Source organism: Chroicocephalus ridibundus, chromosome 2, assembly GCF_963924245.1.
Source record: "Chroicocephalus ridibundus chromosome 2, bChrRid1.1, whole genome shotgun sequence".
Taxonomy (NCBI): Eukaryota; Metazoa; Chordata; class Aves; order Charadriiformes; family Laridae; genus Chroicocephalus; species Chroicocephalus ridibundus.
The window spans coordinates 126,238,834-126,382,483 of record NC_086285.1 but is presented as its reverse complement, the minus strand read 5'-3'; the positions used below and the strand labels follow the sequence as shown (position 1 = coordinate 126,382,483).

Below are 143,650 nucleotides of genomic sequence, written 5' to 3'. Positions count from 1 at the left end.
GTCCTGGAACATGCAGGAGTCAATAACCTGCTCATTCCTCCAAGTAGCAACCAGCACAAGCACAAAACTCTGTTGTGTCATGTCTTGTTCCTAAGCATAAGACCACATGATCCTTTACCAGCAGCTTTAGAAGAACATGTCATCTTGTCTGACATGTTTGTGCTGCACTGATGGGGTAAAAGTAGAAAGGTTTGATTTGGGGTGGGGGTTTTTTAGGTTTGGGGTTTTTTTGGTTTTTTGAGGTGATTAGTTGGAAATGCAAACATGAGTCAAAACTGAATATGGGTCACAAGCTGCCAAAGTTGCATTTCTACTCTGAAGACATTATTAGAGATAGTAGAAAGCAAATATCACTGTTATCACTGTTGTCACTCTTAGGTGAGAGTCTGGTGGAACCCAGTGCGGACAAGAAGAGGAGGGGAAGGAGGTGGCTCTGATCTTGAGTTCAGGTTCTGTGTATTAACAACCCATGGAACCTGAGATGTTTGCATTTGTGGTTCTGGAGCAAACTGAAATGAAAGAGAAGTCTTAACCACAACATTAGGGTTTGGGGTTTGGACCCATTTCCCCCTGCCCTGCAAGGCTGAGGTTGTCCATAGTGGTGTTTATTGTCCATCTGGGTTATGAGACAGCATCTAATCAGGGAGAGTATCAGAGCTCTGCATGCACCGGAGAAACACTGGGGTGTCAAAACCGTTTCATGGTGGGAAATAGTTACCCGTGATTGGGTTATGCTTTATTACACTCCAAAGATCTCAGCAGGGTTCTCTTTGTACCTTTGCTCACATGAAGCTTCCTCTTTTCTATGCATATCACCCCAATAGAAAAACTTTTTTCCCTTCAAGATTAACTAAATGTGTCAGCTTGTCATTATGTGGGTTTTAGATATTTTATTCAGCTTTTTATAGCTTGTTCTTTCTCTTTTTTTTTCTTTTGCCACAGAATCTGATGGAGGAAATTTGGAATCACAGGATAGCAGATACAATTTAGCTAGTACTCTGTGCAAAGTAAGGCTATCTTGCCATTCAAAAGTAGATCTATGGAAAATAACAGGATTAATTGCTCAACAAAGTACATTTTTGCTTAAACTAGTTTACTGGTATTGTGGCCCACGAGTAAGAGGTATAGAAGGATCCCTGAGTATCCCAAGGTATAGAAGTATCCCCTGAGGATAGGGAGGCTCTACAGAGAGACTTGGATAGATTGGACCGATGGGCCAATGCTAACGGTAGGAGCTTCAACAAGGCAAAGTGCCAGGTCCTGCACTTGGGCCACAACAACCCCATGCATCGCTACAGGCTTGGGGAAGTGTGGCTGGAGAGCTGCCTGGCAGAAAAGGACCTGGGGGTTCTAATTGGCAAGTGGCTGAACGTGAGCCAGCAGTGTGCCCAGGTGGCCAAGAAAGCCAATGGCATCCTGGCTTGTATTAGAAATAGTGTGACCAGCAGAAGGAGGGGGGTGATTGTCCCCCTGTACTGAGCACTGGTGAGGCCACACCTTGAGTATTGTGTCCAGTTCTGGGCACCTCAATACGAGAGAGATATCGAGGTGCTGGAGCGAGTGCAGAGGAGGGCAACGAAGCTGGTGAAGGGCCTGGAGAATAAAGCTTATGAGAAGCGATTGAAGGAGCTGGGACTGTTTAGTTTGAGGATGAGGAGGCTGAGGGGAGACCTCATCGCTCTCTACAAATACTTGAAAGGACACTGTAGAGAGGTTGGTGCTGGTCTCTTCTCACAGGTAATTAGCGATAGAACAAGAGGGAATGGCTTCAAGCTGCAACAGTTTAGACTGGACATTAGGAAAAAATTCTTCACAGAAAGAGTGGTCAGACACTGGAATGGGCTGCCCAGGGAGGTGGTGGAGTCACCATCCCTGAATGTGTTTAAGAGTCATTTAGATGTGGTGTTAGGGGATATGGTGTAGGGGAGAACTTTGTAGAGTGGAGATGATGGTTGGACTCGATGATCCCAAGGGTCTTTTCCAACCTGAATGATTCTATGATTCTATGATTCTACAGCTTCCCTACAGAGCAGACAAAACTCTGTTGATTAGGCCAGACTCTTGGAATATTCCTTAAATTCCTGGCCTCATGTCTCAGGCTACTTTGCGGTGGTTCAGTCTTTCTGTTTTTACATACACAAAACCTAACAACTCCAGTCCCCTCACAAGGTCTTGGTTTCATCAGTGCAGAACAGGAACAATTTTGAACGGCAGAAAAGTTTAGTGGTAAGCAAACATAATTTTTCATTCAGTCCATCCAATCCCCATCCAAGAGCCAAGACACTACAAAAATTGACTCTTCATCTAACCACTTGTTCGCACGGGAATTTGGATTCTGGATGACTGGAAATATATCGACAGATTTTACACACAGATAAGAGCTCTGTCTTCTGCAAAAAAACCCTATGTGCAGAGTGCAGAGTATCAATGGGATAAGCTTTGGGAGCTATTTTACTGTAAAAAGATAGATTTATAATTGCATGCTTATAGATACTAGAACACGCTAAAAGGATATGGGTGCATGGTACAGGCTAGCTTTCACAGAGCAGGCACCGTTTGTGTTCAGCGTCTTTCTAGGCAAATCACTGGCATTGAGACAAGTAAATTTTTTTATACACAAGAAAAATGAAATCACTTACTGGAACTAACCTACTGATTCACTTTTGGTCACTTTTACCACTTAGTCCAATGTCCAGGCAACAAATGACTCCTTTTCCTGAGCTGGCCAGGATTAGGAGGTACCAGCCAAGGCCAGGTTCTGCAGAGCTGCGTGGGAACAGGACACAAGCAGTAGATGAGGACCTCGCTGGGGAGTTGGGCTGGACCCTGCTGAAGGAGGGACTATTTATTTATCCAATTTCTCATTAAAACACAAAACTTTGGTTACAACGCACAAACACACACAAAAGATAAGCTAATTATTTAAGTAACATTTACTTACCTAGTACAAAATCGTTTTTATACATACCTTCCAAAAACCCTAAATATCTTCTTTCTATAAAAGATACTACTACACACAGCTAAGATAACCTTTTCTTTGTTCCTCTTTTTCTTTTTTTTCCTAGAAAAACGAAATCGAAACCCGGAGTGCAATGCAAGGAGTAGTGATGTACAATATTATATAATAAGCACGTGATTTAAAGAAAACTTTAATGTAGTTTTAAGTAGCGCAGCATTTGCAGCTCTACCGCCCACCGAAGGCACAGTCATACCATGACTGCTGATGGGTCTGGGCCATCTGGTCCCACTGGTCACAATTTCAAGAGCCATTACACAAAATCTCTGCCTTGCCTCACTGTATAATGAAAAAAAATATTTCTCTGGTATTTTTATTGTTCTTCTTCCTCCTTCCTAGTGAATTTACCAGTAACACTACACCAAATATGGATTTGATGTGGTAACCAAGCCTCTATTATGGGAGATTTCTGTATTGCTCATTTTTTTGATTCAGAATTAGGCAGCTAAAGTATTGAAAATGATCCTATTTATCCACTATAATTACACTATACTGAGAGCAACTGTCCTTCAACATGCAAATGTAATGAAAAACTGACAACTTCATTGTTTCATGAACACAGAAGAAATGTGTAGTAAGTTACTCCAGTGACCACATTCCATAGGCAGAAGTAATTCATGGCTATATCCCACTTAAATTTCCTGCAGTTTCTCCTGCCTCTGTATGTTCACACTTGATTTTGATGCTCCAGCTAACATTCTTGTGACTAAAAGTCATCTAGTGTTTCCTACCTATGTATGAAGCTCTCTAAATTAAAAAAGGGTCCTTTTAATAAAGTATGTCACTTTTTATTTAAAATTTTTTGCTTTTATTCCTGTTCAAAAACACAGAATACATTCTTGCTGCAAACCTCTTGAGGCTACATGGGGTTTTTTGTGGATTTTGTGAGCTCGTTTACCAGTAACTCGTGCATGAGCCTGCAAGCAGGAGCAGGTCACACAAGGCTCCACGTTCTTCAGCCACAACGCTGTCTTTCTAATGGAAATGTAGAGCAATGCATCAGCAAGAGGGTTGAAGAAAACTTAGATTTCTTTGATCAGGCTCTGATGCACTCATCTAGTGCTGACAGTAGCCTTAATGCTAGGTGTTTCTCCAAATACTTTGCACCATTTCATCAGAATAGTGGTTTTGGTCCTGTCCCCTGAATAATCTAAGCAGATGAGGTGGTGGGTCCCTCTGGGAGTCAGCAGCTCCTACACTCACTCTTCTCTCTGCAGCCCAAAAGAAGGGAAAACAAGGGATAGCCATGATATGCTTCTAACCACAGCAATTGCTGCTTGCTATCACTACAGCCATTGTATGACTCAGTGTGGGCTCCAGGTTGCTCCATAGATAGTATCATAGGAGCATCAGTTAGATGTTTCACTGAGGATGAATTTCACCAGACTCCTCCTCTGTTGATAATGAAGATCTGGCCGCTATGTTCAACACAATAGAGAAGATCAGATAAATCCTGCTCTGAAATGGAAATCAAATTCTCATGATCATCTGAATATTTTTTCAGCCCTCCCCCACACACGCACTTTCTCCTTTCTAAAGATTATTTTTTCATGAGTCTCCTTTACATAGGCATTTTGCAGACAGCTTTACCTGCATTTTGTTTTATAACCCTGTCATCATGCTGCTGCTCCCCCTTTTCTTGTGCATGTGTGTGTGCTTTTGTTACTTGTATTGTATAAGGTGCCTTGGGATATTCGCATCCTGTGCATTGTGTGGCATTGTGTTGAATAGGAGGTACAGAAATTAAAAGCAGGTCTCCTCCTACCCACATATGCCTTTTCTTTGCAGGTTTTCCTGGAAGTTTTGTGCGGGGAGGGAAGGGAAGAGGTAAAATATGACTTGGCTGAGACTGCCGGATGCTGAATCAGCTGCGATTGCCTCACGTTTTCCTTTCTTTTAAAATAAGGGGTACAGTTTTCAAAAATGCCCATCTGACTTCTCTACAGGCCCTACCCAGCCCATCACTTCTCAGCAAGTCACTTTTAAAAAGTGGTGCATATGCTTCTAAGTCACAGGGACGCTTTTGGAGAAAGGTCTAGAGGCTACGTGCTCTGGGACTGCAAGAACCTGGTGCAGCTGCTGCAGGCTACCGGAGTAATTACGATCAGCCACAACTAGTTTCCCCCTCCCAAAAATATTCTCTGCAAAAAAGAGGAGGAGATAGCCGCACTCATTAACTCAAAAAAACCCACCCCCACCAAAGCCTCGAAATACACAAAACAAAGCATGATTTTGTTCTGCTGCACTGCTCTGGTTAGAGGAGCTGCCACCTAAAGTGCTGGCTCCTTGCTGCGCGCACCTACGCACTCTGGCACAGGTTGCTCTGAGGAGGCTCCTCAGCGATGCTGCGGCGATGCAAAAGTCAATGAACTGAGGAGCACTTGAGGAGCATCGAACAAGGAGTGTGGCATCCTCCAAGCCCCGGAGAGCGCCCTTTCCACAAGACTTACACGTCCTGGGGTTGCAGGCAGATGAAATCAGCCATTGGTTAGGAGCTAATAGCAGCTCGCTGGAAGTATGTCCTCTATCTTTAGCAGGGGTCAGTATTTCGCTTCCACAGCATGCCTGTCTTTAAAAGAAAGGAAGAGTTTGATGCCTTTTAGTTAAAGGACACACAGCCCCGTAGCATCCAAGCACACACATGGTGCTCACCTTTCCAAGGCGGTTTCCCTGTTGTGCACTAACTCATGCAGATGAAGGTTCATCCAGTCTTGCTCACTGAGGTAGCTACGGTGATGGAATAGCTGAAACTCTGGCAGGACAGCAGAGGAAAATGGAGTGTCAATGAGGGCTGTGCCCTCTGAGGTGCACAGGAAGAAGAACTAGCTTCTGAAAAGCAAGACCTTTGCATTCAAAGGTGAGAAAAGTAATTGCCAATTACTATCTTTCTTCTTTTTCCTTTGCAGAAATGTGTATATATTCATCTGACAGAGCTAGCTTTCGAGGTCTTGATAGCTGGTTTTATACGCTCTCCTAAAGGTTATTAATTCTTCCTACACTGTTCCCAGTTAGATGGAGTGCCTTATAATATAACTTCCTCATTAACATCAAGAGCTGTGATTATACAGTTGTGTTACCAAGGGCTTCAAAGACATGAAGCCTAAATATAATCTTACAGTACCTTGTTACAATACAAAGCACATCCTCTAATACATTTTTTTTGTTTGCATAAAATGCAGCACAATAACGGTTCACTTGACCTTTGCCCCCCTGTATAGTTCATTTTAACATTGTTTGAGGAGCACGGAGCTCGCATTTTGCAGGGCACAGGTGCTCTGCCCCACGCTGGAGGCTGAGGCTCAACCCGGCGGCGCGGTGCACCGCTTCTCCCCCCCCAGCAGCTGGACTCAGGGGATTGCTTTTGTGGTCCACCAGGAATTTCCTGTGATAGAATATCAGAAACCTACTGGTGACTAGTAGGAGGTGACTTCACAGGGCAAAAGTTCTCTCCCTACAATAAACATTCTCAGCGCCACTGTGGAGATTTCCTACGCAGACCTGACAGCCGCCAGCTACTTGTCATCTCGACAGAGAATGGCTCAGGGAAGGGATCGTTGTCATTTGCAAGGGTTTGTCAACTTAAAAGTGAAGCTGTGCCCCTGCTGCCATTTCATTAATGCCTCCTGAGAAAAAGAAAAACTCAAACCTCCCGTGCTAATTAAAAAAACCCCCAAGCATCTTGACTGAAAAGACTTGAAAAAATATACAAATCCGCAGTCAGAAACAGAGTATATTGGTATCTATAGGTATCATGATACGCATGCAGTTCATCTATACCAAATATCCTGGTATCTATAGGTACCACAATACACATACAGTCAAAGAACTAATACGACAATTATTAAAACACCGTACTCTCTCTGTAAGGAGGGTTGCCTTGGGAAAAACCACAGGGATATTCAGCCACCAGAGTCATTTGAAGGATCCAAGTAGTAAATATGAGGCTGACACAATTCCCTTGGCTAAAACTACCAAGAGGACTGTCGGGGGCACTAGATTCGTTTGGCTGGCTGAAATAACGTGCAACTGGGCAGACGGCAGTGAAGTTTACAGACCGAAATAGCTTTGGGGAAACAATACATTAATTTCCTGTGGAAAATACATCTATTAAAATGGAGACTAGCCTTAGTTGAGTCCAACACGCTGTAAAGCTTGGAAGAAAACACAGCTCAGTGTTGGCTTGGAAGTAAAAAAATGCTGAAAAGTAATATTACCCTCAGAATCAGGCCTGTGCCAGGGTCTTCCAACGCAGAGCCAGTGAGAGAGAGCAAAGATTTCCAGAAGGTATCTTTAAGCTGCTCACCAACTCTTCCACATACTCCAGCACTTATGCACAAAGCCTGCAGCCATGGCCTTCACCATACGCTTTCTGAGCCAGTTTCCTGTCCACTGCACAAAATTTGACCCAAAGCAATGCTGATTTATTCTGCTTCTGAAATCTCATCATCAGCTAGTGGCTATTTCCGCAGGTGAGTCTTCATCAGGGCTGGACAGAACAGATCTGTCTCATATCTTGCCTTGCGCTGCAACTAATGGCACCGCATCAGGAAGAAGAAAGGAGAAGGAGGCAGTAAGAAACCTGCAGGAGTACTCAGCAGCAGTGGAGATGTTTGATGCTGCACTCCTTGTTTGCTGTTCCTGAAGTGCTCCTACACTCATTGACATTTGCACCGCCACAGAAATGACTGACCAGCCTGGTCAGAGCGGTCTGTGCCTGCGCGCATACGTGTGAGGACCAGGGGGTCAGCGCTTCAGCTCCTTTAAGCATAGCAGCAGGGAGGAAAAAAGCCTGGCTTTTAAAAGTTATTTCTCCTTATATTCTTCGATAAACTTTTCTTTTCCCCCCCGCCATGTACAGCCTTTAAAACGGCATGATTTCTGCAAGAGCTCTGACCCTTCCCTCTTGGAGGGCTTAATTCAAAGAAATAACATCCACCTTACCCCACAGTCTGTTAATGATGCATTGGGAGACCAGACCACATTATCTGGCCTCAGTGTACTCACCAAACTTTTAGTGGCAAATAGATGTTGGTGCTGAGAGAAGACTAAATCCATCTGTCAAATACTTCTTTTTTTTTTGTGATCAAGGCTGATATTTTTAGTCGCAGTGACTGAACATCCAGTCAGTCGCTATGTACTCAGGAGGAAGAAACCAGTTTGGTTAGCTTTTTTTTCTGTTTCTCAGCAAGCAGAACACTGTATTCCATTTCTGTGGACCGTGACATCCCATGGCACATTAAAAACCTTATTCAAACTACAAGACAGCCATATTTTACACTCAGCAGGAGACTCTAGGAAGAAGTATGAGGCCAGGGTTATTCTGACTCTGGACAGCTTGTCAAACTGGAAGCTAGGAACAAAGCTTAGGACATTCTCTGCCAGTTCATGTGATCCTGAAATAAATAAGTAGAAGATTGCCTCAGCAGGGATTTTCTTTATATTACAAGAGACTCTGCATAGAAGAAGGTCTAAATTCAGAAGGAGCTGAACCTGCCCTTGTGCTTTTGTTCTGAATCTCCATCCATTGTGAAGTATCGCAAAACCTGTGGAAATGCTGCGGAAAGCTCTTAAATAAACAGGATTTTATTTTCTTGTCTGCACTTGAGGAGAGCAGTTGACCAGTAAGATCTCAGCTTAGTTCATGGAGCACGTTTGCTGGTATCTGAGAATTCCTCTTTGAACGTGGGCCACGTCTCACATGCTGATCCATAGTTTTACCTCAAAACTAAAAAAAATTCATCAGGTAGTGGGAGAGCTTAAAAAGTCCTTTATTAGTCTGCTCAGCATTTTATTCTGATTAATCTTTTCATCAAAGAGATGATGACAGAAACTGCAAGAAGCATTTTTACTTTCCAAAACAATAAATTGCATTTATTGAACTCTACCTCAAAAATCTCATACATCACTCATGACAAAAAGGCAGAGTACATTATATTTCCTATGGCTACTCAGTTCTACCATGTTGGAGAGCGGGTTTATACATTTCTACATGCCAGGAGACCTTTCTCTTCTTCTCTTCCACAGACATTTAAGATTAACAGGAATGGAAAAGGCTCTTCAAGGTGGACACTTCCCTTGCTCTTTGACTTTAGCATAAACTGGATTTAAGCTGGGCAGAATCTGATCTTCTGAGTGTTCTGAAGGACAGCAGTTTCTAGCTGATATTGCTTATGCCTTTGTTGTGTAAATTAGAGCTATCATCCATAAGAAATAAAATCATCCAGCCTTAGTTGTGCACTTGAGTTTCACAATTAAGAGGCACAGAGGTCAAAGGGGCTTCTTGAGCAATTTAGTTCATGTTATTCCAGAATGCTCCAAGATGGCTTCTTGTCTCCTGAAGGTCAATGCAATTCATAAGATGCAAGCAGTCAACAAACCTCTCAGTGATCTCAGTGATTTTTACATTTGCACATGACAGAAAGTTTAAGGAGTCTGTTCTTCGTGCCATGCAGGAGAGGAAACCCATTGATACTGATTCCCTGCTTGTACTAGCAAAATGTAAGCACAAAACATCCACTGAAAATTCAAGATAAACTTAGGGAAAAAGCTTTCATTCAGCAAATGTGTAGGAAAGAGGTCTTGGGTTGGAGCTGGGCTCATCACTCCATGGGTACATCATGGGAGAAAATCCATTGACTTTGGGAAATGACTATTTACATCAAAAAGGAGTAGACTTCACTATATGATCCTTTTGATCACTGCATCTACAACACTTGGTGCACATATGGAGAAAGACTGAAGACAAACGAAATGGATCTTGCTTTTGAACATTTTTGAAGTTAGTAAACTCAGTCTGGTTTTGTTGTGGGTGGAAGATCTCTTTTGTGAGAGGTCTCTAACATGTCACAGGAGATGTTACATTGTGTTAGGGCATGAGAGGAAGACAACAGTGATTGTCTGATCTTACACAGGTTGTTTTTCTTCTTCACATTTGTCCTGTTTTCTCAGGCTGTAACCAGAGGAGTTGAGGACAAGCGGTTTTTGAAGCCCTTGCTGTGCTTTATGGAAGAAAACAGAAAACTTCCCAAAGTCAGTAGTGTATTTTCGATCTAACAAAGCATCTGACAGTAGAGGACTTCAGGAAAGTAGCTGAGTTTATAAAGCCACTAAGTTGCCAAACCCCAAACCCTTGTCCTCAGCAGAGCTAAAAACAAGACAGTCCTTCTCCAATGCACTTATCTTGCAAGACTGTGCTAAAAATTTCCCAGGCTTGAGGAAATCTGAAGATCTTACTTCACTATACATTCACATCTTCCCTGAATACAAGATGAAGAAGAATTAGATGACTCACTAATGGTAAAAGCAAGATAGTTTGCTTTATGTCTTAGCTTAACATTGCTTATTGACAACCAGGAGGTGACACAGCTACAACCCAGAAATATAGTGCTCTAATTTTGTTGTGATACAGAGGATCCTGGAATAAGCCGCTTTGTGCTTGGGCCTACAGAAAGGTACATTGCTTGTTTTTAGCGTGAAAAGGAGAATAGATACCTTTTCCCCTTCCAGTAGGGCACTTACAGTGCCTCTTGCCATGTTATGAACATGGACTGCACATCACAAAATTGGTTTCCCATAACATTTTGGTTATAGAAAAGAACATGAAAATGGTGTGTATTTGTATTTTCTCTGATTTCCCAAGGATACTCGTTCCAGTATTTGACTGCTTGGTGCTGTTTTCCCACCTGGAAGACTAAATCTCAGCATGCCTTCAGGTCTTTAACTTGTAAGCAGAGCGCTAGAGGAATAAGTTTACTCCCACTAAACAGTAACTTCATAAGCACGTCAGTAGGGCTGTTTGTAGAGTGATGTAGCATAATGTAATTCTAAACCTCTTGAAAACTGGTCCAAACATATGATAGAATCATAAGATGGTTTGGGTTGGCAGCGACCTTAAAGATCATCTAGTTCCAACTCCCCAGCCATGGGCAGGGACACCTCCCACAAGACCAGGTTGCTCAAAGCCCCATCCAGCCTGGTCCTGAACACCTCCAGGGAAGGAGCCTCAACAACTTCCCTGGGCAACCTGTTCCAGTGTCTCACCACCCTCATAGTGAAAAAATTCTTATCATGCTTACTGAATACTTTCCATCACTGTTTAAATCTATTAAGAGAAAGAAAAAGTGTCTTTGCAAGAGACCTTTGCTTATTGTATTGTTAGTACTTCTTTTCTTAACAATCTTAAAGGGTTCACCACCGCTTCATTATTTCAGCGTAACCAGAGCATACATCTTTGCATTTCTGACTTACAGATATCCTCAAAGATTGCAGTTTTTAACACCTGGAAACGTAGAGGTAAGAGCGTAGCAGCTTTCCCGTTTACTAACCATTATCTTTCAAAACCCTCCTTTCCTTCCCCCAAAAGTTGTTGCCTCATTAATCTCCACGCGCCACTGAAAGCGTTAAAAGCTTTCATGACCAATTAATTACAAAAAGACGTCTGGGGGATGTTTCCCATCGTTTTAAACACCACTCTCTGGTTTGGCACAAAGCACATTTTGACGTACTCCTGTTTCAGAACACCCCCGAGACTTCTCCTCCCGAATTAAGGGACTTTTAAACTCAATACCTGACCCGAAATGCAGCCAGACAGCTCGCCCCGCCGCTCGGGAGCCGCGCTCGCCCCCGGGCCGGGCTGGCCGGGGTAAGATCTCCCCCCAGCGGCCACTACCCTGCTGCCGTCCTCCCGAGTTTTTGTACGTTAATTTGGGGGGGGGGGGAAAAACCCCATATCCCCCGCCACACACTTCAGCCTTAATTCTAATTTCTCGTAAGGCGGCGGAGGCGATGGGTGTACCTCTCGCTGTGTAACTCCGTGTGCACCTTCCTGCTGGTTAGCGGCGGATGCTGCTGTACTCACAGAGCTCTGCGGATCACCGCTCGGACCGGCAAAACTATTCCAAGTGGATTAAACGCAAATTCAGTCCTGTAAATTGAATTTTTGCACGCTGCTTTGTTCCAGCTTTGTACCCGGTCTCCGCTTACGCTCTGCTTTTTTATTTTTTTCTCCCCGCTTACCACTCCTAAACCAAGAGAGACAGATTTTGTTGATCAGAAAGAAACACGCCTCAACCACTTTATTCACCAGTGGTACAAAACCCACACAGCTGAAAAACATGGCCACAGACTGGAGACCCCCTCCTTACCCCTGGCCTCAGACCCCAGCCCTCGCAGGGCAGCCGGCTGCCCCACCTTGTTTTTGCTGGTATTTTAGCAATAAGCATATTTTGGTGGCCAAATCCCCTTGGGAGATGCCAGGAAGTACCAGCCGGCCTCCTTCTTGAGCAGTGAAACACAGAGTGGCCCCGCTGGCCCCATGCGTAGCTGAGTTACCTCCTCGTTTCTCACCGAGTCACGCAGGCAGGTGCATTCTCCCAGCTCCAGCCAGGGCAGAAAAGGAGCTGGTTCCTCTCCCGAAGTAAACTAATAGCAAAGAAAGAATTTTTTCAGGCAGGTTGAAAATTTGCATCTGCAAAATAAGTTTATACAAAACATTCTTTATGTCTGTCAGAGTGACCAACAAGTCACCACCAAGTCAGGCATGGCATAAGGGCGAATGTTCTTCTCACGGAAAATTAGGATGTTACTTTGTTAGTAAAAATCTTCTCCGAGGCTAATAGCAGCTCCCAAACTTTCTTATTCTCTGCATTGTTTGTGCTCTACAGCTATCCGTTTCTGACACTGCTCAAGAAAATCTGTCTCTCTTGTTCAGGAGTGGCAAGTGAAAAAAAAAAACACAGCAGAGTGTAAATGGAGAAAAGCAGTATGTAAAAATTCAACTTACTGAACTGAATTTGCATTACATGTACTTTGAATAGTTTTGAAAGTTTAAACCTGTTGATGTGAAAACAGAAGGTTCTAATTATCATTTTTTCTGACCTTAAAGGGCTGCCAACTTTGTATAAATCACACCACAATTGAAAGTGTTGTTCTTACTACTGTTACAAGCAAAATTAAAACTGTTGTGACTGAAAAATATTTGGGGAAAAAATGTTTGTATTTTACTTTTGACAGGAATTTTTGTGGATTCAATTTCATCATTTCCCTCTCCAGTCATCACCTTTGTGTGCATCTTTCGAACAGCACCAGGGGCAGGATACAGATGCCCTCACCCATGAGCAGCAGCCTTGCTGAAGCCTGGCTTCTCTAGCTGAAGTCTGGGAGCAACATTTGCTGATGTCTGATAAGAGGAATTCACATTTAAGCTCGTCTATCAGTGGGGACATATAAGCCTCTTCTCCCAGCCCAGCTGCTTGTCTTCACAGGGCTTGTGGGACCTTTCTCTCTTTGACACTTCTACTCCTCCACCAAGCAGAGCTGAAACAGTTCAAAAAGTTTCAAAAGAAATGGCAAGGGAGCAGCTGGATACACCAATGGAGAAGCGTGTGCTGTTGCACACTCCTCCTTTTCTTAGGAAATCAGACTAAAACACAGGAAAACTTGACCGTAGCGCTCCCTGAATCTGATTAAGGGAATCAGCTTCTGACTGTACAAGGTTATGATAGGACGCTATCATATCCTAGGAATGTCAGCTGGCATTACTGTTGGGTATTGAAGTGTGTTCCCTTTCCTTTCTGGGTGGACCCACAGCTAAGAGCTCTGCTATCTATTGCAGAAGTGTCTATGCCACCATCACCAGCCCTTGCTCTGTCTGTGCCTCCCAAACTTTGTGACCAAGGGACTACTACTACCGGTCTTCCAGAAACAATGCAGACTATCCTCATGCATCCAGGTTTCAAGTTTTACTTGAAAACTCTGTAAAGATTATATACAGGGATGGTGTATTTTTGGCCTCCAGGCTGTATTTTGACAAAAATCAGTGGTTTATGTGCGCTATACTTTTACCAAAAAAAAAAAAAAGCCAGGGAGTAGCTCGCTGACTGGACTTTGATCATCAAAGTCCAGACTTTTGGACTCAATGACCTGAAAGGTCCCTTCCAACCTAGAAAATTCTGTGATCAGTCAGGGGTAACAAACTGTGGTATATTCATAGTAAATAAGGGACCTTGGTATAGGTTTCATTGGATGAAAACAAATTGGATTGGATGTGAAAAAACCAAAGAATATACGTAATCTAATCGATCCAAACAAATTAGTACAGAGGGGTTAACCAGAACAGAACTGTGTCATAAGTCTGGATGACCCGTGTCCTGTGGGCCCCACAGACATGTTGTTGATGTATCAGAGGCTTTAGCATCCTAGGAAGGATGGCACAGAAGAGGTTGAAATGGGCAAAGAAAAGAGAGAAAACATTTGAATCCCAAAAAATAGCCTTTAAAGTTTCTTCCATGTCCTAACTTTTTCATTCATGAGAGACCTTTACGTTCTCCCTTTCACCTCTCTTTTAGTAAGTGTTTTCTGTTCATGTTAATCGTTTGAACAAATCGCTCAGAAATTCAACCAAAAAGATACATCAGTATTTAAATGGCATTGTACTGCATAGGTTAATGCATGAGCCTATACTTCACCATGTTCTCTTTATTTAACCAGCTGATAAGCTTTTATAGGAAAATGGAATTTTCAAGAATCCCTGTTTGAAAAAGGAGTCAATAACACTATAAGCAGAAACGATCACAAACAGTTGACTTCTGATAAAGAATATTAGTGGACAGAGATATAATCTCAAAGGTCTCTCCCCTGCAGTGTTTCAATGCTGAATCATGCATTTCCTTGTGGTTTCGTGTCAAAAACAAAACTCCAACAAACAACCTCTATCAGCGTAAAATTTTAAAGTTTCATCAATTGGTCTTATTAGAACACAGTTGTGTAAAATTCAAGTGAATGTGCAGTGGCCAGACGTTATGAGAACTAAAATCAAAGATGTTTATTTAGCTTTAACTTTCATTTAACTTTTGCTGTGACTGAAATTTGGAAATGCCTTTGTACTTCATATTTGCAAGTTACAGTTACATTATGGATAAAACCCTGGTAAAATCCAAGTGAACTGGCAGAAAAGCTTGTAATATAAAAAAGGAAGTATAAGTGTCCTGACTTCTTGGGTAGTCAGAAGTATCACTAAAGCTCCTGCAATTTTGGATACAATAAAATGAAAAGCCGCAGAGCTGCATGCCTTACTTGTTGACTCCTACAATACCGCATGCACAGTGCTGACAAAGGCACATGAGTCTGAAAGATCAACCCCTTCTTTAGTATGATGGCGGTTGTATGAGCAGGCAGAGTTAGGCCTGTGACTGTCCTGGCTGGGTTTGCCGTTATTCAAAAAAAGGAAATATAATTCTTTCCACGTTACCAGGTGGCAGCTGATAGCAGGGGCCTTGCAGGTGAGCTCCATCAGAGGAGAAAAAAACTCCTCCCAAACCCCTTGCTAGATGAGGGAACAGGCCACCGCTGTGGCTTCCAACTCAGTGATCCAGGGCAGAGGGTGGCACATAAGCTGCTCCCCATCCAGGTCCCGGCACTGGAGAGGAGGAGGTGGCAGTACCTGCCTGGGTCATGGGGCTCTCCATGTGCCATCATCTCCAGGCTGGGACGTTGCTGGAGGAGCGTAGCCACCACACAAGGTGGGAGATTTCAGGGGGAGTTTTGAGCACAGGGGGTCACTCCAAGTGATTTCCCCTGGCTCTGCCCGCACGTGTTCCCATGCCTGCACTGCTGGAGCTCCATACCACGCGTTATTTCGGAGCAGACGTATGGACCTAGCTCTACCCTAGGGCACCTGCTGCTTGGGTATTACTGCTGCCAGTGCAAGTAGAGCAGCACAGGACTGACAAAGACTACACAGGTTGCCTGAGGCTCCGAGTAGGTTTTCCAGAAGTGATGTCTACCTGGCCACAGAGACGGAGCCATAATAGATGCCCTGCTTTATTCCCCGTAGGTATAAGAAGTTACTTTGATACTGGAGAGCTTTATTTTTCCCCACGATGCTGCTTTGAACAAAGGCAGGAATCCCACACTTGTGGCCTGAAATAATGAAAACAATTGTCTTAGTCTGACGGATTAACAAAACTCCCATTACCTCAAAAAGCAAACAAACAAAAAAGGGAATAATTACATACTACATTCCTTATAAACTCAAAGAGCACATCCAAGGCCTTCAGTGTCTCCAATATTTAGCTTTTAAAATGAAGAATTTGAAGTCTTGTTATTACTTATACCTGGTCAAACTCACATTTACCTGTTCTGTGACTCTCGTTCATAACTGATCATTAGCTTTCCAGTGTGAATGAAATGATCTTTAAGTTTAGAAGTCACTTTTTGTGAAATTTTTAAAATGATTATTCACATTGACTATGCAAATTAATTATCCTTTAACCTTGTTTGTGAGCTCCTTCTGGAGAGACACCAAGGACAGCTGCAAACATGAGTGAGAAAACACAGCCTTCCCTTCAGCCAGACGTTACCAGGTGACAGTTTTGAGTCACTCACCAAATTGTACCATCAGTTTTTCTGACAGGGAAAAGAACTGTGTCGCATGCATGGTTTTAGACAGTTCTGCTATTCTTATTCCTAGTGCCACAGCACCGTGAGGGGGCAGCAGGGCAGGGGCTGGCAGCCTGTCCCACCTCCCCAGCCAGGAGCAGGGCAGCTGGGGGCACCAGGGCAGCCCCAGCCCCTGGGGAGGGGACCAGTACGCTGGCTGGCAGTTCAGGCAAGGATGGTCACTCAGGCTTGGTGGTGCCCTTGCAGCCCTGGAACAAAACTGTGCAAGCAGCAATGATTAAAAAAAATAAAAAAAAATAGTCCACGACGATGTGGACTACTCTGCATAAAAAAAAAAAAAAAAAAGTTTTGCATACACAACGTCAGAGCACCTGAATCCCAGACTTTACAGAAAGACGATGGCTATTTGGAGGTACATATTTTTCAGAGGCTGGAATCTGCTGCCTTTGATGGAGATTTTTGCCTTGGGAATTTGTTAGCCCTCTCTCCAGAGGCACATCCTATCAGAGACGATTAGCAGATGAAAAAAATCAGTGGATTTTAAAATACAGAACCTTTATTTTTTCATGGGCTAATTAGAAACATGTCACAGATACAGAACTTGAGCCACACGTAAAGTTCTGAGTCAGATATAAAAGATTATCTGAAGGAAAAAAAGCCTGCCTTTTCCGTTCAACAACACAGGGCTTGTGCAAGTTCCTAGTTATTTCATTCAGGAAGAATCAAAGTTTCCTTTCAGCTACAGAAAAACATTGAGCTCTGACTCTTTGTGTAGCTAAACCCAGTGCTAGTAGCAGAGACTCATGCTGAATCAACCAAAATGTTTATTTCCAGTATTTCAGAAAATATTCACATGACAAAAGACATTTAAAAGACAAAAAATTCCTTCCCAAGGATTGCTCCAAGACGGCTTCTTTAGGGCTTTAGTATAGGGTTTCATGTGAAACCCACTGACACTGGGAAACACCAAGGACCTCTGCAGTCTACTTTTGGAGTCAGTGATTATTCTTACAAGGAGAAGACTGCTTTGATTCACGCTGGGGGGGCTGTTTCCCCAAACTTACGTGGCTACTCCTTTTGATAAAGGTCACACACAATACTCAGCAGTATGTTATAGTCTTGAAATATTAATCTTGATAACCAAAGAAAAATCAGAAGCATTCTGGGTGACTCTTTTAGCTATGTTTTACTCTTCCTCTTAAATACGCAGTTCACTAAGGCACGGAACTCAAAGCATTTCCAGCAGGATCTGCAATGATGATGGAGCAGGTAGCGCTTTCCAGGTGGCACCATCATTGTAAGATGTTACCCCTGGTCAGCAGACATTAGTAGACAAAAAAATCTCCAGCTCGGATAATATCCCATTAAGTTTGATTTTGTATTCTTTAAAATAGGATGAGCAGAGAGAATCCAAAGGGCAAGGTCAGCCATGACTTTGTTAAGGAAAAACCACAAAAAGACTATATTCTGAACTTACCGCTGATTGCTATCAGCCAACTCACAGTTTGCTCAGAGCAGCTGCAAGGCACAGCTCCCAGGAGACTACACGCAAAACCTTCATGGCTCCAATATTAAGCTTGAACAAGCTTTCAAGCTACCTTAACTTCACCTTTAGAAGAGTACGCTAGAAACACTGAAAAAAAAAAAAAGGCCAAAAGTGATGATGAAATAAATGAACTATTCATTTTGAAGTTTAAACCTTCCAGACTTAGAAAAGAGCGAATAACCTCTGAACCAGACTTCAGTGAATTCCCATAGGAACAAATCCTTCTGGTCACTAGATGTCAGCCTTGCCTGTACCAGGACACTGGACCTTCTCCCTATCCCAGTGAGCAGATGCAACGCTCAGCATCTCTACAAATGATGGTAGCAGTCTTGTAATTTGGGGAAAGGAGCAGGAGGATGTTGTTTGTGTGGAATGCTTATGTACGCGGTAATGTAACATTTGTTACCCTCAGGTTTGGATGCTGGAAACCACAGCATGTTTCTTGCATGCCAAGAAGACGTGACTGGAGGTCAACTGCAGAGACAGCAGAGGAGTTATGCTCTCAAACAATGAAGAAATCAGCAGGGTATAAGCAATGAATCAGTAACTGTTTTGCGAGCCTCACAACATTTACTGTTTATCCTAAAGCACCAGTTCCTGGAATAATGCCATCACATGAAAATGCTGGCTCCCACTCCTTAAATTTGCTTCTAGCCTCGCTGGATCCAGGAACAATGCTTGGAAACAAGATCCCCGCAGGGCTGAAAACTCTAAGGACAACAAAGAAAACCTAAAATGTATTCTTGAAATGATTTCTTGAATACTTACAGTTCATAACAGTACAGTCAGCAAAAACAAAGACTCATTAAACATGCAGCAGAGTTTCAGTGGTGTTTGCAGAATGCTCGTATGTTTCTGATTTTGGAATCTCTTCAGATGGAAACTTTCATACCTTGATTCTCACGTTCCCAAGCCTGCACAGATTATATTTTCTTTTGATAGGGCCAACTACAGTACCACAGCTGCATGTCACTGCCCATAGTGGTCTCCTGACATTGTGGTTTCCTAATATGCTGCAAGCAAAGTCATCCAGCTCAGCTGAGAGTAACAGTTCATACGGGGAAAACGTGCACTTTTCACAAGACGCAGCAAAAAAAGACTTGACAGCTTTTTACCCTCCGTTTTCCTCTTAGGTTCTCCTAATGGGCAGATAAGCTTTTCCACAGTAACTAAAGACAAAATCATAGCACCCCAGTGTTTCCATTCCCTCAAATACTTACAGATGAGTGCACAAAAACTAACTCAAGTAGAATTTTGCAGCACATTCACATCCTCCCTATGATAATTTGTTTCATGATCACACAGTAAACACCTGTCTTTAATGATGAACCTGGAAGGCTGGAGCCTTCCAGTAACAACAATAACAACACCCAACAACAAAGTCACAATTAGCCCAGACATTTCACAAGTCCTAGACGTCAGGGCAGCAGCAATGGCAAGCCATCCAAGCCCAACATAAACCAAGTAGAATAATATTTTGATTGGAACAGACTCAAGCCTAGTACACGGCCCATACCCAGACTGGTGATTAGTGCAATCGCCTTGCCGAAACAAAACAAAAACAACAAAAAAACCCAAAACCACAACCAAAAAAGAAGGGATAAATGATTGCCTACACAAAAAAAACCCCAAATATGCCTATGAGGTATCAGGGACCCAGAATCACTGAAAACAGAAGAAATGGCAAGTCAAAATCTGTAGAAGTATCAGTCCCAAATCTCTCTTTTATCCACATACAATTAATCACAGCAGTTGTAGGAAGGGCCCTAAGAGACACACTGGACCGCGTGTTCTCAGAGAGCTGCAAGACAACATCTGTGTTTAAGTAGCTCAGTCACCTTCTCTGACCATTACAAGCACCACTTGCTGAAACAGACACCTCAGAGGGACACTATCCTCTCCCCTTTTTTCTCATTTGCAAGTTCAGGTGACTTTAACTTCCATGTTTTGCTTACATAGTAAATGCACAGAGTTAGCACAAACATCATCGATGCATTACACGAGGGCCAAAGAAGGTAGGTAGACAAATTTTGAATGGCAATACGAGTGCAGAGCTGTGAACTGGGAGTCATCCACCTTGAAAGACTCAGAGGCTTCTAGGTGAGAATGCCACCGATTTCTATATCCTGGAAAAGCTGCGCTCTCCAACAGTTGTAAAATAACACAGATCATCTAATTGCCAGCATTTCACCCCTTGTGGCACCAAGATGCCCTCCGACTTGTTTTTTTTTATTAAATTAGCATGCTTATTTTCAAAGACAAACACAATCAAGTACATCAAACTTCAGAAGTTCCCAGTGCTGAGCTAGGCAATCCACACTGGTGACTCATGATCTGCAAGATCTTCCCACCATTACCTTCAAGCATCTTGGCTCACTGAAAACACAGAGTGAGAATCAGTTCCAGATACTTATGTTTTAGGTATATACAGGTGCACTATATGTTAAAACTACAGCCAGAGACAGTGGAGCCTAAAGTGCAATTTAGTTGCTCAGATGCCTGCTACAGGCTAAATGCAGTGATTCTCCAGGATCCACTGACTGTATCAATCAGATTTTTACTGACTATGAAGTGAACTGTCTACATATGACTAATGTAAATTTAGACTTGCATTAATTTTGAAATTAAGTTAATATCTCACTATACTAAATTTATAGGGAACGTGGATTCCAACTTTTGAAGCTCTGGACCACAGCTACATTCAATAAAGAAAGCATCTCTCTTGTCAGATACTAAGAGCTAAAATATTTAACGTATGTTAAAATATTAATATTTTCTTAATTTAAGGCACACTGTAAGACAAACTACACTAGCATCACAAAAAAAAGTCCACAGAGAATTTATTGTAAATTTACAGATCAACTTATTTTTCATAGACTGCTTTACGTACATAAACCTCTAGCTGTCATTACCTGCCCAAGGAATAACAATAAAAATAAAACCACCAAGAAATGGCAGACTTTCAGGCTAACTTGCCCTTATTTATAGATTAAAGAGCAGACAAGACAATCCTATCATGAAAATTAGAATGAACCTTACAGAGGCTGGATTGCCAAAGGTGCAAGGAGAGGCTGATTTGGGCATTGATGCATCGAATGCAAAATTGCCTGTCCATTAAGACTTGTATCTGGTGTGTGTAATTCTGAGTTAAGTGCACAGACACCGTTCTAGGAGTGTTCCTTGTCTCTGAATAAACTCCGAATCCATTGCTCAAAGGCCCCTCAACTCAGTCAGCACGTGTCTTGGGATCTACAAGGTTAACAAGTAAACAACATTGCTGTTGACATTTTTAACAACAAAAGCAACACCAGTCCAGGAAACTCAAGCCACGAAAAACCTCCTCGTATAAACAGATGCAGGAATGATCAACACTTTTCCTGCTCCAGGCACATAAAACAACCAGATTTTCAAACCCAGAGTGGGCCAGACAGGATGACACTGTGAGAATGATTGAGCCCTGTAGTTCCCACCACTACAACGGGAGAAGTGAGAAGAGACCTTGGGAAGATGCAGATGCAACAGAGGGAATATTAACCAAAGGAGACAGAATAGATCTGAGCATAGTTTGCTTCCACTGAGAAACCAGTAATTCTTTAGACAATGCCATATATTTCTGCTACCAAAGCTCAAGATGGGACACCTGGGCTAGGAGATGAAAGAGCTTAAGAAGTTCATAATTTTCCTAATGGGTAAGAATTCTGTCACACCAGGACTTGTAACTACATCTTTTCATAGACTAAACCGTAACATAATAAACTGAAGTACAGACTGCAAGTTACGTAAAACTATTGCCATCTGATCACCGATCAAGAAGTTCTAAGAAATAAATCTGCATATGAAATATTAAACTGGCCATTTGGGTCATCCAAATCATCTTTCTTACTTCAGATATATGTAAATATAATACTTAAATATTTAAAATACAAAACTCATGCAACAATTTCAAACTAGAGACAAATTTTTACAGAACTTGTGAGGGTTCCACAGTGCAAAATTAGCTTTACACTAGCATTTTAAATTTTAGCAGTAAAATAGAAAATAATAAAATAGCAATGGGAAGCTATCTTCATAACTGATCACTTTTATATGACTTCCTGGAGCACTACATCAATTATGCTTGTATGTCAAAACAATGTTGGCACATTGCCAGTGAAGATTCAGATCAGGGCCACTGATTTATTCATTTATTCCTTTTTGGAAATCAGGGAATGGTAGTTAACTTTTGGTTGTTAAACATAAATACTATACTATGAAGTATAATGAATTAAAAGACAACGTGTCTTTGTTGTACATATAAGTAAAAGGAAAAAAACATTTATTTTAATTTGCTTCGGTTTGAGTCTGCAGCCAGCCACCCGTAGAGGTGGTAAAGACTACCAATACCAGCCAGTCAATCTCATAAGAAATGGTGATTTCTAGTTATCAAAGTATGATATAAGAAGGTATGTACTCATTCAGAGGCCTTTATTTTGATTTCAGTCTCACATACATAATCAGTTTTATCAAGGAACCATTCAAAAGCATGATGTTGTTGATAAAAATTGACATGGCTTTCAGTATTTTATGGCACAAATAACATTTCTTTTCCCCAACTACTTAATAGTGCTTTTCCGGTTACAGCAGATTGGGTGCTTCTTGCTGTGTAATACATTGTTGTATATGAAAAATCCCTATCAAAACAGGATATCCAAGGCAATCATTTATCCTATGAACATGAAAACATGGTACATGTGCCTAAGTAAAGAGAATGGCCCTAGATGCAAGCGCTAGCTTACAGTCTTGCATCAGTGAGCCTGACCCTCATTTAAACAACAATCCATTGGGAGGCTGTTTATTACAGATTTATTAGAAACCCTGTCAATAACTTACTTGTGCTTTTGATAATTCTGTATTCAGTTGCCAGGATACTTGTGTTCCTGACGAGATAAAATGAACAGGAAATCCTCTATAGCCTTGGTCACTTTTTTCACTAGTAAATAAAAATCAGAACAACTGTTATAAAATACTAGCTACTGTAAACAGATGAGAGAAAAGACGACAAGCATTGCATATTTTAAATAAAGCAACACACAGCCCTTTTTGCCCTGTCCATTTTAAGATGATAAAAGATCACCTTTATAAAGTAGAATGACCGGATTCTGTGGAACGTGGCTGTTTTGGCTCCAATGTATTTGTAGCGTTATAGTATCAGAGCCAGGATACAGCTGCCTTGTGACTAAGACATCGTTCACTGAATAAGAGCTATCCAATCCCTCGACGTCACCAGACATCTGTTTCCTGTTTTCATTCTTTCTTTCACTGTTATCATTTTATCCAAGTTACCCTTTCACCTGAAAATCATTTAGAAACCTACAGAAACCAGCGCGTGCACGCGTGTGTATATCAAAGAAGTTGATTTAGAAAAAAAACCTGCTGAGAGCAGTTTGTTCATTTTAATACAAAGAGCAGGAGTGGAAACAAAGTTCCCTTCCCCCCCCTTCTCCTCCCCAAAATACACAATGATACATAAACACTTTTGTCTTCTGGTCTTCACTAATATGACTAACTTCCTTCTTCGCTTCCAGTTAAGTAGCTTTCCTGTTGAGTACCACCACCTCCACAAAATACAATTGTGAATCGATTCATAAAAACAGAAACATTATGGCACAAATAAGGGAAGGCAATAAATACTCTTCCCCCCCTCCAACTCCTTCCCAAATGGAGGCAGTAGTATTGTAGTAACAAAAAGAAAAAAAAATGTTTAAAAAAAAAAAAGTATTGCTTGTCATTTAAGTTTCCAAACCAACAATCATCAGGATGCAGAACAGGATACATCTAAAGTGAGAAAGTTATTTACTTCACATTCAAGTTAACACTAGCTATACTTTTTTTGGCACACAGTATTATTCTTAATGTGCCAAAGAAGTGTTGTGCACCTTATAAAACATGAATGTTAACACCACTAAGAGCAAATTCCTGCTATTCACAATCCAGTTTTATATTGGTGGTGTTTTGCTATGTTTCACCTATGCTTAAACCACAAGTCAGGAGAATGACCATTACTGATAGCATCTAACACACGTTAACAACGGACAATAGAAGCTGGAGAATAAATTGTCAAAAATTAGTGACTTTCCATTGTTAATCTCTGGATTTCATATTATTTAATCAGCATGAGAATAGAAGAATTGTTTTATTTTGTTTTGTGATTACAGATGCTCATATTAATTTACAAGGCAGTTTGTTGAGTAAAGCAAAAATCTGGCCTCGTTGACGAACACCACCAAAAAAATTAATCCGCTTCTTGTTATTCTCTGAAAGAAAAAGAAGATATTTTTAATTTTTTTTTCTCTGCCCCCCCAAGGCATTAAAGTGAAATACAGGTGTATACACAAGAGAAGCAGGAGATTCTGGCATTCAGAGGGCTTCCCCTAGGAGATGGGATGGTTTGTCAGCTACAGGAAACTGTAAGTAGCATTTCCAAAGGCACATGAAAATTGGAAAGCAAGACTTATTCTTGTGTTCTGGCCTTACGGACTGCTTCCGGTATCCTAATTATAAAATTATCCCTATTTTAAAGCCAAATTAGCGTCCATTAAAGTTCATGTAATTATGAAGCATCTCATTAACTTCTGAGGAGTCAGGTCAAGTTCTGATAGATTAACTTGGTCTCCTCATCTTTCAATTTACTGTTTGGTTCATCATCCCAGCTTCCGTATGAAGCCTAGAATACTCTTGCATAGTATTCTGGAGAGACTGATGAAAGAAACATTTGCTGGAAAATATTTTTCAAGATTATATCAAGTTGGTGTGATTAAAATACTGTTTCCCATAAAAATAATTTGTTCATAACTTTTCACGTCACCTAAATTCATTTGTCCACTGTCACATATGCAATCTGTGATCAAGCTGAAAACTGAACCCTGATCGTGTACTTTGTTCATCACATCCCCATCCCTCACGATCTACTGTCACTGTCTAATATTCATTGCCTCTGGATTCTGCTATGCATTTTGATTAATGACATTACATTTGTGTCTGGACAAGTTGTAAACTCTGTCTGAATAATAAAAGCCATTGATTTGAGATAGCTAGCTTTTAAAAAAAAAAAAAATTAGCTAGAAAGTTCTTTTAAACTGCATATCCTGTCTTTCTCAATTCCATCTGAAGGAATAAGACAAAGATCAAGACCTCTCAAGCTCTAGTGCTACTGATGACATTGGCAAAATCCAAAACATTGCTATGGAACTGAAGAGGTTAATGAATTCTTCCGTACTTTATTATTTCTGGTTGTTTTTATTTTTCCCCCATCCAAAAATAGATGGTCTACCTCTTGGAGGTATTCAAGACACAATTTTCTAAAACATGAAATATAATGCTATGTAATATGATTGTAAAACTAATATTAGTTTTGTACAGCCATGTTTCCACTTCAGAATTGAGGGGGGGGAATATAAACTAATTATTAGGTCAAGTTACTCTTTGGAATCATCCTCTGAAATAATGCAGCATAAAAACATTTTGTCTGCAAAAATAACTGGCAAATCATTGCAAGAGAAAGTGCCCGATCACACACTTTATGTCAGACTCTACACTGTTTCCAAATGTTAAGACCTTTCATACACAGTATTATGACAATAAAAAAAGTTGAGAGCTACACCAGAAGACTACATAAACAAAAATTTATGTTTTGTCTAGTATAACAGGAGTCTTAAAAAAAACAAACACCACTTCGTATCCATTATTTCATACCCAGATGTTTCCTGTGCACCTGCAGTTGTCTCCAGTTCTGAATTCATGAACTATAGTATTTTAACAGCCTCTCGTCAGTTGGTTTGAGAATTTTCTTGTCTGCCATGTTTACGATCCATCCTGGAGCAAGACCAAAAAATATCTGTCTAGGATCCTTGCGTGCGCTTAACATTTTGAAGAGTTCATCCTTAGTTATGTCTGGTAAGACATAACCATATTTCTTGGCAAGTTCAAGCCTGGCTTCTGCAACCTTGGATGGATCTGCCAGGTACCCACGATTCCTGGCATCGGTGTAGTAACGGACTAGATCTTCGGGTGGAAGCATTCGCTTTGGAATAGGCTGGCCACGCAGGAAAAATACTACTGGCTTACATAAAATTTCTGTGGGCAAACACAAGAGAAAATTAGACACTGTCCTTTATAATACATATTCAAAGACATTAAATGACACCTTCTTATTTAGTACTTTGTACTAAATAAATAATTAAACTCTTATTAAAAAATATCAAGCAAAATAAACATCTCAAGAATATTCTTGCTCAGAATGAGATAGTGTTCTACAAGTTTCACTTAACTAAACAAGCAATTCCATTTTAACTGATATTTATAGTGACAGTCTGAATGAATCATTATTTATAATGCATTTAGAATACCTACTTTGGAAAGATACAGCAACTAAGCTAGATACCACCCTTTATTTAAAGGCCTGGCTTCCAGGTTAGAAGCAATGCATTTGCATGGATATTCACAGTGTACCAACAAATGTCAAATTTAGTGTTTCTGTAAGTATTTTAAATAAAGAATCAATGGCATGTGCACCTACTAACCATTTGTGAGACTACCCTCTCCTCCTCAAGTTTTACTGAGTTTGGCAAATTACATTCCAGATCCTTTTAACCTTAATATCTTGATTATTTTCTGGATTGGAAAAAAATAAATTGTATCACTCCAGGGTAAGATATTTTCCACACTAAAAACGTCTATTCCTCTTGTTCTGAGCCTTATTCACACATGAAAGCTCCATTATTGTCAATAAAAACTGCATGAATGAATATTAGGCAGGATGCAGCCTCAAGCAAAGCAAAGCCTCATTCTCCAGTGAAAGTGTTCTGAAAACAATAGCCATTTTGACTGGAACGATTCTGAGCTTCTGTAACTTAGTTATTTCCTCACTTTAACTGGAAAAATATTTTAAATTAAAAATATAAACATCCACAGTGTTTTTTAAATCTAGTTCTTTCCTGAATTTTCTTAGGGTTATTAAACACATGAGAAAGTTAGAAGACAAAAATTCAAAGAAACAATCTTTTATTAGTTCCTCTATTTACAAAGCTACTTGGATTTCTTTAACTGGCTGATTATTAAGTGACTACTAACATTGACAGGGCTAAAAAGGTGAACGGTTAAGAAAAGCAAAACTGAGGATGCATTCCAGTTCAGCATTTGTATAACAATGTGTTGTTGAATCTTTTAGAATAGAAGACGTGGATGATTTTCCAGTAAGAACTATGTTTGAAGATTTGGATCATTTAATCTTTGCACATTCAAAAAAAAACCAAAAAGTCAGAAATGAAAAGAAATTCTTACCCAAACTCCTTGGATCGTAGAATGATGTTGTTACAACACCACCATTTTTTTCTATGGTTGCAATTGCTAATTCAGATGCCCTCTGCACTTCAATATTCACTTTTGCTGAAAAGATATCAGCACCCTGTAAATTTCAACACATATTAGAGTAACATGAAAATGCGTATTTTAGGACATACATGTATTCTTCTCTACAAAGTTGTAAGAAACATTAAATCCCACAAAATATTATGATTCATCTGTTCCCTGCACCAAGATGGGTAACCAAATTGCTCTGAGTCACCTCGGTTGAATGAAAAAAGTTTGCCCGTCCAAGATATTCTTTCAGTACATTCTAGTCTTCTGTTGTAAAATACTTGTTCGACCTCTTGTTATGTGCTCCTTAACTGTTATTTTTGTAGTCTCCCAGGTCTTAAAACTCCATCCTTGTTGGTTTTTTTTCCTAACACACAGTGCCCTCTAGCGGATTTATTACCACAAAAATACCACAGCAAACAGAAAAGCTAGGATGCTTCCAAAACAGCCTGGTAAAACCCAAAGCTTTATACTGCTTCCAAAGTTCCAAAACCCAAGGCTTTATACTGCCTGAATTTACAAGTGTCTTGTACGCATACCTCCTCCACCAGCTGGACACCATAATCCCTTTTGAGAGGTTGCACTGTTACACCTCTGGCATTAGTGAGCTGCGTTAAGTCAATTGGTTGTGTGGGGTCAACTCTACCCAAATCAATAAGGTACTGCAGCCTCTGAAGACTGAGCGGTTGATACTGACGTCTGAGGCTGGAGAGAGGAAAACAAACCAAAACAAAACACAAAACAAAACAATGAGAAATTTTGCCAACAATAGAAAAAGAAATTACAGACTTTTTTTTTTTTCCACGTGCTGTCAGATGTGGTTAAGAACAGCAAGACCCTATCAATTTCTTGTCTCTGCAGAAACTTGGATTCTTACTGTTGGCTATTCGTGAATTTGTGACAACCATTAACATAAGAAGCTCAGTGCCTGCATTCTGCTACATTTCTTTTGTGGAACTGTGGATCTACACCGTGTCTTTAGCTATCAAAAGTGCTTCTCATTTACTATAAATTAGTTAAGCAAACAGGAGGAAATTACAGTACTTGGAAATACAGTTTGAATCACACTTCAAAACTAGCAAGTCTGACAGAGAAAACGTTTGATAATAAGAACAGGTCTGTAGGTTATACTGCATGCATAAAGAATGGCAATATAAAAATTGCACAGCTATTTGATGAAGTTGTAACAGCAAATTAAACATAAGATCAAACTGTAAGTTTAACAATTCACAAATAAATTCACATAAGTCCTTTCATTCTTAAACTAACTGCTAGGTGTAGCACATTTTTGTTACTACTGCCTATAATAACATCTGTATTCATACAATGCTTTCATGACCATACCTAAAAGCAACAAAATAGTCAGTGACAAAGGTAACAAACATGCCTTTTAGCAAACAAAACCAGCTTTAAACAACAAAATTTGTAATTGTCAATATAGTGAAGGAAATGAATAAAACACTGGCATACAGACCTCCAGCTAAGAACAGCAACTGGTTAGAAGAATCATTTTAAACACTAAAAAGGTGAAAGAAGGACATAGCACAAACAAGCACAATGTGCAAAGGGCACAGAAATGTCAAACAAGGCAGGGTGTCTGAGAATAACAACTGTGAAAGATGACGTAATGGCTTCATCCAAGAGATATGATATTGAAGAGCTTGTTGAGATCCTAGGTGGAACAGATGAAATGCAAAGACTGCAGTGTTGCAGGGCTAAAAAAGTAGAGTCATGAAGAGAAGCAGAATTGTTTGGCTGACAGCAGATCAGAGCTTCAGGTGAATAAAGCAAAGAGAAATAACAAAGCAAAGCTTTGGATTACACTTCCATGCTTAACACCCTCACTCAAGTCAATGGGACTGTTCCCAGTCGGTTCAACAGTTATCTGCTGTGCAGACAGGCAAAGAGCGAAACAAGCATGTATGGAGGAGCGGTCTGAGAGGAGAAACGCACTCAGCTGCAGGAGGGAATGGTAACTGCTACATATGAGGGATCATGCAAAGAAAAGGACAAATAAGCAGAGATGAAAAACAGCAGTAAATTAGAAAAATAATCTCACAAGAAATGGGAGATTCTGCTGGTAAGGAAGCTAACAATCTGAGAGGAATGTCTCATTTTCATTTAGGCCTGTTTTGGCATATTAGATTCTGGCTTCAGGAGAAAGATCAAGAGAAGCAGACAAGGATTAATCTCTGAGGAAACATGAAGACACTTACCTATGTCCATCATTAAACCCGTATTTTGGTATGGCCAAATAAAATGGAGTTTGGCCACCCTCAAAGCCTAATCGGGGGCGATTTCCTCTTTGTCTTTCTCCTTTGTGACCTCGACCACACTTCCTACCTCCATATCTTCCACGGCCACGTCTTCTCTCCTTGAAAACAATCAATGATACATTTAGTCAACTACTTTGGAAATAAGTATCTATAAAACATAAGGTTTCAGAGACATAAACAACTGTGCAAAATGCTGATTCTTGAGAAAAAATAAGAGATAGATCTTTTCTAAGGATAGAGATAGTCTGAAAAGCAGTTAATGTGATTTTTGCAGAGGACAGCTCTAGGCAGGCACCACAAATAGTCTGAAAGTTACATGAATACATATTGCAATAAAAGGAATACTAGTATTTAATCCTACCTCCTACACTTTGCACTCAAGTTAGAGAATTTTCCTGAACTAACTATTGATATTTCCTCCTATTTCATGAGAAAGCTGCTCAGTGCTCAGAAGTTTCGGAACACTGACAACAAAATAAGAAATTTAAAAAAAAAAGCAAAAAATAATCAATTCCACTTCAAGGGGCAGAGGAACAGACTATATATGCTATGCACACATGTAATTCTTTTCATGGACTCAGACTTTCTGAAGAGTCTGCAACCATTGCAATTTCTACTGACTACAAATCAAAAGAGAAGACTGTAGTTTAAATCTTTATTATTTTTTTGAATTAAGACTGTAACACTAAGCTGTTAAGTTTCCTGAGCGCTTTAAATTAGCACTGCAGCCATAAGTAGCAGTTGAGCAATCTTCTTGCACTCAAAGTGATAAGCAAAGATAAAACTTGTTTCTTTTTTTTTCAATTTAAAATCCAGGTCAGTTGCACTCATCAGTGCAATTCATGGGTATGCAAACATCTACAGGATTACAAAACAGGCAGTAAGCAAGGGTGGAAATGAGCAGCTGGGGGTGACTGCTATTAAATGAAGTGGTGCCAGTTCACTCTGACCTAACTAACAGAATTTTCTGTGTAAGGTGACTTCATTTAATTCATATACTGAACAATTTGCAGCACTAAGGCTCACTTCCGAGTCTTTCACGCTTTGTAAGGGATAAGACAGAGCCAAACGCTTCAGAATCCTTACCGCCGTGCTGCATGGGGTAGAGTTCAGTGTTCAGCTCGGCGAGTCATGACTGCATCTGCGCATCGCTTTGATGGATCCATTTGATCTTAAAAAGTTTTTCTCATTTAAACTAACATTCACTGGAGTGTGAACGAACATGGAAGGAGCAATGTCATGTTGCTAACTAGTCTCATATCTCTGCACAACACACAATTCACAAGTTTGTTATTTTCCATTGTGTTCCTCAATGTGACTCAGTCACACTGGGAGGCATTCAAGCAACACATTCTAAATGGTATTTGTACTGCTTATAAACTAACTTTGGTTAAGTCACAGCATAGTTCACTGCTGGATCAATAATGATATAAATAATTAATTATTAAAGAGAATACAGTAAGCCTCTTCAATTTCTCATTTTTTGTATTCAACACTCAGATTGCTAAACTTCGAGCACACCTAATCCTACAAATCACCCTATGCAGTTAGACTGCAGCACAGAATACTCAGTCTGAAAACTGCTCATTACATCATGGTACTTGATTATTAGCCTAACACCATAACGACATAAAATTTGATGTTTTCTGCTCTTTAATGTGCCTGTAAGTTTTTCAAAGTTATGGCGCACTTAATGTGCACTGAAATATTAGTATAAAAGTCAGTACAGACGTATATAAAAAAAATAAATGCATTAATGTATTTCAAACATCGTCTAACCTAAGATGCACAACTTACCTGTATTAATACTAAATAGTGTAGACTTCAAGTGCAGTTTTATGCTAGACAACTATCCCTGCCACCAAAGGCAGATGACTTGTCCCCAGCCCACACGTTATGCTTCTTTACAGTGCCTCTTGTGCCGACACAAGCAGTTGTGTGGCTCTATGTTGGACAGGTCAGGGAATTAAACTAGATGAGAACTAATTTTTGTCTAACCAGTTTGCAGGTGGTTTAGTTCCTTGCTCTGGCTCACCGTACAACCTCTATCAGCAGTACTAAACATAAACAGCAGGTGTGAGCACCTGGAGGCAGAGGGAGGGTACAGCTGTCTCACTCTTTCTGATAGTTGCCCATACACACACCAGATTACGCGATGACTTTAGTTAATACAAATACACCAACAATAACTGGTCACAAACAGAATGTAATCAGTACATTGACCAGGCTTTAGATTGTCAGAGGATCAATCAGGAACCAATCAAAACTTTTTTTTTTCCCCGCAACTTCTGTTTGTGAGGTCAAATGCTCTTACATCTGTTTATTTGAGAACTTCATTAATCACAGAATAAGGTTATCAGACACCAAAAGAAAAATACCAGAGAAACAGAGATGAGATCACTTGTACAAACTCTTAACTGAAGGCAAAGAGTTAGCAGTAACATGGGGAAAAATATGTTCATTTCCTAGATGGAGTTGCAAGTTACTTGCTAAAGACCCAGTGAGCATACAAAAATCTCTACTTTCAAGATTAAAAAAAAAGTGTTTTCCTAAACCCAATAGCTACCTCGAAAAACAAAAAATCCCGAGGCCAAACACGGTCAGGAAAGCATCGGTTCTAGTAAACCTCAAGTGCAGACTATCTCACAACTTCTGTATGCTAAGCCTGGAAAAAAACGTTTTGAAGCATGGATTACTTTAAAAAACCTTAAGAATCACCACTCCAGTCCTGCACAGGGCTGCTTCTTTCAGCTCTGCTTGACTCTGGCCAAGCTGGGCATTCACAGGTCCGAGTGAAGTAACTTGACAGTCAGGGTAACAGACAACCCCAACAGCTGCAGTAGGGAAAAATTTCCATTGTCTTATATTGTCACAGGTCTAAGGGGTTAAAGCTCTGCAGCGCTCACCAGCTCTGCAGGCATCTTTAAGGAGCTTTGAGCACTGATAGGAAAGTGCTGCTTGGGGCTCCCTGTCAGTTCTCTATTCGTATGAGTTCAGCTTTTGAAGCTCATCCCCCTGTTCACTGATATTTCCCCCAAATGAGGTGGGTTTCTTCTTGGTTTCTTTTCTTTACTCCTCTATCACTTCACAAGGAGACAGCAAGCAACAGTAACAAGAAGCGCTGGCTGGCATCACGTTGCTTTTCTTTTAAGCCTTTGAACCTCCCCTTTTCAAACGTATTATCCCATAAACACTTGGTATTCCATACTTTTTTACTGTTTCTGCCTATCCCCCAACGATGGCCCTGGGGTTTAGCTAGGGGCACTCATCAGCTAGTTCTCTGTGGAGATGGCCAAACACACCAGCTACAAGACATATACAAGACAGAAACAGGGACAACACACACAACACTGCCACGCATTCTCAGCCTTCCCGCACATATTCGGCGAGGCCGTTCTCTTGAGCCTGCCGCAGCCTCCCCAAAGACCTTCTGACAGCCCTCGAGGCAATCGCCAAGAGGGCCGGGCGTGCCCGTTGCAGAAGCAAAGCCCTGCCGCCGGACGGAAAGCATGCCCACGATACACCCGACAAGCTGCAGGCACTCACCCGCTTTTTGGAGCCTGGGCTGGGCCTTAGGTTGGCCAGACTGACCCTGGGCAGCGACCGCAGCAGCTCCAGGGCCCTAGTCCCTCCGTTCCCGCTCATGTCCCCTCACTTCCCAAGGGCAGCAGCGGCGCTCGCCTGGGAGAGCTGCTTTACGGCAGAACCGTAAACCGCGCCTCCCCTGCCTTCCCAACAGTGTCGCGCGGCCTCCCCCGCCGGCGGGGCGGGAACGTGCGTTATTATTGGAGACTTCCCTTGTAGCGCTGCGGTACTTGATCACTTTTATTATTTTAATCTAAAAAGCGGACCTATTGGAAAATCGTACAGCAGTTTCAATCGGCATGTGGGTCTGGCGCGGGGCGGGGCAGGGTGTAGTCTCACCGGAGTGACGAACAGCGTAAGGTAAGCAGCCGCGGAGACATCACGGAGCAGAAAGGCCAGTTCCCGCTGTGAAAGTCACCCGGTGCTTCTCGGTGTCATATCTTCAAACGTCTGTTTGACCAGATCCACCTTCCACGTTGAACGTCTGCTTCAGATTTCATCTTGGAGAAATGGTCACGCAACGGCTCTGCCTGTTCTGAGAGTAAAAAAGGGTGAAATGGAATTAAGACATTTGTGACTTTCAGTATAAAATATGTAGAGCTTAGAGCCACAGAATGGTTTAGGTTGGAAGGGACCTTAAAGATCACCCACTCACAACCCTCCTGCCATGGGCAGGGACACCTTCCAATAGACCAGGTTGCTCAAAGCCCCATCCAGCCTGAGGCATCCACAAGTTTTCTGGGCAACCTGTTCCAGTGCCTCACCACCCTCACAATAAAGAATTTCTTCCCAATATCTCATCTAAATCTACTCTTTTACATTTTGAAGCCACTACCCCTCATCCTATCACTACATGCCCTTGTAAAAAGTCCCTCGCCATCTCCCCTGTAGGCCCCCTCTAGGTACTGGAAGGCTGCCATAAGGTCTCCCTGCAGCCTTCTCGAGGCTGAACAACCCCAACTCCCTCAGCCTGTCCTCATAGGAGAGGTGCTCCAGCCCTCTGATCATCTTCGTGGCCCTCCTCTGGACCTGCTCCAACAAGTCCATGTCCTTCCTGTGCTGAGGGCCCCAGAGCTGGACACAGTACTCCAGGTGGGATCTCACCAGAGCAGAGCAGAGGGGCAGAGTCACCTCCCTCACCCTGCTGGCCACGCTGCTTTTGCTGCAGCCCAGGATGCAGTTGGCTTTCTGGGCTGCGAGCACACAGTGCAACACACTGTTGAGCTTCTCATCAACCAACGCCCCCAAGTCCTTCTCTTCGGGGCTGCTGTCAATCTATTCTCCACCCAGCCTATATTTGTGCTTGGGATTGCCTCAGACCAAGTGCAGGACCTTGCACTTGGATTTGCTGAACTTCATGAGTTTGTCATGGGACCACCTCTCAAGCTTCTTACCCCCTTCAGAAAAGCTAATAAAAAATGATGTAACAATGCACATTAATTGCTGATCTGGACAACCATCTTATCTAAATCCATTTCAGCCACTAGGATAGGGAAAAATACATAGTTTAGAGCATGCTTTGCCTTGTAAAGCTCTCACTACTTGAAGCAGAACTTTGAATTTAGGTAGAAAAACATCACTCGTATAATAGATACCAAAACACAAAAAGCTACCTGTGAGAACTGATTTTAACAATAACAGGGATCCCCCAGCATAAATACTATGTATCAAAGCAGCATAACAATCACAGCAAAAGGGCCTGCATGTTTAATGTCACGTAGTTGGCGCAAAGGCTTCTCCAATATATTTTATGCAGCCATGCTGATAAAAATATTAACGTTGTTGAGCAAAAGCTTTGCGAAAAAAAAAAACCATCCCTGCCTGGTATGGAACATGCCAGGGGGAAGGATGTGAAAGAAGTATAGCCTGCATTCAGCTGCTGTTTGAGCTGCCAAAAAAGCATCCGTGTTAGCCAGATACCACCCGGCAAATACAATGAGTAGATTGACTTTCTGGGAGGAAATGTCTGACAAAGATATATGGAATAGAAGACAAAGAACAAAGTATTTCATTTTGATAGCAATGTGTTTGCCATGCTTACTCAGAGCTGGTCTAAGTATTCAGGATGGACTGGAATGATCCAGTCATTTCAATACAGAGTGCCTGAATAGCCCAATACATATCAAGATGAATGAGAACCACTGACTCTTGGGGTGTAAGCCAAGAGATTTAATTTGGTGATGAAGGCATCTGATCTGATGAGGACAAATGAGTTCTGTCTAACAATGCTCTTTGCTGGTTTTCCTGTTTCCCATGACTTACTATTTTAATATTTACCTATTTAAGAATACTGTAATTTCCCATTTCCGCTAAGCTTTATAATACAGCATGATTTTTACAGGAAATATTCAAAACCATAGACATGTACAAATTATACTAGAAAAGTGCGGTATCATCTGGCAGATATATATGGACATCTGAAGTGTAGTTTTAAAGGTGAAAAACTGTTCAAACTCTTTGAAACCACTGGAAAGCCAAAGACAGAAGCAGCTTTGGAGAGCCCGCCTTTTAAACAGTACATGCAGACTTGCCACCCCGTCATACACCAGGCTTCTGCTGGGCTTCCCCTGAGGGGGTTTCCCTTGCAGGCCTTAGCTGCCTGCCGGAACACCCCACAGGCCTGCAGCGCCCACACGCCTGCCCAGGCGGCAGTTCACCACGCCGCCGCCTTTTACACGCAGCAGGCCGCCCCGGGAAGGCACGTACAAGGCCGAAAGAGGAACCAAGGGTCGCTGCTCCGGCTCCCCGGAGGCCACGATAATCTTTTACCTCAGGGCGGGGCGGGCGGGCGCCAACGGCTTCCCTCAGTCGCGCGGCCGCCTCGGGCCCCGCCCCCACCTCGCGCCCCGGCGGCAGCCAATCAGCTCCGGGGATGGCCCCCGGTGCGCGCGCGGGGGGCTGCCCGGGAGCGGGGCGCGGCGGAGCGGCGTGGGGGGCTGTGGGGTGCCAGGTCCGCTCTCCCGCCCCCGTCTGCCGCAGCGGCCCCGGCTGCCGCCCGCCCACCCGCGCCCCTCCCACCTTCTCCCGCCCTCTTGGCCCGGCGCCCGTCCCGCCTCCCCCGCTCCTGGCCGGTGTCCCTCTGGCCGCCTCGCAGCCCGGTGTATGTGCGGCAACAACATGTCGGCGCCGCTTCCCGCCATCGTCCCGGCCGCCAGGAAGGCGACGGCTGCCGTGAGTGCGGGCGGGGGGCGAGCCGCGGGCAGTCACCGGCGGGGCAAGGGGGTCCGCTCTTGGCGGGCGGTGGCCCCGCGCCCCGCTTTGTTCTCCGCTGCGGCCTCGGCCCTGGGCGGGGGGCGGCCCCGCGGGCTGGGGGCGATGCCGCCGTCAGGCCCGGCTGAGGGCAGGCGCCCGCTCGGTGTGAGGGGGAACGGTGTGTCGGCCCGGCCCGGGATGGTTGACAGGTCTGTCCCGTTATTTTCCTGTCAGAGCCGGAGCGGGGACCCTCTTTCTTGGCGGCGGCTGGAGTCGGCGCCGGGCAGGGGAAGGTCACGGGTGTCGGTGGGGGCCGGCGGCGCCGTGCGGCGGCCGCGGCCGGGGTGCGCCCGCTGATGGCGGCGGGGAGGCCCGGGGCAGGAAGGGAACGGAGCAGAGCAGAGTTTTCTTCTGAGAAAGTCTTGCCGTGCTCCGGACGGGGTGCGATCTTGTGTGGGTGTCTGTGGTACGTGGGGTAGGTGCGTTTATAGTGTAGTGATCTTACACCACTGTCTTGGTTTGTTGTTTTTTCTTTTTTTCCCCCTTTAGGTCATTTTTCTTCATGGATTGGGAGATACCGGGTGTGTATTCTGATCTATTACAGACTTAACAGTTATAGTTTCAAATGTAAGGCTGTGTGTTTTAAAGACATGAACAATTGAAAGTTACTTAAGCTTCTTATTTTGCCCTTAGTTGACTGCAGTGGCTAACGACAGATGAAACTTCATATATGCTGAAATAATGGTGACATCTATTTATTTAAAATTTCCCAGTATAACTCTTGAAAAGCTTTTTCTTCTCTCTTTTCAATCACTTACCTAATTTGGTCTGAATGTGATCTCTCTTTTGTTCTTGAGTCAAACTGGGTGGAAAAAGAAGCCTGTGGGTTTCTGATCGTTCGCTTTCCTGAGAGTGGGTTCCTAGTTATTCCTCTGCTTGTCTAAATTTAGAGTTCTCTTTTTTCCGGACTTGTGGATTGCTGGTTTGATAGTAGGTGCAGTTAGGCCATGTCACATTTCACACTTCAGTGTGTCATGCATATGTTAAAATCCAGGTTTACTTGATACATCTAAGCAAACTCCTAAGTAGTCACCTCATGCTACAGATTTCTCCGTCTGAAATATGGTCTTCAGAATTAAAAAAAAAACAACCTCAAACAAGCTGTGAAATAACGTGTTTGCCTTCTTCCTGTTATTTCCACGTTTGAGCAGAAATGGAAAGATAGGGAATTTCTGGCAGGTGTTCTAGGTGTGGTGTAATGTTTCCATTTAAAGCTTGTGTGTGCTGAGATATAAGTATAAATTCATTAAAGCCATTGAATTAACAAGTTAGGAGTGTGTTGAAACCTATTTTTTGGTAGATGACTTTAAAGGAATTGGCACTTGGATACTTGAAAATAAGTGGCATGAATGCTTTGTCTGTTGTGCTCCCTTATGGGCAAAATTACATTTTTTTTTTTTTTTTTAAGAACTCTGGTTTTGTTACCTGGAACTTGAATGTTTAACCTTGCAACAATGCAAGGTTGAAACTTACAATGTTTAACATATAAACTTTTTCTGAAGAACTAAAAAAAAAAAGTCTGCTGTCAAAATTGAAGCTTGTGTAACCTGGACACTTAACAAGTTAAAAAGAGTCAAGTCCATGCACTTGGCAGTATTCTACAAGTGGAGATGTTTGCTCTTATTTGGTGTGCTGACACACCACCTTGTTTGCATTATCCTTCTTCCTTTCTGCTGGTAGGAGGCAGCTGAGGCAGCAGTGCTTCCTGCATCTTGGCACCAAATGTTCAGCAAGTGATTGCAGAATCTTTTGAGTCTTCAGAATTTGAGTCGTTGCAAATTGGGTCGATGTTGGTTTTGTGAAGTGGAAAAAAAAAAAAGGACTTACTCTTTAACATAAATTGTAATCCTTATACAAATGTGCTATTTCCATTTCGGTGACAAAGCTGACGCACAGTCCTCAAGTTGCAGATGCACTGAGCATACTGGAATACATGCATTAACAAGTCGTAACACCTCTGTGGAAATAGAGTGATTTAACTGTATTTGTTCCTCTAGTCCATTGCACATCAGATTAGCTAAAACTGCCATTTTTTTCTCCAGAAAGCTGTAGTAGTGACCCAAAAAGAATTGTCTGAAGAGAACTAATTAACAATTTTATAATTTTCCACAGTTCTACTTCACATGAACTTTTAAATTGCTCACTCTGAGAAGTGTCTAACAGAGGTTATGTTCTTTTTCTGTCTTAGCTCCTATATAAATGGCACTTAAAGATTGGTACCTACTTTCAAAATCTGAACATAGAGGATTGTTCTAAAGAGTCTGCATAAACGTGTATATGATGTTGCTTTCCAAATTTGTCAAATTAATCTTTATAGTCGGCTAAAAAACATCCCCAAATTTCTATCAAACTAGTTTTTGTCAGTCTTATTTCTCCTTTAGATTCTTATTTGGCCTTCTGTGGTACTGCAAATATTATGCAAGTAATATCATCCATGATTTGTTAATTGTGTATGTAAAAGTATTGGTAGGAAACAGGCTGAGATACACAGTCAGTGTTTGAAATGTCTGTGCTGTCTGTGTGTTTGAAACGTGTTTAACTCTAGGTATACATTAGCTTGAGGTATACATTATCTTTAGCATACATTAACTTTTCAGGATGATATTAAAACTAAACCACGCATGCTTTTATCGCTTGTCTGCTGTTGGTGTGATTAGTTTTGCTGTGTCACTGATTAATTTGTTACAGGTGTTTTCTGCTTAGAATCAACTTTCCAGTATTCAGTTCGGTGGGTGAATTAGGAGTGCTGAATAATGAGAAAAATCAGGAAATACAGGTGCCTTTGGGTGTTCTGGAAAGCAAAGTGCGGACACATGCAGTGGTTTTGTACAGGTTCAGATTTGGGTCCAGCTCGACTCATGTATAAATGAGCCCCGGAATGAGTCTTTCAGAGCTGTTCATTTAAATTATGCTTTCCAGTTTCCTGGTCTGTAGGAAGCTTGATAACTCATCTGCTGTGCAGATCTCGCATCGTTCTGTGCATTCATACAGCACAAGCTTGAGACTAAAAAAATACCTGCAATGTGGAGTGTTGTTCAGGACTGCCTAAATCTGAGAGCATTCGAGCTGAGCCAAAGTTAATGAGTCTGATTGATTAGGTTGGCTCCATGTGGAGTTAGCTCAGATGTCGGTTCGCTGCTCTCCCACATCAAGAAATTTGGTTTAGAAAAAGCAAAGTTGGCTGTGAAAGAAGCTGCCTTAACTCTACAGGAGCAGCAAAGCAGCCTCTGGGCTAGAGCTGCCTGGAAGCAGGATGCCCGTGTTCAGATGTCACCCAAGTTAATAAACCCAGCCAGATACAGAGCAGGCTTTGCCTAGAGCCGAGGTGGTATTTCTGCAGCTGTGCTGCAACTATTCTAGTCAATTTAGATGAAGTGTCCTTGACTGTGTATATGCAACAAATATTCAGAGGCAGAACAAACCTTTTAAGTTTAGTACTGTATTTGTAGCATACTGCAGTTGATGTAAAAATTTTCTAGAAATGTGTTTATATTGATCTAATTCAGCATATTTCATACTTGCTCTGTGCTGTTGCATCGACATAGATACAGGAGCTAAGACAAAACATAAATGCCATTTAAAATATGTTTTGTTAACAGGCATGGATGGTCAGAAGCGCTTGCAGGTATCAAAAGCCCGCATGTAAAATACATATGCCCACATGCGTAAGTTTGTAACTTTTCTTGCCTTACATTTTTCTGTAGAGTTACTTATTAAGACACTTGAACAGATAATGAAGTCGAGTGGGATTTGTGTGTCTCTGCACCGTGCTAAAATAATGTTGATGCTATTAAATATTTCGTTGTTTTTAGGAACTGGTCTGTGATTTACTTTATGGCAAAATTGAATTTTTATTCATATTTTGCCTTTTTTTTTTACTCATTCAGACTGAAAACGTATTTGGAAAGTTATGTGCAAAGTTAGATTGTTTTGACTTTATATTTTCATTGAATTGTTTGTTGCTTTTTTTCCCCCAACAGTCATTTGTTAAAAGCCAGTCTTAACAAGAAGTAGTATTTTTTTTTTTATTTTACTGACCATTAAATATACTTTGTGTTAGATACATGTACTTCTTAAACTCAGGTGCATGTATAGTAGATGAAATTTTCCTGTTACCTACGTCAAATTTCGAAGATTCACAGAATATCATATTTTCAGCAAATAATGCAATTTGAGCTATCTTTGTGCAATTTGAGAAATTAAATACTTCTGAGCAGGGTGAGGAAGTCAGTAAATAAAGCATTAAGATCTATCTAGCATTTACTTAATGATAGAAAAACTAATTAAGTATAAGCTTAATTTATTTTAACACAAAATTCAGATTGCTTTTTTGCTCCAGCAGTCTTGGGAGACATAGAACAGGGATGATAGGGAGATAAGTAATCAATGTTTTGGTGTATTATAAGCAGTGTTTTGGTGTGTTACTGGTTACTGGGCTGTGATTATTTATTTATTTTACCACATGGCCACACTTTGCTGAACCACTCAAAAAGAGTATAGCGATATCTGCTGTTCTTTTGGTTTGCCCTTTGTCCTCTTTCAGTGTTTCCCTGCAGAATTTGTGTTCTTCAGTGTCAGTAGATTAAAACTACAGGCAGATTTGATCCATGGCATGGTCCATTGGAATTGTCTTGGTATATCTGAAAAGATGCCATACATACAGCAGCATAAGGGTGGGAATGAGTCCTGCAATGAAGGGAGGCACTGCTTAAGCAGATTCTGCTGTTGAGAGAAGTACTGAGTGTGGCCAGACTGGTATCCGCCACTATGCTGCATTTGGCTCCTTCCTTAGGTTTGCTGATGCTGCTGTGTAAGGTGCCTTCATCCACTGGGCGTGTGTATAGAGTTGTGATAAATGACTGCTCCACAGAAATAACTAAATGAGGTACATATGTGTGTGATAGATACATCTTTCATATGTATATGCTGTATATGCGCGCACACACATTCACATATATTTTTATAAAGCAGCCTGTTAATGTTTTGCTTGCTCTCCATAGAGAATGGTAATTGAGCTCTGAACATTAATTGTGTTTGGGCTGGCAGATTTCTAAGGAGATTTCTTGAAGAGATGCTACAAAGTAGACAATGTTAACTATGATTTAAAAGTAAGAATTAAGGATATGTAATTTCATGACATAACTGCATCTGCATTATTAAATTTCAGTATGTATCTTACGTCAGTGTTGTTCATTCTTATTCCTAGGCCAGTTATGCCAGTTTCTTTGAACATGAACATGGCTATGCCATCATGGTAAGTATTTGTTCAATTACAGATGATTCTAATCAAAAGATATCTAGAGGTTTGAACTCATTGTTCTTAATTAAAAATAATGAGCAAACTGAATAGCTAGTTTTAATCAGATGTAAGTATAAAAACCTTTTTACTTTAGTTCTGTTCTTCTAAAAGGGCTCTCACGGGTATGCTCGAACTCCTTTTTGTACCTAAGGTAATGGTTATTTCTCAGGACTAATCTCAAAATATGTCTCAAAATACGAAACCCGATTTATTTTACAAGTATAGTATGTATAGTGTGTGAATTCATAGGCAGTAGCAGTAGAGAGTTGGAATGGAAACATAATTGCTGCTAGTGAGTAATATTTGGTGGGTCAGTAAGATATCTAGAAACTGTTCTTTAGAACACCTGTTCTGAATAAAAAGCAAGAAAAATATGGTAGATTTCAATGGTCTTAAACCAGTTCTCTTCAGTTTTTTTTTCCCCTCAAGTAATGTGTATTTGTTTTTCCTATGTTTCTTCAAACAGTATTTTGATTTCGTATGTGCATGATAAATTGAAATTCCTGCTGATAATTTTTGGAGCAACTATCAAAACTGAGCTGCTTAAGCTGCAGTAAATTACAGAAGATAGCAAAACTCAGAAAAGCTTTGTTGGCTAGATCTAGCTTTTTAGCCACATTCACAGATTGTTCACTATTTCTTGTAAACTATGGGTGGTTGGTAGTAACGAATATGTCAGCTAACACTATTGTCTGGAAAATATCCCAGTTTTATTATTTGTCTTTTAAGGAAGTGGCATGGATGCTTTAATGAGTAATGCTCTTGTTGATATTTTTGTAAGGTTTGATATCATTGGACTTTCTCCAGATTCACAAGAAGATGAAGCTGGGATCAAGCAGGCAGCAGAGAATGGTATGCTTAGGAGTACTTTGTATGTCTTAAAAGTACTTCCATGTATTCTTAAAAATGAATTATCAGTTTGAAACATATTTTCCAAAGACAAAATGGTTAGGGAAAGTAATATGTATATATTGTATTATTGCTGATCAAAGTTTACCTAAGTGCATAGTTTGTTTTGTTTTTTTAAACTTCATGAGTAAGTAGAGTAATTCACCAGTACAAAGACTTCATACTCTCAAATATGGAATGTACATGGGAGCCAGTGTATTTGGGTTTGGGTTTTTCTTGTTTGTTTTTTTAAGAGCTTCTGGGTGGCATGGCACATCAGGGCTGCACAAGCATCCACTTGTGATGCTGGATAGTTAGAAGAGGATACCATCTTCCTGGTAGTGGGGCTTTTGTGATACTTACTTGTGTGGTTTTTGTTTTGGAAATGGTATAGTGGCACTGGAATTTCTGATCATGCTCTAGATCTTTTGATAGTTTTTAATGTATAGCAGATTAGATTTTCCTTTCACTAGCTTTCTGTTGACATCATGGAGAAGGTCTCTTTCCTTTTCTAGACTTTCTACAGAATGGAGTGTGTTTTAACTACTGGGCTTTATTTATATTGCAGTTAAAGCACTGATAGATCAAGAAGTAAAAAATGGAATTCCTTCTAATCGAATTATTCTGGGAGGCTTTTCTCAGGTAAGGTACGGTTGGAAAGAACTGTGTCTTTTTCTAGGGAAGTAACCTAGCTTTCCTAAGGTGGGAAATCCAGACGTTTGACTGGAGAAGAGCTGACGTTAGATGCTTCTAAAATTTTAAAGTAGCAACTTTCCTTTGTCTTAACAAATTAAGTCTTCCAGTTTTATGCAAATAGTTACTATTCACTGGAAAATGAGCATACATGTAGAAAAAAGGTACTAAAATTAATAGTCTATTTAAAGTCTTTATGGACGTAACATACATAGCTTTGCGTGACGATCTTACTAGTATTTTTAATTTAACTAGTAGATATTTGATGGTCTGGATTTGTTTGGGAAATTCTTTCCTTCATACTTGTAAGACACCTGCGGTAGGTAGGTTAGTAGATTGATTAGTCCATACACCAACTCACCAATCTGCATGCAAGTAAATTAAAATATTAAAGTAGTAATAATACTGTCGTGAGTGATGGTGCTTTACTTCATGCTTTGCGTTTTGGTGTTTTGTTTTTTTTTCCTAGCTGTTAGTTATGGTAAATGTCTTGCTTTACTTCTGAATTGATCTCGTGGGCTTGGAGCGGGGGTAAAAAGCAAAATAAATGTTGTATAGGAATACTGGTTTCAGTATTGGTTCTAAGGAAGAATAGGTTGGAATGGAAGAAGACCTTTAAAGGAGAAACCAGAGATCTTGAAACAAGTATTAAGAGGAACATTACTGTTGCCATTCTAATACTTATATCTCTTTATCTTAGGGAGGTGCTTTGTCATTGTATACAGCTCTTACAACACACCAAAAATTAGCAGGTGTTGTAGCCCTCAGCTGTTGGCTTCCCCTACGGGCTTCTTTTCCTCAGGTATTTGTTTCTTTCCTAAGCTAATTTGCACTTGGGTAACGAGTATATCTGAAGATTGTACCTTGTGCAGGAATTAGTAGCCATCATTATTACTGAATATTGACTGTTTTTTGATAACCGAAAGGTTTTTAAAATAGGGACCTGGAATTTTAGAGTTTGTCAAGTAGGGAAAATGAGGAAATACTCAGTAGCTATCTCTGCTTAAAATGACATTCCTAGGAAACTTAAAGGATACAGCAAATTTTCTTTGAAGAGTAATTTTCTATTTGCCATGTGTTCCATCTGCAAGGCAGTATCTTATTAGAGACTAGATATTTAAATAAAGTACCATTTTTTTTTTTTTACTTGGGCAGGAATCATGTTATTCTGTTCTGAAATTAGCGACAAAATTTTATTTGCAGGTTTTTGAACTTAATATGTTCTCAGGCACAGCGCTTACTTCATAAGGAGCTTGCTGGTTATACATTGTGTTTGTGGTGTTTTGGGGTTTGGTTTTTTTTCAGAATTCAGCTTATTTGTCATGACACAGGGCATAGTGGCATGGAGTTATTTTATCTCAAAGATACTAGCCTTACCTTCACTTACTGTCTCTTCTCTTCTCCCCTCTAATTCCACCCCTAATAGGGCCCTATCAGTGGTGTCAACAAGGAGATTGCTGTTCTTCAGTGCCATGGGGACTGTGACCCATTGGTTCCTTTAATGTTTGGTTCTCTCACTGTTGAAAAGCTAAAGAGTATGATAAATCCAGCCAACGTAACCTTCAGGACTTACTCTGGCATGATGCATAGTTCATGTATTGAGGTAATTTTCTTAACGGAGAGTGTTTTAGCTGGGTATGGTTAATTTTTTCTCCTTGAAACAAATATGTATTGGGTGGGGGGTTTTTTTGGGTCAGGATTTTTTTTGTTGGTTTTGGGTTTTTTTTTTTTAGTAACAAATGCTTGATGCTACTGACTGATTTCAGTGAGTAAACGAATGCCTGTCTAAAAAAACATTCAAGGCAGAAGTTTGTATGTCTAGTGGGAACTTCCTCATAAGGTTGTATTTTTGGGACTAGGCTAGTTGGTCTATAAAATACTCTCTTTTTTCTGAATTTTTATTCTTTGATTATTAAAAAAAATATCACTGAATTGGAAGGCAGATTCTCAGAGCATAAATCCAACTTGGTATTTTGGAGAGAAGAATCCTGTTAGTTCTATGGATGGAGACATCGAAGGATAGGAAGGGAGGGTTGACGTTACAGAAGAGACAGCCTCAGAACTTATATTTATGGTTCTGGCTCAGCAGGCAGCTGAGCTGATGTAATGGTTTGCTGCTGCCAGAAAGGGGTGGACTAGTTCCCTCTGCTCGTGACCTTGTGGCCCTCTTTTCCTTGCACTAGCTCTGGAGCTGATCAGAAACTTCTTTGAACCATTTGAACTTACTAAAATGGCAAAAGCTGCTGGCTTCAGTTTTTGCAGCTGTAGTGAGTTGAAGCGTCAGAACTTACACAAAGTGTGTGGTAGCAACAAGAAACATAAGAGGAGGCAAGGAACACATCTGCCATTTGTCAGCAGCAGAAACTTTGTTAATTTGGATTGCTGCATCTTGTCGGAACTGTACTTTTGGACAACCTCTTTGTGACATTTACACAATCGTATTGTGTTTAGACAGTAACAGCATTGAGTTGTCACACGAATATATTAACAATGTGCTCTTTCTTACAAAAAAAAATTATAATTATTTTTAACATGGATTTTTTTCCCAGTCTAGTTTGCTGTATTGCTTTTCCTTAAGGAAGGAAGCATCATGAATTTGAAACTGAATGGTTAGGAGGAGGAGCTGCTGGCTTTTCACACTGCTGCTAACTTGCAAAAGTTTAAAGCATATGGGAAGCTGCGGCTTTAGCTACATTCAAATCCTATCTGTGCTCAGCCTAGTGCTCTTCAGATAATTTGATGATTAATGTGTAGCTTGCCTGCTCAACTCCAGAGAGAGAGCAAAAAAGTAGTTTTTGATGGTTTTCTTGTATTTTAGCCTCTTATGAGTGCATAGTGCCTTGCAGTTATCAGCCTTGACTTGTGTGCAAAGTGGTATGATTTTATAAATAACCATTAGTTAATATTTGTAGCCCAGCTGCTCGTTATAACTGAAATGTTGAAACATGATTTAGTGTAACTGAATATGTATCAGTAGGGAACTTCAACTAATACATACTTTTATCTTTAAACAGGAGATGATGGATGTAAAACAGTTCATAGACAAACATCTACCTCCCGTAGACTGAAACGATATGTGAGAAACCTTCTATATAAATGCACCAGCATCAACTGTGGTAGAGTGTTAATCTTTTCATATGCCTGATAGGAAGCATTATTTCTATACCTGCAGTGTTACTACTGTGTTGCAAATTTATACTTAGGATGAGGATTAAATAATACACATGTACAGGAAACGATAATCTTTTTAGTATTAATCATCCACTGGTGGGACTATATGAATGAGGCAGCTAGGTAACAATGACAATGTAACCTAAGCATACTGTTTTAAGAGGTCTGATTTTTTTTTTTTGATTGCAGAATTTTAAACTATTTGTATAAGTAATTAAAAACTCAATTTAAGCGAGCAACGTAAATGTGACCAGTTTAGTTATATTTGAAACATGGTTTATTCTTCATACTCATTGAAGCATTTCCTTTATGTAATGGATGCATAAAGTACACAACATGTAATATAGTGGGCATATGATGGTAGAATAGATGTTACCAAGCTTTAAATATGAAATGTTTATTGTTACTACAGATAAGGAGGGTTGTTCTCCTAGAATGACTAGAAGTCAGCAAAGATATTTCTTAAATTTAAATCACCTCAATTTTTAACTGTTTTCATATAGGTAGATAATGTGGAAATTCTAAAGGGACTCATTCCTTGTTAGATTGTCATTTGTTGTTCATTGTCTTTTTTTTTTTTTTTAATTACTATAAACTCACGTCAATGCTGACTTGGAACAGAATTCTGAAGAAGCACATAGTTTCATTTACTTCGAGTTTCATTTAAAAATGCCTGTTTTCGTACTGAGTATTTATCTTGTGCTTTGGTCCGTGTAGCTCTCATTTGTGTAGAAATGTTCAGGTATTTCACATGAGCAATTCCAGCATGTAGTTTTGATTTTTCTGTCTGCTTTGGAGTAACTAATTGAAAACAATGCAGCTGTGTAGTTTTGCATATTGTTGAAGTCTCATCTGTAACACAGGCATTGACTAATTTGAATTATTTTTCTTTAATAGAAATATAAGTCCAGTTGGGATATAACTTAAACTTCAAATTGATATAATCTAGTACTTTCTTTAAGTGCATATTGAGAAATGAGTTTCTTCTGAAAAAGAACAAATAATTTTATTTTCAAATATATCATTCTACATTTCTCTAGATCAGTATAGCTTAGGAATATGAAGACCTACTATGGGAAAAAAATAAATCTGCAAGATATGGAATGTCGCTTCTTTCAGAAGCTTAAAATTCTAGAATGAACTTGGTTACAGAAATTGATGCACACTGAAGAGCTTTTTCCAGTTAAGAGCCATAATTTACTTCTGGAAACCGCTGCTGTTCTGTAGAGTTTGGGGGCTGTCACCGAACATTTAAAAAATACACTACAGTTTTTATTACATAATATGATGCATAACAATGTTCTATACTGTAATATGTTTGCAAGCAAAGAATATTCCTATTTTTGGATGCATCTGTCATGTCAGCGTTGTGCTTCATAGCTGCATTTAAGGTACCTTCTCCTCTCCCAGTTTGTTCCAGTGGTCCTCTTACGGTGTATATGGATTTACATCTAAGGCATCTGTCAGTACAAATGCATAAATGGGGAATTACCCCTTTATATCCCTTCTTTAACACAGCTACTGCTGGAAATCTGACTTGTTCACCTAGTGCGAGTTCTCAGTTTTCAGTGCTTTTTTTTATATGTATCACACTTCATTTTTAGGAAGCTGTTTTGCTTTTCTAATCCACTTGCCTCTGGATTATTAAACAACTCAATATGTAAAATTGAAAAGGAGTATTTTTCTAAGTGGTATTGTAACACTTTTAGATATTCCATCTGTGTGGTTGAGAGGGCATGTCTATTAACTTTGAAGTTTAATTAGTCTTTTCCCTCAGTCACTCTGTTCTATAGATCTGCCAATTTGTCTTTCAGTTAATTTAGTTCACAGAAGAAACCAGAATATTCTGACTGTAGTTGTGCCAAAGTTCTATTGAGAAAACAGTGTGTTCTAGCTTGGAGTCATTCCCAAATTGCATTAGCTAATTTTGCAGTCCTGCTGAATTGCAAACTTGGTAAGCAAACTATATGTTATTTCTCCTAGTTTTTAGATATATCGTTGTTCCACTGTTGTCTAAGTAATTCCCTGAATATTGGCCTGTTTTCCAAAGTTCTGCACAAGCTTCTATTTTTTTCTTTATTATTTTCTTAATCTGTTTGCAAATTGTTGGATAATGCTGTTGAGCTGTCTTGTTCAACTTCTATTTGACTCATTTCACATATTTTTTTTTTTTTTTTACTCTGTTAGAATGAGTTTAAAAAATATTTCTAAAAAGTTAAAATGAGATCAGTCCTAGCTTTATTCTGTGTTAGCTTCATAACACTTTCTTCATTTTGGTGAACTGTGTCCACAGCTTGTGATCGGTTTCTAGTACTTACGTGTTTTAATCCAAGTCAGCTTCAACTGTCATCTCCATGATGGTTTCAAATGTTGTTCTAGAAATGCTTTATGTGCTGACTTTGTTCAAATATTCAACTATCATAACAAGATTTTTTTCATACTGTTGTTTTGCTTGTTGCTTTTTCTACAAAGAGCTGTGTTACCAAAGTAAATGTTGTGACTTACTCTGAATTTCTGTATTCTAGGAAGAATTCTTCCCCTCAAGTTTTGTTTTTTTTTTTTTTTTTAAAGGGGTGTATGTGTATGTTGTAGCTGGGGGTTGTTAAAGAGCCCAGGAGCTAGAGGAAACTTCAAGGACGTATTTGAAGCCTCTCCTGTTGCCTCCCATATTACAGTGTGTACCTTGAGCTCCTGTCTTTCGTAACTTCCCAGCTGGTTAGAAAGCTGTGTGTGTGATCTTATAGCTGAACTTCTTCACTACCTGAAGTGATCTGATGCTGGGATTATTGTCATAATTGCATGTATTTTTAGGCTGAATGATAGCTCAGTGTGGTGTGGGGGTTTTCATAATATTCGATTAAAATGGAGAAGTTGGACTGTCAGTGTTCTAAATGTGAATGTCCTATCCTTATAAACTACAGTTTGAAACTGTCCAATAAGTAAGTTGATTTTTTATAATGTTAGACTTTCCCCAAAAGAGGATGGTGTCTGTTAAACCTGCGATAGCATTGATAAGAAAATAACTTGCTTGCAGATCGGTTTGCTTCAATGGGTATCTAATTCCCTAATGTGTTTTTAATTTCAAAATGGTACTTCAATTTGACTGCAGTTTTGTGCAGTCACAAGTCTGACCTTGTTGGAATATGTTGCCCACTTTTTAATAAACATGTTGAATTATGTATTATAAGCTAAATCTTCCAGCCGTTCTTGAAGAAAACCTGTACTGGGGTCTGTACTGTTGTGAGGGCTATATGATTTGGTCTCTTCCTCCGATCTTGTATAATTACAACACAGTAGATTGGTAAAAGTACTGTACACTGTAACTGGTATTAGAACTGTTAATTAAAACATGTTCTCTCTAATGGAGTATACTGCACTTCATTGAAATAATTAGGATGCATCTTTTATGTAGAGATGCTATTTGTGTTGATGGATATGACTGATAACAGACTGTATAAGATGTCGATGAAGCCATATGTACAAGGCCTGTGTATCTTAAATTTTATAAAGAAATACTGAACACTTTTTGTGTTATGAAGTATAAGCCATTTATATTTAATATAAACATCCAAGATGTAATTTACTTAGTTTACTCATTTTATTTATGATGAGAAATCTTAACTTTGGAAATTATTTCTGTAGTAGGGAAAATGTAAAATCTTTCAATTTTTATCATTGTGAAATAAATTTCAGTCACTGTTTGGGAAAGTACTAAAGGCTTTTTCCATACTTACCTGAAGGAAGTGAAGCTTTCATGTGCTGTGACACAGGCGCTTTAGAGGCTTCTTGAAATATATTACATGGTAATGTGTGCATGATGCCATAATACTACAAAATGATGATTTGTAGTCGCTGAAAAGACAAGACCACTTACCAATTTGTGTTTTGCTGCCTTATTGGGAGAATGCTAAGTATGATTTGATTATTTTTTTTCATATTCTGGGTTAATTTTATTTTAACTTGTTTTCTTGGAATCTGCAGTCGTTTTGAAAGGTAGAAGAAATTAAAATATTTTCTAGTAGCCTTATTCCAGGACACTAAAGAGGCAAAGTCTTCTCACTGTGTACTACTACACCTTTCTCTGGGGGTTCTGCAGTGTCAGGAAGTTATATGAGAAGTTATATTAGATTTCGCATACATACCACTTAACACATTTGTTAAAGAAGCAGTTTTCAGGTCACGGGTTACGTGTGCTCTTTAGGTTAACTGTAATATTTGAGGCTGATCGGGGTTATACCTAGTGTGGGGCACTCCAGAGAAAATTTGAGAGGGAATGGGGTGAATGTGTAGTAAAGGTAGATCTTTCCCCTCAGGCAGTTTAAAGCAACTAAAAGGCAACTAAAGGCTCCATAGACTGTTAAGTCTAAAAGTCAGCGTGGAGTACAGTTAGGAAGTTCATGAACGTGTGGAAATGCACATCAGATGGAGTGCTGTATGTGAATATATTGTGGCAATTTAAGGGTATAAGAATAGCTAGTAACAGTAAAGATATAGTATATCTTTGATACTATACAGAGTAATATATATTTAATACAATACTATACAGAGTAATTTGTCAGTTTATGTTTTATGAAAAACTTTTTGAGCCACCTTCAGTTTCTATTTATTTTCAGCCCTGTCATCCCTGAGGAGATAACTGAGGCGAAACGTTGCCTGAATTAGTGTAGCACAAAATTACAATGTACTATTATATTAAACTTTATCAAATACAGTGTAAGACCACTGGTGTAAGTGAGGAAGGTGACTCAAAAAGTTTTCAAAGTGTCTGTTTGTTAACTTGGAAATGGGATTCTTTGAAGAATAACAGCTGTAGAACAGATTATTTTATTCCTTTTTTTTCCTTTTTTCTTTTCATTGCTTTCCACTCTCATGTTACCACCGTATGCCTTTGGGATAACAGGTTTTATTAATTCTTGAGTGAAACAAGTGCCTTTGATGTAGCTGATTTAAACAAAGTACTTGTATAATTTAATGGGCATCCACAAAGTGAATCAGTAGATAATGGTTTTCTCTGAGCTCCAATTGCTAGAAAAAAGCAACCTCTTGCCTCCTTTTTCTCTGCACAACTTGTAAAACTTAGAACTACTAGCCAGTTTGCTGAGGTGTAGTCAACTTTGCTTCAGGCATCTGAGTGGGAGGTTTGGCCTCTCCGTGTGGAGAAGGTAGACTTCCCTCAGAGCTTGTTCGAGGTTCTTTTTTAAAAAGTCTATTTGTCTGCATGAACAGGTGGAGGAGATGGAGTCTAAAAGTTGGAGTTTGAATGTTCCGTGATTGTAAATACGAGCGAACTTTTGAAGTAGCTTCTACACAAAAGCATGTCATAGTATTTAAAATTATTTGGGGGAGATCTTTAAAAGGCTTAAATATTTTCAGTCTATGTGCAAAAAATAAGTAGAGGTTGCCCCAGAATAGACAACGTGGCTTGTCTAGGTGACAGTCTAATAATATGACTCAAAAAAAAAAACCCCAAAACTTTTTCTTGTTTAACTGCCTTCAGTTACTGCTTCTAAGTTGAAAAAAAAAAAAAAGTTAAGACATTTTGAAAATGAGCTTGATAACATACTGCAAATGTTAGAATTTGGAAATTATACTTGGCCTAACTTCAGGTTGTACCATTATAATCTAGAGCTAGTCTGAGGAAATAAAAAAAAAAAAGGCCTATCCATTGAAGAACAATAGAAACAAATAATCAAGATGCATGTTACTGTTTCAGAAATTTCTGAGGAAAATCTTGCCATTAAGAGGAATCAGAATGTATCTGCGGTTGGACTTGTCTCTTCTGCAAAGATAGGGGATCAATTGGACCACTTGAAATTCTGTTTTAGTAGAGCTAAGTCACTCTTACACTGAGGGCTCAGATAAAGAGGAGGGGCATAATGGGTATAACACGTGGTTACATAAAACCTTTTGGAATGCTGTGAATTTTATATTTTGCATAGTTGTGTTAACACTTGATGAGAAGAGCTTTTTCCATGTGGAATGTTAGTCCTGAAAATGGAATATTTTAAATGCCTTGATATGAATTCAGAGATCCTTCACTACGAATTTTGTGTGTGCTACTGTTTGCCCTCCCTCCAACTTCTCAAGATGCTGTCTCGTATCAAATGAAATTAGTTAGCAAAAATCTACAACATTTTGCATGGGAGCCTGTTTAGGAGAGCCATCTCTGCCTATTAAGTCTGAATATTGTGAAAGGCCCTGCGGTCCAGCATATGACAGGCTGTAGCGAGTTAGACCCAGGCTCTTTGCAGCAGCAGGTGGATGATGCCTTCAGGCATCCTTCAGGCATTCATGCCTTCAGGCATTCCACCTTCATCAGGTGGAATGTTGCAAAAGAATAGTGAGAATATGCTGTAACAGGTAAATGTAGTGCAACAAATAAAGCGTGTCATGGTTTAACCCCAGCTGGCAACTAGGACCATGCAGCTGCTCGCCCACTCCCCCACCCCCTGCCAACAGGGCAAGGAGCAGAGGAGGTGAGGGGAAAAAAACCCCAAAACTCCTGCGTTGAGATAAAGACAGTTTAATAGAATGGGGAGAGGGGGAGAAAGGTAAAAGAACATATAAAAGATAGTGATACAACACAGGTTGCTCTCACCATCTGCTGATGGGTTGACCAGCCAGCCCCTCCTGAGCAGCAATTGCAGATCCCTGTCCCGCGGCCAACCCACAGGTATATACTGAGCATGACCTTTATGGTATGGAGCATTCCTTTGGCCAGCTTGTCCTGTCATGCTCCCTCTCGGCTTCCACTGGAAACTGAAGAAGTCCTTGACTAGTGTAAACATCGCATAGCAACTACTAAAACAACGTGTTATCAACATTATTCTCATACTAAATCCAAAACACAGCAGGTACTAGGAAAAAAAACAACTAACCCTATCCCAGCTGGAACGAGGACTGTGTTATTTCTTTTTTCTAATGGGTTTATTTAGGAGAAAGAAGCTAAACTGAAAGGAAAATGTTGCATAGTTTTAACTTCTGTTTGGTCTCTTCCCTCTCCTACTGTTCCTTGGACTTATAGAAGAGATCGATGCTGTACAAAGCTGCTTGGTTTAGAACAAGCTAAGAGAGAACAAGCATGGAGAATGCTGTGTGTTTCTTTGCAATAAAGAATTGCTGTCCCAAGGATGATAGAGCAGCTGATATAAAGAATCTGTTAGTACTGGTTCCATCAACTGAGTATAATTCTGATACTGTAGCATACAGTACAAATAATGTGAGCTGTATTTTGTTTTCTTTTAATGCATCTACTTGCAAAAAAGGATGTACGTTACCATCTGGTTAGTCTTTGATTTCCTTACTGAAATATTTCTCTGATGCTACTTTTATTAGTTTAGATGTTAAACAAATGTGACGTGCAGCAGGCCTTTTGTAAGTGCTATGTAGCATTTAATTTACAATTATAATTTCTTTACATGATACGTTTTGGATGTCGGTAGGTTTCATTTGAATTCTTTAACTCTTTCCATGCATTTTCAATGAAGAAGGTATTGAATTGTATTTTTAAAAGAAATTAATACTGGAAGATTTTATTCCAGAATTTAAATGTGTTCAAACAAACCATGCCAACTGATTTGAGTTTTCTAGTTTTCTGATAGTGTTATCCCTGACCTTACTTGCACCTACTGTAGAGCACGTACCAGCTTGTTTACCGTATAGCGTAGCAATAGCTCTCTCACTGTGTATCATTGATGTGGTTGTGGGGAAAACAATGATAAATTTAATTTGAGGTTCACACCTGAGTTGATTATTACAGGTACTAGGTTGCTGCATCTACACAAAATGGAATTTAACCTGAACTGGCACGATGTCTTAAATGTTGTGGTGAGCACTGCTACTTTATTATTTTTTTTTCTCCCCAAAATCTGTCCCTGAAAGAAAAGGTATTATTTTCCTTAAAAAATCATTCCTTTGGTTTTTTTTTTTTTTTTCCCCCCCTTGGGCAGAACAAGCGAAAGAGCTGCAAAGTTTCTGTATGCTTTTCCAGTCCAGGGCCCAGATCGAGCCCGTGGGAAGATCCTATCTAGCTCCCAAATAGTTGTAACTCCTCCTAATATGCCTGTGTACGTGCTGGCCTGTCAGCCGGCAGATGCTGCGACCACTGTGTGCATTGAGCACCGCCTAGAAGAGACTGAAAACCACCTCTCTCTATTTGGGGGCTGGAACAAGATGATCTTTAAGGTCCCTTCCAACCCAAACCATTCTATGGCTTCAGAACGTGAGACAGTTGTTGGGAGTTGAACTAGATGATCTCTAGAGGTCCCTTCCAACTCTGAAGATTCCGTGATTCCGTGACAATCTTGCCGTGAAGTACCTGACATGCGAGTGCGGTGGCAGCTCTTCCTGTAATAGTTCCCTTGAGGGTCATTTCAGTGAAAATGCCCATCTTGCCTCTTCTCCAAACTGTACATATTTGACAGTCCTCAGTCTACAACTCGGCCATCCGCAGCATTAAACTGCTTGCTAATAATAGGTTTGAGCAGCGCGTATAAGCACCTCCTGGATCTTAGCAGGGGATAATCTTGGTGCAATCTTCCTGTAACCTTCAGATATGCTTACCGTCTTCTTCAAGTACACGCTTCCCTTTTACAGCAAAAATGGTTTAATGATGCTGTTCCTTTCAACAAAAAATCCCAGTCACGTGGCATACAACTCAATTCATGAACAGAATTTAATTGATGGGACAGAATATAAATTTGTCGAACTTTTATCAGTGTGGTTCTTCCCATGGGAATGTGTACAAGATTTAGATGAGTTTTAAGACTTGGAAGTGCTGCAGCGCATCGCAGTGGGACACTTGGCCAGTGTAAAAGTTTATCTCTGTCCTTGTTGTCATGACTCAGAACTTGTAAATCCAGAATTTACTTACAAAATTGCCATTTGAAATCCTCACTCCATTTTATACAAAATTAACTCTTTAGGGATAGACTTTAAAAAACAAACAAAAAAACCTCCAAAAACCAAAACCCAACAAACTCCCAACTTTTCAGTTACAGGGAAGAGGGAATCCGTTTGAAGCTAACAAAAGCGAGTGTCTGCTGCAATTCTGACCCTTTTGACAGCCGAGCAAGAGGCTGGGATACGGGACCCGAGTTCCCGGTGCCGTGATTTGCCGCGGGGGCTGCCTGGGACGAACGGGACGGCGCACCGCGGCCGGCTGGCGGTGCTTGCTGCCTGCAGCCCTTCGTTACCAGCGATGCTGTGAGGAGAGGATGACACACCGTAAGGGCTCACGGCATTTCACAGCCCTGCTGTCGGTTTTTGGGGGAGGGAGGGGAGGGGGACGACACACGCACCGCCGCTCCCCTCCCGCCCCCGCTCTCGGCCTTCGGCAGCGCTGCCTGGCTCTTGGCGCCGGCGCTCGACGCGCGCTGCCTGGCGCCGCCGCTCTGGCTGTTGGGTCGTGGCGCTGCGCCGCGGCCTGGCTCGGCTTCTGTCCGCAGAGCTCGGCGGCGGCACCGCGGGGAGCGGAGAGCAGGGCAGGGCAGGGCAGCGGGGTCCGCTCCGCCGGCTTCAGCTCCCGCACGCCGCGTCAGGCCGCGCTCCGGCCGCCGCAGCCGCCATGACCACGGAGGACGAGATCATCCGCATCGCCAAGAAGATGGACAAGATGGTGCAGAAGAAGAACGCGGTGAGCGGGGGCGGGACGGGAGCCGCCGCCGCAGGGCCCGGCGCAGCCCCGGCCGGCCCCGCGCTCCCCCCTCGGAGCGGGCCCGGGGGCCTTCCTCCTTCCCGCCGCGGCCTTTCACCCACCCCCGCTTCTTCCCCCGCTGTCCGGCGGCCTCGCGCCTTCCTCGCCGCTTCCCCCGCCGCGGGAGGACGTGGAGCCGCCGGCCGGCGCGGCCTGCCCGCTGCGGGGGGGCCCGGGCCCTGTCAGCCCTTCCTCCCCCCCCCCACGGCGGATTGTCCCCGGCCGCCCTCTGCAGCGCCGGGCGGGCGGGGAGGGAGCGGGGCCTCCCCCCGCCCCAGGGCGGTGTCCAGCTCTGGGGGGGTTCCTGCCCCCGGGCACCGGCCCTGGCTCGAACGGGGCTTCCCTCCGCTGCCCATTCATTAAAATCGCGATATTGGCCTGGCTCGACAGTGCCGGAGGAAGCCCGGTCAGGTCGAGGAGAACGCCTGCAGAGGCGGTGTCCTCCTTCGGATGGGTTGTTTTCGCTTTCAAGTGTGAAATCGGGAGTTCTGTGCGGGGCGTGCAAACTAAAATACGAATGAAAAACCCTAATGCTTCTTCGGCAGGGTGGCCAGAGGTGTGTGGGCAAACTTATGAAGCAGATGGGGGATGTGAGCCACTTTCATTTGGGATTTATTTTCCTCTCTTAAAGCTGAAACAATGTATAAACATCACTTTAACTGTGTTTATTCATTCAGGGAATGATTTCTGCCTTAGATTGGCAGTGAAATATGGTTGGGTAGAATTCAGTTAGTTTACTTCAAGTGTTATTCTCATGCACCCCCTTGATATAGAACTTTTTCTACTTAATGTATAACATCTATACTATTCTTATAAAACCAGCAAAGTAAGTAAAATCAGAATGTGCAGCAACAGTCAAATACCTGATTATAGTTACACATAAAATAGCGTACAAGTGAATTGTAAACTCTGTTTACTACCTCTTTATCCAGTGGGCACACTGTTGTGCTCTTGTAATGTGTATATTTGTGGTTGCTGCTCTTCCTGCAAACTGCTGTTTTAATACACTGAGTATAATAGTGCACTAAGTGCGTAATTTTAGTGGTAGTTCAGAACTGAGCAGTGTGGAATTTCAGTTTATAGAAGTCTTTTTTTTTTCCTATTTAAGGAAATTATAATTATAAATAACATTTTTAATAATATTTGGATATTTATAGACATACTGATTGTATTAAGCCAGTGAAATGTGTTTGGTTCAGAATCCAAGCAAATTCATTGCAAGTACACACAGGCCATGCTTTGCTGTGTTTCAAAATCCTTGATGTTCCATAATGTTGTATGGTTTAGCTCTGATACGTTTTAACCTTCTAATGATACAGGTCTAGTGGAAAGAATGTTTTACAACCAATGTTTACTCATTTGATAATTTTTTGCCTTTTTGTCCCCTCCCTCCTTCTTTTTATTTCTATTCCCCGTGCTTTTCAGCATAAAAGAATTCACTGTCTCACTTTCCTGACTCTAAAGTTGAAGTAGTGGTTCTTTGCTATGAGATGTGGAAAGGGTGAAAGTGTACTGACTGTGAAAAGTTTAAATGTCGTGGTAATGCGAATGACAAAGTGCAGTCAATTCAATTTTATTTGGAAGACTTCTGACAACAGAAAGAAAACAGCAACTCCCAGGTAATATGGGAAGGACTGTTGATGCTGGGTAGCATCGCTGCAAGCGATACCAGAGATCCTGCTAGTGACCACAGCATATTTCTCTGTGACCTGTAAGGCTTAGGAGTTTGGATGTAGTTCTTAGTAGCAGCTGGGGATGTGTATTCACGCTCTAGCGTGTGTAACCTAATTAACTTTCAAAGCTCCAGGGAGCGGTGCGGTGTCTTTGCTGGGGTCAGCCTACGTCTGATGTGGCCAAAGGCAGCGCGGGCAGCTGTGCCCGGCCAGAGCCAGCGGCGGAGTCTTCATCTTCACCCCTGTCCCAGGAGTGAGACCATGCGCAGCACTAGAAACAGCTTTGCTTTTGTACTTTGTTGGAAGGGAGCTCGTTCGTTCCAGCTTGTTACTGCACACAAGTGGCTCTGTCATTAGTTTGACGCTGTCTCAAAAACCTTTTAACTCTGAGGACCTGAGCTGCCTATATAGCTGATAGTTGAGATCTGACCGTTTATCTGAAGCATGTGTGTATACCATGATAAAAACCTTTAGCTGTATGCTAGGAGAGGAAGTACATCACTATTTAACTTGAGATGCCTCTGTATTTCTCTTACTAGTCTAGTAGGAGGCTTTTTCTCTCATTGTACAGTGATTTCCTACCTAATCCTGCCTTGCAGTTAAAATGCGAACTTTAGTGAAATTATTAAGATCATTTCTATGAAGAGGTACTTTATTGTCTCACAAAGATGAAGCTGAATTGAGAAATGCACTCTTACTTAAGTACCCTCTGGATAATGATGCTCCTGACAACCTCTTGTATTAATTTCTCCATTTTTACTGAAGAAGAACAGGTGTTTGCTGTATGTCTTTGAGTGAGAATGATTTGATGAAACCCATCAATAAAAGGGGAAAAAAAAAAAAGCTTTGAGACCTTTTCACTCTGAAGTTGTCAAGACTCAGATGGCAAGAGACGCTTCATCTCTCATACAAAAGGCGACTCTGTGGCTTGTGACAAAGTGCTGTTTGGCATTTCTTTTGATCAGTTGAAAAGGCAGGCTGTGCAGACACCCTTCCTGAGTCAGACTCTTGGTGATTTGCCTTGACTAAGGATTTAATTGCAACTGTGCAGATTTCATCACTATTTTAGTGAAGTTCTTTTGTTTTGAAGGACAAAATAATAATGTGAGCTACATATTTCTGCTGTTACTTCAACTATTGCTTGCATGTTTGAAATAGATATTAATTCTCCTTCAGAATAACTGTGATTGAATTAAAACACATGCAGTGCCTTGTAGCTTTTATTGTACGTGAGTACAGTTTTCTTTCATTAAGCTGCTGTAATGAATAGGTATGAAAAATAAGGTTGCACCCATGGATTAAAAAATCAAGAACAGTTGAGTAAGTTTAGGGAAGAAAATGTAAAACTGTCCATTTTATTAAATGTTTGTTCCCTTAAGTAGAACAGAATTGTAACTGGATAGCTCTGCTGTCTTCAGAAGCATACTCCATTTCCTATTGCCTGAAGCATAGCGTTATATAGAACATTGTTCTGGTGTTATGATCTGATCAACCGAGAGAAGCTGAGAGGAGTAATCTACTAAATCTGTATGAAGCTGACTTCTGTTATTTCAAGTAACAAGGTAAACTGGAAGCCAACCAGCCTAGTCAAATGGGGCATTGCCTTTCATTTTCTATAAAATTATAGCAATGCCTTTAAAAGAAGATTTATAATTATGTTCTTAATGGCTGGGTTTTTTTAAACAGAGAAGTCTTACATTAGAAAAATAGGAATTACAAGTTCTACTGTGCAGTTTTCACTCTGGTTTGGAGGAAAAGAGAGCATTTGATTTTATGCAAAGAAAAGTAGTTAAGAAAAACTTCAGTTGCTATGAGTTTAAACTCAGTTTAAATTTAAGGCATCTCATTCTTGGTACACCTAATATAATTGATTAGAGAAGAGTGAAGGCTTAGAAAGCATTAGCATGTTAGAAATTTTGGTAATTTGGTACAGAAAACAGCAAGAAATGTAGGTAACACCTTCTGTGGAGAGAGTCCCTGTTTTTTTTTACTTGTTGCATGGTTTGTTAACCTTCTATATATCAAGTTACTAGTTTTAGAAAATGTTTAGACTGGGAATACTAAAGTTGTTTAGACACCTACAATTGGAAAAAAGATTTTACAGAGACAAAGAAATTCTGATTAGACTGTGTTTCTAAGATGAGGTGAAGAATGTTCTATAATTCCTACTTTGCATTACAGTATCATTGTTATGCTGAAATTGCAGACTACAATAACCCGTGTTTATTTTGAAATCATGTACCATGTACATTTTGCTAGTAAGTTAATTGATTTGGAGGTAAGTGTTACTGGATTATATTTTTGAAAATGGCATATTGACTTTTGTTGTTCATTTTGTTTTGGCTAAGAAAAGTTTTCTTGAATTTGATTTTGGTTTGTAGCAGTGAAGATAATTAACTTGCTTTACTTGGATCTATGTTTGCACAGTAGAAACCACGCTTATGGCTCTTCAGAGAAAGAAATGCTTTAGTGTGCTAACTCAATTTAGCATCTGAAAACAGCATGACATTTCCCAGTCTTGCATCATTGCTGCTAAAATTCTGCAGTTGGAATTGGAGAAGTTTTGTATATCATGAATAAGACTTTTTGCTATGATGGCAAAATAGTGAAACTTTTGTTTTATAAATGTATTGGGTTTGTGTAAGGTGGGAGGGACATAGTGGGACAAGGCTTTTTTGCTGTCAGATGTGTTTAAAAAGCAGGTTGTAGCAGACATTTGAAAGCGTCCAAAGCTGTACCTGTTTGGATGTGACATACAAGTTCCACTTTCATCTTTCTCAGCCACTCGGTGGTTATTTTATGCGCTATCTTTAGTGGTTAAATTGTAAGACCTGCAGATGCAGCAGGAGATTACAAGAGTTTCATTGCAACAGGTGTCATATGAGAAGCTGATTAGGGAGAATTTAAAAATAAAGATGAGCAAAAAGCATATTAAAGTAAACAAAATATGATGAGCTAAGAGAGTGGTAAGGAAAGAGAAAGGAATCAAATTTCAAATATCTGCAAGTTGAAAATTTTGTGGGGTTTGTTTCCAAACTTCATGAATTAAAAAAAAAAAAAATAAAAAAAAAAATGGGAAGGTAGTGTGCTTAGCCTAGGTAGAGTGACCTCTTGAATGTGAAGGCAGTTACCTTCTCGGGGTTTAGAGGTCACGGGTTCAGAACCATATGCACTTGATTAACAGCAAAACCTCTCAACCTTTAGGAGGTTGCTATAGTCTGGCAACCCATGTGCACCTTAAGAAGTGGATGGTGCAGAACTTTGCTTAAGTATAGGCAGTAAATCCTCAAGGATGTAGAGGTTAAAGTAAATTATGGAGATCACATTTATGAATATTTTTTTTTTTATTTAAGTAAGGCCAACATTGCCAAGGAATGAATTGTCAGTCAGAGTAGCTGTGTATGGAGTTTATTAAAGCCTAACGGTACAATCTCTGAAATTAACTCATCTATCTAGAAAGTTGCTGCTTACACAGTATTAGTTTGTACCTTTTTTTTCCTTATGGCCTTAGCAGGGGAAAAGGAAAAAAAGAAAAACCTATGACAGCTGAATAATAAACAAGTGCATTAGCTCAGATGTTATAGCACCTTGGGATGGGCTCTGGCTTCTAGTTTGGAACATGTTGATGTTTGGCAAGTCTGGTATAGGCTGAAGAGCGTTGTCTGCATTAATCTATGCAGCCTAATCTATGTATTTCATTGAATTAATATTTAAACTTAGGAGTTGAAAATAAGTCTTGAAAGCAAGTCTTGCTCAGGTTTTTTTTTTATTTTTTATTTGGGCATTTGTTGGTAGACACACTCACAAAATTGTCTTTTTCTATTGGGGGAGCTACGGCTGTGTCAACTGAAGTAGCGTAATCTGATCACAGTTTTTAAACCAGTAAACTTTTCTGTCTTTACCACACAACTGCAAATACAGTTAAGAATGTTGGCTATGTATGTTTCATATATATAGTTATATGTGCATGTATATATATGCACACTGTTGATGGACTGTGCAGAGCTTATCAACTCCAGGTTCTTGTGCTAAAACAGGTGAGGTTGTTCTGAGATGAAAATTGTGGTTGTCTGGCTTGTTTCTGATGCTGTTAAGTGAAGTACCCTTGAGGCTGTTTTCTTGAGGATGCGTGATGGTTAAGTAGTAATTGACAGAATGCTTTAACTGGCATTTGAATTATATGGGATAAAACTTACCTAGTCTCTGAGTGAATACTTTGATTTCTGAGTTAAGGCCTGTTAATGCTTAGAGTTTGTGAAGCGGAACATTCTTTATCCTGTAGTTGGTCTGTGGATAAATTGGGAACTGATGGCTTGAATTCAATCTGGGACCTTAAAGGTAGATAAGAGTATGTCATTGATATTATATTTGAAGTACCCGATTGCTACTAAATTTTTTCTTTTTTTTTCTTTCTGTTTTTGCAGGCTGGAGCTCTTGATTTATTGAAGGAGCTTAAGAATATTCCCATGACCCTTGAGTTGTTACAGGTATGACTTTCTTATTGTTGTTATGTTGCAAATATTAATTCCATAACGATGAAGGTGAAGCCATCAAATTTGCCAGATGTTTCCTATCTCTGAAAATTTTCAAATGGCAGAGGTAAATGTAAGACCTGATTTGCTGTGCTTGCCACTTAAATTGGAAGAGACTGAAAAGTCACTTTTTTCTAAGTGATAGTTAATGGTCACAGATACAGAATTAGTTATAAAGTTCAAATCTTAAGTGTCAGTAACAATGCCATTCTTGACGTATGCATCCTATATATTTACAGAATGTACTTAGTACCTTATTACTAATACCATTTGTGACAGAAAATAGGAATTTGAAAGTGTCACCTTCATGCATGAATGAGCATGGCTGATACCATGGTGCAACCTTCTCCCCTATGTCCAACCTCCTTCCTTAAAAAAAACCCAAACCAAAACCCCACTGAAAAAAAACCCCTCAAGCCCCACTCAAAACAACAACAAAACCCAGAAAAACCCTCTTAACCTGATTCTTTTGAGTTTCTTTGTGCAGGTCTTAATACAAAGTATTTCTGTAATAGTGGGGCTTTTGCCTTTGGAATGAAAAATCTCTCTGCAAGTGCTCTGGAAATCCTGTAAATGCTGCTATGCAAACCTGTTCTGCTTAGTGTGAAGAATGAGACTAGAAGGAGAAACTTTACACAGAACAATTTTACCCTTGAACCATGAGGATCTGAAGAATGTACATTCTTTTTTCAGATGCAATGAAAACCTTAGTAGTGTTATCAACAGAAGAGGACTCTTAATCTTGCTAAGTACAAACAAGCTCAACTGTCTGCCTTTTAGGGCACTTGCGTGACCCTGACTTAATTTATATAGGGTTGCATATTAATTCTGTCCAGTTTTCTATCCTGCTTGAAAGAAGCTTGTTTATTCCCGTCCATATGACAGGTACCTGGTTTTAGAGTGAAAGAATATTTGCAGTAAAAGATTGTTTTTAATCTTTGTTGGGGTGGGCACCATATGAGTTTGTACAGAAGATTTCTCTGTGTTACAGTAGGTCTAAAGGGATCAGGCATTTTAGCATAGTAATAGATTGACTGTAGATTAGTTAAGTAGCCTCGTAAGTATCCACTGCTGTATTCAAAACAGTTTGTCTGGGTAAGATTGCATTTTGCAACATGTTTGGACTCAAATTGACAATATTTTTGTTGAGAGTTTTGTAAATATGTAGAGTCTGCCATAAATTTTTTACCTTAGTCTCCCACATTGGCTTAAGCAATGGAGGACTCGGAGCAACACTTGAAATGCAGAGTAATCTGGTAGTGGATCAATAGTGTGCTAATGTCAAGAAGGGTGATGATTGTGAGAGAGTGGGAGCACTAACTTCCTCTGTGTAGACTGAGATATCTATTGGATGTGTTTGAACTCATGAAACACAGGACACAAGTGAAAAGCATACTTCCACACCCGTTTTTAGGCAGTTGTGAAAGCCGGCTACGTGGAGTAAAGCTCTGCTAATTGATATGATAGTTTGTTATTCCTATGTAATAAGAGAAGTGACGATTTTTCCTGTAACATGCCTGTTACTTCAGCCTGACCTGGTGAGGTCCTCTGAAAACCTTACAGGTGTGTGGAATAGGAAGGTGCACATCAGTAGTCTGGACTTGTGCTTGTGTTTTGTGTCTTTCTTGCCTGATTTTTGTCCCAGAAAGCTGGAGTAGTTACAGACAATAATACGACTGTGTCATACCCAGCGAGTTTTATGTAAGCAAGCTGATCCTTGCTCAGCTGGGCAGGGAGCCAGTAGCCTTCCTCACACGTGACTTATCCGGTGGTCAGAGTTGCAAATCTGTTTAGCAGCCGCCCAGCATTAAAGGCATCGTGTCACTGGTGCTAATTGTGGGTAATGCGCAGCTAAACAGCGAGTGAGACAGACGGTCTTTATTTTCACAAACAGGTTTTACCGGAAATTAGGCACACGTGTGTGCAGAACTAGGCTGTGATGTGCAGTCCTTGTTAATGACTTCTTGACAGTTCATTGGCGAGCCAGGGAGACCTGGGAACCTGGAGGTGGTTGTTCTTCAGGGGTTGATTTGGTCACCAGTTCTCTGTCCTCATACTCTCTTGCAATTTAAAGTTGGTAACACCTGTACTTGCTTCAGTGGTTGCTTTTCTTCCCCAGCTGTGTTCTTTATGTTGTCTCATTTGGTCTGGTTTAGAGAAGAGTAGCTGCCACTGTATGCTTTGTTTTGAGATGGGTCGTGCTAACTTGCTCAGACCAACTGAAGGCTGCTTGGCCTCCAGCTTGAATGCTTCGGGGGGAAAACAGCTGCCTTGTGTTGTCTCTTGAGTCTCGTTACTTTCAGAAAGCAGATGAAAAGGGCTCTAGAATTTGAAGTGGGGAAGAATGATCCGTTAAATATGCATTTTGGACAGGCTGAGGAAGGTTTTCATATACCTGCACACGCAAACTGGCACAGAGATAAAGCAATTCCACAGGCTACGCTGGTTTAGGCAAAAATACTAGTTTTCCACTTGAAATGGCTCTCAGAACAGCAGCTCCATAAGATGGAAGTCTGAGGAAATTTCAAATGCTGACAGCTAGTTTGTAATTAAAGCACAGTTACTTTGAGAATATAACACTGATCTTGTGATTTACCTATGTCAGTTTGCAGGCAAATAAATTGGTAGATCATTCCTTCCCCTATCTTTAGGCAGTCCAGATCCGGTGCTCTGTAAACACAAACAAATGAACTGTATTTGTGTCCTGCCTTAAGAAAGCCAGCAGTTTAGATAGTTACCATAATCTGTTTCTTGCATGTGATCAGAGGAAGAAATGAATTTATCCAATTAATTTTGAGTTTTACTTGAGTTTTTGAGTTTTACTTACCTAAGTAAGTCTCTAAGTTGGTGTCTTTCCTTTTTGCTGATGAGAGTTGGCCATGGTTGTGCCCAGTTATCAGTGGAGGATTATTTTTTTTTGTAGATACGTTTTTCTCATTCAGGTATCATGAGTATTTTATGTATTTCCAAGCACTTGTTATTTTTTATTGTCTGCACATAATGTCCAGAGTATGTGTTTAACATGTTAAGAGGGTTGGCTGGTACTGTTAGTCTCAGTGAACAGAGTCCGTCCTGAAATACTTTAGTTACAGGTGAGTAACCATCTGTTTTCTTTAATCCAAAATACACATTTAGAGCTGATGCTCAGACCTGAGGTTATTTGATGTGTTTCCTTTGCTGAAATAGCTCTGGAATATTTCAGTACATTTCCAGTCATTTAGCATATCCATGGTGCCCCAAAAACTGTTGTGTGGGTTGCAAGGAGTAATTTACAGGAACAAATCATTTCCATTTTTAGCGAGCCACAAAGATTTAAATTTTTTTTTAAAGATGAAGGAAATTTATGATGAACTACTGCAAAAGTAAGTAGAATAAATTATATTTAGTGAGTCCTGTAAATAGTAAATGCAACAAAACCAAACATCTTAAGAACAATTCAAAAACATTGTTCATCAATCAAAATATGAAATGATAATAAAATACTTGTTTGTGTTGTTAAATGCTTTTCTTCTCTCATGAAACTAAAACTGTGGAAAATGTTCTACTTATTAGATTAACATGGTAGTCAGAAATCTAAAATGAAACTTGTTGCTGCTGAGCTAAATTTATGTCCTCATCTTCTGAGTCTTAAGAGTGGATTGTAAATTAATCTCCTCTTCACTCTATAGGTGGCAGTAGTGCCAAAAATTTAAACCCTGTCACTGTCTTGGCCTTTTGAGAGAGGTAGGGCTAGTCTTGCTGTTTCCGTATAAAAACAGAACCCTCTGTACTTAAGATTTTGAAGAATATCAGTATTGTCAAATTTATTAGGAACCTCAAAAGTGGTCGATCACAGCTGATGCTGCAGCTTCTTCCACAGCCACTAAATGTGAATTCTAAGATATGAAGTCATTGAAGCAGTTGGCAAGCTTCTGATCATGCCAAAATATAAATGCAGTCATTGCTTCACAGAAAAATAAGGTTTTGAGGCTAGAACCTTTGCTAAAAATTTTATGTAACACTAAGATGTATATATGACTTCCACATTGTTAGATGTTTTGGATGTTGTACTTAGTTTAGGTAAGTAGTTCTGCAGAGCTTTTTGAAACAGTTTGGGAGCAAAAATCTTCTGATTGACTCCCCTTAACCCTGCTGTCCATTGTGCCCCCTCCCCCCCCAAAAAAACTTCTGTGATGGAGACAAAAGGTAATAATGTTGTATTTCTTTTTAAAATGTTGAAGTTGTTAAAATAAGTTTTGTAAAGGCTTACAGCGTTTCATCCTGGTAGTCTTAAAAGAAAAATCCCACAAAAACAAAGAAAAAAAATGATGTCAAAGTACAACTTTATATGTGTTTACTTGTTAAATTGTCTACATGTTGCCTTTTATCATGTGTATTTTTATTTCTGTTGCAGTCTACCAGAATTGGAATGTCAGTGAATGCAATACGCAAGCAAAGCACAGATGAAGAAGTTACATCTTTAGCAAAATCTCTTATCAAGTCTTGGAAAAAACTGTTAGGTATGGTGACACAAATTTTTTTTTTTTTTTTACCTCCTGCTCTTGCGTGTTTTAACTATATTCAGTCTTGGCGCAAATCCTTGACACTGCCTTGCTTTAGATATATTTGTGGTCCTGTGTAAGTATTGAAACTTTTTGCACTGATGTAGTTGGTTTTTACTCTTTGACGAGCACCAGTGCATTACTGTGAAAGTGTATTCAGAGAAAAAGTTAATGTATTTTTATTGGGGCTGGCAAGCAGTAGGAAGCCAGCTTCTGTGACATGACTCATTTCTGAAGTCTCGTTGCCTGCTGTTGAGCTAGAGTGACTGTTCTGCAGTACTAAGCACTAACGAACCTGTTCTTGGCTATTTCCTTTGTCAAATATAACAGGTACTTTGAAGAACTTGTGCAGAATCTCATATGGGAGTGTGGAGGCTTTGAAGTTTGGTTATAAAGTAATTTGTGAAGAGGAAAAAAAACAGTAAAAAAACTGATGTTAAAAATCTGTTAGAACTTACAGGTAGCAAAAAATAGATCCGCACTTTCTAAAACCTTCATAGTTTTAAACAACTTCTTAGTTAATGAGTTAATACTTTTTGTTTAATTTTCTTAAAGCAATGAATGCAGTTAATGAAACCTTTCTGTTAGCAGGGTTTTATTCAAGGGTATTTTGTAGTACTTAATGCATTTGAAAACACTCAAATCTCAAACTGTGTCCAGCTGTTTTTGTTCATAGACTATGCTGTACTCTATTTTATTTTTTTGTATCTAATTTTAGGTAAACTAAGATTTAGGAAGCTTAAAATTTTGAACTAGAAAACAGTTTGTGTTATTTTCTAGTGATTTAAATATTTCCCATTCAATCTAGAATAATATGCTAGATACCATGACGTGTTAGATTCCCCTGCCATTTGAAGTCAGACTCATTTTTATCAATTATGTAGTATTTTGTCAGATACTTTATTACTCTCTTGTAAATGATGTAGAAATGACTTTGTATCCATCTGGCAGTATATCTGTGTAGAAATGGACAATTTGTCACAGCTTTCAACTTCAATATTCTAATAAGAAGCAACAACCTCTACAATGAACGTATTTTTTTAACCTACCTTTAAAAAGTTAGATAATACTAGTTAGGTTAGTTTTAATAATTAAATTTAGATAATACTAGATATGCTGATAAAATAAATTTTAAATCATGGTACTGACTTTTATTATAAATTAAATGCATATTTATAGAGGATCTGATCAGAGTTCACTGGTAAATAGTGAAAATTATGCACTTTTTATGTTTAAATTTCCACTTGGAACTTGAAGTCCAACTGTGTTATATCCAGTGCATAAAAGTGGTAAGATACATAAGTGGAGAAATGGACTTGCATATTAACTTGAGTTACTCTAAAGACTTCTAAAAGCAACAGCAAGGCCCTGTCAGACTTTTGGGTTTGGTTTGGTTTTTTTACTCTAAAGTTCACATTTTTGATACTGCAACTTAGTTTAGGCAACAAAGTAGAGGAAATAGTCTCCCTCCCCCCCAAGAATTCTCAACTTCTGGGAGTGTCCTTGGATACTGCTTTTCTTGGGAGGGGAGCTGACTCTTCTGGGTATCACTGTCCTTTGAGCAAAGGAATTGTTATTTTTTTCTTGAGACAGTAAAAATAGTCTTCCTTCCCGGTTTTTTTTTTAACACAATATCTTGAATCAGTCAAACTTCTCTTACTATACTGTTACTTATAGCTGACTGATGTATAAGTGTTCAAATGTTGTGAAACACGAGCAGTATTATTCTGACCTGCAGACCAGAGGGTGTTCATGCCATAGAAGTTTGGAATAAGACCGTGGTGCCTGATGGTCACAGCAGGTCAATCTGGGTGTAGGCTGCTGCTGAAAGGGGTGGTCCTGGCTTCCCTTCTGCACAGGTGACTCCTTGCTTCCTCCTGAGCTACAACTAGTGCTTAGGTGGCTATCCAGGAGACCACAGCTGGGAACTGACCAGTTGGAAATTAATTGTTCTGTTCCTTTCTTTGCGTTTAAATTTCAGCTCTGTCAGGTTTTTTTTGGCCCAGCCTGTTTGCAGTTACTGTTTCCTGCACTGGGATTGTGGCAGTAACATACAGCTGGGGCAAGGTGGACCTTCCCCTTTTGATGGCTTCTACATTCAGATTATTTTAAGACAGTTGGGAGACTCTGCCTAAGGCTACTTGCATCAGGTGAAGCCAAACGTGTGAGGAACTGGAAAGTAAATAGCAGATGTTTGACATTAATCCGAACTGAATACTTTCTTCTTGAGGCAGTGGGTATATGACCTTTGTTCATGCTCTAATTTTTGTTACAGGGCAGATGTTATTGCGTGTACGTTATTACGCCTCGTCTAGTATAGTTGTGGTTATACACTTATATAAAATCAGATTATTCCTGAAAATATAGCACTGCTTATATTCAAAACTTATGTAGTTAAAATCCCCTTGACTGTCATGTAGATCTTATAATAAAGCATAGTAGGGCAAATGTTTCACCTCTCGTCTCACTGCTCAGTGATTCATTAGAACTTAAAATCTCATAACTGTGCAAGGTAGGGTATCTGGGCTGTGTGAAGTATGGGTGGGAATCTTACAAAATACTCTTATTCTGTTTTATCATTAGTTTTGACTTTCTCAGAAGAATACGGAATACCGTATGTTGAGCTGCTTGAGAAATCAGTTTCGATTATGCTGTTTATAGTGCATGTAAAATGGTATGGATCAAAGATGGCAACAGAAGCGGACAGCTGTTAATCGTACCAAGCATTGTACTCAGAGATCTGAAGTCTTTGTGAGTTATTTTTATAAATGACATTTTGAATTTAGGCAAGAATTGTTGACTGTTTAGGCTGCATGTACTGTTTAACTTCAATGCTATCAGAACTTAGGTTTTAAGAATGCATGGGAAACGTGAGAAGAAGACAAAGAAAAGTTGTGAATCATCAGATATTGATGGCTTTACCGGAGCCATGCTGGATTACGAGTGTTTTTTCAGGGGGGTCGGAAGCTGCCCAGCAGAGGTCTTGCAAGCCTTGTCCGAAGTGATTTGCTGAGTGAGCTACAGTGGAAGATCGCTTTTAGATGTTGCTGTAAAAACGTTAAACCACACAGCCCAGTTGGTCACAATTTACATAAGGAAGCAAATTCTGGTCTCAGAATAAAATACCGTTCAGTTGTAACATGGGATTTTCAAATAATGATTTTTTTGCCAAGTATATAGAGTATGGTTTGCAGATAATGAATCTATGCATATCCATTTAGGTTATGAGAAGTGTTCATTTATATTAAAAAACAACACAAAAAAAATCTTTAAGAAATGTAACATTCCCCATCACAAGTAATTACTTACTGAATTCTAATGGTATACAGTGAAAAAGAATGTCCAAACCTCTAAGTAAGCTCAACTCCAATAAGTTTATGTACTGAACTGGAAATGCAGAATGATTAGACAATAATCTTGGCATTAAGTGCAAGTGTGTTCATCTATTGCAGTAATAAAAAACAAAAATGAAACCACAAGCATTTTGAAATGCCTATTTCAAAAAAATGCATGGCTGAGTAATTTTATTTTAAAAGAATAATTAAGTGTTTAATGTTGTCAGGAGAAGATAACACCAGCCAGACTTCACAGAAGCGTTTTACTTAGATTACTTTGTTCATGCAGTCCGTTATTATTTCGAACCCGAGTTCGATTCTACTGGAGCAAGTTGGTACAGTCTAGCACTATACTTAATGACAGCATTAGCATACCTGTAAGAAAATTGTTCAAGGACATCAAATAACCTACTGGCTTTGCTCAAAAAAATTGTTACTGACAAAACAAATTCCTAAATTGCAGTCTAATAGTGTTTTAAGAGTATTGTTTACTATTGATAAGAAGAGTACATGTCTTTATAAGATATCAAGTAGAATCAAGTGCAAAAATAATTTCAGTAGTTTCATTTCCATATCAAGTATGAGCTGTGGAAATCACCTCCTATCAGATGTATATTTGGAACTGTTCCGTGTACAATTAGTAGATCTATAATTTGTTAGGATTATAAATGGAGAGATAATAACACTTGAGGCAAATTACATCATACTGTATAGGGGAAAAAACATGCATAGCAAAGTAGTTAGTGTGTCATGCTCTTTTGTCGCTTAGGATTAAAAAAATCTTTTAAAATGGCAAACAGTTCATAATTCTGTTTTTTATTTATAGACTTTAGATATTATTCCTCCCTGTGCTGCTACTAGGAAGAAGCTTCTCTGATCTTACCTTCATGTCTTACTACATCTTGCAGAGGAATTGCTGGCAAGTGTAGCTGCTTGTGCATCTCAAGATTATTTTGGTCAGGGTCTGGAAAATGGGGCCTAAAAAATTATTAAATATGAGGGTCATTGTTAAATTAATAACTATGCCATCCGTTACCTGTTCTCATATCTCTTTCCTTTAACTTATTTAAACGGAATGCTCAGTAAACTTTCAAAGTTTTGGTGCTGATATCTCAATCAGTAACATAAAATAACCCACTAAATTAAATTCTCATGTGCTTCTGGGGGATGACTAGCCACCTTTTTTTAGCGTTTCGGAAAAATTCTTACTTGAAAAAGTTTCTTAATTTAAAGTTAAACTTATAAATTAATCACATTACATCTTTTTACTGTCTAATTTTTTTCTTCTTACTAGCAGATGTCTTGAGTTCACCCGTAATATAATTATAATTAGAAGAATCTACAATGAAGCTATTAATGGCTTCTAACACTCAGATTAATTGTGTTATCTCTGACCATATATTATTAGATTAAAAATTTTGTTTTGGTAACAGAGAACACTGTCATGTCATGTTTTACCTTCAATGCGGTATTCAGAATTTGATAGTCTTACTCCAATGGCCAATAGTCAATTCGTGTTACTAGCTTGTTCTTTGTATTTTAAAGAAGCTAATGCTTACCTTATTTTTTTTTAAAAAAAGCGCTTGTATTTTTTTTATGGCATTCTGAAGCTGCAGTAGCTAAAACCGTGAAGTTACAGTTTTCAGTCCTAAAATTGATGACAGCTTCATTTTGTTTCTGAAAAAAAGTTCTGTCAAGTTTTAATAGCTGTACAAAGTTGAAAAGGTAATTGTGCCTCTTTAAAGCAACTTATAATTTATATTATATAAATATTTATGATGTTCTGTAGACTTCCTGATGTGAATCACTTGCTCATTGAAATTTTTAAATATCTTTCATAGAAGGGACATTTTTTCCATCTTACTTTGTTAGAATTTCTGTGGTTGTTTGTAGTTCCCATTAGCTGTCATTTTTCCTTTGCATTAGAGTCTGGCTGTTGAAAGTACAGTTAATTAGTAGGGACTTCTAGTTTCTCAAGGATAATTTTTTTTTTTTTTCCCCTTTTCCCCAGAGGATAGTTGAAATAGTGTTGAGCAGGCTGTTAATTGCATTCCATTCTTTTGTCAATACAGTATTTTAATAAAATAAGAAATCCTTATTAATGTGTGAGTTTAAGAATAAATACTGCTTGGCACTGGATCTCCTCTCAGTGCTTTCCAACTTGTGATGCATAAGAGAGAATGACTTAAACACTTAGGAGAATATTTTGAGCAGAGAGTATTGTTAACTTTATTTTCAGATTTCTGAAACCGGATTAAACAAAAGTGTCTATAAATTCTCCTCTAAGCGATTAAAGAAATTGTGGGTTTGAAGACATATTTGCCTGAAGATGGTCCAGTTGTCTCAGCGGCTGAAGTTTGACCTTGGTTTGAGACACACTTGCATAGACTGGTCTGCAGGTGTCTGAAGAGCTGTGCTTTTACCTCTTGCTTTATCCCCGTGCCTCACGTACACCCTGCCCTCCATAAGTGGAAGAAGCAATTGGGGTGTTGGCAGATGTTCTCTGGTGCCTGCCTTCTCTGATGAAATGGTGCAGAGCTAAATGGAAGTGTTTGGTAAACTAAAGCTAGGTACCAGCTATACCATAGTGGTCTATTTGATGCAAAATATGCAGGAGGTACCTATGTCAGCTCTGAATTTGACGACTTGTGTGCCAGAAAAAAATATGGAGCTAAATATGGTTGGGGGTTGGAACTAGGTGATCTTTAAGGTCCCTTCCAACCCGAACCATTCTATGATTCTATAAATGGGCTGAAGCAGAGCTCTGCTCTAAGGCAGCTATGCTGCTTTGTAGAACCTGAGCTGTACCCGAGATACCTGTTTCGTCTATCAGTTTGTCGTAAAACCTCTGACAAAAATGGTCATGTACTTAAAAAATGAGGAGGGTAAATGAGATTACGTGCATATTTAGAATATTTTTTAAATTATATATCATATAAGCGTTTCTTGCCATGGAGAGTAGTCACGTGAATGTGCATATTAATACATGTTCCATACCACCAAGTTCGCCCAGGGAAATGTGGGGATGGGGCTCTCCTGGAAATGAGGATACTTGTAGATGCTTAAACAAGGATTTAGGTACCTTAGTTCAGGACATCTTCGTGGGAAAGACTTGAGCTTTATCAGATTTCCCTCCTTTTCTTGATCGTTTTTAGTACTTTTTAAAGTTTGCAATATATGTCTATGGAGTTAGAAGTGTAATGGCAGCTTTATGAGGGCTTAGAGAGAGGAATTCACAAAATCTGTCAGTGAGTGATGCCAATCTTGTAGGGAGTGGAGAGTTAGCCTTTTTAGAGAGCAAATCAAAGCAGGAGCTCGATTTAGCCACTCTGAATTCCTCTTTACAATAGAAGGGTGTATGTGTTCTCAGTAGGCTAAAGTTAAATATTGTGAGTGCCCTTTTTAATAAAGGCTTTCAGCTTTATTCTTTATAAAATCATCATTAAACATGGCCTGTATGGTAAAGAAAAATTCAAATATTTATAAACATTAAGACAAATAATTTAAGAGCTATCGCAGAAAATACTGTTTGTGTGTCTGGAAAACTCCTTCAAAAGCATATGAAAATTATATTTTTTTGGCAACCATGGTAACTTTCACACTACGGTTTCATTTGGTTCAGTCCTTTGGTAGAAATCCTGTGAATATAATTAAAAAGAATGACGTGTATTTAGTAGGAACTTATATTTAAAACACGGGAGGCAACTCCAGAGATTTGACACAGTAGTTTGAGAAGTTATTGTCTACCTCATGCAGCAGAGCTGGCAAAAATAAATCATAAAAGTCTACATTTTCATCATGTCTTTACTGTCAGTTTAAGCAGATGCTGGACTTGACTCAAAGGATCTGAAGTGTTGTCATATTTTCCATTTGCTGGGCTGGCGAAGGTGTTGGGGAGTGGAAGGCTGTACTGCAAGAGAAGGTCAAAGTCGAGAGTGGGAGCTGCTAGCATTTCCAACTGGTGCAGGAGAAATCATCAAAGATATTTTACCACTGGTTTAAATCTATTGCTATTTCTGGGTAAAAGAAAGTTTCTCATGTTTTCTATTTCCAGATGGACCTTCAACTGATAAAGATTCTGAAGAAAAGAAAAAGGAGCCTGCATCTTCCTCACAAAACAGCCCTGAAGCAAGAGAAGAAAGGTGCTTAATTCTTTATGACTATACAAATAACCTCATTCATTAAAAATATTTGGTCCAATTTTGTCATAGTAGAGGCAGCTTCCACATTCTTTTCTGAAATACGTAGAACTGTACAAGAAATGGTGTGTTATTAGGGAAGTAAATCCTGCTGCTGCTGACATTAAAAAACCATGAAAGCTGCAGGTTAAGAAATGGCCAGACTGGTTATTGTTTATTCCATCTGTCTCATCTGTCAAATACTCCTTCCTCTCTCAATGCTAGCACTGAGCTTTGGGAACTGTAAAACAGCTTTCAGTCACAGCTTTGTGGTAATTGCCTATGTTGGAGGTTTAGAATACTACTTTTGTATGCTAGCTTTTACGTTTAATGAACAGTCTCATCGTGCACGTTTTTTGGTAAACATGAAATACATGTTATCAGAAAAATGAGCTCACGTTAGCCCATGTTAATGATGCTATAGGAGCTGAAAACGTTTCCAAAATAGTATTTGCAAGCCCGTTCCTTCTATATGTTTCTGGTTTTAGTGAATCTGTTTCCAGCAACCGTTTTCAAGTTGAAATTTAACCTCTAACCATTTGTCCTGTTGCAAGCTGAAAACTTCTTGGTTTACAGTTTGCAAAACTACACTAATTGCTTGCTTGTGACCATGGTACCACTTCAGTACAGTAAGCAGACTGAATGTTAGTGTGATGTATCTTCACTGTTTTTTAAAATAAAGTTCTGGGGAGGGGTTAATGTAGAGAACTGAGAATTAAAACTTATATGCCACATAATGGAATGGAATAGAATCATAGGATGTGTTGGGTTGGAAGGGACCTTTAAAGGTCATCTAGTCCAACCAATACCTGCTGTATTTTTATTGTATGGAACACCCTGGTGAATATTCTGAAGGCACTTTTAAAAAAGTGGCCTGTGTTCTTTTGTTTTGGAATACCATCAAATGGATGTAGGAGAAGACCTGTGTTTTGCCCTGGAACAAAGTTATTTGAAGGGGAGGGAAAAATATTAATATTAGTTTCCTTTTTGCCTTTTTTTAGCAGTTCAAGTAGCAATTCCAGCAGCAGAAAGGAGGAGGGTAGTGCTCCCTCAAATTCTTTCATCCCTTCTTTTCCCCGGGCTCCAAGCACTTCGGATTCTGTACGAGTGAAATGTAGAGAAATGCTCTCTGCGGCTCTCAGAACAGGAGGTGAGCTTTGTAGACTATATTTTCAAGTTTAACTATTTCCTTCTTCTCTATTTCAGTCCTTCCCACTCTGTTTTTCTCCTGCTCCGTAGGGTAGAATAAACCTTGTTAACGTCTATTTTTGTGCATATACCCACAAGCCAGTTCACCCAAGTTGCAAGGAATGAGTAACCTTGACAGCATGGGAATATATGTATTGAAATACATTTTTGTTGCTGATGATACAGAACATTTTGTGGCTTCTGTTCATCTGATATCTTGCCTAGAGTGGAACTTCTTTTCAGGAAGGTTGTTGCCTCCTTAAAGCCTCATTTATATCATTTTGTGGAAGCTGCTGGATTTTTGTCTTAACTCTGACTGAGAGTGCCACTATATAGATGCCTGCCTTTCTTACACCAGAGTTCCTGTGGGCCTTCAGATTTTGTTTTTTGAAGCCTGCCTTTCTGTTTTGATTTAATCATGGAAATTTCATTGCAATAAGAATTTCACTTACAGTTAGTTTCACTCGTGATAAGAGAGTCTTGCATTGCTCTATCTTCATACCTTTTGGGCATCTGTAAATTCCTTGACTGTGGGTTTGGTTTTTTTATTTCTTTTCCCCCTCATGTGCACTTGGGTGTCTTTAAACTGACAAATTAAATGATACACTAGATAAGGAGCAAACTAAAAGTTGGGCTGCTCAGAATGACCTGATTTTTTTCTTGTGGGTCCTTCTCTTCTACCAGAACTTACAACCCAGCTCCTCTGTTCTTAGCTTAGTGTAACATGACCCAGTGTAAGCAGACTTCTGAGTCATCCGTTTTACCCTCTTCATTCTTTTATTCTTTCTTTTAATTTGCATGAATTCAGATACAGGCAGTAATCAAAACTGACTAAAGACCATGAATCTGTGGTCCTTTGGATATGTAGTTCATAGACTTCTAAAGTAATTTGTGACCAGAAAGTTGCATCTAGCATCTTACTATTCATAATTCTATGTAGTCTTAATTTTAGCTAGTTTTCCAAGAACTCTTTTTGCTACGTTACTTTCTTCAGCACATAAAATGATCATCCATGGATTTAATGCCAATCTCAAAAAATGTTATTTTATGGCCTTCTGCATGAAATTGGAGGAGAAATGTTTGGATTACTCATTGAAGTACACCCATGTTAAAAGGAGAAGGAGGAAAACACATAATGTGTCTAATTTGACCTAAAATGTCTCAAGATAATTATTTACTGTTTCTGACTGAAACCCTTACTCATAAAGACGGCTGCCCTTTCCGAGGTAGCTTAGGACAAGTATTGCATTGTCTTCGAGATTGCTGTGATTTATTTCTTCTAATTTACATGTTTTGTGACACATCTCTGCTTTGCATTTTTTATAAATATCTAATAATATTGTTTCTGTTATTTAATTACTATGTTTCTAATCAGATCTTTCTCTTGCATGCTTGCAAAACATTAATTGCTTATGCTTGTATTGTGTGGACTGAAAGAATTGATGAAACACAATACAAAATGTTTTTTTTTCCGAATAGTCTGTTCCAAGTACAGATACGCTGTGGATATGGGTATTTGTCAAGCCTATTAGAATATTTAAAATTTTTCTGTATAGCAGAGTTTTTTGTTTCTACTTGTGTTTGCAACTAGATGTCAGAATTTTTGTTTTTGTGAAAGATTTAGGGTTGTTCTACTCTTTTAAACTTCCATTGCTCTTCATTTCACTTATTTTTACTCTTCCAAGTAACATTAACACAGTTTTGAAGGGATAAGTATACAGTAAAGGGATAAGTATACAGTAAATAGGAATACAGTATAGGGAATTTCACAATTTCCTGTACAAAAGGAAAATTCACTGTGGTTGTTTCATAATTTGCTGAGTTTCAGAGTTTCGAATGGGCCATCAGGAATATAGAACACTGATGAGATTGTCAGGTTGCTAATATTTTAATATTTGTTTTCCTCAGATGACTACATTGCTATTGGTGCTGATGAGGAAGAGCTGGGTTCTCAGATTGAAGAAGATATCCTTTGTTGTACACCTATGTGCTCTAGAACAAGACTGTTTCTTAAAAGCATTGATAATTTTAAAAATAATTAACTTGATCTATATATCGAGTCTTTTTAAATTTAATTTAAAACAAAAATAGCAAACTGCATTCAACACATCAGTGCAGAAATTTAGTGTTTAAAAAACAAGCACAACCTAAATGGTTTGCCTTGAAACATGTAGGAATTTGTGTAGGTGAGTGTGTGTGGGTTTTTTTTCAGTTCAGTATGTTTTCCTTGCAGCAGCAACATTATATCTTACTGAAGCATTCTGACATAAAATGCTGGGCTTTTCTGTTATTTTAAGATCTTTTCTTGTTAACAGATTTAATATTTTTCTAATGTCTTTATTTTAATTTCTACAAGTTTATTTCTAAATGATTTTGGAATTTTCAAAAGGGTTGTTCTGGTAGCAGTGTTTGAATAGTTACAGAGCAAAGGTCTGGGATTGTCTTTTATTTTAGGTTGGTCTTTTTTTTGTGGGGGGTGTTCTTAAGCATAGAAATAGTCTAAGCTTCATGATTCTAACTTGCTGATGTCCTCTGGTAGTTTCAGTCAGCCACCTTTCCTGTTAAGGAATTTCCTGTTTCTGTTGCAAACCTGTTTTAAAATTATGTTAGTGAGCTGTCTGCCAGTGTTTGAATATTTGGTTTAGAAATCAATTAATCCTCAGGATGAGGTCAAGGAACTGGACATAAATTTATGGGTGACTTTTCACAATTTAAATTTAGGTCCTACTACCCAAAAATTCATTTTTCACTGACCATGTGCTGAACTATGATTAGGCTTCAGAAGAATGTGAAGTCTGCTGTGTAGAACAGAAAAGTAACTGTTGGTTGGGTTCAGGGTTGGGACTGGGGGAAGGACTCAATCAGCAGTGGAGAAGTACATTGCTTTAGAAAAGTTGCCCCCCAGAATGCAACCTTTATAATGCTCTGTTTTACTTGTTAATGTTTTGTTCCTTAAATCCAAAGCACCTATTTTTCAAGAATTGAAAAACACCGATATGAAATACAAAAATAGGGTACGAAGTAGGATAGCAAATCTCAAGGATGCAAAGAATCCTAACCTAAGGAAAAATGTGTTATGTGGGAACATTCCCCCTGACAAGTTTGCCAAAATGACAGCAGAGGTAAGTAAAGCACAGGTCTTGAACTATTTCCCTACTGGACTCATGTCCTGGCTTGTATTTATTAGCTATAAAAAGAATTTACGTCAGCTGTCCGCATGTCTGAAAGACTATGGTTTGTTTGTGGCTTGCGCAGTCAGGACTGTGTTGGGAGCAGAGGGAATGAGAGTGGTGTCTTTTAGTGGTTCTTAAACATTTGATTTTGGTCTCTTAAGTCGGAAGGCAGGTAAGCTGTTGCATGCAAATTTCCTGAAGCACAGTTATGTTGTGCCATTTTTGAAAGGACACGTGATGTATCAGTGACAGTTTTTTAAGTTCAGAAGATGTAAATATATCTAGCTAGTGACTCCAAGTTCCTTACCCATTCGCTTTTCTGCGTATGTAAGTGTTAGCCTGTCTTACCATTTGTTTTTCAAATGCTGACCTCTGCTGTTACACACCTGTGCAAGGTGTAGCACTGCGGTTTTAAAGATGAGTCCCTCTCCTGTTGGCATTTTCAGTGTTCATTTAAAGCTTATCTCAAATTTGACAGAATGCTTCAAATGATTTTGAAGGAAACTCATCACAATAAATGGAAAAAGCCATAATTGATAGGGGAAAGCAGCTAGGAGAATTGCCCTTTGTATCAAATCAAATTTATGTTATTGAAAGAACATTTTGGACACTTGAATAGAAATTCCCATTCAGATGCTCACTGTCTTTACAAATCAAAATAAATCTAGGAAGTCAAAGGAAAAGTTAGGTTTTGTGGGAGAGAAAAATGAAAGCACAGTTAGCATTTCATTTCAGTTTTGTATTTCTGCGTGTATGTGTTTGATTCTTCCCCCCCAAATCAGGCATAAAAGAGTATCTTGGAGACAAAGAAATTAAATTTACGATCAACTAATGAAAATCATGTTTAGTTTTATTCTAAAGGAAAGGTTTGGTGTTGTTTGTTTGGTTGGTTGGGTTTTTTTGTTCTGTAGCTTTACATGCAGGCTGGGGCAAACAGGTCGATAAAGGAATGTGTAAAGAAATATATATTGTATCTTCGGTGTGTATTTTGAGTTTGTTCATTTTACGTGTATGTACATACAAATGCACAAAGATATGTTTTGTATTGTCGAGTGCCCATTCTTTGTTTTAATTTATGTCTTGGATTAAAATTAGAATGGCTAAAAAACACCTTAGTGTTAAGATTACTTCTAAAGTGAAACAGCATTAATGCAAGATTTGTGTTCCGCATCTCCATGGGATGTGGAGTAAAACTTTATTGAAGAAAAATGGAACAACTTGGTTTTGCTGTGCACACTTGATTGCTAAACACTGTGGAGATCCTGCACGCTAGAACTGTTTTCAAGGAAAAAGAAAATTAGTGAATCTGAGCTCTCTGGTTGGTATTTTGAAACTATGTGTATATGACTTCTGGTAATGTGTTAAATTATGGCTATACTGTATTTCTCAGTACAAATATAGAAATAATCAAAATAGTGTAATTTTTTCCTATAATAGTCTTCTGTAGATCAGTGAGATAATTATGCAAGGATCTAACATAGGGGATGGACTTTTTTCCTCCTTTCTGGAGAACTTTCAAGTCCTCCTCTACCTTGTTTCTGTGTTACATTTCTGAACTTCAGAAATGCTTTTGCATGGAAATGTTTCTAGGTGTCTAATATCGTAACTTTTACTGATTTTTTTTTTCCAGATGTGTAAAAAAGAAAAACAAACACCAACTCCAAAAAACCCAACCAAACCAAAAAAACCACCCATTTTTAACTTGTTGTAGCTTCTGTGATGTGAAATACCTCAAGTCTTGTAAAATTAAACACGTGTACAATTACTTTGCCCTTCATTAGAGTTGTTGTTCCTGGATTCTAAATAAAAAATAGCATGGGCTCGCACAGTGGTACCAAGTTATTTAAAACTAACACTCTCTGGTAAACTGTCTGCTCTTTGTCCCTAATAGGAAATGGCAAGTGATGAGCTGAAAGAAATGCGCAAAAATCTGACCAAAGAAGCTATCAGAGAGCACCAGATGGCTAAAACAGGAGGTACCCAAACTGATCTGTTTACATGTGGCAAGTGCAAAAAGAAGAACTGTACATACACCCAGGTACGTGGTTATTCATACTCTTTGTTTTCCTATTTCAAAGCTTAGAGTCCTGTTGTCAGATTGTCAGAGAAAAAGGTTTTAATTACAAAATGAATTTTTAACAGAATGCTAACGAATTACAAAATACACAAAGATAGTTGGACCTACTTAGGTATGCTTACATAAAGAATGTTTGTTGTATTGATTTACCAATTTACCAAAGATTTTATGTAAATCCAAGCTGAGTATCTATACAAAGAAACGTTAGTTTCTTTGCTGAGTTTTTGCTAATTCTTCTTATTACATCTTATTAATATGTTTTTATGTGGGGGAGATCTAATTTACTCTTTTTAATGTGTGTAAACTTTTCTTTACAGAAGGAATAAATAGCAGAAAATAATGATACACATGTATAAAATATATACACATATATATTTTTTTATATATATAAAATATACCATTTGACTAACACTAGACCCTGACTTACAATCATTGTTACAACTCTTTTCTATTTTAATTAGGGAGTATGTGCAAGAAGGAGGGCTTTAATTTGTTCAGCAGTGCTTCAGGGCATGTAATTTTGATCATAGGATCAGCTGGGTTTATAATTTAATATTGTATATCAAATGTTTTAAGTAGAAAGCTGGTTTTGAATCATGAGACTTTTAAGCCTTTGCATCAGTAAATATACATAAAGCTGTGCTGAACACGTAGTTTTACTGCAGAATCTTTTCCTAGAAGTATGTGCACAGTTTCTATGCTAAAATGGGTATTTTAATGCTGCTAAATCTGTCAAAACATAAGTTTATGATTGCTTTATAGTCTAGACAAAAAAACAATTTCAATTGATATGGAAAGTTCATTTGTATTTTTATGCAAATGTGTTTCCTTAATGTTAAACTTTGATTTTTAAACCTCTATATTGAACACATGCTAACAAAATGGAAGATAGTAATTTTCCTTTTCCCACTCTGGCTCTTGCTTTTACCAAAGGTTCAAACCCGCAGTGCTGATGAACCCATGACAACGTTTGTTGTCTGTAATGAATGTGGAAACAGATGGAAGGTAAGACTGCTCTACATATTTGATAGCAGACAGCCAGGCTCTCTGCTTAATTTTGGTTTACAGTAAATTGCAAATGAGTTTCTGTTGACTTTTGGTTATTTCTTAGCCCGTTAATGATATTACAAACATAAAATTTGCACAATATTGCAAAATAGCTTTAGATTATAGAAAAGTATTTTTGACTGAAGGTGTGATATCACACATGTAGGGCGGTGGCAGAGGGAGAGAAGTCAGGACACTGACTTAGTCCTTGTGACATTTAGTTACAATGCTGCTTTGCCATACAAAGTAGTGGCAAGTTTAGTCACTGTTTTCTCTTTCTTCACCATTTTTAATCTCTACTTCGATGAGTGGAATAGGCCTTTTTAGCCCTTTTGTTGTTTTTTCTGTTTTTGTTTGGATCTGGGTTTTTTTTTTTTTCTACTCTGAAAAGAAGAGGGGATTAAAAAAAGAGATGACTGCTGCCATATTCCTGTGTCAGGATAAGTGTAGGGCAGTGATAACTTCATTTAAATTCTTTTTTTAAGTTCAGGAGATGGGAATTATAAAAGCTTCTGAGGAACACTGGTAGTCCGATAAAGTGGAGAAAAACTGAAATGAAGGCCTGTACAATTTACAACTTAAGATATGATAGCGTGCAATATGAAGCATGGTACCCTCGTGCCGTTTTTTCTGTGTTAAGAATGCTGCAGCTCTGCAGAACCATGTTGCGCAGCGTATGTTGAGTACTGCATAAAAAGAAGTTCTTTTATACATCTTATTTTACATATCTTATTACTGAATATTGTTCAAATCTATACCCCAAGATATCTAAATAATTTACAAAGCTTAGAAATTGTTTGATGCTGTACCTAGAAAAGTTCATTTGTCCTTAAACCTTTCTGTAAGGTGGCGGTTACAAGAGTGTCCATATAAAGATGCTTGGGTGAAGAGATGGTTATGATATGAGCAAAGACTTTAACTAGTAAATTCCATATCCTAAGTATGGTGTCATATTTCTGCTTCTTGCAAAGATTTAGAATAAGTTATATGAAGATCTCATAAAAATTCTTTTCTTTTGACAGTTCTGTTAGAAGAAGAAATTGTCAAGACATCTGGACCAGTATGAAAGAGGATTTTGTAATTAGCTTTAAAAATTAGGCTAAGCATCTAGCTTCCTGCAAACAAGAGGGTTTTTTGGTTTGGTTTATTTTTGGTTTTTTGTTTTCTTTTTTTTTTTTTTTTTTTTTTTAAAGCAGCATACATGCCTGAAATTAGCCTTTGTTTTGACACAACCATCATTTCCTTAAATGCCTTCCTTATAGCTGATAGTCGGTAGGGCCAGGTTGCTCAATTGTATGGTGAATGTTAAAATATTTTTTCATTTTTATAAGTAAGTTGACATTAAACTTTTACCAATTAAACATTTTGGTAGTTGGCTTGTTTTTTTCTAACTATGTGAATAATATGCTATATTTTTTGCAGTCCGAAACATACACGCTCCTCCCATATGTATTTTACCTCTCCATATTTGTTCAGTTCTAAGAATGGAATTTGTTTCTTGCTGCTGTGTTCACTAGTTTTGCAAAGAGAAAAGGTATCTAACTTATCTAATTATGTTAAACTCGGTTGTTAACTAAATCACAATTTAGTTAACTCTAGTTTGTACATACTGTTTCTGAATTAGGACTATATTTATGGCCATGGGGTTTGGAAATTTATTAGTGGAGATGATGACCTCTATTGCAGTGGTTGGTTAAGCTTGTTTATGTAACCAGCTTTGATCAATGCAATAAATTTTATTGCTCAAAGCATGTATTTTACATTATATCAGTAGGTATTATTTCTAGGAATGTCTTAAAATAGTCAGCTAAATCTGATTTGAGTGTTCAGTTTTGCTTAACACGCTTGACAGCCAAGTTTGGTTTAGACTTTGTAAATAAACAAAGGCATTGTGTTGTAGCCCGTCCTAATAACATCAGCTATCCAATTCACCACAATATGAACTGGCTGGGGAGGTAATATTAAATTAAATTAAATTCATATAAACGACATTAATTTTGTTCATGAACTGGATTTTGAGATGTAGAGTATCTGATGTCAATCACAGACCTGCAGGTGAGAATAAATTATTAAACTTATGGTCTTTTCCACATGTGGAATGATATAAATACTGCTTTGTTAGAGCCTGCTTTTTAACAGTGCACATGTTTAGAAGTACTTTCAAATGCGCTTTCAAGAAAAAAACATGTCAACATCTTTAGAAGAGGTTAAATTCTTTCATTATACCTAAGTTTATATTATTTAATTTATCGAAGCCTGGGGCTGAGGAGGTCTATCATGGTAATGTATAAAGGATTCATGGGAGGATGGGAAGAGTGCATGTGGTTCCTGGAGAATAAATTCCTCGACTGTAAAGGAAAAACAACATTTTTTGTGTTGCATAGCTTTATATAAAACCATTTTTAACTCAGTTTATTTGATATAGATGCCCTAATTCAGAAAACATTCTTTTTTCTGCTAACAGAACGGGTTTATTTTTAGCCTGTATGTAGGTCTTCTGGCAGGATTGCTGCTTAAGAGTTACTTAAAGATGCATAATTGATTTTTTTTTTTTCCAAGTTGTGTAAGAAAACAACAAACTAATGACAGACGTTTAATATGAATTGCTGTGCTTTGTCCAAAGTCCAAAAAATTATGTTAAAAATGGTTGCAAATTGGATGCCAAGTAGACCTAAATTTCCACCGCTGTTCACAGCATACGAAGAGGGCAGGCAGAGGTTGGTTTGCACAACCTTCCTCATGCTACGTGTCCTTTAATCTTTATGCCTGACTGCGACACTTAAGAAAATAATCTATTGAGAAAGTATAGTAATTGTCTTTCTGTACTTAACAAATTGTATCTGAACTTCATGAAAATAACTAGAACAGTGATAGCGCTTTCTGTGCTGTAGGTGTATCCACGTAGGAGTTCAAATAAAACGTGGTTTCACCTAATGTTACCTTATGGCTCTGGCAACAGCCTTCACTCTTTCTCTCTTCTGTCCCCAGGGTAAAAAGAACAGTTTCTTTCTCGCAGTGAAAGATGAAGCCCAAGAACTAGATGCAAAAAAGATCATAGGTGCCTAAATTCTATTCATGCTTCATTTTCCAAAAATAAAACTGCCCAGCTGTGAGCTTTGGATGCACCTCTGTTCAACAGGTGCTTCGGTTTTCCCCGTTGTCTGAAATTGCCTCCATCCTTCTCTATTGGAGAGGATGCGAAGTCTGAAGGATGTGTCTGAAGGATGTAGAGGTGGGGCTGGGACTGTATCTCGCTTCCCAGCTGGCCGGTCTCTCTACTGAGCTGCAGTCGTGCTACGGCTGCCCCAGTACATTCGGATATTTTGTGCAGTGATGGATCTGGTGACGAATCTCCCATCCAAGAGTAGCAGGTTTGTTTTTATTACCTTTATGGACATTTGAATCCTCTCAGACGAAAGAGAGACTGGAACGTAGTTGCCCTACATCTTAAGCTAGTTTTTACACTAATCCAGTAGAGAAAAAGAGGGGGCCATGTTCTTTTAAAGTGTGTGTGTGTGCGTATGTAGATCTTTAAGGATGCCATCTTTCTTCCGTAAGGAAGGCTAGAGGTTTCTGCTGCTCAGAAAACGCATCTTTCAGATCCTTAGTTAGAAGGCATTTCCTCATATATAATTCTGCTAACTTGCTCAGAAGAAAGAGTGAGTTTTAAAATCTCTGTTACTGAATGATTCTTTCTGAGTAGTACTGAGCAGAAGGTAAATATCTGCTCAAGGATCTTGGCTTTTGTGAATCCCACTTTGAAGTCCTTTATTGCACTTTCCAAGCTTTGCAAAGGAAATGCCTGGTTTTTATCCAGAGTTCAGGATTCCACTTGTGGTCACATATGTGAATTTTAAATTGAAACTTACAACCCACACCAGGTTAGGTAGAACTTCATGTTGATGAATTTAAGTCTTCATTCTGCAAAAAGTGATTGTATTACCTTTCAAACACGTGCCTTTTGAAATAGATTATTAGTAGTTATCCATATGAGTTTCGCCTCAGTTTCACACAGCTGTATATTAGCTTCTGTTTCACTAGATCATCACTAATCTTGAATTGTTTTACCATTTTAAAAGGTTTGGGATTAATTTAGTTACATCATTAGTGTAGATTTTCATTAATGTCATTGACATTACATGTTTCGTGGCAGAAGACACATGTTCTTAAGTACAGTTTAGAGCAAACTTGTTTAAAAATTACTTCACATTGTGATAGTCTTTCTCATCGTTCTATCTTTTTCAGATATCCTTTGCAATCAGAAAGCGCATAAGTACCTGATGATTTTGTGATAAATTTTAATCTGTCTTTATATAGTAGAGCCCTTCAGGATATATATGGGGGTTTTTTCTTTGTTTGTATTGTGCTAATGACTTTGGAATTTAAAGGTCATTGTAAAGCACGATATGTTGGCTGAAGGAGCCCATGCAATTTTAATACTGCTTAGCGGGCTGGTGAAAAGAGCATCCTTAACAGTATGCACGTTCTGTGGGAGCTACTGGTTTGTGAAGTGCAGAGACTGAAGAAAGAATACCAGTGGACTGGAAAGCTGTTAGAGCTTAATGATATCCTGCGGTTAGATAAATGCCAAGACAAACCAACCATGCTTACTTTCAAGCTAGGATAAATTGATTTTGTGATAATTTCTTACTTGATGAATTATAAATAATATTGTGTCAATACGATTATTTTTCTCCTGCTATTCATGTAACGGCTTGTGTAGAGTAACTTTTCAGTGCAACTCACTTTTGCCCTGAGAAAAGTTTGCGCATAACGAGCAAGTATAGAGTAATGAAATGTAGTTAAAAACCTGTCTTCTGTGCAGGTGGGGTTTTGTTTTCCTCTTTTCTTTTTTTTTTTTTTCCTTTTTTCCTCTCCCCTTCAATCAAATCCAGCATTAAACAACCTCAAAATAACAAGATATTTAGGGGAGTGGGTTGGTTTTTTGGACTTTTTTAAGAGTTACTCTCAGGCTATCTAAGGAGCAGCATTCTGCCATTGGTGTTGGGTGTAAATTTAAACACAGCATTAAAACTTGTTAAGATTTTTCAGGAAAGGTGCACATTGCAAATGTCAGCTTATTGTAATGCAGAAGTAAAATGAAAATTGCTTAGAGAATTTTAATTGCTTGAAAGTTGTGGCACATGGAAAATAAGCTTAGAAAGTATTATTTTCTTCTTTTAATATTCTGATGTTAAACACCGAACTGCCCGAACTAATATGGTTTTCTCTTCCCTCTAATTTCATTGGATTTTTTTCTCTCCTTTTCTTGCAGAATAATAGAATATATTGTTTGTTATAAAGCACAAATGTTTGGTCTGTCTTCCAGCTCTTAATGAGGTATCTTTGCAGGGAAGAGAGATCATGTAAAAGAAATTAAATCCTCCATTTCATGAAATGACACACTTTGAACTTTTTTTGATGTGTGTCTGATCTTTCCAGCAAGCTGAATTTGACCTAGTTAAACTTACTTTGTCAACTTTGAGTTTTAGAGCACTCTTCCCCACCCTGATTAAAACAAGCACAGCATCCTAAGTGTGACTGCAAGCTCCCCATGAATGCTGCCTTACCGATATATCTAGTTTGTTTGGTTGAAGTTATTACCTATCACGTAATACTTAATGTAAACTGAAATGGTATTGATAGTGCTTTGGGTATGTTTACTACAAACTCAGCTGAGATAACCAGCGTTGATATGTTAAGCAGTGGCAACGGCTAACTGCACCGTGTCTTTAAGTAGTGGTACATAAAAGGGCTTCCTCTTAACTTAGTCATCCAGTGTTGTGTTATAGAGGGCAAAACCACTTTGACTTGCTGCCTCTTCTAAGGTTTCTGGTTTACTTTTTTGTGCTGACATGTTGAATAGTGCTTTGTTTTTGGAAGGAGGTGATGGAAACTGGTCCATAGCTATTGTTAACTTACTGCGTATTGGGTCTTCTCCTGTGGTGCTGTGTTATGACAGATCTCATAATTTTTTGTTTAATAATGGGAATGGAGTAAGGGGAGAATACGTCTCTTGCCGGATGCATTGAGGAAACAATTAAATTGATCTCCTAAATTCAGCCTTGTTATTCCCGTTTCCTTTTTCAGAGAAAGTCCCCATTTTGTGTTTTTCATAGTGCTGGAACTAGGCAAAGAGTAGGTTTTAGAAAGGCTACAGTAAATGTCACTGAACCATGCCTGTCTGGTTCTTCCCTTCTAGGGATATCTTTTTTTTTTTTTCTGTTCCCCATCTGTCCTGTTCCTACCTATATGTGCCACTTGGTTCATTTAAATAAATGTGTAGGGAAAAAATACAATTTAATGGAAGTCCGTTATAAACTCCAAAGTTTAATATAGTGGAATTGTAGTGAATTTTGCAATTTAAAATAAAGAAGCTGTTAGAATAACAGATCCACAAGTAGATTACACGGATTCAATTGACTTTCTTCCTAGTGCTTCCTGTGATTACTGATTTTGATATATGATCAGAAATCAAATGTAACGTTTTGGGGATACTGTAAGTGAACGTTGATGATTAGCAGATGGAGCTGTTGCTTTTTGGACAGTCTGAAATAGTGCTATATCAGAACAGAATAGTTCCAGCTTCCTCCTTTTGTTAGTTAAATGTATGAATGTCTGTAATAGAAACCTTACAAGAGGTAACAGGAGAATTTAATATGTACAAACCCAAGATGGTTGATACTGCTATCCTCTCAGGAGCAAATATTGAAATGTTTTTTACATCTACCTACCAAGGGAAGAGAAGAACATGTGAGAATTCTTGTGCTTTATTTCAGAATTTAAATGCCCAGACTCTTCTTCCTCTTAAGTAAATAATTTAACTTTATAAACATCAACAATATGAACTTAAAAATGCTTTCAGCAGACTCTAGTAGTAAAATAACAATTCTTCAGCAAAAGATTTTTATAGGCAGCATTATTTCAACCATTAGCTTTCATAAACTTGATTGCCATACTGATTTCCATTAGCATACTGTATTATATCCATTAAATATACCAAGACAAGTGGTATGCCTGTGCCAGGTACAATTCGTACAACATGTGAAACTTTGTCTAGTGTAACTCCAGATACTGACAGTACTGGTTTTGCTTTGGTCACAGTGTGGATGGGACAACTGGTTTGGTTTTCAAGAAAATTCTAACACTCCACTTTAAAATGTAGTTTTCGTGCTCAGTTGGCGTTTGTACCTCGGCCATAGGTTGTAACAGGTTTGCATCTGAGTTGCGTGCTGCATTTGAAAAAATACTGCTTTTTTTTGAACGACAACATTTTCATTCTCTTCATTCTCTTTTGCAAAGTAACACTGAATTTAATCAGAAACTGTAGTTGGCTGATTGTGTCAGAGCCTTGTGCGGGTTTAAATCATTCAGTCTGTAGTAGAACTTGCCTGAGTTATTATCAGGTAAATATCTGATTAATTCTAAGTTCCCTGTGGATTGGTGTAGCCCAGAGTTCCTTTTGCTTCAAAATAAATACATTTAAGAAAAAATTCTATGCTTCAATGGATTTTTCAGACAAGGACCGAAGCAAGTCCTTATAAATAGCAGAGTTCATAAACCGTGGGTAGGAGTCTCTGTGCATTAAGGTATAAATTTGAAGCTGTGCGTCATCGAAGGTGTGTTGTGAGGGTTCCAGCATATTTCGGTTAATAACTTCTCTTACTCTGGAGTCCAGACTGACCTGCGTATTAAAACAGAAAGTCACGTAAATAATAGTGGTGAATAGTACGTGTGGGGTTTTAGGTTTGTTTTATTGGTTGAAAAAGCAGTCTTTTTTAACAGTTTCAACTGGTGTCCTTCAAGAGTGTGAAAAAACTGCTAAATATACGTACGTAAAAAAAATTACTGTGTTGAAATTTGGAAGATGTAATCTCTTGAGTATGGACGGGGAAATTTTCTCACTGAGGTGACCTTACTTTGAACAAGGCGGCCTGCAATCTTGTTATGACTGAAACCTGAGAGACTGGCGGATTATCTCCAGACCAACTTCCTCCTCTGTAGTAGAGAGGACTTTTAATTTTTTGTGACGGTTCATTTCCTTGGGAGTTAGTGCTGTTGGAAAGGGACTGAATTTGGAGTAAGCAATATGATGCAGACGGAAACTGTAACCTGGGAAGCTCTTGTTTAATCAAATCCCTGTTAAAAAGCAGGCTGAATTGATGCGAACCACAGGTACGGCTATATAATGGTTCCATACAGCATATAATTAATGTTTTCATTGTTTTCTGCAAGGCTGTAGTGTCTGTAGAAGGATGTCAGTATTACTGGAATAGACTGATTAGATTTAAACAGCATTTTAAAAGTACGTAAGTACAGCCTGCACTAGAAACAACTAAGTTTGCGTTTTGCAAGGACATTGGAAGGTTTAAAATTTCATCCTACTTGGTAGGATTATGTTCAAACTGAACTGGGGTGTCTTCAAAACTCGACATATTTGTTAACAGTGAAGTGACAAGTAGTTTTGAAAATTTCCAGGAAGTCGGTGTGTTTGTTCTATGCGGTGTTTTGGCAGCTGCTCTTTGAGCAATTTGTGCTTTGCAAATAACGCTTTATTTGTGGTTACTGTGCTTTGGGAGAGACGCGCACACCCCCTTGCCCAGTGCAAGGAAAAAAGAAACTGATTTGTCCAGCAAATAAAATATAAGTTTAGCGAGGATGAAGTGATCATCTGGGTATTTGTGCCTCAGACTAAAGACTTCACATCAGCATGCCAGGGTAGCACAGGGTAGCACTGGCTCTTACAGCCAGTGAAAGTAGTTTTGACTATCTCACCTCAGTGATGGGTCTGCCTTTTTCCCCTAAATCTCTACTTGATGGCAGTGGAATGCTGGGGGGTGGGGGGGGGAGTTCTCCCTGAGTATTTTTGTAGCTTTAAACACATGTTAGAAATAACTGTGCAAAGCAGCATCAAAAAATGTAGTGGGGAAAGTAATATACCTCCTTTGGAGAAAGGATAGAAATATAATCTTCATAAATTAGTCTTGCTTTTTCTTCAATGACACTTTTGTTGGATTCTTGTTTTAGTTCCTCGCAGGCCATCCAGAAAAGCATGTTTTCCTCACTGAATTCTGTTCGTAGAAATTCACGAAAAGCATTTCTGCCAGCTGGAGTAAGCATCAACTTGTCAAATGATTGAGCCCAGGCATTTACTTCTTCAAGAGTAGGAGCAGGGCTTGAGGAGGAAGGAGAGGACAAGAAGAGAGAAATGAATGATTGTTACTGAAGCTGTTTGCAGCTGGCAGGAGGCATCTGGCATCACGATGGAACAAAATCGCAAGGTTCATGGGGCTCTTAATTCCTCACCAGAACTACCCAAGTGCAAACTCTAGTAAACATATTTATGAGATGCTTTTTGAAAGTGTGCTTATCAAAATCTCAAATGCAGATTACTGCTTCCACTTTGATGCAGAAATTGCAGTTTAGTGCTCAGAGTAATTGCAACAAAGTCCCTTTGCAACAGCTAAGCATTTTTTTTCCTATACCCAATAGTCCTTGTTGAATCTTGTTAAAAATTGAATGAAAATATGTAGAAAGAAGCAATGATTCAAACCCTGTAAAAGGCACCCTGCTGTCTGTTAGTGCTTTACAGGTGCTGCTATCTGTTCGAGCAATTCTGAAGAGGAGCCTGACTCTTGGGAGGATCTGAGCTCCTCTTTATATTTACTATTTTTGTATGGCCGAGCGCTGCCAGTTAGCTTCATCACATAGGTGCTGGGTGGGAACAGGATATATTTAAAAATTATTTCAGAAAAAAGGGAGACTGTGGTTACAATGCTGGTTTTGATCTGCTGTGTTATGGAAGTGGGGATGTGCTTACAGGGTGCATATAAATAATGTAAAAGATTATAGATCAGACCTTTGCTCCCTTAGGATGTAAGAGACAGGTGACTGCAAATTCAGCATAAATTACAAATAAATAATAATAGTTATTTGCATATTTCAGGTAATTCACTTTATTTAGTACGGTTTGCTGGGTTTGTTTCATTTTAGCTTGACAGAACACTTCATAAAGACTGTACCTTTCCTCGCAGTTTGGAATACCCTCTGTTTGGAGTTCGTGCGATGTTCTCCTTGCTCTCTCTTCGTCTTGATTTCTAACAGTAAGACTGCAAGGTAGCAAACAAAATTTTAGTCAACTTTATAAAGGAAAAGGCTGAACGTACACCAGATGCTTTTCCTCCGATATTTAAAAAAAGATCATCTAAAAGGACAGAAGCTAACAATAGCCACATTGCCCTTAGTGATACTCTGACGTGAATTTTACAGTTGTATAAACCTGGCAAACTTTAATGTAGCTCAGTGCCGTTCAATGTTGTATCACATAACCTTTCTATTCAGGGGTCAGAGATTTGTAGAAGATCTCAAGTTGGAAGGGACCCGTAAGCACCATGGAGTCCAATTGCCTGCATATATGGGAGTACCCTTTATCACATATGGAATCTGTTCTCCATTGAGGCTTATTATACTGTGTATGCTCAATGCCATGTTTTTACTTAAGTTAGACTTGATGCACTGGTTTTATGTGAGTTAGATTTCACGGTTGGTTGTTTTGGTGTTTGGTTTTGTTGTGTGGTTTGTGTGTTTGTTTTTTTTTTTTTTTTTTTTTTCTCCTTGGATACTTCTCATATCCATAGGGCCTGATGAGAGTCAAGACTCTGGTTTAGAATGGTGATACCATGTTACAAGAAAGCCAGAGTTCAGAAGCTGGAGCACGTTTTAAGCAAGCTAGACACGTCTCTATGTGATGTTGGAAGTGTAAGCATCTTTCAGAGTTCAGATGTAGATATAGCCAGATTGCGTGGTAAGTGATTGCAACTTCAAGAAAGTGATAGTATATGCTTCAAAACGTGAGGCCTGGAGCACAAAGAGCAGATATACCATGGCTGAATATCATTTTCAGTATGTCTGACTGAAAACAAGTATTAACTTGTTTGTAGAATTACAAAAAAAGATAAATGTTTGCTGCGATCGCTAGTGATCGCTGAGAGTTTTTCACGTCCCATGGAAGGGTAGCTGTCGACTCTTGCTGCTTTCGTCAGATGTTAGTTTAAATAACTCTATTTTTAAAAAATTAATTTTGTAGTTGCAGATGATTCTTTTTCATTTGAGACTGGATTTGAGAATACACATATTTCTTTTTAGGGAATGGAGACTACGTTCCAGTTCACAGGCTATCATAGTTTAGTGAGAAACGCATGTGCGCGCACACACATACGTTCATATCATCGGTAAAGCTGCTTCAAATTTGTCAAGGAGAAAAGGTCCCATGAATTATAACCTGTAATTTGTATGAAATGGGTCCTCTAGCTGAAATAAAGCAATACAGTTATTTTTGTTAAAACTTCTAGGAAAATACCAAACATAATTTCTTCGTTTGTGTCTTACCTTTCTTTAATGCTAATGTTGTAACTGTTTTGTTGCCTTAATCTGTAAGACTCTCATTGATCCCTAGTGAGGCTTTTTGTTAAACCAGTTGATTTTTCTGTCCTTTCTGCCTTCTAAACTCATGGCGTTGGCTTATTTGCAGCCTCACTGTTTACTGGTTATCTCCTTCTTCTGCTTTCTCTACTGTTAGTCCGTAATCTGCAGAGACCTGCTTTTCCCTTTGCCAAGGCAGTCCATGCACTGAAGCAGTAGGGAAGCTTTCCTACTGTTAAGACGGAGAGCAGATATTGCAAACATATATAATTTTTTTTTTCTGCAACGTATGAACCATACATTCAAACAAACGAACTATTTCAATTCACCTTTTCCGAAAAAAAAAACCACAAACCCAAAAAAGTAAGCAGTTAATGTTAGTTCTCTATTCTTTTGGGGTGTATAGGTCTCAATCCTTTACTACCCTTTTTACCAGTGATTCTGGCCTTTTTTTTAATATGAAAAGTGATACGTTATGTACTCCTCTCACACAGACAAGAAGTGATACGGCTGTCAGAGTTATTACTGGATTGAGGGGAACCAACAGATCCAACAGAAAGGATTACATCTTCAGAGGATAGTGCACTAAAAGGGAGAAAGACAAAAGAAATAACAAAAGCTTCCTTAAGAGAACATGACGTGCCTCAAAAATGACTCGTGGGAAAGCTCTTTCCCTGGAAATGTACAGGTAAATGAAGAGACTAGTGCAACACTGCATCTTCTCAGGATCTGGAGGAGCAACAGGCTGGAGCCTTGAGTTCTGGCTGTAGGAATGAACACAGGCTCTGAGCATCCAGCTGAGAGACTCATTTCACTGTTTCTTCATTCTAAATCTACTATTAAGAGCATGCTGAATATTGGATGTTCAGCAGCTCAGCTGCATGACTCATGTAGACTGTTATTTTTATTCCTATTCATAATTTTTCTGTTCAAAGTACTCGAGCTATTTTGAGGAAAGGCTCTGTGAATAGGGAATATAAATAGCTTAATTGTGGTTTGTTTTGCATTTCTTGCTACTAGAAAACAATTGCTCTCAAAAAAATCAGAAATTATTTTAAAGCTAAAATAAGCTGCTCTGTTTTGGAGCCTGTACTGGTTTTCCCAGATGATTCTGAAATGCAAATAGGAATTTTAAGCACCATGAAATTTGGCTACTTTCACACACCTTATTGAGTAAATTGCTTTCTTGGAACTGTTGGAGTAGTGAGGTGCACAGAAAATGAGCATCCTGGAAAACATCAGGTAAAACGGTAAAAAAAAAAAAGCACTTTATCAACAATTTAAAAGATAATGCAAATTTTATGTACTCTGACTTAGTAGGTGAATGTGCCTTATTTTTTCCTTTTATGGAAAGGCACGTCTGTGCAATGCAGCTCTGGACTGAGCCGTTTGCAATTGCACTGGACAACTGTTCAGGTGACGCTGGTATTTGTATGGGATGCTTTAACATAGATGCCATTCTGCAAGGGAGCAAACTCTGATCCTGTGCAGGCAGAGTACTTACTGTCTCTTTAAACTCTACCTTAGATTACCTCTGAGCACCTGCTGAAAAGCTTGGTAGGATCAGAGCCAGAGTACTTGGCATCTTGCAAAAAAAAAAAAAAAAAAAAAAAATTCCAAGTAGCCTCTTGTCCTTGCAAAATACTCACTATTTGCATCAGAGAGGGCAGAATTGGGTATCTCAGCTTCTGATGAGCTGAGTACCAACAGCAGAGGAACCATCGGCCTGCTCTTCCCTTGCCTTCTAAAGGTGTTCTCCAAAGGGTTTGCTACCAGCTGCTGTTGGAAAAAAATAATGGTGGAATAGATTCCTAGACTCTGCTACATGTCAGGTTATTCACAACTTCTTCCCTTCACCTCAGCGAAGGGTTTGCTTGCTCTGAAGTGTTTATGTGGTGGATAGTGCTATAATAAGCACTCAACTTTCTGTCAGTGTTTTGGTTGAACTCCTATGCCTGTTTAAGACTTTATTTCAGTGCAAGTTCTGGTCTTGCCCATTAATTAACACTTGGCCCCAAACAGATACAGGTCTTTTGAGTGTGGGAAGCTTTACTCCAATTTTGAATGAAATCACTTGGATCTGGAGGAGCTGGTAAGAGAAAGAAGGTGAACATATCATTAATTTAAGGAATCAAGTGATTCCTTTTCCTCTTTTGCTTTGCTTCCCTGATAAATTTTCCTCCTTAACACCTTGTAATGGGAGTTCTTCTGAATTATGTTCTGCTTAACTCCTCATCTTCAGCAGATACCAACAATGTTTAAAGTCTCTGATCCCAAGGATTAACTTCATATGAATTGCAGGTGCCATGAGTTGCCAACACTAATTAATGGTGACAGATCCAGTTGCCTTTGAAACAAAAGAACAGTGCTGGGCACCTGGTTATTCATTTTCTGACCTACACATTTTTTTGCCTTCTCCTAATTCCATTTAACACAGCCTGTGCTCCTTCTTAATACCCAGTCCTAAATCTAAAGCTGTTACATATTCTGGTATCGCTTTCAGTTTTTAGTGGAAGCTCTGGTGAAGCTCAAGGCTGAGGAGAACCAGTCCTGCACGAAACAGACCTTCCATTACACAGTACTGACAACAAAAGTACAACAGAGATACTGTACAGATTATTTTTTTTTTAAAATCTGTTATTTCAATGGCAGGGAAAAGAAAAAACAGAGTGTGAAGTGGAGTAGAAGGTTATGTCTAGTAGTAGAGCACAGTCATCTCTCTTAGTCCCAGACTCTCATAACTACTCAACTGGTTTGTTTGGTTTATGTTGTCCTATGCACTGGCTGTTACCCCTTTCCCCTCTCCCTCCCCAATATTCTGTTCCCCAGAGGCCTGAAGGAGCGGGGTTACCATGAGCAGCTGCAGCAACAGCACCAACAAAAGCAGCAGGCGTTGGACCCGCGATTTCCTGTGCTGTGCTGAGCCTGTGCAGCGCCTGGGGTCTCCTGGGTCGTAGACATCTGCCGCTTGCGCATCTCCATCCGCTCTGATCCCATGGGCTGCAAGACAGCAAGAGAAGGGGGAAGTAAGAAACATTTCTCTTATTTTTTTTTTTCTTTTCCTTTTATTTCCTTTAAAAAGTCTTACCAAGAACTGCCGAAGGCCACAGCTCCAAAGAAACTGAAAAGCTAAATGTTTGGTTTTCCCCCACAAAAGCTCTTATGTGTTGAATCCTTTGGAAAATTCACTCATTTTATTGAAGTGCTGTGATGGAAGGCAAGTGGCTAATGAATTCTGCATGTGGGTGGGAATACAAAGAGAGTGGCGATGGTGAGAGCAAAAGGTGGAAGTGAGGGGTCTCAGAGAGCTGCAGCTCTTAGGACAGTGGTATATAAACCTCGGAGTTGAAAAGGGTTTCCTGAGGTATTGACTTCAAGGTCGGTCCTAAAGAAAATGTTACAGAATTGAGGTAGTTGGAGCCTCTTTTTTTTTTTTTTTTAACTTTCTGTTGATTAGCCAGTGCAAAGGCTTAGTGATGCCTGAGTGAGACACTTGAGCTCTCTTAAAAATCTGTTCTTTGGTGACTGTTGAGGATGTCTCAAATCTGCTGGTTGCCCTGTAGCAAAGAGGAAAGGCCAACGCTTATCTGTCCACTATAGTCTAATTGCCACAGTTTTTAAAAATGTTATTCTCCCAAAAAGGAATCAAGTGCTGCTTTGAAGATGAAGAATTACTTGTGGAGAAAACACATGACAGTACAGCATTAAGATTTAACATGCTGGTTTTGGTTGCCCTCCCCCAGCTGAAGAGGGCATGAAACAATTTTTGGTGGAAGCAGTGGTTGTGGTTTTTGCACTGGTCTAGGAAACCTTTTGAGAGCCTGAATTCTGCAGATTGTTCAAAGAAGTGGTGTCAATGAAAGGACAAGTCCCCTTGAAGTCCCTGTCCTTTTCTGACCTATCTTTCTATGAGCTTCAAACTTGCTCTACAGCACTTGGTAACGCTCTCCCTCTTGTGCTGAGGGTAATGCCATACCTAAGTGACAGATGTCTTCTACCGAGGAAATGCCAGCTTGTACAAAGATGAGTATGTCTTTCTTCATTTTGATTGTATCTGATTTTTGGATACATAACTAGTCCTCCTCCTGTGTCACGAGATCCCTTTGTGTGTAGGTTTTTCCATGTTGCTAAACCTTCTTTTGAGGCCATGACGATTGCAGGGGAACTAAAATTAGCTGCCACAGATTTTGAGTTCTTTGTTTCAAGTCTGGTATTAAATAATCAATAAAAAAGATCTGATGAGCTGAATACTGGAGGGTTAAAAGTTGCCTTCCTTTCTACAACGTTTAGCCAGGTTTAGGAAATACTATTGTTGTAACTTGGGGGAGAATGCACGTTGTCACAGACTTGACAGAAGTGTCAGGAGAAGAAAGGAGATTATTTTAGCAGAGTGCAGCATTAAATTGTGCTGGATTTTTTTTCTGCTGGATTTTTTCCTCTCCTATAGAGCTTAATAGTTTTTGTTTTTGTGAGAACCACCCACTCTCCCAAGAGAAGAATGCATGACATGCTGAGCAGAAGATGCACCTGTTTTCCAGGAGGAATAAAATATAAGAACAACAGGACAGATAGAAACGATAACCCATTTTGTAACACTGCAGACCTAATCTGACAAGTAATACCGAAGTGCCCAGAAAAAGAACATAGCTTCCAAAACCCCACAACCTTTCTCGTTTCAAAATGTGGAAGAACAAATGTGAAATGTAGAACACATTTGCAGATTCAGGTTTCTTTCCTTCAGGGTTTCAAATTCATAGGAATAGAACAAACCCCTCAGTATTAATTTCCTTTCAGATACCTATACTTATTAAAATAAAGCATCTTCTTATGTTGGTTAGAAAGTGATAGCAAGTAAAGCGTTATTGGAAGGGTAATATATCTAACAACATTTCAGGCTTCTTTGGACAGTAAACAATTATTATTGATCAAAAAAGTGTAACTTGGATTCAGATACGTCCAGTTTATAGAGCCTAATCCATCCAGTCTTACTTTTGAGATGCTTTATGTGGCTAGTTCACATGGTCCTACCTCTAATCCGTATTACAATTGAACTGATGGTGGTCTGAGTGGAAAAGCTGGTTCCTGTTTGTTGTTTTTCCAAGAAGAAAGGTAAAGGACGGTGGAAATAGAAAGAATACATACTTCCTCCCCATCTCATCCTACTTAATGAAAAAAAAAAAAACCTTTCTGGATCCACTGTTATACCATTTCAGGTTCTTCTTCAGAATGGTTCTTTGACATCTTAAATGCAAGGGAAGAGTACGTAAGTAGCTGTATGGCAAAAACTGCCCAGCAGCATTATGTTCTGTGTTTCATTGGTGAATCGTATGCCTTAGAAGTTTTCTGGCACTATAGTTTTTTTTGAATGTTCATCATTGCATGATTTCTCACAGAGTTTATGGAAAATGAAGGATTGCGCAACACAAAAATTTGAGATGCGTTTTTTCAGATTAAATGATGCATGTTCATTCCTGTTTGGCAGATGTATACAAACTTTCTCATTGAATAAGCAAGTAGGTTTTGGTCATTTACGTGATGAAGATTTGCTTTGAAAGATATTTTTAGCAGATAAAGCATGCTTTCATGATAGCAGAGCTGTATTAGAGTAATGGGAAATAAGAGAAAGAGGACTGGAATATATCTGTTGGCTTAAAGACGGCTCAAGCTTTTTGAATTACAGAGCTCTCTAGTGATTATCGTGCATGTATTTCCTGTGGCCCTTGACAGTCACATTGTACATTCAAATAGAGGTCTGGAGTGGATCGCAAACTAACCAGGATGGGACTTTCAGCAGTGTATTAGCAGGAATACTGTGGCAAGATACAGGAAGTAACGTCCTCCTCTGCGCAAGTACTATGGGTATCATGTTCCAAAAAAGATAGAACATCTGTCTCATCACCTAACAAGACGTTTATGCAGAAAGACTGTAGGAGTTTGGATTGTTAATCTAGGAAGGGGAACTGAGAAGCATGTTGATCTCCGGGTCAGTAAAAGGTTGTGATGTTCTACTGTTCTCTGTTTCTTTCAGAGATAAATAATGAGTTAGCTTAGGCTAAATAAAATCTAGGCTCGATTTTATGAGATAGCAAGATGGAGAGCTGGGCAGCGATGCAGGTTATTACAAAGTTGTATAAACTCCTTTGGCACAGATATTATTAAGACCCAAAAGACAAAAACGTATCCAGCTGGTGCAGGTTCAGAGAACAAGCAATGAGTAAGTGATCCATCCCAACATGTTTTTTCTAACTTCATTCTTCCCGGTTTTGGTTGGGGTTTTTTTGTTTGTTTGTTTGTTTGTTTTTAATGCAGCTCTGGCTCTAAACCAAACTGTCGTCAAGCACATCGTTCTATACACCCTTCTACCTGGACAAACTCCCCATGGCTACATAAGAATGATTAATCTGCAGGAGAAGTTGGTATCTTACATATTAAAAGTCCAGATTTTTGTGGTTCATCCTCTAACCAGAACTGCAAAACAAATTAAAAATGTTCATGTTTGCGGAACAATTTGTTGCAAAGCTATATCCCAGTTGTGACCGTGCTGAGACCGTGTAATGCCAGACGTGGGGCCTGAACACACATAGGCTGCCTAAAGGATGTGTCATAATTTCGTATGTATATTCATGGATAAACACTGGCTTTATAGATTTCTTTGCTTTGAAAAAAAAATGTAATTAAAAAAAAAAAAAGGTAAACCAGGGAAACACAAACCCTGTCTGTACATGGTGATGTAAGAAGTTCACCACAAGCTCCCCGTCTGATGTTTTTAACTCTCCCATAAACTCCTCCTTGGCTGGAATAGAGGCAAAGGCACAGACACTGAGTTTGTGCGAGTCAGCTAAGGATTCATTTTCAAAGAAAAGTACCTTGAAAAGCATCGAGACTATCCGAGTATGACTGTACCCAGGGAAGTATAACAATCTTGGAAGGCGTATGGGAAAAAAAGTCATAGAGGTGAAGCAAGTTGTCTGAGATCGCGCAGTGAGCTAATAATGACAGAGCCACTAATGGGACGCAAACAGAAAAGCCTTATTTTATGTCCACAGTTGTTTTTTCTGCTACCTCTAGTATATCCAAAATTTCACAATGGGTCCTCAAAGTTCTCCATCACACTTTGCTGCTTCTTGCTGCAGCCACCACAGCTGTGTAATGCTCCAGTTACTGGTTTGAGTTGTGCTGTATTCAGGAATGGACAGTAAATTTATCAGCAACTCCAGTGAATATTATTTGTAGGAATTCATAAAATTCCTTGCTTCTTTACAGTACCACCCACATTAGCAACAATTTAAACAACTGCTTGACTGACTTGTGGATCTGTGGGGATGGAGGCCGCTATTTTTTTGCCTTCAGTAGACTTCAGGTGCTCAGGGCAAAAAGGAGAGGGGTTTTTTTTAGACATCCCAGTAAAAAGGTTTTCTGTTCATATAATGTTGTTGTTGTTAATTTGGGATATCAGATGGTCTGAGTGGGTCATGCAGTAGGTGTAAAACCACTTTGAGAATCTAGTGCCTCTGTTCTTTGCATCAGCGACGAGACTAACAGTATGTATCAGTTGAAGGATTATTCACCTGTGGATCCTACGGCTATAGTACATGGTACCAGTGACTGGTGACCTCTTCAAGTTTATTATTGCACAGTATTAGGTCAAAGAGCCTCAAACAACTGTAATCAAAACCAGTGGACGTGTGACTGCTAATTTTGCAAGAGGGCTTTCCTTTTTTTTCCTAGACTGATGCTGTGGGTGATCAGTTTGTTTCAATAATGAAAAATCTCAATCAGCAACAGCATTTTTAACTAATAGCTTACCTTAAAGTTCTTAAAGGGAATGACACATGTTGACAGCTAAATATTTTTCTTTCCCTGTCCTAGTTGAGAATACACTCGGCAGACCCACAGGTGGTGGAGTGGGGAAGCAGGGTAAGAGGCACGTGGGTATTGCTCCCCCGCCAGCTGATGCATTTCATAAATAGCGTAAGAGGTGGCCTAAACTTGTCCCCACAACCTGACACTGATGCTTAAATAACGATCTCTGTTTTCTTACACCAGTAGTATGATGTTGCAAGAGAAATGCATGTTCAGAGCTGGGCAGGGAAAGCATTAGTTGTAGCCGTAGCTGGAAGACTTTGGAGCTCGAGGAGCCCCGAGAGCTGAAGTTTGTATAAAAGTGCATTCAAGGGTGAGGGATAGTTCAGAGCTGCTATTCGGCTGTAGAACAAAAGGGTGCATTCCTGAGGAAAACAAGGCGTACAGCCGTCCTCCTACCCCTGCTGCTGTCAGGCAGATCACTCAAATCTGACAGGAAGCATCGAAGTGGGAAAGAACCTGTGACTGAACTGGACAGATTTCTCCTCATAAAGAAATTTTATACTGCAGTTAGAAAAAAATGAATAAATTAGGTGCATTTTCTATAAACATCGGTTCTTCCATCAGCCCAAAATATTCTGTTCCTTATTCCTAGATGTGCACTTAGAAAATGGCAATTGGTAAATAGAGCTTGTTGTCACACCAGCCTCCCAGCACAGTCGCTTATTTGGTCAGGTGACAATCTGAAATAAAAAAAAGATGGAGGTGTTCTTTCTATGGTTTTCAGTTCGCATGGCATGCAATTAGTATCTGGTTTTAAATGGATTTTGACACTGGCCAGTGTCAAGTATTTTCTGTTTTGTTTCCCTGGACAATCAAATATAAGTACATCAATCAACAAAGAGGGTATTTTCTTAGGAACATCAAGATCTCGTTGTGATGAGAGAAAATTCCATCCTAGTTTTTATACATTCAATTTTGAAGTATTAATGCTGATTACATGTAGCGTGTGTCAAATTTTCAGCTACTGAAAAGTTGGCCAGTGAAGAGAAAGGGATTTATGCCAGCTGAGGATCTGATCTGGCACTTGTATTGATGCTGCAGAGAAAAGTGACTTGATACCTCGGGTTGGACTTCATACCAGGCAGTGCTAAGCAGAGGTGTTAGGAATTTTCTGAAACGCCTTTCTTCAAAATTTGTATAAATGTTTTGTTTTAAAATCCTCCTTCTGCTTCCTGAGTGCATTTACACAGATGGTTACAAACAGTGAGAGTTTTATCGCTGAAAGTGGCTTTTTCCATCTCACTAAGAGAATGCAGAGGGTGAATGTGTGTCTGTGCACATAAACTGCTGTTCTCTATTTCTGTTCTGGATAGCTTTGTATTTATTCTTTGAGAGAACTCTTACTGTTTTGACTATAATGTAAATTTAGAGATGGACTTTTTTATTTTTTCCAAGGTAGTTTAAGTATGTTTTACATTTTTTAGATACGTTTCTTTAACTAGTTAAAGATTCAGGCCTATGAGATGCAGTTCTCCTCTTATTCTCATTGAGGTCCTCGCAAGTTCAGGAAGACCGACATCTCCCAGCTTCAAGCTCAAATTACTGCTCTGGTTTTGGTTGGGGTTTTTTTTGAGTCACTTTGGTAGTCACATTGAGCTCTAGTGCTTTCCCTGTTTAGTATTCAGGCAAGGTTATGCTGCTGCTTCAAGGTAAGAGAGGAAGGTCCAGGAGGAGACCTTACCTCTGAGCCCAAATGGAGGGATTCATCAGCCTAGTTTGTGACACGTTTATCCTCTAATACACCTGGATATCAAAAACCTTGGATGCTTCCTGGTCTCTCGTTCTTGTTTAATTCCCTAGCACCTTAAACTCCCTTACTAGGATGCTGTTCTACAAGAGATCCATACCCTAAAATTTGCCTTGCTGAGGAAGAATAAGCCAATCGAAAATTGCTTTTCTTTCTCTACGTTATCTCCCTCACACCAAAATGGCGATTTCACTGCTCTAAACTCCCTCTGCCTCGTTTATCTTCTCAGATTTCCAGACCTCTCAGAAGGTGCTATGAGAACGAACAAACTGTGCGAGAACCCTCTGTGCTGGATGCTCTCTGCGCTTTGAGAATTGGGGTCTGCCTTCTCTGTCTCCACCATCTGGAGCAGATACGTGCCTTCCTTGAAAATGGGTTTGAGAAGAAAACACAGGAGATTTAAAAACTGGAGATGGACCGCTATCTTGTACCTGTTTTCTAAGGAATCCAAATGTATTTTTAGACGAGTGATGGAATGAGGTGAGATACCTTTAACCAAAGGCTTTCAACCTCTACCATCTCCAGCGTTGTTTAACCCCAGCCTGGGTACAGTTTTAGCCAGCTGCTGGATGTAAAATGAAATGTACCTCTGTCCGATTGGATCAGTTTGACTGCCCAAAGTAATGACAGCACTGCCAAAGACACCTACGTCTGCTTGGTGAGGGCTTGAGTAGCCATAATTTAATAGAAAAAATATGACTTTCTGGTTCATGTGGATAGGGAAGGACTAAAAGGTGCTATTCTGCCAGTTTCTGAGTAGTCAATTGGATCTGATTTTGCTACTATCAAGTCACTGTGGGGAATCAAATCCTTGAACAGGACAGTCAGTCAGTGTCCAGATGGTATTGAGAACTTACGTTGCAAAAGTCCTTGTAGTGGTGGTATGTATGGACCAGATGAGACTCTGAATTGTGCTTTGCTGTGCAGTTCTTACACCCAGCTGGCCCGTGCTCCTTGGGACCGCTCCAGCACAGGCATGATCCATCCCTAGTGATTATCTTGAGCTACATACAAAACATCTCCTAGCTACCTGAATTGTGTACAAAAGGCTGTCCTACGTGATCATTTCTGCATCCGCGGGAAGTTTCTTCTGGCTACTTACAAGTCTCCTCTGACTGCCTGCAATCTGTGTAGAGCTGCATCAACTCTGCAGCCTTGGAGTCTCTGGAAGGACCATATTCTCCACTCCAGATGTTAATCAGCACATTGAAACATAAAGAAACCTGTCTAGGCACAGCGGGTCCTGCCTGGAGGAATCCACAGAACTATCCAAATCCCGTGTGGAGCGCAGCGATTAGTTAAAGACTTAATTGAGAAAGGGGAGTAGGACTTGATCAGCTTGTGTCTGGTTGGTTCACTGTTTCAAGCCAATCTAACGTAGCATCTATGCAGATGCCTAAGTGCAGAGTTTCTGGATCTCCCAGGGAGCTGGGGGCCTCCTCCATATAATGGTAACAACAAATTTAGTCCATTACAAAAATGTCCCTAAAAAGCAATGAACCAAAAATAGAGGAAAAATAATGGCACACACATGTTCTTGCTTCTTATCCAGCTAGACAGCATCTATGATTCATATAAAAAGTACATGCTCGTGTTACTAAATAAATACTTAAAAAAAAAAAAAGAAGAAGGAAAAAAAGTCCAGGGATTTAAGCCAGCATCTGAAAAGCTACTTTTGAAAATAGTGGAAAAACTACTGTATGCCTTAAGAGTAATGTTGAAGTACTGGAATAAGTACATCTGTCATACCTGTTCCACTCCAAGGCATGCCCGTCTGACATTCAGATTATGAGGCATTTCTCTGTGTAACCTTATGAACGCAAATGAGTGTGAAGGTCAGGAATGAAAATTATTTCCCCGGTTAAAAGCACCTCGGATCATATTTGGCTTAGTTGTAACATTTATAGTATTTGCTAATCTCTCAGTAGAAAGGTGGGCTACCAAGAAAATAGCCTTCCCAAAGGAGGAATATTTAAAATCTGAGCCACGAATGTCACATTTAAAAAACAAGACCCGCACCAAATAAAAAAAAAAAACCAAAACAAAACAAAACCAAAATACGAGAATACATAGAGAAGAAGATTGTAGACTAAGCTTTTATACTTTTATCATCATCTTATGCTAAAGCATAATGGCCATTTTTTCAGCTCAAAGTGCAAAGATACTATTACTTGAACGTGATGCGTGCTCCTCGTACACGTTACAGTTAGGCAAGTGTGCAAACCTGAACTCGTGCTGGGGTCCGATGCGTGTGGCCAGAGCATGGAGCTTTCCCAGTAACCATCCAATCGCCACGTGAAGCCCTGTGCTCTAATGCTAGCTGACAGCCAGCCGGAGTGAGTGCACGGATGTGGATCATCATAGTCTAGATATTTTTTGGTAAATGCTTTGGGCCTGATCCAAACGCCATTAAAACAATGGAAACCGCCTCTTGGTTTCAGCGGGCTTTAAGTGAGGTTACGTAAATCTCGCAATTGCTGCTCGGATCCCCCCAGTAATGGTCACCAGTGAGCTGGAAGAAAGAGATTCTGTCGTTGTCTACTAATGTCATAAGAGGCTTGCAACTGGGGTCAAGCTCCAAGTGAACCTCTGGACCTATATTTCATTAATTTAGAAATATTTGGAGCTGCAACATACTCCCACTGAAGCCTGTGGCAGCTTATTGTCAACTGAAACATGAACGGGAAGCTTGATGCTCGTGCTTCTCCCTCTTCATTGACAAATTTGACACGCAGGCTTTCTGCCATCAAGCAACGTACAATTTTGGAGAGCGAAGAATTAATATATGTTAATGAACTCACCCACACATCTGCACATGCTTTAGGCATAGTTATCGGATTGCCCACTTAGGGAGTGAAGAGCAAGAGCTCCTCGGAGTTTTTCTATTATTGGAGACCTGGCATCTTGCAGTGGGGATGACTGAAATGGTTGAGGATTTACAAATGCAAGACAGAGGCTGGCAGCCAGGAGACTGGCAGCCACGCAGAATAAAGCAGCTTCTTATGTCACTGCTGCGCCCGAGTCCATCGAAGGCTTAAGTGGATAAAATTGCAAGAGAAAGTAGTATCCTTCCACGAGTTCAAATAACAACTCTGGGATGCTTTTGTGTAAAATGTCCAGAAATTGAGTGCCTTTACCTGTTTTATTTAATTTATTTTTCCAGAGGAGCAGCAGCTCAGAGGAGCGGGGTTCATCTATTCAGGTGAACGCGTTGCTTTACATTTCAAAGGCAAAGGCTGAAAAGGTATCACACCCCCAGAGTAACAGGTAATGGTGCCTTGATCATGTCACCTGTAACTGAGGTCCTTTTCTCCCAAGGGCTTAGATGTTTTCTGCTCCTTTTTCTTTGCTATTCAGTGCTGCACATTTGGCCGCCAGATCAGCCCGCTGTCTGCAAAAACACCTCCTGCACTGAAGTATTTTTCTTAGTAAAATCTGACTTTCCTGTTAAGAAACGTAGTTACTTGGGGTTTCAGTGGAATTTCTTTGTATTTTTTTTTTTTTTTAGAGGGATGCCCTGTATCTCCTCTGGTAGTATTGTAAAGTATTTCTTTACTTTGGATTTTATCACAAGAGACCTCACCGAAAATGTTATTCTAACGTGCAGTTAGCAGGGTCGCTCGCTGTCATTATTTCTCCTGCAATATGGGAAAGACACGAGAGAATTTTTTACCAGTTGCACAGAAAAAGCAACAAAAGCAACCTGCCGCTCAGGTCCAGCCATTTATGCGGGTGCTGTGACAGTGGAGCAGTAAAAATGCGAGTATGGATGTAACTTCATCCCATGCTGAGTCCCTTCACAAACTAGGTCACTGCAAACCGCAATTAAGTTAAATCAGCGTCAAGCCCTTCTCCTCTGCGCTGCACAGACTGGCGGCATCCCCTGCCTCGTCTTCCGTGGCAGCTGGAGTCAGCCTCAGCGGATGGATGTCAGTTCACACTGGCTGATCGGCTGTCTCAGAAGCAAAATTAAACAAAATAAACCCCAGGCTTCTCCAATCACGGGAGTTCTACCACTGATTCAGCCCTGCGCTGGCTGGCTTTACTGTCAGGGGAAGTATTTGCTTCTAGTTATTTTTACGCAGCTCGCTTTACAAAAAAAAAAATAAAAATAATTCATTCAGCCTAATATTTTACACACCTCTTTACTATGCAAAGAGTGAAAGTGGTACACACAGCAGATTGCTCTGCTCACTCCCATCGTCTCCGACTGAGCGCTTGGTTGCATCGTGCTTAATTATGAATGGTCTCCAAAAAAGCCCATTTTACTGTACTATGAAGTGACTCATATCACACAGAGCTCTGACAACTCGCGCTGGGTATCGGAGTCACATGGCGCTGTATTAGGCGGTGACTCATTTCATATTGTACTCAGTGCCGAGATCTGACTCACATCGAACTGTGCGAGGAGCTGACTGACATTGTACTGGTCCGAAAGCTGGTTTGAATCGGGATGACTCACCCTGGAGTGCATTAAATAGTGATTCACGTACCGTTTCCTATTGATTCCGATTGTCGCGATTCACTTCACGTTGTACTACACCGGCACCAGGCTGCTCCGGCAGGGCCCGGGCTCTGGGGCAGCTGCCCTTTGTAGTGCCAAGCGGAGTACTACCAAAGTCGATTTAAAGCTGAAGTAAGGTCAGAATTCGACTTAGCGTGCTGTCATTTCGGTTGTGACGCTCCCTGGATGACTTTGCTCCACCTGGCTCTGACAAATTTTGAAACATGCCTATAGACAGAAAGTTAAGAGTAACAAGCCTCTAGCTAAGAATACCCTGTTGCTTCTGAATGCCAGGAGATCTCCGCAGTGTTTCCAAGACCCGCTGCCTCCTTGGGGTAACTTTTAGTGACGCAACGAGAGAATGAATTTTTCGAAGTGACCGAGTACTGGTAGTTTCCCAGGCTTCAGGTTCATCAACTTGTGACCTGGGCTCCAAGAGACACACAAACCTTGAACTCTGACAACTCCTTCCTGGTACTTTAAGCTGAGCCCTTAAAAATCACTACTCACTCTGAAAAACGTGCACTGTCCTTTCCAAGGGATAAAGAGGTATGTAACAGCCAAGGGGATGCTTCCAGGATTATTTGGGACCCAGAGGAAAGATATCAAAATACATATCGATGGGTAGATAAGAAATTAAAGGGGAAATAAAGTAACCATTCTCTCATCTTAGGGCATTTTACAAAAGATAGCGCTAGCTTCATATTCAGTTGGCGTGAACATGCTCTTAGCTTAGAAAGACATTCCCAATTTTAACACTATGCTCCTAATTTTAACCTGATCACAACCAGGACTCTCCTAGCTGATAGCGATTGTGGTGCTTCGTTTAGCTGAGCTAGCGGTTACTGGTTTTTGGTCCTGTAGTACAGTGACAGCATAACTGGCACCACGGTACAACAGCTCCGCAGAGCGCTGGAGCTGACGCTGATGTTCTGACTGTGCAGCGAGCACTGAGGTACAAGGAGACTCCTCACCCCTTACATCACACCGGCGGCATGGTACGAAAAGTTTTGATCTTAAGTTTTTCAACAGCAAAAATGAAATAACGGAACGGTTGCACCAAGTCAATTACATCGGTATTAAATTACCGTAGCTCCTACTGGCATGTACAAGGATAATCTTATTTCAATGTCTGCAGTTGTGTCTGATTTGCATTACCTGCTTTTTCTTACCTACTGACATTAGCTAATGACAGAGCTCAGGGAGAGCTTTCCTCTCACCCGAGGAAGGCTGATACTGGGAGAGTGTATATGGAACAACTGGCTTGTTGCTACTCATCTCTCCAACTTCGCAGGGCAGCCGAGGGCCCGGGGGACTCCATTCACGAAGGGGCGGTGGGGTGATGGATGCTCCCTGATCTTCATCCCTACTCGTACAAAGAGGAGGAAGGGCCCCCGCGGGCGCGGCGGGAGCCGAGCCCAGGTGTTCCCCGCTCCGGGGCGAGGGAGGCGGCGCGGAGCGATCCCGGCCGGCGGAGCGGCGGGGCCGAGCCCGCGGGGAAGAGTCGTGCCCCGGATCCCGGAGCCGGGGGTTATCCCGGTGCTACCCGTGCCCTGCGCTGCCGAGCCGGTGGGAGCGGCGGGAGCCCCCGGGGAGGGACGGGGCGCTGCGAGCTCCGGCGTGGGGCGCTCCCGGCCGGCGGCCACCGACCCTCCGGGGGACGCGGGAGGGAAGCGATTTTGCGCCGGGTCCCTCCGGTTCCTCCCGGGAAGGGCGGACGCGGCTCCTCGCCCACCCCGGCCGCGGGGCCGCCGCCGGCAACGCCGCCCGTCCCGTCCCGCGGCACCCGGGGCGGCCCCGGCTGCGGGGCGGGGGTCACGGCTGCCCGGAGCGCGGGGCCGCGGTGGCCGGGCGGGACCGAGCGGTACTTACGGTGTCGGCGGCGGGGCCCCGCCGGGAGTCCTCGCCCGCTTCCCCTCCGGTGGCGGCGGGCTGGGCGCCCGGGGACGGCGGCTCGGCGGCCCCGCGCATGCGCTCGGCCCTCGCGGGCTCGTCTCACGGTGCCGGCCGCGGACGCGGGTGGGCTTCGCTCGCCGCGGCCGGAGCCGGGGGGAGCGAGGCCGGCAGCCAGCGCTCCTCGCCCCGGCCCCGGCACGACGGGGCGGGCTGCCGCCGGGGCCGCCCCCGGCCAGGCGAGAACAGCAGCGGGGGCCGCCGCGGCTCAGGGGCGGTTTGGAAGGGGAGCAGCCGCCGCAGCGCCCGCAGCGGGGCGGCGGGCTGGGGAGGGCGCGGGGGGAGCCATGGGGCCGGCGCCGGGGGGAGAAATGCCGGAGAAACCGGCGTGAGAGCGTGCGTGTGGAGTGAGCGGGTGTGGGTGCGTGCGCGCCCGGGGGAGGGGGTGGGAAGGGCTTGAAGAGGCGGCGATGCCCCCGCGGGGCTCGGTACTGCTGCTTTAACGTTCAAAGATGCCTTAAATGAGCGCCGTGCTTATAAACCCGGGACTGGAGCACGCTTGCATTTTAAGTAACTGCAGGGATGGATCTTCCCTCCCTCCCCCCCAGCCGCCTCCCGTCTTCCAGAGCCGCACAGCTCACCGCCGCCGGGCTCTCTGGTCTAGGTCTCCCGTTAAAGCGGAGCACGATGTTACGCGGCTGCGGCGGGCGGGCAGGAGCCGCCGGGCTCGGCCCTCACCCCGCTCCTCCGGTGCGACCCTCTCAGCAGCGCCCTTACCAACGCCGCCGCGTTTTGGGGACTACCTCACCCATAACGTCCCGCCACCGCGGCCCCCCGGGCAGTCCCAAACGCCGTCTGCCGGGAGGGTGCAGCGCCCGTTAACGGGACGGCTTCCGCTGCTTGTGTCGCCGCCGTCCCCGGGCAGAGCGGCACGGTCTTCCCGCGAAACCGAGACTGAGCCGGTGCATGAACGCCCTGCGCGTTCCCGGTTCCCGGAGCTGGGCTCCCGGTTACCGGGTGACCTGGCGGGCAGCCCTGCCGTCGGGGCTGCTCCCTTCCCGCCTGCGCACCGGGTGCGGAGCACGGCGGCGGCAGGAGCCAGCGGACCCGGGGAGCGATGGGGATGGCAGCTGGGGAGCGGCGGGCTTTGCCTGTGGAGCCCGGGGCTCTCAGCCGGGGGAGCTCACCCAGCGCCCGCGACGCTCCCACGCCGGTGCCGGCTTGGGGGGACGTGGGCGGACAGCGACTTCCCCGCTGCGGACGCGGCCCCACGAGCGGTACTCACAGCGCCGGGCGGCTCGGCTCCGTGGCACGCCGGGCATCTCCGGCGCTCCGGGGGGAGGCGGCTGGGCGGCGGCGGCGCCGGGGCCGGGCCGGGGGCCGGCGGCTGCTCAGCCCAGCGGCCCCGCAGCAGGGCGGCGAGCGGGCAGCGGGCGGCCGCCCCGCTCCCGGCCAGCAGTGCAGCCAAGCCCGCGGGGCCGAAGCGGGGCCCCGGGGCGTCTCGACGGGGCGCCGAGACGAAGCGCGGGCAGGGCCGGCGGGCGGGGAGCTGCGGCCGCAGGAAGGGGCTGGCGAGCAGAGCTGACAGCGGGGCGAGGGGCCCGGCAGGCCTCGGAGGCTGCGGCGTGCGGGGGAGGTGTGGGAGCGGGGGGACGGGGCGGGGAGAGAGAAAGAGAGAGAGAAAAACACAAAATAAGCATTACCGGAGGGGCAGGCGGGAGCCCTGCGCAGCCCAGCCCCGAGCGGAGCCCCTCCACCGCAGTGCTAATCCGGGGGGTGTCCGCCTTGGACCCCCACCGCTCGGTGCCTGGGTGCTCGGGGCTGCCCCCTCAGCACCCCCCCGCCCCCGCAGGCACGCTCTGGGTTTTCAACTTTTCTAAGCCGCCCCTTTTAGGTGCGGAGCGGAGGAGACTTCCCGTACCGAGCCAGCACCCCTTGGGGTTCAGGGCTGGCCATAGTGCCAGACGAGCACGGGGACGAGGCTGACCACTTACAAAACTACACACAAAGAGCAACCTCCCCCCGCCCCCAGAAAAACCCAAAACCCACCCAAAAAGACAACCATGGCCGGCGGGAGGAGCGGCGGCGGCGGGCGGGTCCCCGCGGAGCTGAGCGCAGCCCCCCGCCCGCGCCGCTGCCGGCGGGTCCTGTCCAGGGTCCTGAAACCGCTCCGCGGTTCGGTGTTGGCCGGGCGGCTCGGCGAGCCCGCTCCGGTCTGCAAGCGGCAGGGTATCATGGTCCTCCCCTTCTTTGCTGAGTCTCATGGTCCTGGAGAGGAATACACCCTACTAGAGTGTGAGCCCGGAATAGGAATAGACAGGAATCACTGCCATTCGGGCTCTGCCTCCCTTTTCTCTAGAGCTGATTTCTGCCTGTTCCTGTTCAGGGCTCTGTTTTTTCATGAGGCCCAGCCCTTCCCAAAACATCTTCCCCATTTCTGGCCTACAACCAATCTCTTGACATCAAAGAGACAGGAACGGAAGTCTGCACAGTGTGAAGAAGGCCTTTCCCACTGTGATGGTGCCACCCTTGAAGGCCAAAGCCACAGGGAAGAACAAGGGAGAGAACAAGGCTGTGATGCTGTTGGTGCCAGGGGAAGGTGCTCGTTAGAGCTGAGAGCTGCAGGGAAAGCTGCCATTCCTGCACATAAGGAGAGCTTGCTGTTGCTTAGCAGCAGAGAGTTCTAGGTCTGTATGGAGAGTTGAACTAGGGTGGAAGCTGGTCAATGTTCCCAGGAGAGCAGAAAAAATAGAAAGGTTGGTTCCTCCTCCTCTACCTTAGTATTTCTCCTGGCCAGCGGCAAGGAGCCCTTCTGCAAATCTCTGCCCTTTTGGTCGTGGCACAAAGCACGTGGCTGGGATGTTAAATACCCTTTTGTGCTGGATTACAATTGTCAAGTCCCAGATAGGACCCATGGAGATATTACAGGCTTGACAATTAGGATTATATGATCCTGCCTCATTCCTTGGCAGAGAAAAGGAGAGTAAGTGTACGAAGGTGCTTCTTCACGTATCCTGAGATCAAGATCAAAATACCTGTTAACACCACTGGCCTTTGAATCCAGCTCCTCCAGTCACACTGCCAGGAAGGGCAGTCATTTCTCAGACCAGTGAGTGGATGCCTTCTCCCCCCTATGCCTTCTCTAGACTACAGTCCCAGGTGGCTTTCTAAATCTTAGCAGGAATGCTTGAACAAGTGCAGGTTTAAAATGCTGGCACAGTGTAACCCCTTTGCATTTCTCTCAGGAGGGTCATGATCAACTAACACGTTATTAGATGGCTAGTTTTTTCAGCATTAATAATGCATAGTGATAGTGCATAGTATTGTATAAAAAGTATAAAAAGATGGTACTCATTCTCCCTAGTGTGAATGGTGTTAGACAAAAAATGCCACCTAAGCTGAGAATCTCCCAGTGCTTCATGTTTGTAGACAACTCTACTTAGCTCTGTAGGCAGGTACATCTGCATCATTGCATACATACACAACCACCTAAATCCTGAAACTACTGAGCAGCTTGGAGGCCTAAAATCCTCTCAGAATTGGTAAAACAGGCACCTTCTCCTTTCTCCCTGACTATTAGATGCAGGCCAGTGTCCAGGTGCATAATACAGAACTACATAAACAGGTGCTTGGAATTCGTTGAAATGAGGTTTAAAGATGAGGGACTTTAACAGCTGAGAGACACAGATTGAATCCCTTCCTCTGCCTAAAAGGAATCTGAGCATGCATTTCTCATGCGTGGAAGAAAATTCCCTCAGTCATCAGAGTAGCTTGCCGTGTGCGGGCATGTCTGTGACCGTACTCTTAGTCCCAGCTGCTGCCCCACTTTGTGCAGGTTAATTCAACTTCACTAGGACAGGGAGTAAGTAAAAATGTGTACATCTTGACAATCTAGTTAGGCATGGGAGTATTGGGCCTGGGTCTTGGTTCTGTACCAAAAAGACATTATGGAAAATGGAGTGTTTATGCGTGAACTGTTTATTTAATACAATTATCCCATATAGCGGCACTTTTGTGTGTAACGTACAAGGTAAATATTAAATCGCAACTCAATGTAAATATTGATATTAGCTGCTACTGTATAAGGCATTAGAAAAAAAAATCTTTTACTAGACTTTCCCTAACATTTCATATTATGTCTACATAAGCTAAGTAGTTTTCTTTTATTCTATGTCAGAAAGGAGTGACTTTATCGGAGGGTGCTCTTGCTGTTTAATATTTGAATGTTTCTTAGACACCAGCCTCTCTCTGTCTGCAGATCTGTCTAGTTAATATATTTTCCTCATTTTGTCTTTGTGAGAATAAAGGAACCTGTTATTGCTGTTGTTGTTATTATTACTACAAACATGTATGGTAATTTTTTTATTTGTAAAATTCGAAAATTTTAACAACAGGTTATAAGAAAGGCAATATAGAACATGTGTCTGTATTTTAATAACATCGTATTCCAACATTCTTGCCATCACACTTCAGTGGGTGACATAATGCACACATTAGCTTTTTGGGGACTGTTTTGCTTTAAGGAGTTAGGACAGATTGCTGGGCCTCACACCTGAACTTCTGCTCCTGGCCCAAGGAGAGCTCATACAATTTGTATGGTGGCATATGGGCACTAGTCTATTTTAGTATTTCCTGCTCACTTTGACTGTTAAATAGAGAGTTTCTAGACCATTGAATGGAGCTGATTCATAGTAAATTAGTAAAAAGTAAATTCTTACTTTCAAACAGAAAGTAAGAAGCCACTTTTGACTATTTTCATTGACCTGAAAGTGCCTTTGTTACAAATCCCTTTGAAGACTGATAGGCTTTTCTGGGAGAGGAGGTATTTTCAGAAGTAAAACAAGTTTCCAGGGACTGCAGTTGAACTTAGTTGTTTTTTGGTTTTTGGTTTTTTTTTTTTTTTTTTAAATATATAGATCAGCAGTATTCTAGTATTTGCTTTATATTATTCCTTAATAAAAACTTAAAATGTAAATACATATAGATTTAAAAGACGCATTTTAAGCAACCCCATTTTGAAGTGAACACAATGCCAGTGATATTACGGGAAACAGCTTTCTTGAACTTTTAAATAATTGTATTCTTTCAACATTAGTTATGTACAGGTGTAAGAAACTTTTCTTAATGGATCTATTAGTAATTGATTTCAAATAGAAGATGTAGGTTCAACGTTGATGGGAGGCAGAATAAACATGGGAGTCTTCGAACATGTAAAACTAGCCATAGAACTGCATGGAGTAGCCCACAGAGCATTCACTTATCCCACGTGTGGGGATGCCTGTTAGTTTCTTCGTAAACATTAATAGCATTGTGTTAAGTCACCAGTAGAATTTATTTTGTATAAGCCCAAGTGTGAAAGTGCCCCTGGGAAGTTCCTCCCGATGCCATGTCATTCATACTCTCAAAACGTAACCATTCAGTAGCACGTAGGTAGAGCATAGGGTTTCTCTCAGTCTTTTGCTGGAGGACTAAGTTTCCTCAAGGTCCTCTGCTAAAACCCGTGATTGCATTATGTTAGGACTAATGCTTGAAAAGTTATTGTTATGGTTAGACTCAGCTTAAATCTCAGTACAGCCAGAATTGTTTGCTGTGGATGGCTCCTCTTAGTACTTTGCTAATTATTTCAGCACCGTAAAATTATTTTCTAGGGTGATGTACTTTCTCAGGGTTGGCCAACCCCAGTTCTGCCAAAACTTTCAGCCTCAGGGTTTCTATCAGTCATCTTCTACTCCGAAGTCTCGGGAAGTCTGGAAACGAGCCTCTGCTGTCTCCACTCACAACCCTTTTCCACTCCTACGTATCACCTCTTTGTTATTCCTAAGGAAGAGGAAGCTTAAAGAGAAATAATCTTTGAGATGGAATTAAATATTAGAAATAAGGAGATGTTTTCCAGTAACAGGACCGAATGCTGGGTTTTAGAGCATCAGAGTGAGCTCAGTGATGGCTCTGCTCCTCATTCTGGCCCCGGTCCAGCTGATGCGTGCAGGCACTGCGGGGTTCGTGAGCCCTGGGATGGAGTTCTGTGGCACAACTCGTGTGCTTAAAGTCCTCGGTGACTCAGAGTTTCTGGCAGATTGACAGACTACCCAGGAAGCGGCAAAGAAGGTCTAATTAGAAATTGCAATATGACACATACAAAAAATGAAATCTTTGCTGAAAGAGGACTGCATTAAGAAACTATCTCATTCATTTCATTTGCCATGTTTGGCAAATTGAAGGCTCACTATATTCTGTCTGAACATCTCACCTTACGTATGCCAATAAATAGTTAAAAATGTAATGCCAACTACATTTTTTTAAAATCATGAGGTTAACATACATCTCTAATTCTATCCTCTAATTTTTTTTTTTCATAGAAGTTTAAATTATCTGGACTCATTAAAAAACCCTACAGGTTTGGGTTGATTTAAAAAAAAAAAATATTCCCCCTTCACAAAAACGTTCTGTTAGTGTATGTCGCGATGACATCACAGAACCTGTACCAAAGGTCTGGGCAAAATGTTGACCGGAAAAAGATTAGATTCTACATGTACAAATTGTGAATTTCCAGACGATGGAAGGAATCTGCTCAGTAACTCTCATTGCAAGCTTCCAGAAGGTGTCACTGTGCACCTACAATTTGAATGGGGAACCTCAACAGCTGAGGGTAAGTGCCAAAGCACTATTCCTCCTTGTGCTATCAGAAGTCCTCTTCTCTGCTCATAATGGAAATTAAATTAACTAAAACGAGACACAAATATTTTCCTCTTTTCATGATTAGAAAAGGAAAAATAACTTCATAGTATCCATGTCAGTCAAGAGTGGATCCCACCATGACCTGCAGGAACATTCCTGATATTCTGGGTCACACATAAATTATTACACAGGATCCTTACCACATAGGTGCTTGGTAAGTAATAAATATAACTAAATTAAAGAAGAATCCAAAAATGATAAGACTGCAATTTTTAGGTATACAAAGTAGTTTGTAGTTATATTCCAGAGCTGATTCAGAAAGGAAGATTAATGGGGCAATCTGGAATCGATGTTCCTGAACAGTGTGAGATATCAGAGTAGTTCAAAGTGTATCTGAAAGCCCGGTTGCACAATGTGGCTGCACAGTAATATTTCAGCTTGACAAGATTCTTGAGGAAGCCACTGTGACTTCTGCCATTGACTTTTGATCAGATTTTGGACCTTAGAAAATCTGGAGGAATTGGGGGAATTATGCAGCCATGTTTTAAGGCTGATGGGAGAAAATACAACTCACAGGATGTGGCGGAGAACACAAAAAGACATCGGAGCTAAAATGCACTATAATTCCTTTGAAAAATAAGAACAAAAGAATAAAGAGCAGGCAATGACAGATTGCTAAAGAGTATGAGGTTAAAAAGAATAGTATCAGAAATGAGAATGCTCTAGGCTGATAGATGCTGGCGCGAAGAGCAAACTCTGTATTTGTCTCATTACAGAGCAGTTTGAGCTGGTGACCAGGAGTATTTCTCCAGCATCTTAAAAAGACCTTTGAATAATGTTGGGAGGAAGTGGAGCTGATCTAAGAATGATGGGGAGGAGAAGGTGTGAAAATATTTGGGAAATGGGAAAACTTCAGGTGATGTCTACCCCAGCATACTAAATTATCAGTGGAACTGAACAAATACTGATTTAGAGAGGTCCGGTTATCCCTGTTATGTAGATACCTTCGTGGAAGTGAGTGGAAAAGTCTGGGGCTTCTGTGCAGAATCTCTTACTAATCTTCTCAGAGATGCCTTACACGCTCTTACCCATATAGAAGTGCATGCCGGATTAGAGACACTGTGATTACAGATAGCACAAATGAGTGGCTAAATGTCAGGCTTGCTTTAGGCTTAGGAGCAGACTTACAAATGGTATCAGCTCCCAGGTCTCCCTTGACACCACAGATACCAAGTTACAGGTTATAGATACAAAGGACCTCAAGAAAAAAAAGAAGAAGAAAAAAGCTCAGAGCTACTGAACTTTTGGGAAAGGCACTAGATGTGTTCTTGTGAAACCATGTTTCTCCTGTCATGGATTCTGGCTTGCTCAGGCAAAAGAGAGCATCTGTCTTTTGTTTTAGTGGCCAGACCAGCCCAAACCATGACACTCAGAGACTGACACTCCTTTCTGCAGGCTGGACCTTTTCCTCTGGCCACTCTGGGGCTGTCTGTCGTGTTTTTGGGCAATTGGAAAGACACTGCACTTTGCTGCAGATTCTAGAAGTGTCCTGAGAGAGGGAGAATGGCAGTCCAGATGGGTAGAAATTTGGACAAACCTATTTTTATATCCCATCTTTATGCACCGTTGTTCAAAACAACTCATTAACAGACTATTTTTGTGGAGGTTTCCCTCATTACACTACTGTTTTGAAAGACCATGTCCTCCTCCTGGGTGGGTGGAACGTCCCTGCCTATCTCCTTTCTGCACTTCTTTTCAAACCTTCCTCCTGGCCTCCTGACCTTCCTCCTGACAGAAAAGACAAAATGGGACTGAAAGTGTCCTGCCTGCAATAGCCTATACTTTCTTCTCTGATCTGTAGTACCTTTAGCTCCTCCTGATATTTTGGAAAGGCTGGTAAGAAACCAGCTTTTCTTTTTGGATTTTTCTTTGGCTTTTTCTTTGGTTTTTCTTTTTATTTACAGTGTGTCTGCTTACAACCCAGTATGATACTTGAGAGAGCACAGCTTTTTTATGAGTCCGACACAATTTTATAGCCTGAGTATGCCACTGTTTGTCTGGTAAGTCATTCAAGCAGATGCTATTCCTGTGCTTAAACGAAGCGCATGCATTTATCTGCACAGGGTCTGTATGAATGGAATAAACAGTGCAGTGAGGAAGGCTAGTCTGTCATAAAAATAGCAACCATCTTTCACAATCAGAAATTTCAGTGAACATAAAAGATATGCTAGTTTGAAGAAATGTCCCTGGCATTTCGGGCTGTGACTCACTTTATCAGTCTTCTGACTGGAGAACTATCCAACTATTCCATGCCGAACCACCCAAAAGATCAAACACCCTTTAATCCTCTTATTTAAAGTCCATATTAAATATATGGACTCTATAGATACAGATGTCTGCATATGAACATGGATAGATGTCCATTACATTATAATGAACAAATGACAATTTTACAAATGGACAGTACAGATGGACATTATAAACAAATGGACATTATAGATGCCCCATTTATTGACATGCAGAATTCTGGGTAACACGGGTCAGTAAGTGGAGTAAGAATTTGCAAATGAAAAAACAGGACAAAGGGACAGAGAGGAGCAACCCGTCCACTTTCCTGGTGCTGTCTGAGCACCCGTGTGAATCAGCACAAGTTCCAGGTATCAGAAGGCACAAAGGGTGTGAGTGCCAAAGCTTATTTGGGATACTGAACTCCAGGATTGGCAAGAAATCCCTAGAAGGAGATTCTCTTGCCCAAAGACATCCCTCCCAGAAGAATGTTTGTGTTTAAACAAATCAGTTTGGTAATAAAAAGAGAAGACCATGGATTTTACAAAATCAAGCACTGCAATGCAAATTAATACTTGAAAATATTATAATCCTCGTACCTCTCATAATAAATGTCAATCGTTATGCAGTTGAGAAAAAATACTTTACCCTGTCTTGGTCTAAATCTGATCCACTGTTTGTGCTCTTAACTTGGGCTACCCTCAAAGGAAACTGAAGTCGACACAACAGTAAGAACTGTTTTGTTTTTCATAGATACCTAAAGTAAATCACCCAAGATGTCACAGGAAAAAATCACAGCTACTTTCTGAAATTAGGCTGTGTTCACAGATAGAACCGAATAATTAATGAAATAAAGTTGAGACCTTCCCCTTTTTCTGTATGAATTCCTCAGCCTACACCTGACTCCTGTGAATAATTTTCATCCTTCTTGTGAGCATAATCAAGTGCTTGCAGCAGTGAACCAGGAAAACTGATGTGACATTTTGTAAGCTCATCAGCTGCTGCTTGGATGACAACATCAGGCAGCTCCTGGTTTGTTGTAGTGTGTTCTTACCTTTAACCGTCAATATGGTATTTTATATTAGCTTTATTTTGAGAATAACACTAAAAGTATAATATTGAGGACAATGAGCCTCCTGAGCTGTTTCCAACCACATCTGGTGGTAGACTGAAGGTCTGTTAAGTTAAAGATCTCAACATCTAAGTCCCTGAAAGTTTATTGGAGTCAGTGCCCAGTGTAGGGATGGGCCGTGGGAAAGGCCAAGCCTCCTGAGACATCAAAATCAGTCTGTAAGCAGGCACAGACCCACTGCAAGCCAGGCTTCACCAGTTTGCCTGCTCACAGATCCTTGACATTTCCCAAGTGCTACCCTTCAGCAAAGCTTTTGGATGTGGCTGATGGAAAAATAACATGCTGCCTGCCTCACTGTTAACTTTTAATGCTTGTGAGGAAACATAGTTACTCACATTGTACATAAACAAGGTGCTTTCATCCCCTGTGTGGCCCCTGGGAGAAAAGTGATGGTTTCTCCCTTGTGTTTCCTGGCTTGGTGGGGCTTTGGCTTTGACCTGCTGTCAGGAGGATGCACCTAGCTGTCACCTAGCAATCTGGAGCTGGGCTTTGTGGTAGGATATTCTGATCTCCCTTTGGATCTTTCTTTTGACTGGATGAAGCTGATTTATAGAGAGATGCAAATAACTGGGAGTAAAAATTTGTCCTGTTATTGCACAGAAGGGGCCAGCAAAACGTAGGACTAAGTAAGCTCTAAATGGCTTGAAAGAAACATTTATTTTCCCCTAGAGCCTGAATTTCTTGTGGAAGAAATTGCTGTGAAAAAGCATGTATGTGATACATGACTTGTGCCTTTGCACCACTGATGGGAAAGGCATATCAGGTAGTCTATGCCGTATACAAACAGGCAAGGGGAAGGAGTGAATTACTCTTCATGCCCACTACACTGACAGCAAGCAGTAATGGATTTCAACAGCAGGCAGGGATATTTAGGTTAAATATGGGGTTTTAATGGTAGGATGGTGAAGCACTGGAGCAGGCTGCCTAAACTGTAGAGTCTGTTAGTGAGGTTTTAAAGAGCAGGAGAGGAAGGACTTCAGGACGGTTGATCCTAGCAGCAAAGGTCAGATGACTTTTTCAAGCTCCCACCCCAAACCGCCTTTGATGATACTGTACCCCACGTCATTCTCCTGGTCACTGGAAGGATTTGCTAATTAGAGTGGACTGACTGATACCTGCAACCCGGGCACGACTTATTCTGGCACTTAAGGATTCCTCTGGCACTCAGAAATCCCTGACAAATCCGAGCTGAGAAAAACCACACAATTCCTCTTTCAATTGGCCTTGAGGTGTATTGGGAATAAAGCAGGGTGTGATGGGAACACTGTGCTCAGGTGATCTCTATCATATGATGGCCTGTAGGAGAAACCATAAACCAGAGCAACACTGACTGTATTATATCTTATCACTCTGAGGCTGGTGATGAACAAATGTACTTCATTTTTGGTTTGGGTTTTACTGGAAATCATTTACTTTCATCAATCTGGGGGTGACATATCATGGAATAAAGGTTGATTCAATTCCTCCTGACTCACAGACACCCAAACTAGATGCCTTTTTAAGAAGGCCTTCATGGTCTTCAGAGAAACATTGCTTTTTCCCAGTATCCTTCATCTAAACTGTTGGTTCTTGCTGGTGGAAGGATATTCTAAATTACTATATCTGTAAATCTCAAGTTGCCCATATCTCAAATTAGTTGATTTAGATTTAGACTGAGTGGGTTACTTATTAACCAGCATGACATTTTGTTCCACTTAAAGAAGGTCATCTTATATTAATGAAAGCATTCTTTGTAATTCAGGTCAGTCTAGGATTGTTTTGCTAAAAAATTTCTGGAACTAGCGTTAAAACAGTTTATCTTTTGGTCTTTATATTCATTAATTTTTTTTCTGACAGTAGTGTCCTAATCAGCCCAGGATTCCGCATTTTTCCATTTCAAAGGTGGACAGCTAAAGAGGAAGTTCTAGGGCTACTCCAAATGTAAAATATGTAAATCACTAAATTGGAAAAACACAGGATTGCAAATGAGTACAAATTATCTCTGAAGACTAGAAACTTTGCACGCCATTAGTATGCAAGTAACCCACCCATTAATGTGTACTACATTATTATTTTGACAACTTTTACAAAAGAATGCCCTCTGATTGCTGTCTGCACAGCTATTATTGGCTCATAGACAACGCTGAGCAACACAGCTAGCTATTCTCAGAAAAGTGTTTCTGGAGGCAAAAGAAAAATCTTTTATGAATTAAAAAAATATTATTGTGCCATGTAATTACAGAGTAGTTTAAAAAGAAAGACGCTGCAAAGAGCTCTTTCTTTCACAGAATAGTTGAAGTTGGAAGGGGCCTCTGCAGATTGTCTAGGTCAACCTCCTGCTCTCAGGCCCCTAGGACCGTGCCAAGGAGGGTTTGAATACCTCTGAGGATGGAGACTTCACCACCTCTCTGGGCAACCTGTCCCGCTGTCCAACCACCCCCACAGTAAAAAAAAAAAAACAAACAACTTTTTCTGCCTGATAGAACAATTCCTGCATAAGCCACATTCATCTGTTCTTACATTCGAGTATTATGCTAAAGATTAAAGCATATTAGGTTCTAAAGGAGTTGTATTTAGCAGTTTGAGCTGCCTGGGGCAGAGTAGTATATTAAGGACACTCACAGGAGACATGGGGAGAAGAAAACCCCAAACCAAACATGCAAGGTCTCTCCAAGGCTGCCCAGGGGTAGCAAGCAAGGGATGAAAGTGAGTCCTAGCCACTGATATTAGCTTGTTGCATGTCTTTCAGGGCTAGGCCTGCTAAAGGGTGCGCCATTCACAGCACATTGTGTTTCTCCACAGCTCCCAGCAGACACACAGAGCTGAATTAGGCACCAGCACCTGCTCCTTCATCCTGCATGGACAGACCTGGTATCTAAAGACGCCACTCAAAAAATGCCAACACACTGCACAGGGGGCTGCCTCACGGGGACAGAGAAAACTCTCAATTGCAGAAAAAAAATTATGCTGCATCTTTCTTTAAAGTTATGGGCCTGATTTGATGCTCTATGTGCGCTACCCTTCATTTGGGAGCCACAGCCCCAGACACCACCCAGCCCCCACCCACAGACACGTCTGAATGCCACTGTTAGCATATTTGTTGGAGATACAGGCTTTGAATTTGCATGAGTTGATCTCCCAGACTGGTGGACCAGCCGCTGGAGGTGGTCTGTCAGCCTCAGCTTTCAGAAGTACCTTCCTTGGCTTGGACCCAGCTAACCAGATGGAGGGGGAGGAGGACGACATTCCAATCTAGCTGCAAGGGACCTGTGGATTTTGGTCTGGGCCTCACTGAGTACCCGCTAAAAAGAAAAATGGAAGTATTTCTTATTGAATCTCAGACCCTTGTGTGGGAAGCGCCTTAAACACAGTAAAGCATCACCACTCCTTCTATACAAGGAATATTAAAGTATTATACAACAAAGAATGCTTTCGACATAAGGGAAGGAAGGGACACCTGCTGTCCTTATCACAGACACATTGCAGTAAGTAGTTAGGTTATTCATCTGGAGTGTGTGGTTTCAAGTCACCTCAGGGGAAGGTTTTGAACCTGAACTTCCCATAATTTGGGCAACAGCAGGAAGTGCTGGGCTGTCAAATGAGAAAGCACTCCTCTGTCCTGTGTCAGGACAGGGAGGTGTAATTTCAGTAGTGTGTACAGATCTGTGATTCGTAAATAGAAAGATAAGCCTATCTTTAATGTCATTTGGTGTTTTTGCTGATGGCCACCTCTCCAGAATGGTGGCTTTTTGAATCCTATCCCTAGGCGCTCAGTTCTGCTCATACATACACAGACACCTAGCCCCCAGCTCAAACACGTGGGCTCTAGGGGACACCAGTGCACCCAAACACAGCACTAAGTGATGCTGGTCACTGGACTAACTGTGGCCTGTTGTGGATTGTCCTTTTTTTTTTTAACTGTGAGAATAATTATTAAATAGCTACTAACATTTATTTTGGATTCTGGTCCTGTACTTTTTGCTTTCAACTTACCGGTTTGTTTTACTTCCCTCACCCAATACAGAAAACTGTAGGCGCTTTACCCAACCAGCAGATTCGTACCCTGATGAATGTAAATCCTCCAAAGATAAAATGTCTTTATCATAGTCACAAGTACTATAGTTAAGCTAACATCTCCGACTTCGGATGACCAGATGAAAGGGAGGACTGTAACCCCCCAAATGACTAGTGCAATCTTTTTCACAGCATGGATGACCTGACCCTACTAAGTGCTATAGATCTGGGTATGGAGTAATGCTGAAATATTGCCTCCTGTGCCCCAGGAGTGCTTTGTGACTTCTGAAAGCAACAGTACACAAAACAAGCTTTTCCTTGGAGGAATTCTCTTGCAAACAAGAGAAACGACTTCCAGTTTCTACCTGACCCCTCTCGCAGGGTTGGGGGCTGACGTGCCTTAATCCTCCTAATAGGTCTGCTGATGAGATGCGTACCAATATTTTGCTGGACACGGCAGCAAAAAGATTCATACTTTAGGATTGATACAGTCTGTAAAAAATATGCATGAGTAGCCCTTTCTTAACTTGTAAAAACACTTCACGGACAAGATAAACCCTTATTTTAAAGGATACATGTGAAGAACACAAAATTAACTAGCATAGAAGACCACAGAGAGATAACATTCTCCAGCTTGTCCTAGAAATAATTTTGCTTAACTTTAAAACCAACTGCATATGATTTTACCTCATTATCTTAACCTATAACTATTCAGCAAAATACACACTCTTTTTCCTACCTGAAATCATCCTGCATCATCAAAGAAGCTGTCAATAAGACTACATGCTCATAATTTGTGGTCCTAAATACCCTGTAATACTCCTATTTCTCTCCCAGAATTCTGTCCCCTTTGAAACATTGCTCCCGAATAAAGCAGAGCATCAAATGTGTCTCAAATTTTACATCTGCTGTGTAAGAATAACTATCTTGGCAAAGACAAAGAATGCTAGCTGCCAAGTGATTCAACCCACAGCCATACAGTTTGCATCCCCTGCCCATCTCAATCATAAGAATTAGATAAAGTGTGACTATTAAACTATGTTTCAGCCTATTTAACTAAGCACAACACCTGTTCAAAAGAACAGAAAGAATGTGTTCTTGGTATAAGTTACTGCTTGGTTTGTTCCTGACACCCTATGACACAATCACAAGCTTTAAGACAAATAAATGCTACCGTGACTAACTATGAAACACAGACTTCACCAAATAAACACTCCTGACACGAAAATGTCCTTGGGAGAGATTATATTGACTGAAAAGGGTGAGTATATTTACTAATATCAGGACTTTTCTTACTCTTATAAAAGATAAAGAAAATACCTGACTTCAGAGGGACTGTTAACAGTAATAGTAATTAATGACTGAGAGCACCCGTGACCTAAAGACACTAGAGCATTTGGCAAAGCAGCGCCACCATACAACTGGCATGCTGTCCTTTGCAAATAACATCTTTTTGACCTTTCTCAAGTTGTTTCTGAATGGATCCTTATTTTATCAAGCAACTCATGATTCATAGCAGTTGCCGAATAATTTAGATGAGCTATGCATGGTCATGAGTGACTTCCGCATTACACGCAGTTCATGGAATAATGTTTGACATCTCCAAACCCAAAGGATTTCTGCAGAGCAGAGATTAGCTAGATGAAGGAAAAAGGATGCCATACTTCCCCTGAGCTGCTCCTCCAGACAGTGTGCTTGTGGCCATTTCAGTTTCTGCCTGGTTTCCCACACAGAACCCAAACAGGTAGGACTTGGCCAAGCAGAAAGGCAATGTTGGCATGACCCGGGTCTCGTTAGGCCTCAGCTTATGGGTTGACTTTAAAGAAAGCCTAACAGGTGCTCTCTGCTTTTCCTTGGCACACGTCTCATTTCACACTATGCTTTTCTTCACCTCTTTGCTCCATGCCTCAGGGAACAGAGGACAGAAAGCCCTTACAGGTAAGGCAAATCTCAATAGGAGTTGGAGAGCATTCTGCTTGCCAGGGAGCAGCAAAAACAGGGCCACTCCCTCAGGCAAGGTGAACTGGAAGCCAAGGGGATCCCACAGCCCATCCTACAGAACTTGAGCAAGGCAAACAGGACAGACACGCAGATGGCCCAAGCAAGGTCTAGATCATAATGCAGTATCACAGCAAGGTGGAAAGCAACTCCTCCCGCCCCCCCCGATCAGGTCCAATCACCAGGCACGCTCACACCAACAACAGACAGCCAAGATGAAGCCAGGAAGTCAGCCCAGGGTGGGGGTTGAGGTCTCAACCAGGTGGCTCCATCACCAAATGGGGCATGGCTGTCCCTCAGCTTGAGACCAGCACTCCTTCAGCACAGCTCAGACAGGGAAGGAGCAGGTCACCAGGGCTGAGCTTCAATAGAGCTGCTGAGTCCTTGGGTGAGCATGGAGGCCACAGGTGAGGCTGGTCAGGGCCATTAACCTGACCAGCAGTTATTAGTGCCCTCAGAGTCCTGACTTTGCTGTCATATCTGTGCTTGTCCAGTTGCTTATTGTCTGTAGGTGTATTATTCATGCAAAAGCAATCAAATCTGGAGCTTGTATGCTTAGAAACCATAATTATGTTACAGAAGTTATTCAGATGTTAACCTGGGTGTGAACTAAAATGGAGCATCTTTGTGGAGAACATTCTCATCCTCTTCTGAGGAAATGATGGCAGTGAGCTCTGTGTAACAGGACTTTGGCCAAATTTTGTCATTAGGAAAATATTGTGATGTCTGTGTAACCTCTCACTACCTCCCTGCTCGGTGTAACGTTTCTGGGGTGTTTATTTTGTTAACTAACAAAAAGTACATTGGGAGCACACGGGAATGGGTCTGTGTTAGCTCTGGCTCAGTTAAGCCCTTGCATCTTTGTGTTGAGACTTGCAAAAAGTTTGTTCACTTTTGCTTTTTAACACTTTTATAAATCAAGGTGCAAACATGTCAGAGGGAAATGCTTTTTAAGTAATGCAAATGGAGATTAGAAATAAACAACTCACTGAGTTAATTTAAATGTCATGAGGAGAATTTAAAAGGCCTTTAAATTCTGCCTACCACTTTTCAAAAACATTTCTCTTATAGTTCAGTTTCTCTTTGAAAGCATGTTCAAGGATAAATAAGCCTAATTCAAATGTTCTGTTAAAAGATTTCTTTTTTAAATCCTATTTTATTCAATATTTCAACTTTGGCATGTTCAATTAGATGGCAACTCAGAAGCAGCCACCACTCACATTCAGAAGCGTCAAATTCAAAACCTCACCTAATGTGGAAGGGAACATGGGAATTAATGAGGACCAGGAAATCAGTCTGATCAAAGTCTCTGTCTGTCAAGCAAATTTTCTGGTCTAAAGACATAGTTTGTCTATAGCAATCAGTGTCACACATAGAAAAATTCTAACAGAAAAAATCTGAACTTCTTCAGGGATCTGCAGAAGAAAAAAATCTGAATTTCTGCAGGCTTCAATGTCACCAGAAAAAAAAAAAAAAGTTTTAATATGATCTTGTCTATTCTGGAAGTGTAAGTGACAAACCGGTCTTAACGTTATGAACTTCAAGTTTATTTCCTAAGATCTGGGAAATCATGTAAACGCTCTGTGCCGTGGCTCCCTATCAGTAAAAAAGAAAGGTATGTCTTTCCTATGTGAAGTAAACCTTGCAATTTATTTTAGTTCTCCAGCCTTAGAGCTGTACGCATTTCTAGATGTGTAAGTTTTCTAACTTCCTATCACTAACACAGTCCTTGTATACTCATTAATTAACAGTAACATTGCTTACGTTACATGTGTGAAAGGATCATTTGCTGGTAGGGCTTATGAAGTTCTGGAGACACGTTGCCCCAGAGCATACAGCCTCATACAAGGGCTTCCACATATCAGCAGTTTCACCTCAGCTGAGCTCATGAATTGGTTACAGAGCATCTCCTGGGCTGTCCCTGCTACCAGAGATGAGAGTCACATCAGCAGAGCTGCAGCAGCAATTTGAAACATAAGCACAGAACAAAGTAAATGGGACAGATAGCCAGCAGAAGGGAAGCTGGCAGCACTGGTGTTTAAGGAACTACGGACAGTAAGTGGCCCTGAACCTTGCAGTGTCATTTAGGTCCCGCTGCAGATAAATCCTTTCACAGAGCAGAGAAACAATATGTTGTCCTCTGTGAGGCCCTGACTCAGTCCTGTGCACCGTGTTCTCAGAGACTTGTCAACAAGCTACGATTTCAGGCGAGAGCTGTAAAAGCAATCACCAAGCTGAAAGGAACAATTCACCCGGGATGAACGGATTCATGAAGAACTTGGTATATGGGTTCCATCAGGTATGAATACCAAGGGTTAAATTCAGGAGCCATCATGCCTGTGACAAAACCTCCTCTGCCTTCAAGAAGGCCAAGAAGTCCCCAGGCTGGTGTGCTAAATGGACAGATAACGAGACAGAATGACATGAAATTCTGAAAGGATCGTACTTGGTTCATTACCAGAAACAGTCTCCTGATAGTGGCAAAGCAGGCTGATTATTTTCTCTCAGCAAAAATGATTTAGGATTTCTGATAAGCATATTCCTGTAATTCAAATGAAATGGCCTCCTGGAAATGGACGTGCATTGACTAAGGAGATGGGATGGAGAAGCCAATTCTTGCTTTAACTTGAATGTCTGTAGGGCAGATGTGGAATGGGGAACGGCTTCTTCCCCCAACCCTGCCAACAACCTTGACTGCCTGCCTTAGTCCTTCTCCACTGTGGTGCTAAATTAGTCCGAAAAAACCCAAACCAAGAGTGCGTGACAGCTGTCACATTCTCTTCTGTACCATGCACCAGCGTGCACCACGTCTGCACCAAAGTGTTCATAAGATACGGTTTCTTGCACCTGTCTCTCTTGCTCTGTTGAGCTGCACAGGAGAGTGCTGCTCACCATAAATAACATTGGTTCACCCCTCAGGCAGCTTTCAGGCTTTTGACCAAATCTAGAGAATATATCACTGCTGTTTTCAACTAAGGAAGGTAGGTTCAGTAGAGGGGATTTACTGTATGACCCTAATAGATTTTAGTATTATGGTCTGTTTGATTTCTTTGGGATATCTTCTTTTGTTAACTACCAATAAGAATAATCTGAGGTAGCGTTGGTAAAAAATGGAGACATCTTCAGTGTCTAAACACCATGAAGTAACGTGTTTTCCCTCACCCTTTTAACACAGATGATCTCCGCAAGATATGAATCATTTTTATGAGTTAGATGCAAGTGTTTAATACGTTGTTTGAAAACAGACACTTAACAGGAAGGCGGATCACCACCTCCTTTGTCACTGTGGTTGTAACACACCGAGGAACAGAGAGCAGAGGAGGATGCTCAGGAATAAAGGAAAACTACATGAATATGGGTGTCTTGGTGACAAATAGTCTACGGTTGTTATACATGACATTAATGCTTTCTTTCTGCTTCTTTCCAGATACACCATTTCCCCCCTCCCTCAGGACATTTGGATAACCCGGGATTCTGTCTTACCTTGAAAATCCACTGTGGTGCTTTAGTATCCTCTTCCTCTTCATTTTGGAGGGTCTCCTTTGCTTGACAGTTGTCTGCATGGTAGCTGCGCGTCCTGAAGTAGAGCAAAACTTGCCTCCACATCGAGAAATGAAAAGGCTGTTCCTGAATCCAATTTTAAAATTACCTTTCTTGGAAAAGCACAGCTTTTATTTAACGATGAAACAAAACCAGATCCCAGACATGGGGCTGAATGACAACAACATAGAGATGGCTCGTCCTTACACCGATGGGCAAATGTCAGGGCCTCTTGCAGCTTGCCACTTCCTCCTGCAGCCTCCACAGTTCTGGAGACAAACAGGATTATCTGCCCTCAAATATCCGCAGTGCCTCATCCCCTCAGCACCGTGCCAGCTTAGAGATTAGATTTACGACTTTGTAGGTTTTAGTAAGTTGAAAAGGAGGAAGAAGTGGTAGAATACATGTCAGAGAGACAGGCTGTAACAATCATGAAACACGTTTTATCGCCTCAGAGTGAACGTATTACACTTGCAACTTGAAGGAAGAAGCAACCCAGCACGTAGTCATACTCTGCAGGCAGCGCCAAATGGAGATGTCTGCCTTAGGTCAGTGGCACCTGTCAATCACGTTTTTTCTCGCCGACCGAACAGATGGTCTACTGGTAATCCTTCCAGCCCCAGTGAAAACACCACACGAGCAGCAGCCCTGTCTGCGGATAGAGACAAGCTAAATATAAAGGCTAAGACTCCAGGTAGATTATTAATAGATTATTTCTCTTAACTTTATAGAGGGCTGCCAGGCTTTTGCCTTCTGTTTGTCAACATTCACGCGCTACTTATTTTTTGTGCTTTTCAAAATAGGGATGGGAGAAACACATAAAAATTAGGAGGAATATTAAATTATTGTGAACTTTCCAATCAAATAATTATTTAAACATCGTTGATAGTTCTGGACATTAGCAATGCTGTTGTAATGAGAGCTAGACAAATAATAGTGTTCCCTCTGTGGGAAAGCATTCGGGAGCCTTTTAAAAAATCTTATCCTGGAGACAGCAGAAAGTCAAGCTCATACATATGTTAGTGTTCACCAAAACAAATCAATGTTTTAATTTATTAATCATTTTAAAATACTACCAGTTTTAATACCTTTATACTTTAAATTAGTATTTTTATTAGAATTAGCTGAAACGTCCACTGAAATGTTACTATAAATGGCGAGACACAAGTTTCCATTTTGGAAGTGTCTCATGGGATATTCTATCTCTTTTGAAAGTTTAAGTCTTTTTTCAAGTTGAACAATATGTTTAAAACAACATTTTTTTTCTGCCAAGAGTCAAAAGTTTTGACAATTCAGCATTGCAGATATAAGGTAGGGATAACATCATCTGTCCCCATAGCACCTCTTGTGAGTGACCTTGTGGTTGCATCTCTGTCTTTTTTCAGAGAAATCCAGTAAGTGCTGAGGAGAAAAATTAAGAACAATGAGAGAACGCTTTCTTCCAGCATTTGGCTTGATGAGCACTAGAAGTCATCGTATAGTAAGAATGCTGTTGCATAAGCACTGGTAATAAGTCTGACTTTGGCAGAGTTACTGCTGGGGTTTAGGTAACCACCTTCTTTTCTGTCCTCTGGCCAGGCTTACTGTCTGTTCAGTGCTTCCTTTTTCCTCCAAGAGGGTACTGCTCTGACCTACTCTTTTTTTGCCGGAAAGGATGAAGTTAGAGGATTTTTTTATTTTTTTATATGTTTTATTTTAAGTCAGGCGTGGGTTTTATTTCACCTGGTACTGCAGCAATTTCACAGAGAAAGGTGCTCCTTCTGCATATTCAGGTGCTGACCCCTGCGGTGTATGAGGGCACAGACTCCGGCTGTGATAAGCACGAAATAGTTTATTGCTTCTCAAGCCTTGGCTTTTATACCCAAGCTCTAAAACTTTCCACACACCTCCTAGGCAAGTAAACGCATATTTCAGATCACTAACCCAGTCGCCTTATTCAGGTCCCACTAAGATAAGCACGCGAAGCTGTTTTCTCGATCCATGTTTACATTGGACCAGTTCCTCTTCATTCCATCCGTATCGACACCTGTGTTCCTGTTTCTGTGTGCTCTGCTCACTGGGTCTTTGGCCGTACGCAGGCCTCTGCTCGTAGATCTGCTACATCTCCCCCTTTTTTGTTTAACACCAGACCATTTATTAACAAGGCCGCCATGACTTGTGCTTCTAGTCATCGTGACGCTCTTAGCAGGTTATATATCATACTAAACACAATTAAAAACAGAATCAAAAAGAACCCTGCCAGGGCAATAAATACCCAGATTCCTAAATTCAGCCCAGAAAGCCAATTTTTTTGGATTTACCTACGAGAGATCCTTTTGTAATGTTTCAAATCCATTGTGGTTCATTAAGTCTTGAATCTTTAGTATTTGAGCTTTTAGGTGACCATGTAAAGGAAGAATATTTTGTTGCAATGACATGTCAAAAGCACCTTGGAGATGGTATTTAACCATTTCCCAGCCATGTAGCGATGCATTCCAGGGGAGAGATGTAACACAAAGTCTTTGAGAATTGTACTCCCAAACACAATACAGAGAAAGACATGTTTTTAACGCATTTTGCTCATCCCCTATCCATATTACTGCTGCTTCTAAGGCTTGTAATTTGGTTAATATTTCTTCATCTATGCGTTCATGCATATCAGTGTCATACCTATGGGAGGGGGAGGCAGTCACAGTGCTTCAGGGCACCCCCTGTGTCTTCAAAGTGTGCTCATGTCTCTCTCCCTCTCTAGCCCGAGACAGCCCCCTTATATCCTGCATCAGATTGAGTGGAGAAGTACAGGCTAGAGTCGCTGCATGCGCGGCCAGCGTGTGCAGCAAGTCTCACCAGACTCATGATCCAGCTTTGCTAATAGCAGCTGTCTGATACGTGACTACCTTGTTGTACTCCCTTCTTGTTATTTTCTTCTTTGAAGGTCAGGTTCTCATGGATACACACACAGTTTTTACAGTAACATATTCTACAACTCGTACAAGGGTATGATGCAAAGCAGCACCTACAACTGATCGTATAATGCTTATTAAACACGGCAAACAGCATACTAAACATAACTAATTCTTTGGTTACATTAGAAAAAGTTTCTCCTACAACCTTAGCAGTCAGGACAGATTCAGTAAGCGCAATAACGGCTACAAAAGCTGAAGTTAAAATAACAATTGCAGATACTATTGCAAAAATCATGAGAAGTACAAATCATTACAGAATCTTCTTGCTCACAATTTCTATTTGTTGTAGTATTTTATTTGTAGTATTGTTGTAGTATTATATTTGTTGTAGTATTATCTATGGTTAGCTTATGAAGACTTCCGTTTACAAATACAAGTCCCATTCGCCAGCCCTCAGTATATAACCCGATATACAAAAGAATCTACATGAGACAGAAAAGAGATAAGCATTAAAAAATGAAAGATTAATAAAAATACCCATCCTTAGGTATGCCTGCTTTACTCATTGATTGGCTCGACTGGTTCCAGGCCTCCCCTTTCCCCTGCTGGACTCAGCTGATGAGCCAGTTTAACGAATTTTGCAGGAATCCAGTATGGACCTGAGGATAAAGACACATAAGCATACCCTCGACCCCATGTTATCAGGGGGACTGGTCCTTCCCAGCGCCCCGATTCAAGGTGCTTATAATACACCTTTGGTTGTTCAGGCCATTCAACGGATGACAAAGAAGACATGTGTAGAAAATTTAAAACATAAGTTGCTTTATACAATTGCTCTTGAGGTGTCATACCTACGGGATTCTCCCTTTTTTGTTTAGCAAGCATGTTTTTTAAGGTATGATGCATACGTTCCACAATTGCTTGCCCAGTCGGGGAATGAGGAATACCGGTGACATGTTTAATACCCCATGTCTGTAAAAAGGCCTGTACTTTAGCGGACCACACAAGCTGGTCCGTTACCAGTTTTTATAGTTTTCGGTACTCCCATGACTGCAATGCATTGCAACCAATGTCGAATAACACCACGCGCATTCTCTCCTGTATGAGCAGTGGCTACAACAAAGTGAGACAACAAATCAACTGAAACATGTACACAGTGTAGATGTCCAAATTCCATAATGCGCGTAACATCGGATTGCCAAAGTTCATCAGGTGTAAACCCTCGCGCGTTAACCCCTGCAAATGATGGCAGAGGAGCCAGCTGCTGACAATCGGCACAAGTTTGCACAATATCATGTGCTTGTTGTTGTGTTAAAGAGAATTGCTTCCTCAATGCCTTCGCATTTTGATGAAAAAAATCATGTGACATTTTAGCTTGCTGCATAATGTTCGGAGTTGTTACCGACAGAGTGTGATAATCTGCAACTGTGTTTCCCTCAGTTAAAGGACCAGGTAAACAGCTATGAGCGCATATGTGGACAATAAAATAAGAAAACTGTCTTTTTTGTAAAAGCAACATTAATTGCAGTAATAGCTTAAATAACAATTGGCTCTCTACTTGTTTTAGAAATGCTCCTTCAAGTCTTTGAACAATGCCAGTAACATATTGAGAATCTGCCACTGCATTTAATGGTTCCTGCTGAAATAAGTCAAAAGCCCTTACAGTAGCAGCGAGTTCCACAATTTGCATAGATCCTTCAACTGGAGTTACAACCGAATCCCATTGTCCTTCAGAGGTCTTCCAGGCTACAACTGCTTTTCCTGTTTTCCCTGAGCCATCTACAAACACTGTATGGGCGCCAGCAAGAGGCTTTGTCGCTAGTAGGATGCACGGTTGTACAGGAATTTGTGGAAGTGACTGTAAAGGTCTGTGCTGGGGCAAATAATAATTTATTTGCCCTATATAATCTACTAAGGCTATTTGTAGGTTAAGGCTTTGTGATAACCAAAGGTCAAAGCCGTCTCTTTTGACGGGGACATGTATGTGGCTTGGATCCATTCCAGAAAGCTGCTGACAGCGCAAATGACCCTGCGAAATCAATCATGCTAACATTTCAATCATCATAGTTACTGTTTTTGAAAAGGTATGTGGCAAAAATACCCACTCTAATGCAGTCAGGCTCTTTGCGAGTGCATCATCCCACTGTCCTATCAGGGCGTAAGGTTGAAATTCTTGATATATCACAAACAGTCTGATAGGAAGGTGTTCAATGCGTCTTGCAGTGGTAGTAGACTGTATCTTATCTTCAACGTGCTGTAATGCCTTCTGAGCTGTTGAGGTTAATGAACGTGGAGAAGCTAAATCTGGATCTCCTTTCAATATATTAAACAATGGAGACAACTCTTCGGTAGTAATTCCTAGCAAAGGACGAACCCAATTAATTGGGGCGAACCCAATAACTTTTCAAGGTCGTTTAAGGTGACAACTGAATGAGCAATGCATAAAGGTTGAGGCTGTACATGTGTTTCAAGCAGCTTCCAGCCTAAATACTTCCAAGGTGACGTGGTTTGAATTTTTCCTTCTGCAATCTGCAGACCATGTTGTTTCAATTGTTGTTCAGCAAATGTTAACAAAGAAGTTAAAATGTGCCGTTCTTTAGTAGCAAATAGAATATCATCGTTACCGAGCTTATCATATTTTGAACGACATTGGCTACTCCAACGATACCCTCTCTGACACTGAGGGCACAGTTGTGTCAGGGCAGCAGGCCTTCTTGAAGTTGGATGGTTGGTGCGTCAGGGACAATTCCGTTTAAGATGTCCTTCCTTATCACATAGGAAGCATTTAACAGCTGCACAGGCTACCACCATCTGTTGAGCTAAAGCAGTGGCTAACATTTCTGCTTTATGTTACTCAGAGCCCACGTTTTGACAGGCTCTTATTAGCTCTGATAGAGTTTTGGCCTTGTTTCGCAACGGCTCTACAGCGCGCTTGCAACCCGCATTAGCATTTTCAATTGCTAATTGAAACAACAAGAGTTGCTGCGCCTCTTCGGCGTCTCTTTGCCTTTGGGCAGCAGGCTGCAAGCTGCCGCAGGAGGCAACGGAAGGTTCTTGCGCCCCCTGGCGCACACCCGCAAGAGACGTTTCTCTTCCTTTGTCGGGAACTCGCCCCAAGGCTCTAACAGCCGGCGTTGTCGCCTGACGAAAAAGTCTTCTGTCTAACTGGGCTTGTGCCTGCGCAGTGGCGTAGGGCCCTTGTCCCAGCGACTCGTCCAGACCTATATGAATACCTTGAGTAAGATTGTCCATAATTTGAGCAGTGGCAGCATCACGATACTCGTGTGTCCCGGACTGCAAATCGTGCTGCAGTCAAGATTAACCGCAAAAGAGAAGGCCAATCATACACTGTCATCGTATATGAGTCAGCTATGGCATGAATAAGATTCATTGTAAAGGAAGATTGCAATCTGTAATCTCTGGCAGAATTTCTTAACTCTTTAACTAACTCATAAGGTAAGTGCTGATATCGAGGAGGTTGGTTATGTCTATAAATTACAGGCATCTCTTGTAACATCTGAACATCTCCCCTGCGCAAAGCCTCCCGCTGACATTCTGACAATATACCGCAATACCCCGATTCCGTCTGCGCACGTATAAGTGGTTGATAAGATGGAACAGACGCGGTACCTGGTGCAAATGGAGGAGGGTTAAGAATGAAGAAGCGCGATAACGACTTTTGTCGCTGTTGCTGTAAAATCTCCTCCGCAGTTGGAGCAGATGCAGGCATAGCTTTAATTGGGGTTACAGGTGGATATAAATCAGGTTCAGTCTCTGGATTTATTGGACCAGGATCAAAGGGATCTTCTGTCTCTTCGCCTCCCGAATTCTGCTTTTGGTAATGTTCTGCAGGATTGGGAATTTCAGCAGATTCAGGCTCAGGGTCCGCAACTGGGGATATTAAGTCAACAGACTGAGGTTCCTCTGGGGAAGCTTGTGGTACCCCTCCAGTAACCCCTTGCAGGGCTTGCTCTGCAGGATGCAGTGTTTGTATGGCAGTGTATACAGTTCGCCAAGTAATTATTATTCCTTCTGGCAAGGACAAGCGCAGCATCTCCCGCATTTGCAATTCCTCCCGCCCTTTTTGCCAGTGAGATAAATTGTAGGACCCCCCCTTCAGGGAACCATGAGCAATAATCGCGTGTCCATAAAAGCAAAGTTACTAATTTGACAGGGCCATTTTAAAGCCCTGTTCTGTTAAAATGCGCTGCAGAAGTTCAAGTTGCAATTTCTGTTCTAGAGTAGCTGTTTGTCCCATTTTTAATATCCACTGCGGCCGCTCACCTTTTTTGTCCAGCAAACGGCGATGAAAGTAATTGCTAGAGAGCTCTCAGTATGAATTCCTCCGTCCAGCCACAGGTACACCACCGGATAATTAGTACTTCATATCTCTGTTCCTTTTAATCCTTGTTCTTTTAAACCTTGTTCTTCTAAACCCTGTTTGGGCGCCATTTGTGGTGTATGAGGGCACAGACTCCAGCTATAAGCATGAAATCGTTTATTGCTTCTCAAGCCTCGGCTTTTATACCTGAGCTCTAAAACTTTCCGTGCACCTGCCAGGCAAGTAAACGCATATTTCAGATCACTAACCCAGTCGCCTTACTCAGGTCCCACTAAGATAAGCACGCGAAGCTGTTTTCTCGATCCATGTTTATATTGGACCAGTTCCTCTTCATTCCATCCGTATCGACACCTGTGTTCCTGTTTCTGTGTGCTCTGCTCACTGGGTCTTTGGCCGTACGCAGGCCTCTGTTCGTAGGTCTGCCACAGACCCCCTTGTCCAGAAAAGGGCACAAGGCAGCAGAGACTGATGGTGAGAGGAGGAGAGATGCGGTAGGCTGCAGAGAGGGGCTGGAGACTCTGGGACCCTCCAGCTTTCAATACAGAAGTGCGTGTTCATGAGACAAACACTTGTCCCTACTCCCTAAAATAATGTACTCTATTATTTTAACACCAGCTATAAATAGTTTTGCTCTCACTTTTCTGTTCCTGTTTCTGCACAGTACTTCACTTTCAATTTTCTGAAAATATAGCATTATTCCATTGTACTGGGGGAAAAAATTGAAGATGTATTTATTCCAATAAAATGTTAGTTTATTTTTCTTTTGAAAACACAGCTCCTATTGAGGATGAGAGATATGTGGTTCCTTAACTGAGCAAGCAAAATTTAATTTCAAAGCGGTGGTGGAGCAATCAGAAAATTGCTTGGTATGACATTTGCAAAATTGTAGTGTATTAGCTTTACCACATCCTTTCATAGAATCATGGAATCATAGAATCATAGCATTGGAAGGGACCTCTGGAGATCATCTAGTCCAACCCCGCTGCCAGAGCAGGGTCACCCAGAGCAGGTTGCACAGGAACGCATCCAGGCGGGTTTTGTATGTCTCCAGAGATGGAGACTCCACCACCTCTCTGGGCAGCCTGTGCCAGTGCTCTGCCACCCTCAAAGGAAAGAAGTTCCTCCTCATGTTTAGGTGGAACTTCCTATGCTCAAGTTTGTGCCTCTTGTCCTGTCACTGAAAAGATCCTGTATTTATAAGTGTTGATAAGATCCCCCCTCATTCATCTTTTTTCCAGACTGAAGAGACCCAAATCCCTCAGTCTTTCTTCATAAGAGAGGTGTTCCAGTCCCCTAATCATCTTGGTAGCCCTTTGCTGCACCCTCTCCAGCAGTTCCCTGTCCCTCTTGAAGTGGGGAGCCCAGAACTGGACACAGTACTCCAGGTGCGGCCTCACCAAGGCAGAGTAGAGGGGGAGGATGACCTCCCTCGACCTGCTGGCCACACTCTTCTTGATGAAGCCCAGGATGCCATTGGCCTTCTGGGCCACAAGGGCACATTGCTGGCTCATGGTCATCCTGTTGTCCACCAGGACTCCCAGGTCTCTTTCAGCTGAGCTGCTCTCCAGCAGGTCAGCCCCCAACCTGTACTGGTGCATGGGGTTATTCCTCCCCAGGTGCAGCACCCTACACTTGCCCTTGTTGTATTTCATAAGGTTCCTCTCTGCCCAACTCTCCAGCCTGTCCAGGTCTCTCTGTATGGCGGCACAGCCTTCCGGTGTGTCAGCCACCCCCCCCAGCTTTGTGTCATCGGCAAACTTGCTGAGGGTGCACTCTATCCCCTCATCCAGGTCATTGATGAATATATTGAAGAGGACTGGACCCAGTACTGACCCCTGGGCAACACCACTCGTCACTGACCTTTAGGCCAGGATCTGACTGATTTAAAAGAAAAATGAGCCCAGTTCTATGACCTAGAATCCATGTAATCCTATATTGGTTGCAGGAAGCAGGATTTACTTGTTTAAAAAGATGTTCACAGAATAATGATCTCCCACAATGACACAGACACTACAGCGAAGACAAAGTAAGAGGGGAAAACAGACAGGTGAAGCAGTAAAAATCCTGTTCACAGTGGGCCAATCTTGCTATAATTACTCAGAAAAATGTCCAGTGAAGCACCCCATATCTCCTCACATTGAAAAGTCACTACTCCTGTGTCCATGAAAGGAAGCCTCTTCCATGACAACCCTCCACCTTTAGACAAGACAGAAAAGAATATGGCAATGTGGCATCCCCATTCCCCTGTCCCACAGGTCCTCCCCGATGCCTGTCAGGCAGACATGAAATCTGTTGGAAGAGACTGATTAAATGGGAAACCCATAAGATGAAAATAAGGAGAAACCAGAACTGTAAAATAAGTCAAGTCCATTCAAAAGTTACAGATGTCACAGCATTTTCTCTCCTGGGTAAGAAGTTAGTTGTGTACCAGTGGGTCATCAGAAATCACTGGGATTTGCTCCACTATGTGAGTAATCTTTATACTTCCTTGCAGTATCAATTAAAGGCAGATTTATTCTTTTTTCAGATAAATTAGGCACCTAAAGACATATCTAGATGTCCAATGAGATTTTTCAAAAGCCATTGTGCTCTTTTGTTCCATACAACTAAAAAGCCCAAAGGAGAACCTCAGATGTGAAGTTTTTTAGCAAAAACGCATCAAAAGGACTGTCTTTTTCTTACCTGTAGTTGAAATATATATTTAAATTAATAAATAAATAAAAATATGAAATACAAAATGTTAAAATATTTAAATAATAATCTCTATTTATTTTATTCGGCACTGGTGAGGCCCCACCTCGAGTACTGCGTTCAGTTTTGGGCCCCTCGCTACAAGAGGGACATTGAGGTGTTGGAGCGTGTCCAGAGAAGGGCTACAAAGCTGGTGAGGGGCCTGGAGGACAAACCTTATGAGGAACGACTGAGGGAGCTGGGGTTGTTTAGCCTGGAAAAGAGGAGGCTGAGGGGAGACCTTATCACCCTCTACAACTACCTGAAAGGAGGGCGTAGAGAGATGGGGGCTGACCTCTTCTCCCTGGTGACAAGTGATAGGACGAGGGGAAATGGGTTCAAGTTACGTCAGGGGAGGTTTAGATTAGATATTAGGAGACATTTTTTCACTGAAAGGGTTATTAAACATTGGAATAGGCTGCCCAGGGAGGTGGTGGATTCACCATCCCTGGAGGTGTTTAAAAAAAGGGTAGATGGGGCACTGAGGGACATGGTTTAGAAGTGGCTCTTGTCAGGGTAGGCTAAAGGTTGGACTCGATGATCTTAAAGGTCCCTTCCAACCTCAACAATTCTATGATTCTATGATTCTATTCTGAAATTTAGACATAACACACACAATTTCCATCAGCGGAAAAGAAGAGCAAATCATATCTTCTGGGAGACCACTAGCAGTCTCTCTCTTTAGGCCTTAAGACATAGTGTACGAGACAAGGTGCTGGAAGATGCAATGATGGACACATTCTGACACATTTCTTCTCACCTCGCATTAGAGACAGATTACTGTAGGTTCATTTCTTTTTTGCACTATTGTCTTCTTCAATACCTTGGAGCAGTGCTTTGGGGAAAAGAGTATTTTAGATTTACAACAACATGTTCTTTGGTCTTCCCCATTTGTGTGACCTTGAGCCAGTTTCTTCATATTTCTCTGCATCAGTTTATCTAGAAAACAAAGACCCTCCTACTTTATGTTAGTGTTGCATGGACTTAGCCACTGATGCTCAAAAAAGCTTCAAGTTTCATACACTACAAAACCCGCTAGATTCCCTCTAATGTTTCCCTCTTGCAACACCCAAGCAGACCTGAATCGTAGTTATTTCTTCTTCTCTGCTGTTGTCTCCCTCCTGCTGTAGAATCCCCTTTGCCAAAAAGTAACAGGTTTAATTTAGGGTCTGCTGACCAAGTGCACCCGGTGCTTAGTTCCGTGATAGAAGAAACATGTCCTACCCTTGCAATGCACCCATGTCTACATCTCACAACCATCCCTTGTCCTGCAATGTACATGCTGCTCCTTTCCGCATTGCTCTGGGAGGGTGGGTTTTAAGCCTTGGAAAAGCAGAAGCCTGAGGAACTCGGAAGATCTGATCTGAATCCCTGTATGAATAGCCTCAGGGTAAAACGAGGTACTTGTTTGAGGAACCATAGTTCTTAAAGGTCAGGCTAGTCTCTGTGTTTTTCTAGTGTATAGTGTATATGTCCTCCTTTAGAAATTTTGCCTTTTTTGATTTTTTATTTGTCAAGAAAATTTTGCAAATTAAAGAGGCGTGTTCACTTTTCTTGACCTTTTAAGTATGTTTTGCTTGGATAAACTTTCCAAGCTGTTTCTTTTACACATGTTAAAAGCTTGTGCGGACATGCAGGAGACAGGCAGGTGATGTACAGAATGCTGAAAGGTTAAATGGCAGGTGTGCAAAACACTTCTGTAATTTGCGGAATATATGAGGGACAATGATACATTGTTCTTATTATAAGAAGGAAAGGAGAACAGAAAAATACTCTCACGATCCAACTGTCTGTAGTCCTACTGTGAGGATGACTCATCTGCATTCATTTTTCTAGTATTAAACTATTGAACATTTTTATTCTTGTGACCCAGGCAGCTGATGACTTTTATTCCTGCATGCTAATATGCATTTCATTTTTCTCTCTGTGTTTCATGCATCAATAAAGTCATCTAAATATAGCAACCTAAAGTGAAGCTGCGCTGCCAGGAGTTAATGGACAAGCACTGACGTGACCAAAATTAGCTAAACGAGAACTGTTTTACAGCACCTGAATCCTAAAGGATAGGTGCTTACCTAAAAAATTGGAGAATAGCACTTTTCCAATCGTAACCCCTTAGCAAGGTCCATTTCAGAGAATCAACCAGCACGAATAAGGCACTATGTGGTGCTCTCTCAAGCTGATGGCGCATGATGGGTTTGTACTGGTTGCTGAGGATGGCCTCTTGCTGTCATAGTGATGACAGGCACACACGAGACAGGTTCCTGTAATGACTGTATAATGTTTTTGTTTCTCAAAGCCTACCTTTGCAATGCACTGAAGCTCCTTAACACACAGAGTGCCTCATGGGACTCACACTGAGTGAAAACTTTCAGATGTGCCCAAGCATTTGGCAGGCAGGGGATAAGAGCACACGTAAATCTGTAGCGTACTCACCATCCTGTGGCAAGGTGGTTCACAGTTTAACTGTGAGCTTGGCAAAGGAGTAGCACTGCCATCGGCAAAGTTTTCACTTCGCTATTTACCTCCTTTCTCAAACATTGATTCAGAGTGTGCTGAACAGCGCCGACTCCAGCCAGATGCCTTTTGCACTCGGTGAAAGCTGACCCTTCCTTCCTACCCTCTCTTGTACACATATGGCCCACGAGTTATCAATCAATGCACAGACCTTTCTTTTTAATACAGCAGAGTTTATTTTTTTAAGAGCACCTGCAGATGCATCTCACTGAACTCCAGCAGAGGTGTGAGACCCGACTGTCCCTTACAGAGATGTGGTGATATTATATATTATATATGATTATACAGGTATACTTGAGAACAATATATTGTTTGTATTCTCTAATGTGGTACATTGTCTTCACCAATTTGATTCCTCTGCTAGAGACTCTATTAACTTGACTGGCATAGATGTTATGTTTACTGTTTGGTAGTTCCTTAAATGACCCTTCGAACCGCTGTTAAAAAAATCCATGTAATTAATTACTATTACAAGTATTTCTCCTCTTTTTGCATTTCTCTTTCTGCTAATTCAGTAGATGCATACTTTCAGCCATTACGCCTCACTCCAAGGTTACAGAAAAGTTACAGGAAAATATTTTTACTGTAGCCTCTCAATCACCTGTGAAATGAATAATAAAGCCAGAGTCTGCCATTCATTATGAAGTCAACATGCCAAATCACAGCTTTTCAAAGTTCTTTTCCATGGAAAAATGACCATGTTGCCGTAGTATCAAAGTTTTGACTGCAAATAGCAAACTGTCTTCTGTTAGCCAGACTGAATGGATGACGCTAGATTCTTGCAGGTGGTGCAATTAGGCAAAACAAGTCCGCTGTGAAAAAAAGGACCACTGATGACCTAATGGATGTTCCAAATCAGAGATCATATTGGGCACCAAATTGAAACCATGTTTTTTTTTTTTTTCTCACATGAACACTGTGTACTAAAAGTATTGAACAATACTGGGAGTAGGGGCTAGAAGTGAGAGAATCACAACCCTGTGCATACTTGTACTCGGGTTCAGCCAGAGCACTCGGGTACTGGTGCTTGGGTTAAACCAGAAGTGTGCTAAAGGGGTGGGGGAAATATACTGTGCAAAGTAGACTACAATCCAGCGTTTTGGATGATTTCCTCGAAATAGGTGATGCCCAGCAGAAGAAATGGTTTCGCATGCTTAGGCAAGTATTCAGGCCGTTGCCCTGCTAGACATAGGGATGGGCACATGATGGGGAACAACACTATTTGTGTCTCGAAAGTGATAATTGGGACTGCACCTTCAGAGGCGCTGATCCAGTCTCCATGGTTTTACTAAACTGAGAATGGCTATTGGACTGAGCTTTGAAGGGTGAAGGTGGAAGAATAACATATCTGGCTTAGGTAAGAGAAGGCACGAAGTCATCAATGTTTTCACTGCTGGGACGTTTTGGGGTTTGGGCAGAAGTGTCGTTGTGGACAATTGACTTTCACAGAAGGAAACCTGATGTGCCTCCATCTTAGATAAGGGCTGAATGGTAACTTATGGGATCACTGCACAGGCTTTTGATGCCTTCCTCCTGCAAGTCCCATTCAAAAAGCTTCACCCCTTGTTCAGATTACCTTGTAAGCCCTTCGTGCTTTGGTTTCTTTGTAAAATGGGTAGAGTCATATGTATCATCAATGTAATTTGAAATCACGGAATCTGTTGGGTTGGAAGGGACCTTTAAATCTAGTCCAAATGACTGTGGAAGAGGTGAATATGTTTATTACGGGTGCCCGATGGACTCAAAAGAAGAGCGGCGAGTGAGACATGCCATAAAAAGACAGAGCAGAAGCAGGAAACGCAGAATGCCACGGGACAGGACACTTAAAAAAGAGGAACTGATTAAAGTAAGGCCTAATGCTGTCTCTCAGCCCTGAAATAAAAATCAGACTCGAACAAGCTTTCAAAGTAACAGATTTCTATTCAAGATTGCGTGATTTCCATGCTAGAGATCAGGAATCGTGCAAGCGTTTCTTACCAATGTATGTAAGCAACTTTTAAGAACACAAACATGTCAGATTAAACCTCAAAGTGCCATGTGCTGGGTAATCCGCAGGATCACATTAACGGTTGTGTTTATTCCAGACTGGATGACACGGAGTGTGCACACAGCTTAAAGAGCTTTCTTCTGCTACACTGCATAAAGAAATGCAAACGCTGTTCTTGG

General features: G+C 40.9%; 4 protein-coding genes and 1 long non-coding RNA gene across 12 annotated transcripts; 3 read left to right on the top strand and 2 right to left on the bottom strand.

Moving 5' to 3' along the window:
* Positions 1-20,783: 20,783 nt before the first annotated feature.
* Positions 20,784-33,334, bottom strand: MRPL15 (mitochondrial ribosomal protein L15). Its single transcript, XM_063326867.1, has 6 exons — positions 33,176-33,334; positions 29,570-29,727; positions 27,893-28,058; positions 27,279-27,402; positions 25,692-26,072; positions 20,784-24,253 (listed from the first exon to the last, which is right to left on the bottom strand). The coding sequence occupies exons 1-5, from the start codon at positions 33,272-33,274 to the stop codon at positions 25,735-25,737; spliced, it is 885 nt and encodes a 294-aa protein (XP_063182937.1). The 5' UTR covers positions 33,275-33,334; the 3' UTR covers positions 20,784-24,253; positions 25,692-25,734.
* Positions 33,335-36,151: 2,817 nt separating this feature from the next.
* LYPLA1 (lysophospholipase 1) lies at positions 36,152-50,377 on the top strand. Of its 2 annotated transcripts, XM_063326874.1 has the most exons (9): positions 36,152-36,385; positions 36,956-36,987; positions 40,066-40,131; positions 41,673-41,720; positions 42,547-42,617; positions 43,222-43,295; positions 44,047-44,148; positions 44,773-44,949; positions 46,361-50,377. In XM_063326874.1, the coding sequence occupies exons 1-9, from the start codon at positions 36,317-36,319 to the stop codon at positions 46,412-46,414; spliced, it is 693 nt and encodes a 230-aa protein (XP_063182944.1). In that variant the 5' UTR covers positions 36,152-36,316; the 3' UTR covers positions 46,415-50,377. The 2 variants fall into 2 exon arrangements, with proteins under 2 accessions (XP_063182944.1, XP_063182945.1); XM_063326875.1 differs by lacking the exon at positions 36,152-36,385 and having other exon boundaries at positions 36,960-37,033.
* A 5,577-nt stretch (positions 50,378-55,954) lies between these two features.
* TCEA1 (transcription elongation factor A1) lies at positions 55,955-83,316 on the top strand. 2 transcript variants are annotated; one of them, XM_063326866.1, is made up of 10 exons: positions 55,955-56,151; positions 62,309-62,371; positions 66,810-66,915; positions 74,347-74,434; positions 75,475-75,620; positions 77,567-77,623; positions 78,626-78,780; positions 80,723-80,869; positions 81,842-81,913; positions 82,978-83,316. In XM_063326866.1, the coding sequence occupies exons 1-10, from the start codon at positions 56,083-56,085 to the stop codon at positions 82,984-82,986; spliced, it is 912 nt and encodes a 303-aa protein (XP_063182936.1). In that variant the 5' UTR covers positions 55,955-56,082; the 3' UTR covers positions 82,987-83,316. The 2 variants fall into 2 exon arrangements, with proteins under 2 accessions (XP_063182936.1, XP_063182935.1); XM_063326865.1 differs by having other exon boundaries at positions 75,472-75,620.
* A 3,387-nt stretch (positions 83,317-86,703) lies between these two features.
* Positions 86,704-129,106, bottom strand: RGS20 (regulator of G protein signaling 20). Of its 6 annotated transcripts, none has more exons than XM_063326868.1 (5): positions 128,954-129,106; positions 96,228-96,376; positions 91,978-92,064; positions 90,896-91,130; positions 86,704-89,639 (listed from the first exon to the last, which is right to left on the bottom strand). In XM_063326868.1, exons 1-5 carry the CDS (start codon positions 129,074-129,076, stop codon positions 89,451-89,453), a joined length of 783 nt encoding a protein of 260 aa, XP_063182938.1. In that variant the 5' UTR covers positions 129,077-129,106; the 3' UTR covers positions 86,704-89,450. The 6 variants fall into 6 exon arrangements, with proteins under 6 accessions (XP_063182938.1, XP_063182942.1, XP_063182941.1 ...); XM_063326872.1 differs by lacking the exon at positions 128,954-129,106 and adding an exon at positions 111,090-111,396 and having other exon boundaries at positions 86,705-89,639; XM_063326871.1 differs by lacking the exon at positions 128,954-129,106 and adding an exon at positions 110,672-111,050 and having other exon boundaries at positions 86,705-89,639.
* On the top strand, positions 92,549-107,617 carry LOC134511986 (uncharacterized). The gene is made up of 3 exons (XR_010070018.1): positions 92,549-94,064; positions 96,206-96,402; positions 103,219-107,617. It is a non-coding gene; the product is annotated as an uncharacterized LOC134511986 (long non-coding RNA).
* Positions 129,107-143,650: the final 14,544 nt, after the last annotated feature.

Coding starts and splice junctions, on each gene's coding strand:
- MRPL15 (XM_063326867.1), bottom strand. CDS start 33,274: ATGAGCGGGAACGGAGGGACTAGGGCCCTGGAGCTGCTGCGGTCGCTG. Junction 29,728..33,175: donor GCCCAGGCTCCAAAAAGCGG/GTGAGTGCCTGC, acceptor ATTGTTTTCAAG/GAGAGAAGACGTGGCCGTGG. Junction 28,059..29,569: donor GGGTTTAATGATGGACATAG/GTAAGTGTCTTC, acceptor TCCTCTCTCCAG/CCTCAGACGTCAGTATCAAC.
- LYPLA1 (XM_063326874.1), top strand. CDS start 36,317: ATGTGCGGCAACAACATGTCGGCGCCGCTTCCCGCCATCGTCCCGGCC. Junction 40,132..41,672: donor AAATACATATGCCCACATGC/GTAAGTTTGTAA, acceptor TCTTATTCCTAG/GCCAGTTATGCCAGTTTCTT. Junction 42,618..43,221: donor CAAGCAGGCAGCAGAGAATG/GTATGCTTAGGA, acceptor TTTATATTGCAG/TTAAAGCACTGATAGATCAA.
- TCEA1 (XM_063326865.1), top strand. CDS start 56,083: ATGACCACGGAGGACGAGATCATCCGCATCGCCAAGAAGATGGACAAG. Junction 56,152..62,308: donor TGGTGCAGAAGAAGAACGCG/GTGAGCGGGGGC, acceptor CTGTTTTTGCAG/GCTGGAGCTCTTGATTTATT. Junction 74,435..75,471: donor CCTGAAGCAAGAGAAGAAAG/GTGCTTAATTCT, acceptor GCCTTTTTTTAG/CAGTTCAAGTAGCAATTCCA.
- RGS20 (XM_063326868.1), bottom strand. CDS start 129,076: ATGTGGAGGCAAGTTTTGCTCTACTTCAGGACGCGCAGCTACCATGCA. Junction 92,065..96,227: donor TGTTGCTGCAGCTGCTCATG/GTAACCCCGCTC, acceptor GCTACCTTGCAG/TCTTACTGTTAGAAATCAAG. Junction 89,640..90,895: donor CTATCCTTTCTCCAAAGGAG/GTATATTACTTT, acceptor TTTAATACGCAG/GTCAGTCTGGACTCCAGAGT.